The sequence below is a fragment of the Muntiacus reevesi genome, chromosome 4 (genome assembly GCF_963930625.1).
Source record: "Muntiacus reevesi chromosome 4, mMunRee1.1, whole genome shotgun sequence".
NCBI lineage: Eukaryota > Metazoa > Chordata > Mammalia > Artiodactyla > Cervidae > Muntiacus > Muntiacus reevesi.
Window position 1 is genome coordinate 72,920,805 of NC_089252.1, and position 116,557 is coordinate 73,037,361.

General features: G+C 43.8%; 4 protein-coding genes, 1 long non-coding RNA gene and 1 pseudogene across 16 annotated transcripts; 4 read left to right on the forward strand and 2 right to left on the reverse strand.

Annotated features, from left to right (window-relative positions):
• Nucleotides 1-1,330: 1,330 nt before the first annotated feature.
• Nucleotides 1,331-4,816, forward strand: RPL14 (ribosomal protein L14). Its single transcript, XM_065935253.1, has 6 exons — nt 1,331-1,392; nt 1,927-2,028; nt 2,852-2,946; nt 3,996-4,095; nt 4,191-4,244; nt 4,471-4,816. Exons 1-6 carry the CDS (start codon nt 1,390-1,392, stop codon nt 4,756-4,758), a joined length of 642 nt encoding a protein of 213 aa, XP_065791325.1. The 5' UTR covers nt 1,331-1,389; the 3' UTR covers nt 4,759-4,816.
• Nucleotides 4,817-7,823: 3,007 nt separating this feature from the next.
• ZNF619 (zinc finger protein 619) lies at nt 7,824-29,437 on the forward strand. Its single transcript, XM_065933076.1, is given in 7 exon segments — nt 7,824-7,957; nt 8,426-8,508; nt 14,593-14,793; nt 15,764-15,880; nt 20,073-21,310; nt 21,313-21,613; nt 27,048-29,437. Coding segments are annotated over 5 exon segments (1,803 nt in total). The 5' UTR covers nt 7,824-7,957; nt 8,426-8,465; the 3' UTR covers nt 21,517-21,613; nt 27,048-29,437.
• Nucleotides 12,772-14,681, reverse strand: LOC136166596 (glycine cleavage system H protein, mitochondrial pseudogene; annotated as a pseudogene).
• Nucleotides 29,438-38,009: 8,572 nt separating the features above from the next.
• On the forward strand, nt 38,010-66,266 carry LOC136166595 (zinc finger protein 621-like). Of its 7 annotated transcripts, XM_065933087.1 has the most exons (6): nt 38,010-38,263; nt 41,395-43,439; nt 44,140-44,223; nt 61,272-61,398; nt 61,943-62,047; nt 63,404-66,266. In XM_065933087.1, exons 3-6 carry the CDS (start codon nt 44,200-44,202, stop codon nt 64,339-64,341), a joined length of 1,194 nt encoding a protein of 397 aa, XP_065789159.1. In that variant the 5' UTR covers nt 38,010-38,263; nt 41,395-43,439; nt 44,140-44,199; the 3' UTR covers nt 64,342-66,266. The 7 variants fall into 7 exon arrangements, with proteins under 7 accessions (XP_065789159.1, XP_065789158.1, XP_065789160.1 ...); XM_065933086.1 differs by lacking the exon at nt 38,010-38,263 and having other exon boundaries at nt 39,292-43,439; XM_065933088.1 differs by lacking the exon at nt 38,010-38,263 and having other exon boundaries at nt 39,292-43,368.
• Nucleotides 64,723-88,096, reverse strand: LOC136166597 (uncharacterized). Of its 2 annotated transcripts, none has more exons than XR_010662954.1 (3): nt 87,911-88,096; nt 87,713-87,824; nt 64,723-64,843 (listed from the first exon to the last, which is right to left on the reverse strand). It is a non-coding gene; the product is annotated as an uncharacterized lncRNA (long non-coding RNA). The 2 variants fall into 2 exon arrangements; XR_010662953.1 differs by lacking the exon at nt 64,723-64,843 and adding an exon at nt 84,087-87,250.
• An 84-nt stretch (nt 88,097-88,180) lies between these two features.
• LOC136166594 (zinc finger protein 621-like) lies at nt 88,181-116,198 on the forward strand. 5 transcript variants are annotated; one of them, XM_065933082.1, is made up of 6 exons: nt 88,192-88,521; nt 88,989-89,072; nt 96,302-96,428; nt 96,973-97,077; nt 98,695-99,401; nt 115,584-116,198. In XM_065933082.1, the coding sequence occupies exons 2-6, from the start codon at nt 89,049-89,051 to the stop codon at nt 115,848-115,850; spliced, it is 1,230 nt and encodes a 409-aa protein (XP_065789154.1). In that variant the 5' UTR covers nt 88,192-88,521; nt 88,989-89,048; the 3' UTR covers nt 115,851-116,198. The 5 variants fall into 5 exon arrangements, with proteins under 5 accessions (XP_065789153.1, XP_065789154.1, XP_065789152.1 ...); XM_065933081.1 differs by lacking the exon at nt 115,584-116,198 and having other exon boundaries at nt 88,181-88,280; nt 98,695-102,173; XM_065933080.1 differs by lacking the exon at nt 115,584-116,198 and having other exon boundaries at nt 98,695-102,173.
• Nucleotides 116,199-116,557: the final 359 nt, after the last annotated feature.

Here is a 116,557-nt window from a genome sequence, read left to right on the forward strand (position 1 = left end):
CCAGTCTTTCCCAAAGTATTCAGTGAACGACTTGGGGAGCTTGTTTATTAAATGCAAATTCTTGCTCCTCTGCAGACCTGCAGATCAAGATTCTCTGATTGTAGAGTTAGGAAATGTGTTTGGGGGAAATAAATGCACAAATCATAAAGGTAGAGATTTGAATGTTCACAAACTGAACACACTCGTGTAACCAACACCCAGATGAAGAAACTCACCAGCAGCTCAAAAACCCCGCTTCCCCCTCCAAGCAACTGCTGCCTGCACCAGGGGTAAAAATGACCAACATAGATTAGTTTGCCTGATTTGAATTTTCTATAAATGAAATTACAGAGCATATACTGGAGACCTATAAAACAAATAGCCTGTATTTTTAAATGTCAGTAACACAGATAGGTTTATTACAGATTTTAAAAGATCAGATGTAACTAAATGCAGGTTGTAACCCTTCACAAGATTATAAGCCCTGAAGACTTTTTTCATTTGCTGCCAATGACATAAACGGAACAATTGCTAATAGTTAAATAAAGAGTGCAAATTAATAAATTAGGTGGGAATTTCCTGGTGATCCAGTGGTGAGGATCCTGGGCTTTCACTCTGGGTCAAGAGTCTGGACCCTTGGTCTGGGAACTAGGATCCTGCAAGCCTTGAGGCACAGCCAAAATAATACATACATACGTACATGTACATACATAAGTGTGTGTATATATATACACACATACATATAACTATTATTAACTTACTGAATTTTACTATTGTACTGATTATATAAAATTATGCCCTTGTTTCTAAGAAATATCACATTTAAGTGTAAAGGAACATCATGTCTGCAGTTTCCTCTCAAATGGGTCAAAAAAATTATTAAGCAACAGGATAATGTTAACATTTGGGAACTCGAAGTGACATGTTTAGGGGGATTACTTATACTTCTTCTGTAACTTTTCTGTAAAGTTTTAATTCTTTTAAGAAGAAAGGTTAATAAAAATTAATGGGGTCACTTACGGAGAGAAAAAAAATCGTACTAAGACATCAGTAACATTTAGACGAATAGTGAAGAAAATATGGAAGAACGTTAAAAGATGAAGTCGAAAGGACTGCAAACAGTCACAAAGGAAAGCACAGCTTCTGTGCTCTCCTGCACCCTGAAGTCTTAAGAAACAGTTGCTCACGCGCTGTGTCGATTAAGCCAAACCCACGAAACCCAACCTCGAAAGCATAGCCGAGCTCCAGCAGACTCCGCCATGTTTTCCCAGTGACCATGTGTGCGTACGTGCGTACGTCCCAACCAATCGGTGCCCACGTCGGCGACTCGTTCACTACCGGGGCGGGGCGGTCTTCTACACATGCGCAAGGTTGGGCGGGCCTTCTTCCTTCTCGCTGAACGCCGCCAACATGGTGAGTATCGCCTGCGCGGGCTCCATGTCTGGCCCCTATACCGCTCCAGCTTTGCCTGGGCTGAGGGCCGGAGGCGAGCAGCGGCGCTCAGCGGATCTTAGGTATTGTGCAGTGAGGTTCCCCGGGTGGGCAAGACCACAAGAGTTGGGAGCTTTCAGGATGCGCGCCCGAGGAGCGCGTGGAGGGCCCGGCATGCCGGGCGCTCGCTGGGTCACGCGTGCGCGCTCTGGCCGCCCCCGCCTCGTCGTTTCGGCGGCCAGTCGCCTAGCCAGCCCGCCGTGGCCGAAGCAGAGCGTTGCATGGTGGTCTGGCCGTGCTGGCTTCGTGGACCTGGAGGCCAGCGGGAGCCTGACTTGCCACCGTTCCCTCTGTGGATTTCGTCCGTCCTGGTTGTCCCATGGCACTTCGGCGTGTTTTCCTCAACATTCTTTTTTCCTGTTTTTAGCCATACTCTAAGTTACAAAGACGGCAAACTGGATCGTAGTTTTAATCAGTCTCGCTGTTCTCTCTCCCCCCCCCGCCTCCCAATTTTAGGTGTTCAGGCGCTTCGTAGAGGTTGGCCGGGTGGCCTACGTCTCCTTTGGGCCTCATGCCGGGAAGCTGGTCGCGATTGTAGATGTTATTGATCAGAACAGGGTAAGTGTAAGGAAAAGTGTCACGGCTTCACATGGCACTGGAGGCAGTGTAGACGACAGAGGTAATGGTTTCAACGGCCCTCTTAAGATAGTACAATGGGTGGTAGTTTTAGTTAAACAGCCAGCGCAGATAAGGGTTACAGAGCAGAGGCTTGAATTGACCTGTATTGCTGGGTTTGAGTAATACTTCTGTCTTTTAAACTAGGCAGTTTTTTTTTTTTTAATAAATTTATTCACTTTAATTGGAGGCTAATTACTTTACAATATTGTAGTGGTTTTCCTATACATTGACATGAATCACCTACGGGTGTACATGTGTTCCCTGTCCTGAACCCACCTCCCACCCCATCCCATCCCTCTGGGTCATCCCAGTGCACCAGCCTCGAGTACCCTGTCCCATGCATCAAACCTGGACTGGCGATCCGTTTCACATTTGATAGTATACATGTTTCAGTGAAACTAGGCAGTTTTAAACTAAAGGTGGGCTAAAACATTGGCGAGATGTAAATCATTATGTTCAATGCGAATTTGGAACAAAGCCAGTCCCATAGAAAGCCCTTGTTTCCTGTTGTCACTACTTGAGCACCACAAACTAAGGGATTGAGCAAAGATAGTTTTTTTTGGTGGGAAGTGGAAGGATTAAAGACAAAACTATATGTTGGGTTCTATGCTTAACTATTACTGCTAAGTCCTTTTTTAACCTTTAAGAAAGATTTTAAGTATAAGAATTTGATGATTCTGAAAAGACTAATATTATGTAGGATATCTGCATTTTGAATGCTGTTACATTTTTATACTGAGATCCTTGATCTTACCTCTTCTAGGCTTTGGTGGATGGACCTTGCACTCAAGTAAGGAGACAAGCTATGCCTTTCAAATGCATGCAGCTCACTGACTTCATCCTCAAGTTCCCGCACAGGTAACTATCCAACTATCACCCCCTCCCATAGTTTTATTAATACTAGTAAAAGTTCGCTTAATTTCATTTAAAAATGTTGTTGGTTATTTTTTTTTTTTTCTCTTGAGAATATAGTAAGCAGTGTGAGAGTGAGAGCCATTTAGAAGAGAGATTTGCATTGTAAAACTAGACATTATTTACTAATAAAATGCCTTGCGATCTGGTGGTTCTCTGGCTTTCCCTTTGTCCAGATTTCCCATTCTTTTTCTCTTGTACCCCTTTCTTTCAGGATTCACACAACAGAGAACTTCCTATATGTGTGGTTCCCTGAACATGTGTTAGTCAATTTTAGCTTTAGAACAAAAAATACTATCATTAGTTGAACTTTTCATATGTGTCAGCTAATAGTTAACATACCGTCATCTCCTTATGACAGCCACCAAAGAGGTTCTATTCCTGGCTATTCATGAGCAATTAAGGCAGTCATTCTGTGATTTTTAACATGTTGTAGGTTATAGAAGTTAAAAACTGGTGTGTTGCTGTGTGGTGACGATTGTTTGCAATGTAACCTGTGCTATGACTGGTTTACTTTCTAAGCATACTGGATTTTGATGTTTGAAAGAAATTCTAAAGTGGTTATAATTCCATTTTATGGCATTTGAACACAAATCTTTAAGCATCACTGTACAGAATAAAGCAAGCCATAAGGGACAACTGTGTTATTTATGAAAAGGAAATTGCTTTCTACTCATCCACTATTTGAGTGATATATGCACATTATTAGAGGTGATTTTTAAACTCTGAAAGTGGAGTGGTTTGCATATTTTTATTTTAAAAATTGTGTGTTTTGAGGATATAAGACATCCTGGCTTAGTGAACACTGTTGGAACAAGTAGAAGATAATATTGTGCCTTGTGCTGTGTTCTGTGGAGACAACTACAACTGGAAGTAGAAAGTGGAAGGGTTCTTGTGGCATTTTTCTTGTGCTTTTTCAGAGGATGAAAAGCTGTCTTTGAATCTGTGTGACGTCAGAGCTGATTTCTTAAATCTTTGTTCTTGGTTCTTTCTAGTGCCCGCCAGAAGTATGTCCGGAAAGCCTGGGAGAAGGCAGATATCAATGCAAAGTGGGCAGCCACAAGGTGGGCCAAGAAGATTGAAGCCAGAGAAAAGGTAATGATTTAGAGATATTTGAATTTGGACATGTTCTGATTTTGGAGGATTAGAAGGTGGTTTGACAGAGTTCTTTTTTTTTTTTTTAAACACAGAAAGCCAAGATGACAGATTTTGATCGTTACAAAGTCATGAAGGCAAGGAAAATGGTAAGTTTTTGTGATTGTTGTGTTCCAGCCCTGAGTTTATTTGTCCGGTAATTTCTTTTTTTTTTTTTTCAATTCTTTTAAGTGTATTGACCATAAAGTTGACTTCATAGAATTCTTATCCATTATAAGGGTGGTCTCCTGTATCTACCTATATATCCATATATATATAGGATGGGTAAGAGTTTTGTGTGCATATATAATGAACATTTTTATTAAAATTTTTCAGAGGAACAGACTAATCAAAATTGAAGTTAAGAAACTTCAGAAGGCAGCTCTCCTAAAAGCCTCTCCCAAGAAAGCCCTTGCTGCTAAGGGGGCAGCTGCAGCAGCTGCTGCCGCTGCCAAGGTTCCAGCGAAAAAGATCACCACCGGGGGTAAGAAGGCTCCAGCCCAGAAGGTTCCTGCCCAGAAAGCCGCAGGCCAGAAGGCCGCACCTCCTGCTAAAACTCAGAAGGGTCAGAAAGCTCCATCCCAGAAAGCACCTGCTCCAAAGGCATCTGGCAAGAAAGCATGAGTCCGTAAGAGGCTATTCAAATCAGAATAAAGGTTCTTTTTGACGTGCTGGCAAATTATTTAATCTGTGGATTAGTCTTGTTGCTGGGGCTGGGTTTATGAGGTAGATTGATGGTAGGATTGTTACTGTCCTCACTGGAGAAGGAATTCCTGAGTCCCACTCTGTCCAGACTCAGATACTATCAAGTCATCACACAAAGTCCTAAGTAATGTTCTTATGGGAAATCACGATAATTAGGCCACTGGGTTAATTTTCTTTCCTTGTACAAATATACATCTCATAAATAACTAAAATCCCAGATGCTTCTTATGCTCAAGAGTAAATTTTCTTATAAAAGTACACTCTAGGTAAACAAATACTATATTTGGATAGGTTGGTTATTTAGTTTCCGGTTCACAGTCATTTCTCATTTTTGTTTAGTGGCATTAATAGGCAAGTGATACAGTGTAATAGTTGCTGTGATAGAGGAAATATGGCAATTTTGGATTACTTGTCCTTCTAACAAGTACACAGTGGGTTGTCTAAAGTGGGATCTTAAGTTTCCACCCAGAACACGGTGTGGGGGGAAAGGAGGTACGAATCTCAGGCATGTAGAAGACTTGCCAGAGACCACAGGACTAGGAAGCCAGGTGTTGGCTCTGTGGTGGGTGGATAGTGTATAGAAAGCCATAGAGTCCTTTTTGAATAGAGGGACGTATAAAATTTAGATTGTGTCCTGTTGAATGAACTGAAACATGGGACAGGAAGAGTTGGGAAGGTCAGGTGGTTTCAAGCTTGGCAGTACTCCTTACTCTGTAAAGGTCCAAAGTGGCACTAGTGAAATTGTGTTGAGGTTCATGAACTGCATCTTCTAGTATTCCAGTTAGCCTGAGTATAAAAATTTGTGAATGCTTTTTTGTCTGAAGTCATCACTGATAGCTCAGTTGGTAAAGAATCCACCTGCAATGCAGGAGACTCTAGTTCGATTCCTGGGTCGGAAAGATCTACTGGAGAAGGGATAGGCTACCCACTCCAGTGTTCTGGCCTGGAGAATTCCATGTACTGTATGGTCCATGAGCATGTATATTTTGGGCTTCATGGTGGCTCAGATGGTAAAGTGTCTGCCTCCAATGCAGGAGACACAGTTCAGTCCTTGGGTTGGGAAGATCCGTGGAGAAGGAAATGGCAAGCCACTCCAGCATTCTTGCCTGGAAAATCCCATAGTTGGAGGAGCCTGATAGGTTACAGTCCATGGGGTCACAGTCAGACAGCTAAGCGACTTTCAGTTTTCACTTTGCTTGTCTGAAAGTAGTTATTTCCCCCTTAAGAATTTTTACCGAAGCACATCTGATAGAAACTGCCCAGGTGAGCCACAGACAACACAGGTAAGCGGGTCTGTGCTTGGTCATTCACTTCAGTCGTGTCTGTGTGATCCCATGGACCGTAACCTACCAGGCTTCTCTGTCCACGGGATTCTCTAAGGCATGAATACTGGAGTGGGTTCCCATACCCTCCTTCAGGGGGTCTGACTGACCCAGGAGTTGAACTCATTCTATCTCCTGCCTCTTCTGCATTGCAGTTGGATTCTTTACAGCTGAGCCACCAGGGGAGCCCAGAGGGGTCTGCCCTGACTTCAAATGCCAATTGCAGGGTTCTCAGGCCTTTTGTACTTATCACGGTGCAGCTGTAATTGAAGTTCCCATGACTGCCTAATAGAACTAAGGCATGTTGCAGTCTTCCCCAGGTGGCTCTGCCTGCCAAGCAGGAGACTATCCCTGCAGGTTCTATGCCTGGTTCGGGAAGATCTGGAGAAGGAACTCGGAAGCATTTGTTACAGGCGTGTCCAAAAGGTAACTCAGAACAGCCAAATGGAAATGCATGAGTTAAGTTGTGAGGGAAGGGGCACACAGCTTACATGCCCTTTCTAGCTTGTTACCCTCCCAGCACCTTTATGTTCATCCTGGAAGCTGCCTTCCATTTAGAGCCCCCTACCCCTTTAGAGTTTCTATGGAATTTCATTAGGTAGGCATGTTTGATTAAATCATTGGCTATTGGTGATTAGTTAGATCCCCAGCCCTTCTGCTCCAGGCAGGTCGGGGGGTGGTGGTGGTGGTGACCAGGTCACCCACAATGGCCAGAGTCCTGGTGGTTCCTCTGCTGACCAGCCCCCCCATCCCATCCTGAAGTTAGGAGACCCTAGCTACTGGTCATCTCAGTCAAAAAGGACAGTCCTACCACTCTGGAGACTCCCAAGAATTTCAGAGGCTTCTTGTGTCAAGAACTGGATGCGAATACCAAATATGTAAATTTTAAGTCACAGTATTACACCCTGTATCTGATAATTTGCAGTTTATGAATTGACTCAGTTAATCCATTGAATTTATGAGTTTGAAACTATCCATTCTCAACTGAGAAACTGAGGAAGAGTTTAGTAATTTGCCCAAGGCCATACAGTGAAGACAGTTCGAAACTCGTCAGATCCCAGACTCCATGATTTTAGGTCACAGTCCAGGCCATCAGCCAGTAAGCCGAGGAGACGGGCTATATCATTAGATTAGATTGCTGCTGGCAAGTGTGGGGCTTCCCTGGTGGCTCGGACGGTAAGAATCCGCCTGCAATGTGGAAGGTTGTGTGCTCGATCCTTGGGTTAGGAAGATCCCCTGGAGGAAGGCATGGCAACCTACTCCAGTATTCTTGCCTGGAGAATCCACATGGACAGAGGAGCCTGGCGGGCTACAGTCCGTGGGGTCACAAAAGAGTCTGACAGGACTGAGCGACTAAGCACACACAACAAGTGTTAGCGACAGAACTTAAAGCATCGCAAGTGTAATGTGGAATCTCTGTCCTTGAGGAAGTGTTAACTTGGCGTAAGCAGCCACAGATACGAGCTAATGCGCGATCAGTCATCTGGGATCTGGCTTGGGGGGAACCATAGAGAAAGGCCAGCCTCCGGGCTTCCTAGAGAGGCGCAGAGAGCGCCAGTTGGGAGCGCTTCCGCTTCCGCCTTGGCTAGGTTTGGCGGGCTCGCTGACACACACGCTCACCGAGCTGCCGGGAATTCGGCGATCCCATTCCCTCGTGGCGCAGCCCTCCTCATCCTGGAGCTCGCCGAGCAGAAGCCTCCGAAGCTCTGCGAGCCTGGGCACAGCCCTTTGCTGGAGAGGAGCAGTCGACTTTTCTGCCCTGAAGAGCCGGCCCGACCTCCTTCCTCCGACTCGCGGTACTCAGGGTGCGGGCTGGTGACGTTTAGAGTCGCCTGTTTCCCAGGGTGGAGTGTTCATATCCGCATGCGGGCTTCGGTCTTCACAGCCCAACAAGGACGTTAAACGTTTTACCCTTTCCTCCCGGGGCCAGAACTCCGCTTGCATTTTGTTCTGCAGCCCTTGCAGAGGTCCAGAGGCCTATATTACCCTACTTTCTCTGCAAAAGCTTGTTTGGGTCAGTAGAAGCATTCGGCACAGACTACATAGTGATGCATTCAAAGCGGGCCAGGGATTTTCTTTCAGGTCAAATGTTCTGTAGTCCTTGACTCTTGCTTCAGAGATTCTTTCTAGGAATTTCTGTCCTCATCAGGTAAATTTGTAGAGTATCTTTCCTAGGATGGTGGTGAGGGGACTGAAGGAGGAAGAGGTGGCGAGTGTGAGGAACAAGACAGGGTCAGTCTCACTGTGGTTCTTTCTTCTCTTAGCTCTCCAGGTTCTTGCTTTTCCAAACAGAGAGGGCAGTGCATGAAGCCAGGGGTCATCAGCCATTCTCCAGACATGGTCTCAGGTGAGCTTTTCCCCAACTTTCCACATTCAGAACAGTTATGAAAGGGCATTACAGGACGTGCCTTGGCCAGTCATGTGCTTAGCTTTGCAGCCATCAAAGAGTATGGCAGAAGAGTGTGTTAGGGGAGTTAATGAGGGAGAGTAGAATAAATTTGGAAGGATCAGGTGTGGAAAGAGGGAAGCACCAGCCTAGAAAATCTAGAAAGTGAGAATCTACATCCAGGCAGACCGTGAGGACGGTGCACAGATGAACAGGTTTGGCCTGACCAGAGGGCTCATTAGAAAGGCAGAATCTCATCTACTGAATCAGAATCTACATTTGTACAATATCTGGGGAATTAATGGGCAGGTTAAAATTTGGGGAGCGCTAGTCTGTGGAGGTTTGTGACATTGTACAGGAGACAGGGATCAAGACCATCCCCATGGAAAAGAAATGCAAAAAGGCAAAATGGTTGTCACAGGAGGCCTTACAAATAGCTGTGAAAAGAAGAGAAGCAAAAAGCAAAGGAGAAAGGGAAAGATACTCCCATTTGAATGCAGAGTTCCAAAGAATAGCAAGGAGAGATAAGAAAGCCTTCCTCAGCGATCAATGCAAAGAAATAGAGGAAAACAACAGAATGGGAAAGACTAGAGATCTCTTCAAGAAAATTACAGATACCAAGGGAACATTTCATGCAAAGATGGGTACAATAAAGGACAGAAATGGTATGAACCTAACTGAAGCAGAAGATATTAAGAAGAGGTGGCAAGAATACACAGAAGAACTATACAAAAAAGATCTTCACGACCCAGATAATCACGATGGTGTGATCACTCACCTAGAGCCAGACATCCTGGAATGTGACGTCAAGTGGGCCTTAGAAAGCATCATTACGAACAAAGCTGGTGGAGGTGATGGAATTCCAGTTGAGCTATTTCAAATCCTGAAAGATGATGCTGTGAAAGTGCTGCACTCAATATGCCAGCAAATTTGGAAAACTCAGCAGTGGCCATGGGACTGGAAAAGGTCAGTTTTCATTCCAATCCCAAAGAAAGGCAATCCCAAAGAATGCTCAAACTACTGCACAATTGCACTCATCTCACACGCTAGTAAAGTAATGCTCAAAATTATCCAAGCCAGGCTTCAGCAATACGTGAACCGTGAACTTGCAGATGTTCAAGTTGGTTTTAGAAAAGGCAGAGGAATCAGAGATCAAATTGCCAATATCCACTGGATCATCAAAAAAGCAAGAGAGTTCCAGAATAACATCTATTTCTGCTCTATTGACTATGCCAAAGCCTTTGACTGTGTAGATCACAATAAACTCTGGAAAATTCTGAAAGAGATGGGAATACCAGACCACCTGACCTGCCTCTTGAGAAACCTATATGCAGGTCAGGAAGCAACAGTTAGAACTGGACATGGAACAACAGACTGGTTCCAAATAGGAAAAGGAGTACGTCAAGGCTGTATATTGTCACCCTGCTTATTTAACTTATATGCAGAGTACATCATGAGAAACGCTGGACTGGAAGAAGCAGTAGCTGGAATCAAGATTGCCGGGAAAAATACCAATAACCTCAGATGTGCAGATGACACCACCCTTATGGCAGAAAGTGAAGAGGAACTAAAAAGCCTCTTGATGAAGGTGAAAGAGGAGAGTGAAAAAGTTGGCTTAAAGCTCAACATTCAGAAAACTAAGATCATGGCATCTGGTCCCATCATTTCATGGCAAATAGATGGGGAAACAATGGAAACAGTGAAAGACTTTAATTTTTTGGGCTCCAAAATCACTGCAGATGGTGACTGCAGCCATGAAATTAAAAGATGCTTACTCCTTGGAAGGAAACTTAGGACCAACCTAGATAGCATATTAAAAAGCAGAGACATTACTTTGCCAACAAAGGTTCGTCTAGTCAAGGCTATGGTTTTTCCAGTGGTCATGTATTGATGTGAGAGTTGGACGGTGAAGAAAGCTGAGTGCTGAAAAATTGATGCTCTTGAACTGTGTTGTTGGAGAAGACTCTTGAGAGTCCCTTGGACTGCAAGGAGATCCAACCAGTCCATCCTAAAGGAGATCAGTTCTGGGTGTTCATTGGAAGGACTGATGCTGAAGCTGAAACTCCGGTACTTTGGCCACCTCACGCAAAGAGCTGACTCATTGGAAAAGACCCTGATTCTAGGAGGCATTGGGGGCAGGAGGAGAAGGGGATGACAGAGGATGAGATGGCTGGATGACATCACCGACTCTATGGACATGAGTTTGAGTAAACTCCGGGAGTTTGTGATGGACAGGGAGGCCTGGCATGCTGCGATTCATGGGGTCGTAAAGAGTCGGACACGACTGAGCGACTGAACTGAACTGAACTGAGTCTGTGTGGCAATACACAGAGGAAGGCCACCTCCTGAGATTAAATAGGCATGCCTCCAGGAGAAGTTTGCTCTGCAGACCACAGAGTCAGGGTGCAATGAAACCCAAATTGGGAGAATTGGAGGGTGTGGATTGATGAGAGAGGTGAATTCTTGGAGGAGTGCTGAGTTTGGAACTGAAGCCAGTGCCTCGAAGTCCACTGCAAAAATTTCAGTTTAATCTGTGTTAAAAGGCTGTATTCATTGTTGGCACAAATTCATGCAGCATTGAAGGAAGTTTTCCCTCTGGAGTTTTCTTACTGATAGAGGATGATTTCAGTGAATTTCTCTCTAGATTCCTAGACCATGCAGTGAGAAAGCTGGTGTGTCATGTAATGGATGTATCATAAAATGAGAAAGCTCCATCCCAGAAACTTAAGAGCAGTGTGTATTTGGTTCATTTTTCTGGACCTTGGATCATCCACTTATGTTTCAGCATTTAAGCCAACATCAGTTCCATGTTCGGAAAAATTTTAACATCTTTGGGTTCAGTCTTTTCTCTCCAGGGGCTTTGCCTAAAGTATGGTAGTCAAGGGGGATTATGTTCCACTAAGAAACCCCCCAACTGACGAATTCCCTGGCAGTCCAATGGTTAGGACTCAGGGCTTCCACTGCAGTGGGTGTGCATTTAATCCCTGAGGAGGGAAATACAATCCTCCATGCTCTGTGGTGTGGCCAAACAAACCAACCCAAGTAACAGTGACTTAAACGTGGCTTAAACAGGAAAAAAGCTTCTCTCTTACACCAGAGAAGTCTGGGAGAGGCAGTCTAGGGCGAGTGTGATGGCTCCACTATTACCATACATCCAGGTTCTTTCTATCTTTCTGCTCCACCATCCTAGCACTGGCCTTCCTGCCCAATGGTACTTCACAGTCTAAGGCGGCTGCTTGATCTCCAGCTATCATGTGCATTCTAGCTAGAAGAGGAGATGCTAAAAATGCAAACCTCTCAGCTGTTCTCTTTTAGAAACCTCTTAGAAGTGAGATAGATGGATGGATAGATATATTAAGAACTGTCAGTCTTTGCTACAATCTCTATGAGAAACATTTGTTATTTGGAATCACCTAGGAAGTTCCCCCAATCTCATCTGTTGTTGTAATAAGTGCAGAGATTTATATATTATCATGTGCCAGGTGATGTTTGCTTTACACATACTAGTTCATTCCATCCTTACAAGAGCCTCACTAGCTTCATATTGCTAGTATCCGTTTTTTAGATGAAGAAATTGAGGCACAAAAAGTTAAGTGTCTCATCTAAGTTCAGACAGCTAATGGCTATAGCGGTGGAATCTGAACCTCCGGAGTGTGACTGTAGAGATGGGTTTGTCAGCCTCAGTACTGTTGATGTTTGGGGCCAGGTAATCCTTTGTTGTGGGGGACCCTTCTGTGCACTCTAGGATGTTAAGTAACTTGCATCCATGGCCTCTAACCACTAGGTGTCAGTAGCTTCACCGCCCCCACCCCACCCCCCCAATCCGGAGGTTGTGGCAACTAAAACAGTCTCCAGACATTGCCACATATTCCTGGAGGACAATTGTCGTCCCCGTCCCCCCCCCCCCCCCACCCCAATTGAGAACCACAGCGCTAAAGCCTCTGCTGTTTGCCATGAATCTGTGCTGCCTGTGAAACCCACTTCCCATGTAGGGGAATCAACAGCCCTATTGATTTTTCAAAACTGTATTTGTTTTATTTGTGGCTTTGCTGGGTCTTCCTTGCTGCACACAGGTTTTCTCTAGTTGCAGGGGGCGGGGCTACTTCTGGTTGTGGTGTGGGCTTCTCGTTGCTGTGGCTTCTCTTGTTGCAGAGCAGGGGCTCTAGAGCTCAGGCTCAGGAGTTGTGTCCCGGGTTAGTTCCCCCCCACCGTGTGAAATCTTTCTGGACCAGGGCTTGAAGCCCAGTCCCCTGCATTAGCAGGGAGATTCTTAATCCCTGGACCACAGGGAAGTCCCCTGTTAATTTAATAATGGAGAGGGAGGAAGTGTCAGCAAAGGAATGAAGCAGAATGATGAGAGATAGAGCTGGATGTTGAGAATCTGCATGTTGCGGAGAACAAAGAACAAAGGATACATAAGTAATTAGAGAGGTGTGGAGGGTAGAAGCCCTAAAGTGAGGGAAGATGGTCAGGACTGTCTCTCAGCTGCTGACTCTCAAGGAAGTAGAGGCAGAATATTAACATTCAGGGTCAGCCAAGTGTCTGTTATCCACCGTTCAGTAAGGGAGCCACTAGCTAGGTGCCTATTTAAATTAAAATGAATTAAAATTAGAAATCCAGTTCATCAGTCACACTAGCCAGCTTTAAATTTCCTGGTCAAAGTGTTATCTGATTTCTTCACTGTATAGTTATTATTTTTCCCCTGCAACTGATTAGAAATCTATTGGGAAACATTTTTTTTTTTACATGATTAAGAAGTTGAGTATTTTATTATTAAATTGTTTATTCTCTTGCAAGGCTGTTGCTTCACTGTATAAAAATAGCACCAGCAAACACAGTATATTGCAAAATTAAGACAGTAATATTCTTCACTGGACACTGTACAACTAACAAACTTTTCTCCACTGGCAGTTATTTCTAGTGGGAAGATTATTTTGACCCAAATCCAAGGATAGCTGTAAGCAAGTTACAATGTCATATAAGGTATAAGATAACCATGTTATCCTTGAATAATTTTTGTAATTAGTTTTACCAGAGATAATTTCAGGAATTCTGAATGTTATAACTGGAGCCTAGCCTAAAAATCACAGGATGCTGTGGAAAAGATGCACAGTGTTTATCTGAAGGCATTAGAAAGTTAAGGGGTAGTTTCTTCAGGAAACATTGTTACAAGTAGTTTCTTTTGCTAAAAGTTGCTTTTTAAATATCTATCCACCACTAATTTAAGACAACAATGCTAGATTAAGTTGTTTCAAAGTAGTTTATTTGTGGGTTCCATTTTCATTCCTCAATAGATTTTATGTATTTCTCATATGCTTCTTCACTCATTGGTTCATCTAGTTCTGAAGGGTTACTGAATGTCATCTTGATCAGCCAACCATCTTCATAATTAGACTTGTTGACAAGTCCTGGATTTTCTGCTAGAGCTTTATTAATTTCAGTTACTTCTCCTGATAGAGGAGAATAGAGTTCCCTAGCAGCTTTCACACTTTCCAAAGCACCAAACTCCTCTTGTTTGTTCAACTTTGTCCCAACTTCAGGCAGACTACAGTACACAACATCTCCCAACACTTCCTGTGCAAAATTGCTGATTCCATCCGCTCCAGCACCGTTTTCTGTTGTTACCCATTCGTGTTTTTCTGTGAATTTCCGCACCGACAGCAGAGCAGGGCCGGTGCGCAGCGCCTGGACGCCACCCGCCCGCAGTCCCCAGGGCCGCGGCGAGCAGAGCGCACTAGCTGCCGAGATGGTGCGCGGGCTGCAGACCGCGGCCGCACGTTCCGCACCGCTTGCAGCGCCGTCGTTCGCATGGGTGCAGGGGGTCTCCGCGCCGCACCTAGAGCACCCCGGCCGGCGGGGGCGGGGGCGGGGCGGAGCGGCCCCGGGCCGGAGCGAGGGAAACATTTAAAATCATGCAGATATCCTGCTTATCAACATTTCCTCCTAGATTTTGCATCTAGCAGTGGTTCTTGTCTAAACCGGTCTTTGCAGTGATGGCTGTAAGTCCTCTGCTTCTTCTTCTTCTTCGGTGGCTCTTTTTTCCAGGACACGCCTTCCCGGAAGTTCGGGCCCCTCCCTTTGCCTCCGTCCAGGGCTTGAGAAGAAGCCTGTTGTTTCAGGAGCCAGTGACCTTTGAGGACGTGGCTGTGTACTTCACCCAGAACCAATGGGCCAGCCTGGACTCTGCGCAGAGGGCCCTGTACAGGGAGGTGATGCTGGAGAATTATGTAAACATAACCTCCTTGGGTGAGTCCTCCTTCCTTCCTAAAACTCAGCTTCTGCCCTTGGGGGCTCCTGGCTTCCTCTGTAATGTATCTGGGATCTCTAATACCACCAGAATTGATGCTCCATGAGCTAAGCTCCCCGATCCTCAGTTGCAGTAACTAACTACTGGAGAAAGATCTGGGTTCGTTTCAGTTTTAAACAAGACTTCCCCGATATTCCCTGGCAGTCCAGTGGTTAGGACTCCACACTGCCAAGCTGCTGCTGCTGCTAAGTCACTTCAGTCGTGTCCTACTCTGTGCGACGCCATAGATGGCAGCCCACCAGGCTCCGCCGTCCCTGGGATTCTCCAGGCAAGAACACTGAAGTGGGTTGCCATTTCCTTCTCCAGTGCATGAAAGTGACAAGAGAAAGAGAAGCCACTCAGTCGTGTCCAACTCTCAGTGACCCTAAGGACTGCAGCCCACCAGGCTCCTCCATCCATGGGATTTTCCAAGCAAGAGTACTGGAGTGGGTTGCCATTGCCTTCTCCAACACTGCCAAGGGTGTGGGTTCAATCCTTGATTGGGGAACTAAGATCCCAGAGGTTGAGCAGTGTGGCCAAAAAAAGAAAAGACTTCCTTCTTTCCCCTTGGGAATGCTCCTGGGAGGGGCTTTGCCCTGGGGTCAGAGCACTGAGAAGGTTCCATATTCATTCCTTCACTCTTTCAGTTCCCTGGAGGAGACTGTGGCCCCATCTTCTCTGTGTGAGTCTCCTAAGGCCTTCTGTACACTCCTCCAGTGACAGTGTGGACTTCCTGCGCTTTCAGAGCCAGAATAATCTTCCTGGGCAAAGCAGTTTGTGCCCTCATTTCATCCCCAGAGTCTCTCCACCCTGGCCTCCCTTCGTCTCCTGGGACGTCACTGCTTTTTCCACCTGGCAAAGTGGGGGGTAGACTGAGAGGGGTCCGAGGAGGCTCTCCTCAACTTTCTATTCCTCTTCTGTGTCCTTCAGCAGCATTTCCACTCCCCAAACCAGATCTGATCTTCTGGCTGGAGCAAGGGGAAGAACCAGGGCACCTGGATCCCTGGACACTGGTCGGGGGAGAGGACCTGAGAGGCATCTGCAGAGGTAAGCAGGAGAACCTGCCATTCTCTCCTCCATAGAGCTTCAGCCCCAAACTGGAAAAGACTAGTCCAGACCTTTTATTTTCCATCATTCTTCTTTGTAAAGCTAAAGGATTTCAAACTTTTAGTAGTGAAGGTAGACTTCTGTTGATTAACATAAGAATATACACAAAATAGACAACTTCTTTCTGTAAGGACATTTTGTATGTGTTTGTGTGTGTGTGAGAGAGAGAAACTGTAGCAGGAGAATGGACTTTTTATAAATTCCTAAACACTAAATTAGAAAGTAGCTTTTGAAAGAAATCCTGTTTATTTTGGGGAGTGTTTTTCTACTTTTGTTAAAAAAATGCCGTTGGCATCTTGATAGAGGTTGCATTGACTCTATAGATGACTTTTGGCAGTATTGACTTTTTTTTTAAGATTTATTTATCTATGGCTCTGCTGGGTCTTCCTTGATGTTTTCAGGTTTTCTCTGTTATGACGGGCAGAAGCTACTCTTCCTTGTGGTGCAAGGGTTTTTTGTTGAAGTGGCTTCTCTTTTTGCGGCGCACGGGGACTGGAGCACAGGCTCAGTAGTTGTGGCCTACAGGCTTAGTTGCTCCGAGGCATGTGGGATCTTCCTGGAACAGGGATTGAACCCATGTTTCTGGCATTGGCAGGTGGATTCTTAACCACTGGACTACCAGGGAAGTTCAGTATTGACATTTTAACAGTATTAATTCTCCCAGTGGAATATTTTTCCATTTATTTGTGTCTTCTTTGGTTGTTTTCATCCATGTCTTGTAGTTTTCAGAGTAGAGATCTTTCAACCCCTCGGTTAAATTTATTTCTAAGTATTTTAGTGTTTTTGATGCTGTTATAAATGGTGTTATAAAAGGGATCAATTTCTTTATTTCTCAGAAAACTCATTGTTAGTATTCAGATTTCTGTATGTTAATTGTATATCCTGCAGCTTTACTGAATTCACTGTTTAGATTTAGCAGTTCTTTTCGTTGAGTCTTAAGAATTTTCTGTATTTTAAATCTTATTATCTGCAAATAGAACAAATTGTTATTTCTTCCTTCCTAATTCTGGTACCTTTTCTTTCTTTCTTTCTTTCTTTTTTTTTTGCCTGTTTGCTCTAGCTAGGATTTTCAGCATTGTGTTAAATTGGAGTGGTGAGAGTAGACACTCTTGTACCTAATCTTAGAAGAGAAACTTTCAACCTTTCACTCTTGAGTATGATGTTAGCTGTGGGCATTTCATTTATGGCCTTTTTTATGTTGAGATATGTTTCTTCCCTGTGGCGGTGGTTTAGTTGCTAAGTCATGTCCAACTCTTATGATCCCATGGATGATAGCCTGCCTGGCTCCTCTGTCCATGGGATTCTCCAGGGAAGAATACTGGAGTGGGTTGCCATTTCTTTCTCCAGGGGATCTTCTCAACCTAGGAATCAAACTAGGAACTCCTGCATTGCAGGCAGATTCTTTACCAACTGAGCTACAAGGGAAGCCCATGTTCCTTCTCTACCTAATTTGTTAGGTTTTTATGGTGAATGAATGTTGAGTTTTGTGAAATTCTTTTCTTTACCTATTGAAAGTGAAAGTCACTCAGTTGTGTCCAACTCTTTGCAACCCCATGGACTGTACGGTCCATGAAATTCTCTAGGCCAGAATACTGGATTGGGTAGCCTTTCCCTTCTCCACGGGATCTTCCCAACCCAGGGATTGAACCCAGGTCTCCCGCATTGCAGGCGGATTCTTTACCAGCTGAGCCACAAGGGAATTCCTGGAGTGGGAAGCGCACAGGGCAAGAATACTGGCATGGGTAGCCTATCTCTTCTCCAGCAGATCTTCCTGACCTAGGAATCAAACTGGGGTATCCTGCATTGCAGGCACATTTTTTACCAACTGACCTTTCAGGGAAGCCTTTACCTATTGAGATGATCATATGATTCTTTTCTTTCACTCTATTCATATGAAGTTTCATATCAATTGATTTGTGGAAAGCACGTTTATTTATTGGGAATGAGTGGTTTCCTTTTTTGTCTTTTGCCTGAGGGATCTTAGTCCCTCAACCAGGGAAGCACGGAGTCCTAACCACTGGGCTGCCAGGGAATTCCCCTTTCTTGAAAGATAATGAATTGAAGTTAAATGTGAAGAACCATCCACAGATATGGTGGATAGTCTTCCTCATTCAGTCGCCCTGTTCTTATACTCCCTCAATCCCTAATGCTATTCAGAACCTCTGTAAACCAAATGCCCCTCTCTTACTCACCCCCACTCTGTCTGCATCCGGCCCCCTTAGATTGACTCCAGCACTCGAGCCCACCTTGATGGAAGAAGCTTTCCCAGGGCCCCGCCCGCCCTTGTCAGTGAATCCCTTTGCCACAGCTGCACATTGTCCATTTAGCCTGTCAATAGCTTTGGCCAGTAGGACTTCTTTACAGTGATGAAAATGTTATGTATCTGCACTGTCCAATATGGGAGGCATTAGCCACATGAGCACTTGAAATGTTGGTGATACAACTGAGGAACTGAATTTTTAACTTTGTTCCATTTTAATTAGCCACATGTGGTTAATGGCCACCTAATCAGGCAATGCAACCTAAAACAATTTTAAACACAGCCTCCCAGCTGCTGCTTTTAGTTTCTAGATCAGTGGCTGTCAAACCCTAGTGTGCAGTGCTTGTTAAATCACTTGTGGTGCTGGATGCCACCTCCAGAAATTCTAATTTCGTAGACTGGGGTGGGGCCTGAGAATCTGCATTTCTAACAAGTTCCCAGACCATGATGATCCTGGGACCACACTTTGAAGACCTCTGTTCCTGAGAATCTTGAACTGTGGCTTTAATATTCTGGGTTGCAACTCATTAGTGAGTTGTGCTCACTATTTAAAAATTAGACTAGATTGGGCTTGACTTAAATAAAATAGACCAAGCTAGTATAAAATCCATCATCTAGTCATCATTCTTATTAAGGGTCGTGTTCTTTAAAACTCTTATTTCCATGGGATCTAAATGATGAGTCCTGGTCAAAAAAACTTGAGAAACACTGAGCTAGAAGTTTCATGTGTCAAATCTTTGGTGTCTGGAAAGGCAAATATGGCTCACCAGTAAGAGTGTGGGTCCCCCTTCCCCACGAGTGGCCGTCTCCAGTCCTAGGAGGGTCTGAACCAGCCATGTCTTTTTTCCTTCCACAGCTAAGTCTCCCTCCCACTGGACAGCACACGAGTTTTGCAATTATGGTCCTTTTATGAACCCCTCACAACCCGCAGTGTTACAAACTGTCCTTTCCCCAGTCAGGCTTGCAATATAAAACATCCCTTCTTTAAACATTACAGAATATTATAAAGCATTTAGACAGTTTCTGGCCTTGATGGGGACCTTGAGATCCGCTGTTACAGACAGCATCTTCCCGCCCTCTGGATGCTGTGTGGTGTGAGAGCTGCTTACTCAGCTCTTTTTGCTCCAGTTGAAAGATCTTCTTCAACCTCAGCTCCATCTGCTTTCTTTTTTTTTTTTTAATTTTTGCCACACCTTGGATTTGTGGGATCTTAGTTCTCAACCAGGGATTGAACCCAGGGCCACAGAAATGAAAATGCTAAGTCCTAACCATTGGATTGCCTGGGAATTCCCTCCCTCTGCTTTTCTTAATTGTTCCCCGTTCAGCATTTTCCCCACCCCGTTCCTCCTGTTTTTTCTTCTCTCATTTGTCTCCATTAACAGTTGTTGCTGTCTCTGCTGATTTTGTTGTCCTAATGGCGTTGCTGCTTTCTCTGCCTCCAGTATTTTTACTTTTCCTTCCAGGTATCATCAGGAGGCTATGTCTCTCTCCAAAAAGTACACGTGTCCTGGTCACGGCATTAACAGTACTGCTTAATCCCTTTCTCCTTTCAGCATAACTAGGTGACTGTTCTGTTTTCTTTTCTTTTTTTTGGATACCTTTATCAATATATAATGCCCCTTTTTTTTTTTTTGTTACAGTCTTTGTTTTAAACTGTACTGTGTCTGGTTTGAGTATTGCTACTCCAGCTTTCTTTTTATTTCCATTTCCATGGAATATCTTTTCCCATCCCTTCACTTTCAGTGTTTGTGTGTCTTTATTACTTATTTTAAACTTTTATTTCATATTAGAATATGGTTGATTAACATTGTTGTGTTTCAGATATACAGCAGAGTGATTCAGTGATATCATGTTATGTTTTCATCATGCTAGGTGGTAAAGCCAAGACTGAGTACAGAGGGCAGACTACAGAGCTGAGCATTTCGAAGGGACCAGAGTATCACAAGTTGATAATGGAGGTGCCGCTGGTGGATGTTCCCAGGCACCCTCACTTTGAGAACAGCTTAGAGAAGCTGCAGCTGTATCACCCAGGGAAGAAAAAATACTCAAAGAACGGCAGTTTCACAGATTTGCCAGTCCAGGATCATCCATCCTCCACTGCTGAAAGAGGAGAGACAGCCAGACAATTGCAAGGAAGCTGTGGTGTCTGCATGCATCTCATTACTAAGCAGGGCCTCCCTAGAGAACAGGTATTTTATAATTGTGGTGAGTGCGGCAGATATTTCAACCAACATTCAGACCTTCACCAGCATCAGAGAATTCACATGGATGAAAAGCCCTACAAATGCAAAGAATGTGGCAAAGCCTTTAGATGTAACTCAAAACTGTCACGGCACCAGAAGATCCATACTGGGGAGAAACCGTACCCTTGCCAGGAATGTGGAAAAGCCTTCAGTCAAAACTCGCACCTCCTTCAGCATCAGAAACTCCACAGGGGAGAGAAGCCCTACAAATGTAAGGACTGTGGGAAAACCTTCGACTACAACTCGAAACTTATCCGGCATCAGCGAATCCACACTGGGGAGAAACCCTTTAAATGTAAGGAATGTGGGAAGGCCTTCCGGTGTAACTATGACCGCGTCATCCATGAGCGAATTCACACTGGGGAGAAGCCGTATGGATGTAAGGAGTGTGGGAAAAGCTTCAGATCAAATTCAGTTCTGATTCAGCATCAGAGGATCCACACCGGGGAGAAACCTTACAAATGTAAAGAGTGCAGCAAGGCTTTCCGCCGGAGTTCGCTGTTTCTCCAGCACCAGAGGTTCCACACTGGAGAAAAGCTCTATAAATGTAACGAATGTTGGAAAACTTTCATTTGTAGCTCACGCTTTATAGTACACCAGAGAATCCACACTGGGGAGAAACCTTATGAGTGCCAGGAGTGTGGGAAGGCGTTCAACCAGAAATTCACCCTGGTTCAGCACCAGCGAGTTCACACTGAGGAGAAACCTTATGAGTGTAAAGTGTGTGGGAAATCCTTCAAATGGAGCGCGAGTTTCATTCACCATCAGAAAGTGCACACCAGGAAGAAACCCGACCAAGTTACAAGGCCATCCCCGGTGAAGCCCTGCTGCCCCACTTCAGTCCTGTCCTCTCTGTCTCCCCAACATGCGTGACCTGCCCAGCCACGCCAGGGGCTCCCCTGTCTTGTTCACGGGCACTGCTGCTTCCTCCTGCTGTGCCTCCCTTCCTGTTGTTCCCCTCATCGGAAATGGCCAAGTCTTCACCTGTCCAAGTTGTGCATTTCTTTCAGAATCATGCTTCTCCTTGGAAGTCATCTACTCATAGCCTGAACCCTTTACCTCATTCCTTGTGAGCTCCTGCACGTTTCCAACTCCATCATCCCTAGTGTGGCAGACTTTCCTCTGGGCTTCTGCTCATGTCTTTGATGATACTCTTCTGGTCTCCTATAAGTAAGTCATTATTGTTTTCCCAGCTCCATTTAAGTTCTCATACTTAAGGACCAAGTTTGATTACCCTCTTCTGTCCCTTGGTAGGGCTTCCCTGGTGGCTCAGACGGTAAAGAATCTGCCTGCAGTGCAGGAGACCTCAGTTCGATCCCTGGGTTGGGAACATTCCCTGGAGAAGGGAATGGCTACCCACTCTAGTATTCTTGCCTGGAGAATTACATGGACAGCAGAGTCTAGTGGCCTACAGTCCAGCAGTTCAGTTCAGTTGTGCAGTCGTGTCCCAACTATTTGTGACCCTATGGACTGCAGCACACCAGGCTTCCCTGTCCATCACCAACTCCCAGAGCTTACTCAAACCCATGCCCATTGAGTCAATGATGCCATCTAACCATTTCATCCTCTTTCATCCCTTTCTCCTCCTGCCTTCAATATTTCCCAGCATCAGGGTCTTTTCCAGTGAGTCAGTTCTTCACATCAGGTGGCCAAAGTATTGGAGTTTCAGCTTCAGCATCAGCCTTTCCAATGAATATTCTGGACTGATTTCCTTTAGGATGGACTGGTTGGATCTCCTTGCTGCCCAAGGGACTCTCAAGAGTCTTCTCCAACACCACAGTTCAAAAGCATCAATTCTTATGTGCTCAGCTTTCTTTATGGTCCAACTTTCACATCCATACATGACTACTGAAAAAAATCATAGCTTTGACTAGACAGACCTTTGTTGGCAAAGTAATGTTTCTGCTTTTTAATACGCTGTCTAGGTTTGTCATAGCTTTTCTTCCAAGGAGCAAGTGTCTTTTAATTTCATGGTTGCAGTCACCATCTGCAGTGATTTTGGAGCCCAAAAAAATAAAGTCTCTCACTGTTTCCATTCTTTCCCCATCTAATTTGCCATGAAGTGATGGGACCGGATGCCATGATCTTAGTTTTCTGAATGTTGAGTTTTAGTTCAACTTTTTCACTCTCCTCTTTCACTTTCATCAAGAGACTGTTTAGTTCTTTGCTTTCTGCCATAAGTGTGGTATCATCTTTGTATCTGAGGTTATTGATATTTCACCTGGCAATCTTGATTCCAGCTTATGCTTCATCCAGTCCAACATTCCTCATTATGTACTCTGCGTATAAGTTAAATAAGCAGGGTGACAATATATAGCCTTGACATACTCCTTTCCCGATTTGGAACCAGTCTGTTGTTCCATGTCCAGTTCTGTTACTTCTTTACCTGCATAGATTTCTCAGGAGGAAGTTCAGGTAGTCTGGTATTCCCATCTCTTTAAAAATTTTCCACAGTTTGTTGTGTTCCACACAATCAAAGGCTTTAGCATAGTCAATAAGACAGAAGTAGATGTTTTTCTGGAACTCTTTCGCTTTTTCAGTGATCCAGCAGATGTTGGCGATTTGATCTCTGGTTCCTCTACCTTTTCTAAATCCAGCTTGAATATCTGGAATTTCATGGTTCATGTACTGTTGAAGCCTGGCTTGGAGAATTTTGAGCATTACTCTGCTAGAGTTTGAGATGAGTGCAGTGGTGTAGTAGTTTGAACATTCTTTAGCATTGCCTTTCTTTGGGGTTGGAATGAAAACTGACCTTTTCCAGCCCTGTGGCCACTGCTGAGTTTTCCAAATTTGCTGGCATATTGAGTGCAGCACTTTCACAGCATCATCTTTTAGGATTTGAAATAGCTCAACTGGAATTCCATCACCTCCACTAGCTTTATTCATAATGATGATTCCTAAGGCCCACTTGTCTTCGCATTCCAGGATGTCTGGCTCTAGGTGAGTGATCACACCATCGTGATTGTCTGGGTCATGAAGATTTTTTTTGTATAGTTCTTCTGTGTATTCTTGCCACCTCTTCTTAATATCTTCTGCTTCTGTTAGGTTCATACCATTTCTGTACTTTATTGTGCCCATCTTTGCATGAAATGTTCCCTTGGTATCTCTAATTTTCTTGAAGAGATCTCTAGTCTTTCCCATTCTATTGTTTTCCTCTATTTCTTTGCACTGATCACTGAGCAAGGCTTTCTTATCTCTCCTTGCTATTCCATGGAACTCTGCATTCAAATGGGCACATCTTTCCTTTTCTCCTTTGCCTTTGACATCTCTTCTTTTCTCAGCTCTTTGTAAGGCCTCCTCAGGCAACCATTTTGCCATTTTGCATTTCTTTTTCTCAGGGATGGTCTTGATCACTGCCTCCTATACAGTGTCATGAACCTCTATCCATAGTTCTTCAGGCACTCTATCAGATCTAATCCCTTGAATCTGTTTGTCACTTCTGTATAATCATAAGGTATGTGGTTTAGGTCATACCTGAATGATCTAGTGGTTTTCCCTCTTTCTTCAATTTTAAGTCTGAATTTGGCAATATGGAGTTCATGATCCAAGCCATAGTTAGCTCCTGGTCTTATTTTTGCTGAGTATACACTTCTCCATCTTTGGCTGCAAAGAATATAATCTGATTTTGATATTGACCATCTGCTGATGTCCATGTATAGATTCCTGGGGTCACACAAAGAGTTGGACATGACTGAGCAATTAACACCTTCACTTTCCCCTGGTATGAAATGGTAGTGTTTGTTCCTTTTTCTTTTTCTTTTTTTGACTGCACCATGGTGCTTACTGGATCTCAGTTCCCTGACCAGGGACTGAACGCAGGCCAAGGTCGTGAAAGCCTAGAATCCTAACCATTGGGCCACTAGGGAACCCCAGTAGTATTTGTTCCTTTTTTATTTATTGTTTTTTTTTCTGGCTGCTTCGAGTGTTTGTTGCAGCATGTGAACTCTCAGTTGCAGCATGTGAGATCTAGCTCCCTGACCAAGGATTGAACCTGGGCCCCCTGCATTGGGAGCACAGAGTCTTAGCCACTGGATCACCAGGGAAGTCCCAGTATTTGTTCTTTATCATGCCCAGTTTTGGCCTACCGTCAGTCCACTCCTGCCTTCTAGGGATACTAGAGTTGGAAGAATTGGTAGAATATTTTGGGTTTTAGGAGGATGGCATTACAACAAGAAGGGCTATCATAATTCAAAAAGTAGAGGAAATGCAAAGTCTGTGGGAGGAAGTAACCATGAAAAGTATCCAATGATTACTTTCAGAATTTCAGGAGGGCCCTTTTGGGGCCAGTAGCAAAGTTCACTGTGGGGCATCTAGCCTTGGATTTCTATTACCTCGATAGTGACCATTATCAGGATCTTGTGTAACCAAGCTATACAGCAGGAAAATAATCAGTGACAAGGACATGATTGAAAGGAGATGTGGTTTTTCTGTTTGGGTTTCTTTGCTAGTCCCATTCATGTCACTATTTAACTTTAGTGCCTACTCAAGTATGTAGGTACAGAAGTGACTTGAGCTTGTGCCTTTGAGGGCAGGTCTCTGGGTGTGTCTGTAAATTAGACATGGGGTGATCTTGTTGGCATCACACTGGGAAACACCGGAGGGAAGAAGAGAAGCCCAACAGTGACTTGCTGTAGCTCCTGAATTAGAAGAGAGCCTGTTCCTGATCAGTTACCATGCCTGCCCTCAACGTGTTCACAGCTGCTCCATGTCCCCTATCAGTCGTTTGTAAGGGATGGTGCTTTTTTATATTTAATTTGATTATTGTCACTGTCATCTTATGTTTTGGCCAAGCTGGGCAGCTTATGGGATCTTAGTTCCCTGACCAGTGATTGAACCTGAGCCTCCTTCATTGGTAGTGCAGAGGCTTAACCGCTGGACCACTAGGGAAGTCCTGGGGGTGGGGTGCTTTTGAATTAATTTTCTAATTAATGATTTTGATAACACTAGAGTTTAAAGAATGCTGATCTGACCAGATGTTATGATCTCACTGGCTTGATCACACTTTTCATCCAGTGGTTAGAGGCCCTGTCCTTTCTCAGAATCACAGCTTCAGACAGTGTAGCAATATTGAAGTTACTTTTAAATAATTACATGGAGATAGATACTAAGAAAATGATATGTACATTGGGCATAAAGACAGGGTTTGGATTTTGGTTAGGCTTATTGAGATATACTTTATAGACAGTTAATTCATACTTTTAAATATACAGTTTGGCGAGTTTTGACAAATGAATATAGTTATATAATTGAGACATAGAAAATTTCTATTACCCCAAAAAGTTCCCTCAGCACAGGAAAAATTTAAAAGGTTGGTAGGGTGTTAAGGATTTTTTTTCTTTATTCTCATTTCTTGATAAAGTTTATGTAATACAAGAGACTAACAGGCACAAATCAAACTTAATTTACCGAACTGTGGTCAGAGCTTCCACAATATGCAAAGATGCCTTATCCAGAATCATTGTAAAGAAAAAGTCAAAATGTAGGGAAATGACAGTAACTATGGTTTCATTCTTATTCCTGACACATTGTTGCAGAAACCAGTACTCAAGAAACCAAGCACCATGCTCAAGAGAGTTGGAGAACTCAGGTTTACTATGCCGGCGGGCCCAGAGGAGTTAACACTCCAGGCTCTGAGCCCTGAACAAAGTGCTTACAGAGATTTTATAGACAGACTGTAGTGGGCAACACTAGCTGTTAATAGGCTGGTTTAAACTAAGGGGTTTCACACACAGGAATAGCAGTCAAAATGGGGAGGGGGATGCCTCACCTTTACATGGACAGGCATGATCAAGCAGGTTTGCAGGGGCTGGGCATTTGCAAAGAGCAGGACAAGGGTGAGAGTTAAACTCCAGTTCCTAGTATTGTAAGTCCCCACTTTCTGAGACTACATGACCTACGTGATCCAGACTTTGCAAGGAGCAAGCTTAGTTACAGAGGCTCGAAGGAGCAGGAGGTTATGTAAAATTTTAACTTTTCCTCTTCACATGCACACCTATATATATGTGTGTGTGTGTTGGAAATAATATATATTTATATGTAATATGCATATATATGTGTGTATGTATATGAATATAAATTTTATCCTATTTATTTCCCCAAAACACCATTTAGCAAGAAGGGGCTCAAGGCACCTGAGAGGATTATAACAAGGAAGGGTGGGACTAAGGACTCTTAACTAGCCAGCAGAAAAGAGGAACTTCTAAACAGATTACACCATGAGAGGAAAGCAAAAAGTGTAGGAAAAAGTAAACAGATCTGCTCTGGGTTGGAAGTGGCTTTTGAGTCCTCCCAGCCAAGAGAGTTATGATTTTCTGACTTTTGGTAACTTCTGTTTTCCCATTTATTACCTCCTTTATTCATTAATTCAACAGGCATTTAGGGTTTTCGCCTGTTGTTAATTGAACATTATTATTATTATTCAGCACCTACTAGGTGCTGAAGGGTGAGAAATGGGCCATTCTTTCTAACTCAGGGCTCAGGGTCCTCAGGTGTCTGGCACTTCATTAGATGTTCAGGAGTTTTTTGAAAAGGGCCATAATGTAGCTCACAGAAAGGATAGATGTGTAAAAATAAACTTTCACAACTTTGTATTTTTTTCTGAAAGTGAAATAACAGTATAACCAGTTGACCTCCCCCACCCCCACCGATTTGCTTGAGGACTGCCTGCTTCCCTCCAGAAAGGCATGTGGGTGTCATTTTACCTGAGTTGTTCAGTTCTGAGACATTTGCATTGACCAATGACTTGCTAAGTATGTTATTTAGGATCTGTTTAAGAATAGCAGAGACCCACTTGAATTAACTCAGATATACTTAATTCATTATGACTCCTGTGTGTATCCTGGCACCCAAGGGTGAGATTACAGCAGAGGTGTCTGGAGTCTGGAAACCCAGTCAGAACCTCATGCAGCACTCAGGCTCAGTCTAAGCAGGCTTTGCACCTTCCATCTCTTCTCTCCTCTTTGAATTCCTGTTTTCTTCATCCCCAGGCACAGGGCAGAATTTGCTACAGGTCCCACATTTATAACTCCATTCTAGGGACCAGCCCAATCATAATCTCCCAGGCTTGATTCCATATTCTTAGGAAAGACTATCTGAACTGTCCAGTTTAAGTGCTGGCTTCTGGCCTACTCTCCTCTGAGGGTAGGGTGGTTCACACAATGCAGTGAGGCTGCTGGGGCCCCACCCTGTGGAAAGGGAGCAAGTACCCAAAAGATATCTGTGGCCGACTTCTCTGATGGCCATCTGTTGTTTTCTTCTTTTGTTGTGCCATGCAACTTGTGGGATCTTATTTTCCAACCAGGGATTGAACCCAGGCCTGTGAAAGCATGGAGTCCTAACCACTGGACCACCAGGAATTCCCTACAATCTTCCTGTCATTCCTATAGCTCCATGTCTCCTAGCAACAAAGATAATTTCAGGATTTTTTTTCCCTACTGGTGGGAAGCTTTGGGCAATTTATCTTTGATATTCTTCCACCAGACACACTGACCATCCTCCATTAACATTTCCTGGCTCACAGTGAGCTCAGTCTGTGCATTCAGATTCTCTTTTTTGATGGCTTGTGGCTGACCAGGATTGGGGTAGATTTGCTGGTGGGCTTATGTGAAGTGGCATGTGAAGTGACTTCCCTTATAGCCTAGCTGGTAAATAATCTGTCTGTAATGCAGGAGACCTGGGTTTGATCCCTGGGTTGGGAAGATCCCCTGGAGAAGGGAAAGGCTACCCACTCCAGTATTATGGCCTGGAGAATTCCATGGACTGTATGGTTCATGGAGTTGCAAAGAGTCAGACACGACTGAGTGACTTTCACTTATGTGAAGTGGGGATATGCTGCCAATGATTTCTTCTGTGCTCTATGTTTGGGGTAAACCAGTACTTCTGGCCATGGATTGAGGGAGGCTCTGTTGCTCTTAGATCGTTTTCTTTGGGATGTATGTGTGTAATTAACTCAGCAGTGGCAAGGCTGACTCTTCTGGTTATAGCTCTCCATCTTGTTCATTTCTGCTTATAGTTCTTCTGCTTTTCCTTCTCTTTTCACAGTCATTCCAATGTGGAAGCTGGGTTGCTGATAAGAAAAACAAATAGCGGCATGATTTCTCCCTTACAGTAGCTTCCACTGCCTTGCCTCTGAAAGGAATAGGCCTCTGAGAGAGTATTTCCCGCGAATAACATTCGTCTGGTAGAGATTTACAGGAACATCTTCACCTGATCATGACCTGCCCTCTAGAACAAAGAATTTGACATCAAGAAGCTTGCAGCAACTAACCACGCCCCTCCCTTACCTTTCCTATAAAAGGGCTTTGCTGAGAGCTTTTGGGGAGCTTGGGGTTTTTAAGGCATGGGCCACCCATCCCCTTGCTTGGCTATGCAATAAACCTTTCTCTGTTCCAGACTTTGAGATTTTGGTATTGTTTGGCCTCACTATGCATTTGGCACATGGACTTGCAGTTCCCTAACATTTATAGGCGAAGGTTCAAAGGCCTAGCCGAGAAAGGGCTTAGAGGAGCCTGGCTAGAGTTTGGTCAAGGACAGAATCTTTATCAATGGTTATGGTCACTGGACACTGATAGGGCCCACATGGCATCTCATTGTTAAGATGGCTCATTATGTTGAGCTCGAAAACAAAGAATAAAATCACAGTGATCCTTGAGACTGAGCAAATTGCCCAAATGGCATTCTGTTTTCTCACTGGCGCCTACCTTCTCAAAGCTACACGACCACCAGATTCCAGACCTCCAGCTACGTGACCACAGGACTCAACTACAGGATAAAAATTAACTGTCCCTTCAGAGAATTTTTCATTGTTGGGGTATAAGAAAGACCCCATAAGAAAGGGAGGATGCTGGTTCTCCTTAAGGGCCAGTCACCCTCTCGTTTCCCTCTAATAAATTTCCCTTTTCTTGCCTGATTGCCCGATTTGCTGTGTTTTTCTTTTCACTCGCCTTACAGACACATTCAGTAAAAATTACTTTCTATTCCAACCCAAGCAGTCACTGAGGCTAGGACCCTCCTTTAGCTGAGACTCAGTTCTGGATAATGCGGTGTTGTGGTAAATTTTGAGAAGCCTTGTGCTCTGCCAGTAAGTGGACAGAGCAGTTAAAACTCCATGGGTGAGGGCCAGGCTGCCATGGAGTGGTAGAGCAGTCACTGTTCTAAGAGTTAAGGGAATCCAGGGATGGTGGTGAGAGATGTGAAGGGGAGTAATGCTCACATGGACTGCAAGAGGGGCGGTTTCACTCAGGGCTCTTTTCTCCTTACTTAGACCTGAGACTCTTCCTTTTCTCAAGTCTGAGAGCCATGCAGGTGCAGGAAGCCAGGGAACTCCGGCCGTACTTCAGAAGGCATGGTCAGAGGCGATCTGGCTTCTTGACAGCTTTTCTTAGATGAGCGCTCAGAGAAGTCAGTACCAGACTCAGGCCTGCCTTGGCTTCCCTTTGACCAGCAGTTATGGCAGGTGTGGCTGTGTGTCCACCCAGGTGGGGTTGTGTTTGGGGAAATGTGCTTTAAAGTGAGATGAGATTATCCCAGTGGCAGATACCTTTGTCTACAGTTCAGTTGGTCCGTTGTGTCTTGACTCTTCGGGACCCCATGGACTGCAGCACACCAGGCTTCCCTTGTCCATCTCCAACTCCTGGAGCCTGCTGAAACTCATGTCCATTGAGTCGGTGATGCCATCCAACCATCTCATCCTCTGTCATCTCCTTCTCCTGCCTTCAATCTTTCCCAGCATCAGGGTCTTTTCAAATGAGTCACTTCTTCGCATCAGGTGGCCAAAGTATTGGAGTTTCAGCTTCAGCATCAGTCCTTCCAATGAATATTCAGGACTGATTTCCTTTAGGATTGACTTATTGAATCTCCTTGCAGTCCAAGGGACTCTCAAGAGTCTTCTCCAACACCCCTATTCAGAAGCATCAGTTCTTCAGTGCTCAGCTTTCTTTATGGTCCAACTCTCACATCCATACATGACTACTGGAAAAACCACAGCTTTGACAACATGGACTACTTTCGGAACAGTAATGTCTATGCTTTTTAATTGCTGTCTAGGTTTGTCATAGCTTTTCTTTCAAGGAGCAAGCATCTTTTAATTTCATGGCTGCAGTTACCATCTGCAGTGATTTTGGAGTCCAAGAAAATAAAGCCTGTCACTGTTTCCATTGTTTCCCCATCTATTTGCTATGAAGTCATGGGACCAGATGCCATGATCTTTGTTTTTTGAATGTTGAGTTTTAAGCCAGCTTTTTCAGTCTCTTTCACTATCATCAGGAGACCCTTTAGCTCCTCTTCACTTTCTGCCATAAAGTTGGTGTCATCGCATGTCTGAGGTTATTGACAGTTCTCCCGGCAATCTTGATTCCAGCTTGTGGTTCATCCAGCCCAGCATTTCACATGATGTACTCAGCATATAAGTTAAATAAGCAGGGTGACAGTATACAGCCTTGACGTACTCCTTTCCCAGTTTTGAACCAGACAATTTTTCCATGTCCAATTGTAACTGTTGCTTCTTGACCTGCATACAGATTTCTCAGGTGGTCTGCTATTCCCATCTCTTTAAAAATTTTCCAGTTTGTTGTGATCCACTCAGTCAAAGGCTTTGGCATAATCAATAAAGTAGATGTTTTTCTGGAATTCTCTCACTTTTTCAATGGTCCAACACATGTTGGCAATTTGATCTCCAGTTCTTTTGCCTTTTCTAAATCCAGCTTGAACATCTGGAAGTTCTTGGTTCACGTGCTGTTGAAGCCTAGCTTGGAGCATTTTGAGCATTACTTTGGTAGCATGTGGGATGAGTACACTTGTGTGGTAGTTTGAACATTCTTTGGCATTGCCTTTCTTTAGGATTAGAATGAAAACTGACCTTTTCCAGTCCTATGGCCACTGCTGAATTTTCCAAATTCACTGGCATATTGAGTGCAGCACTTTCACAGCATCATCTTTTAGGATTTGAAATAGCTCAGCTGAAATTCCAACACCTCCACTAGCCTTGTTCATAGTGATGCTTCCTAAGGCCCATTTGACTTCACATTCCAGAATGTCTGGCTCTAAGTGAGTGATCACACCATCATGGTTATCTGGGTTATTAAGACCTTTTTTGTACAGTTTTGTGAATTCTTACCACCTCTTCTTAATGTCTTCTCCTTCTGTTATGTCCATACTGTTTCTGTCCTTTGTTGTGCCCATCTTTGCATGAAATGTTCCCTTGGTATCTCTAATTTTCTTGAAGAGATCTCTAGTCTTTCCCAGTCTATCATTTTCCTCTATTTCTTTGCATTGATCCCTGAAGAAGGCTTTCTTATCTCTCCTTGCTATTCTTTGGAACTCTGCATTCACATGGGTATATATTTCCTTTTCTCCTTTACCTTTCGTGTCTCTTCTTTTCTCAGCTATTTGTAAGGCCTCCTCAGACAACCATTTTCCCTTTTTGATTTCTTTTTCTTGGGCGTGGTTTTGATCGCCACCTTGTATACAGTGTCATGAACCTCCTTCTATAGTTCTTCAGGCACTCTGTCTATCAGATCTAACTCCTTGAATCTATTTCTCACTTCCACTGTATAATTTCATGGGATTTGACTTAAGTCATACCTGAATGGTCTAGTGGTTTGTTTTCCCTACTTTCTTCAATTTAAGTCTGAATTTTGCAATAAGGAGTGCATGATCTGAGCCACAGTCAGCTCCTGGTCTTGTTTTTGCTGACTGTATAGAGCGTCTCCATCTTCAGCTGCAAAGAATATAATCAATCTGATTTTGGTATTGACCACCTGGTGATGTCCATGTGTAGAGTCTTCTCTTGTGTTGTTGGAAGAGGGTGTTTGCTATGACCAGTGTGTTCTCTTGGCAAAACTCTTGTTAACCTTTCCCCTGCTTCATATTTTACTCCAAGGCCAAACTTGCCTGCTACTCCGTGTATCTCTTGACTTTCCTATTTTTGTATTCCAGTCCCCTATGATGAAAAGGATGTGGTTTTTTTTTGGGGGGGTGGTGGTATTAGTTCTAGAAGGTCTTGTAGGTCATCATAGAACTGTTCAAAATCAGCTTCTTTGGCATTTGTTGTTGGAGCACAGACTTGGATTACTGTGATATTGGATGGTTTGCCTTGGAAATTAACAGAGATCATTCTGTCATTTCTGAGATACATCCAAGTACTGCATTTCAGACTTTTTTTTGCTGACTATGAGGGCTACTCCATTTCTTCTAAGGGATTCTTGCCCACAGTAGTAGCTATAATGGTCATCTGAGTTAAATTCACCCATTCTGGTCCACTTTAGTTCACTGATTGCTAAAATGTTGATGTCCATTCTTGCCACCTCCTGTTTGATCACTTCCAGTTTACCTTGATTCATGGTGGCTCAGATGGTAAAACGTCTGACTGCAATGCGGGAGACCCGGGTTCAATCCCTGGGTCAGGAAGATCCCCTGGAGAAGGAAATGGCAACACACTCCAGTACTCTTGCCTGGAAAATCCCATGGACAGAGAAGCCTGGTAGGCTGCAGTCCATGGGGTTGCAAAGAGACGGACATGACTGAGCGACTTCACTCTCACTTTTTCTTTCATGGACCTGACATTCCAGGTTCCTGTGCAATACTGTTCTTTACAGCATCAGACTTTACTTCCCTCAGCAGTCACATGCACAGCTGGGAGTTGTTCTGCTTTGACTCCATCTCTTTATTCTTTTTGAAGTTATTTCTCCACTGTTCTCCAGTAGAATATTGGGCACCTACTGACCTGGGGAGTTCATCTTTCAGTGTCCTATCGTTTTGCCTTTTCATACTGTTCACGGGGTTCTCAAGACAAGCATATGTAGTGGTTTGCCATTTCTTTCTCTAGTGGACCATGTTTGGTCAGAACTCTCCACCATGATGTCTTGGTGGCCCTACACAGCATGGCTCATAGTTTCATCGAGTTAGACATGGCTGTGATTCATGTGATAAGTCTGGTTAGTTTTCTGTAATTGTGGTTTCCATTCTTTCTGCCCTCTGATGAAGAAGTGTAAGAGGCTTGTAGGAGCTTCCTGATGGGAGAGACTGGCTGTGTGGGAATCTGGGTCTTGTTCTGATGGGCGGGGCCATCCTCAGTAAATCTTTAATCCAATTTTTTGTTGATGGGTAAGGCTGTGGTCCCTCCCTGTTGTTTGGCCTGAGGCCAAACCATCATAGGGGTAATGTAGTAATGTGGGGGCTAGAAACCCACATCAGTTTCTACAGACAAAGTCTACAAACAGGTAGGTCTCCTGTGCCAATTATTCACACCTATCTTTGGGGGCCGTGGGATTTAGGAGATTTTGGAAGACACCGTTGGCATAGTAGGATGAGTAGAGCATGAATCTAGGAGGGACAGGAGGACTGCAAACACCATGACATCAGGCAGTTCAGACAACTGCTGGGGAGACACAGGAGGACTGAGCAGTGCAGCAGAGGCTGTGGGCTGGGGGGCCGGGAATTCTCTGTCATGTTTCCATGGTGTTGAAAATGCTTTTCAGCTCCCAGGAGAAACTGTACAGATGTTGGTTAATAGGCTTTTCTAGCTCTGTGGCCTCATATTACATCTAAACTTCTTGAGGTTCAGTATTCTCACTTGTAAAATGGGGAACATAACAGTACCTACCTAAGAAATGAAGATGAAAAGCAATGATGCTTATAAAGCCTTAGCATAGTTTCTAGCACATATTAAGATCTCATAAATCTTAGTTATTATACAAAGGCCGTTTAAGTGTCTGGTGCAACACAACAATGAATATGAATTGATTGCAACAAATTCATATGTTTTCAAACATATTAGTTTTTCCTTTTGGATTGCTGTTGCTATCTAGCTGTTTCTGTTTGGTTTCAGTATCTATATGTGTAATTACAAAAGGGGAGCTGGGCTGGAGCAATGTGAAGCAGATGCTTAATTGCAGGAGAATTTGAGTATACAGTGTGTGAAAGGCCCCCATCATGGGGCTTCCTAGGTGGCATTAGTGGTAAAGAATCTGTGTGCCAGTGCAGGAGAAATAAGAGACATGGGTTTGATCCCTGGGTTGAGAAGATTCCCTGGAGGAGGAAACGGCAGCCCACTCTAGTATTCTTGCCTGGAGAATCCCGTGGACAGAGGAACCTGGCGGGCTAAATCCAAGGGTCGCAAAGAGTCAGACATGACCGAACAGCTGAGCACAAAAGGTCCCATCATGTGGCATTTGAAACAGCAGAGGAGAAGTCCCTGATAGTGCAATACCTGTGGTTACAGAAGAGAAGCCATTCCTGTTTCAGTTTCTATTCAGGGCCTCTGTCATGTAGTTGCACTAACTGAAGGTGCCTTTGTAATTAAACCTTTCTGGATAGTGGTGCTGAATTTCTCCAAGTTGAGCCTGGAACACACATACAGTTATATGGAGGGAAAGGGCTCTAAGCATAAATGCTAATCACTGTTTCCCTAAACTGTGCTACAGGCTGGAGCCCCAGCAGGACTTGTATCTCTAAAAACAACACAGTTATAAAACAGAAAAAACTCTCAAGGACTTATTTGGTGCCAGGCACCACCGTAAATACTTTGCCAATCTGTGAATTCATTTAATTATTAACCTTCATTTATTATTAACAGCCCTTTGTGGGGGGGGGGTACCCCCATCATACCCATATAACAGACAATGAAACAGGCAAAGCAACTTGCTGCTGATCCCCCAGTTATTAAATGGTATCGCCAGGTTTCTTTTCTTTTTTTTTTTTTTTACCACAGGGTTTCTGGAACTAGCTAGTTGATGCTCTCAACCCATAAACATTTGGCCACTGAAATGGTGGGCACTACTCTTCCCATTTCCAATTATCCCATAGTGGTGTGGACACAGGACCTAGGTTGCCTGGGCACGTTTGGAGCAATGTACCTCAGTTATCTTGAATGGTGACCACAATTGGCATAGACCAGAGAACCCTGGGTAGTCCTCAGGACTGAAACCATTCAGCAGTTTGAACCGGATTCCCAGGCAGATCAGTGGTGAAGAATCAGCCTGCAAATGCAGGAGATGCAGGTTTGATCCCTGGGTCTGGAAGATCCCCCTTGAGGAGCAAATGGCTACTCACTTCAGTGTTCTTGCCTGGAGAATCCCATGGACAGATGAGCCTGGTGGACTGGTACACCGTTGTCCAAATATGAGGGGGTCTAGTTCTATCCTAAAACGTCCCACACACGTCTAGGTCCTAGGAAGGGAGAGGGCTTTAAAAAGGTGGAAACCATGGTTTTCCTAAGGGCTGCCCAGCCTAGGACACAAGCAGGCTCCCTGGCGTGGGCCTCTGAGAGATGACACAGCAAGAGTCACTCTCCCCAAAATGCACAGCCCAAGCTCCAGATGACCCACAAAGAAAATGAGGCAAACAGCTGATGAAGCTGTCCGTTAACTGCGGCCCCACCTGAGCCCAGAGGCGGAGATCTAAGTAGATTAAGGGGTCAACAGTGCTGCCCCTAATTGGCTCAGCCTTTGGAGCACAAGGGTGGATGGACCAGTGTGAGGCTGTCACGGCTAACACCATGACAGGAAGCCTAGATTAGGAGTAGGCCCGGTTTCCCGGGGTAACATAATTATCAGGCCACCTGGAGCCAGCCAATCAACATGTACCTAGCAAGAAAAAGGGAACTTATCAGGGGAAAGCTGAAAGCCCACAAAGGATTGGGCCAACAGAAATTGCCTTGCAACTGTGTAACCAATCCACTTGCGCCAACTACCCGCAACTGTGTATGTTTGAATAATTGTACCCAATAAATACCCGAGAGAACTGGGGCTCGGGGCCTTTTCGTCCTCACACCCTTGGTGAGGGCGGGAGGCCCTGGCTCGAGTCAGTAATAAATTCCCCTATTGCAAGTTGCATTGTCTCGAGGAGTCTTCTTTCTCAATCGGGGATTTGGACTACGGGCAGAACATTTGGGGGCTCGTCCGGGATCCCTTGACCAGGGAAGAACGCTCTTTGGAACAAAGGGGGAAAAGGACAGGTAATAGCACCGGTGCTAAGGCAGGTCTGGAAAGTCCAGTGTAAATCCGAGGCCCTGCTAGAAGGCAGGAAGGTGTCTGGCATGAGGGAAAGCTTTCCATAAGGGAACAGATTGGCCGTTCCGGCTGACGTAAGGCCGAGGCCAGCGAGCATGCTGGAAGGCAGCAGGCTCTGCGGGAAGGAGACCTCCTCTCCTAAGCCCGAATCTGGAGAACGGTGGACACCATTCGGTAAGGTGACCCTTGTTCCAGAGGATAGGGAGACTCAGGGGGTCCCGCCCCCCAGTTCTGTGTTGTCGGCTGATGTGTGTCTGCCTATGTGTTTTTCTATGACTTTTGCGTCTGTATAACTGCCAGCATTGTCTCCTGTCTCATTGTTCTCTGGTGTGTCGTTGTCTACTTCCTCCTATAAAGCCTTGGAGCCTCATTTCTGTTTGTGAGATTTTCAGTGAACAGACAGACAGTTATCGGGGCAACTGACAAGTCCCGGCCAGGGCTACTCTCTGGCGGATTCTGAAGGCCTCCCAACAAGTCAGCCCCAGTAATGGGAGCCCGAGAGGGTGAAACTCCTTTCTTTCTTTCTCGTACTCTAAACCGAGAACCTGGCCAAATAAAAACCCTTCTGTGTGGGCACGGGACAGGCATTTAAGAGCCAATAGGGCGCCTGCCACTGGAAGACTCCTGTGAAAGGATAAGGGGGTCACGGAACGGGCTAGAAACCTCTAGGGTGCCCGCCTCCAGCAAGAAAACTTCTGTGCAACAACGCAGGCACATAAGCAGTTCCAAAAGCATACCATAAGCCCAACCTCTTGGCCGCCACCACTCCAGGTAGGATTTTTTGGTGGTCGTTCTCAGTGATTCTCTCTCTTCCCTACCATTTATTCTTTGACCATGGGGGCAAGGAGAATCCACCCCACTCTCTCTCATGACTGATCATTTCTCGGATGTCAAGGCTAGAGTGTATGATCTGTCGCTACTGGTTAAAAAGAGTAAATTAATAACCTTTTGTTCCGCAGAATGGCCCACCTTCCAAGTTGGATGGCCTCCAGAGGGAACTTTTCAACCTTCTATTATTTGGGCGGTGAAAGAAAAAATTATGGCTCCTGATTCCTGGGGCCACCTGGACCAAATCCCATATATTATGATCTGGCAAGATCTAGTAAAAGATCCGCCCAAATGGTTAAAACCTTTTGTTCACAAACTACCTGATTCTCCTAATGTACAGGCCCTGGTTATGGAAACCCCCACTCCCCCAGAGGAAGCCGAGAAGAACAAGGGCCCAAAACCGGTCTTGCAGGAATCCTCATACCCGAACCTGATTGACTTGGAGACGGAAATTAGGCCCCAGCCATATGCCCCTCCTCCATTGCAGGTTCCCCCGGGGGGAGGAGCCCCCCCCCCCCCCCCCCCCGCCGATGAATCAGAAGGGATAAGGGAACCCCGACCCTGGAGAAAAATAGAGGAAATAGGGGTGAGCAGGATCATGGGGACCCAGAGTTACCCTCATCTACTGTACAGGCACTCCCCGTCCGAGTGGGACCAGCTAACCCGGACGGAGAGCGAACCTATCAGTACTGGCCCTTTTCCACGAGTGATCTGTATAATTGGAAAACCCAAAATCCTCCTTTTCCAGAGAAACCCCAAGGCCTCATTGACCTCTTAGATTCCATTTTGTTCACTCATAACCCCACCTGGGATGATTGCCAGCAGCTGTTGCAGGTGCTCTTCACCACGGAAGAACGGGAGCGAATCCTGGCAGAGGCGTGGAAACGGGTCCTGGGGGTCGACGGGAGACCAACCGCCCAGCCTCATCTCGTGGACGAAGGGTTTCCTCTGTTGTGGCCTAACTGGGATTTTGAGCGAGTGGAAGGTAGGTAGCATCTCCAAGTGTACCGCCAGACTCTAATGACTGGCCTGCGAGCCGCAGTTAGGAAGCCGACAAATTTGGCAAAGGTAAATTTGTAGGCCAAGAGCCCACTGAGAGCCCGTCAGCCTTCCTAGAAAGGCTAATGGATGCCTTTAGGCAATATACATCTATGGACCCCCAGGCTGAGGAATCACGCACTGTAGTTCTACTAGCGTTTGTGAATCAGGCAGCCCCAGATATTAGGAGGAGATTACAAAAGATAGAGGGGTTAGGCGAACAGACAATACAAGACTTACTGAAAGCAGCTGAAAAGGTATTTAATAATAGGGAGACCCCAGAAGAAAGGGAGGAACGACTTCGTCGGGAGGAAAGGGAATTAGCTGAGAAGATCAGAAAGGAAGATAGGGAACATAGGGCGAAGGAAAACCGGAAGAACCAGAGGGAGCTAGCCAAGATTCTTTTTGCAGGGATGAAGGTCGGAACAGAATTGAGGGAGCCTAGGGGCCCCCAGACGGGAGAAAAAGAGAGACCAAAAAGGCAGGCTCTAAAGAAAGATCAGTGCTCTTACTGCAAAGAACGGGGGCACTGGAAAAATGAGTGCCCTAAGAGGGACCCGAAGAGAGGAACAACCCAGAGAGAATTTCCCCTGGAACTCGAGTTCTATATGCGGGGGAAGAAGTGACTAGGGGAGTCAAGACTCGGCACCCCTCCCCGAGTCCTGGGTAACCATACATGTGGAGGGGAAACCTGTTGGCTTCATGGTGGACACTGGCGCCCAGCACTCTGTTTTAAAGAAAAAACTGGAACCAATATCTAAGAAAACCAGCTTGGTGCAGGCAGCCACGGAGACAAAACGATATTGTTGGACCACGGAACAGAGAGTAAATCTGGGGACCCACCAGGTGTCCCATTCGTTTTTGGTGATACCAGAATGCCCAGCCCCTCTACTTGGACAGGACTTGTTGACTAAAGTTAATGCTCAGATCCATTTTGACCCTGGGGGAATGTCAGTCACGGATGGACTTGGACAGCCGATACATGTCTTGTCTCTAGCTTTAAGAGATGAATACAGACTTTTTGTGCCTAAGCCTTCAGAGGTTATAGCACCAGATATACAACCGTGGGTCCACAAATACCCATTGGCATGGGCAGAAACAGCAGGAATGGGACTGGCTAAACAGAGATATCCGATCGTCATTGAACTAAAAGCTGAGGTGACTCCTGTGAGGGTGAGGCAATACCCTATGAGCCAGGAGGCTCAGCGGGGGATCACTCCCCACATTCGACAGCTCATGGATGCCGGAATTCTCAAGCGGTGCCAATCCCCTTGGAACACCCCCCATGCCATCGAAGGGGTTTTAAAGCAGCCGCCGGGTAAGTGGATCTCCAATGCCCGTTTGACACATTATCAGGCCTTGCTGCTTGATGCCCAACGGGTGCGTTTTCAGACCCCTTGCTTCCTGAATCCAGCCACGCTCCTACCTAACCCAGAGAAGGACCACCCTCTCCATAATTGCAGTGAGATACTGGCTGAGGCCCTGGCGGCTCGAAAAGACTTAACTGATGTGCCGCTAAACAACAGTGAGCTAGTATGGTTCACTGATGGGAGCAGCTATGTAAAAGATGGAAAAGGGAGGCGGGAGCCGCTATAGTTGATGATTCAGGACAGACAATATGGGCTGAGACACTTCCCCCAAACATGTCTGCGCAAAAAGCAGAATTGATTGCCCTAATACAGGCTGTAGAACAAGCAAAAGGGAAGAGAGTCACCATTTTTACGGACAGCCGATATGCTTTTAGCACTGTCCATATTCAAGGTCCGATATATCAGGAAAGGGGTATTTAGAACAGCAGAGGGAAAAGAAGTCAAGAATTTGCCCAAGATCCGCAGGCTCCTGAAAGCTGTTCAACTGCGTCGGGCAGTAGCAATTGTACATGTCCCCGGTCACCAGAAAGGAGAAGACCCTAGGGCACGGGGCAATCGGGCTGCTGATGCGGCCGCTCGAGAAGCGGCCAGCCGGGACTACGCTGCCCCCATATTAGCCGTGGGACTTCCACCTCCTGGTATGGGGACTCTGCCGCCAGTCCCCGACTATTCCCTCCCTGACCTCGTTTGGATCAACGAGGATACCACCCTCCAGAAAGATGACAAAGATGGATGGTACCGAGATCAAAACAACAACCTGATATTGCCTGCCATCCTGGGTCGTCACCTATGTGAACACCTGCACACAACTACACACTTGGGAGAGAAAAAGACCTTGACACTTCTCTAGACGGCCTGCCTGAGGTTCCCTCAACAAAATGCAACTGTACGAGAGATCATCCAGGCTTGCAAAGCGTGTCAGCTGATGAGAACAGGGAAAAAGCAGCACGCGGGAACGAGATACTGAGGGGAAGAGCCAGGGCAACACTGGGAGATAGATTTCACTGAGGTAAGGCCAGGCAAGTACGGGTATCGCTATCTGTTGGTTCTGGTAGTTACCTTCTTGGGGTGGGTAGAAGCCTTCCCCACTAAGGGAGAGACAGCAACAGTGGTTGCTAAAAAGATCTTAGAGGAGATAGTGCCTAGGTACGGGCTGTCAGTGACTATGGACTCTGATAACGGACCTGCCTTTGTGAGCCAGATTGTACAAGGGCTGGCCCAAGCTCTGGGGACAAAATGGAAGTTACATTGTGAATATAATCCCCAGAGCTCAGGACAGGTTGAGAGAATGAATCAGACCCTAAAAGAAACTTTGACAAAGTTGACAATAGAGACTGGCAAGGACTGGGTGACCCTCCTTCCCTTTGCGCTCTTTCGAGCGTGTAACACCCCTTATAAGCTGAATCTTTCCCCTTTTGAGATTCTGTATGGAAGACCCCCTCCTGTGTGTCCTATATTCGAGGGAAAGTACCTACCACCCCCTACCTTGGGACAATTCCAGCAAACACTGATGGCATTAAGTAAGGTGCACAGCCATGTTTGGAAATTGATTCGAGAGATACACGAGGGTCCAAGCAAGGGGACAATCCCCTCACATAATATTGGCCCAGGTGATTGGGTTTGGGTAAAACAACACCAATCTAAAGCATTAGAACCTAGATGGAAAGGCCCTTATGTTGTTCTCCTTACCGCTCCTACTGCTGTTAAGGTCGAGGGGATCAGGCCCTGGGTTCACTGCAATCATGTGCGACAAGCCACCCCAGAAGAACAGGAGAAGGCACAAGCAGAATGGGAGGCAAGACCTCACCCGTCAAATCCTTTGAAACTGAAACTCGTACGACGGGAGCCCTCTTAACTCTCCTGCTGATAACAGTTTTCATCGGCCCAGGAGCAACCAGCCACAACCCCCATCAGCCAGCTAACCTGACTTGGGTGATCTACAATCCTGAGACTGGAGAAGTGCTTAATTCGAGCTCCAAGGTGGCCCCCAAAGAGACCTGGTGGCCAGTACTGACCTTTGATTTGTGCGTGCTGGCGGCTGACGGTAATGGGTTTGGTCCCCACCAACTGACCAAGTTCTTTGCCCATGGCTCTTTCGGTCTGTTCACCCGTAACTGTGAGCGAAAAGGCCCACAGTATTATGAACAGGTGCCTGTCTATGTCTGCCCGGGGGGAGGAAGGGATCGGAACCAAATTGAAAAATGTGGGGGAGTTGACTCTTTTTATTGCGCCACTTGGGGTTGCGAAACCACGGGAACAGTCCATTGGCTCACTAACTCCGACAAGGACCTCATTCAGGTAAAATCACCCCCGAATTCCCAGAAATGTCCAACTAAGGAAGTATCCCCAATTCTACTCACCAGTGGGTACTTCCACCAGAAAACAGGTGGTGGGCTTGCTCCGCCGGACTAACCCTGTGTGCCCATGAGGCAGCACTTAATGCCTCCCAAGATTTGTGTGTCTTAGTCCACCTGATCCCCTGGCTAAACTATTACTCAAAGAAAGAACTGCAACCAAGGTTAGACCCATCGGGTCAAATTAGGGTAAAACGAGAACCAGCCACTGCCCTGACTTTGGCAGCCCTATTGGGTGCTATAGGAACGGGAAGTGGGGTCGCAGCCTTAACATTGCAAGATAAACAATATAATCAACTAAGGGCTGCAATAGATGAGGATATTGAGCAACTCGAGAAGTCCATTTCACACCTCCAAGAATCCTTAAGCTCCTTAGCTGAAGGAGTGTTACAGAATAGGAGAGGTTTAGATTTGTTGTTTCTGCAACAAGGAGGATTATGTGCAGCACTGGGGGAAGAATGCTGTTTCTATATCCACCACTCAGGGGTGGTACAAAAATCTCTCCAGAAAGTAAGAGAGGGACTAGCCCAGCGGAAGAGAGAACGAGAAGCCCAACAAGGCTGGTTTGAATCTTGGTTTCAGCGCTCCCCCTGGTTGACCACTTTGATTTCCACCCTCCTGGGTCCACTCATAATATTAATATTGTTACTGACCTTTGGTCCATGCATTTTAAACCGTCTGGTCTCATTTATTAGGGAGCTCCTAAATACCATCCAAATTATGGTATTGAGACAACAATATCAGCCAATTTCACAGGGTGAAGAGGAAGATTCCTCTAAAAAAGTACAAAGACGGGGGGAAATGTGAGGCTGTCACGGCTAACACCATGACAGGCAGCCTAGATTAGGAGTAGGCCTGGTTTCCTGGGGTAACATAATTATCAGGCCACCTGGAGCCAGCCAATCAACATGTGCCTAGTAATAAAAAGGGAACCTATCAGGGGAAAGCTGAAAGCCCATGAAGGATTGGGCCTTGCAACTGTGTAACCAATCCGCTTGCGCCAACTACCCGCAACTGTGTATGTTTGAATAATTGTACCCAATAAATACCCGAGAGAACTGGGGCTCGGGGCCTTTTCGTCCTCACACCCTTGGTGAGGGCGGGAGGCCCTGGCTCGAGTCAGTAATAAATTCCCCTATTGCAAGTTGCATTGTCTCGAGGAGTCTTTCCCGATCGATCGGGGATTTGGACTACGGGCAGAACACCAGCTCCTAGCGCTGCATTACGGCGCCCACTAGTGACGTCACGGCCAAGTGACGGCCAGAAGCCCGCCCCTTCGGGTCACGTCAGGTCGCTCCGCCTGGACCACCGAAATGCGCTGCCTAGAAGTACGGTGGGCGCCAGCACTCTGTTCTGTGTGGGCTGTGAGAGTGCTTCTTGGGGTTCGGAGGGGAAGAGGGTAGGTTCTGGCGAGTTTTTCGTGCCAGTCTTGTCCGGCCCCGGCTTCCTCGTTTTCCTTAGCGCCTCGTCAGCACGCTGCCCCTGAACTCGCTTCTCTCTGACCGGCTGCCCCCGCCTCTCGGCTTCACAGAAGCCGCAGAGGTGGCTGTGGGGCCCCCTAGAGCCCCAGTCCAGTCCCTTGTCACCAAGGCGTGATCCTCTTTGTTTAAAAGAAGTTGGCCCAACAACCCCCCGTGGCCGGTACTGAAGTTTCTGATGTTTGGGATCTCCTGCTTGCTTGGGTGGAGAGCCTCTTGGGGTCTCCCATGCCCTGATAGCTCTTGTGACCCTGAATATTTTACTCAGTCTAAATCCAGCCACCCTTGTCTCCTCTCTATAGGCACTTTTGGGAGTCAATGACGTGGTCCCCATAAGCACTTTTTTAGGTTTTTAAATTTGTTCAGACCCAGCACTGTAGGGGTCGGATTCTTCTCGGTCCACTCGGTGTGAATGGGCCCAGTAGCGCTCTTGGGCAGAGGAGACAGGTGGTGGATTGTCCCTAAGACCAGCCAGAGCAATTCATGAAGAGGTGGGGGCAGTCAGCCAGTGGAAGGCTGGTAGAGACTCCTGCCAATGCTGGAAATGAGATGGAAGACTGGGCGTTTGTGGGTGATGATGTAGAAAAGGGACCATTGCGCTCATGGCTGTTCTTCTCTTAGCTTTTAAGGTTCTTGCTTTTCTAAACCGGGAAGAGTGCACTGAGCCAGGGAATATCAGCAATGCTCCAAATCACTTGGCCTCAGGTGAGCCTACCTTCATTTCAGTCTTAAAAGTCACAGTAGCTATCAGGTCATTAGGAAGGGACCAAAAAGGCCTCACTTGGCCAGGCTGTGGTTTCCCTCTTGAGTCCATCCCCCGGGCTAAGGTTGTAAATACGTGGTGGAGGAGTTTAGAGTCTTGTGTGTAGAGTGAAGAGTTTGTACATATACGTTTAAGTAGAAAAGGGGGGACCCATGTCAAGAAATTCCCCAGAACATGAAAATCGAGATCATTTGAGATATTCTACAAATAAAAGTTGTTTGCACAGATATAGAAAACAACTTTGCCTAAAGGGAAGCATGTTGGGGATGGAGGATAAATTAGGAATATGGGATTAGCAAAAAAATAAATAAGGTTGCTAGGTGAGAAAAATTGTTAATTGAAGAGATTGCTCCACAAATACTAGGTGTATCCCAGAGAGACCTGCATTGTTCCTTCCATATATGCTTTCAGATGCTAGGCACATAGGGCTGAATAATGCAGACAAGTTCTCCTTTCTCATGGAGGGTACTTTTACCAAAAACAAGTAAGTTGATATCATAAGTACCTGTTGCTCAAGTACAGTGCTTCCTAACAATGAGGTCCACAGCTGGGCAGGATCAGGACCACCTGGGTGCTTATTAAAATTGCAAATTGCTAGGTGCCACCCTAGATCAGTAATCATACTGGGGAGGAGGGTAGGGCGGGTTAGGAATCTGTTGTAGCAAATTCTGTGGGTGATTCTTACGCATCCGCTCAAATTTGAGAAGCCTCAAAGAAGCTCCCTTTGAAGGTGGTTGTCAGGGAATCCCTTGTGGAGGTGGTCACATGAGCTTGAGACACCATGAAAGGGGTAAAAATAGGATGAAGAACTACTGAAGAGAGCCAAAGCCAAACTTTCCAGAGAGTAGAGCAAATGTGTCAGCCTTGCGGTAAGAGAGAAAGCTGGGTGTATTCTAGAGCTAGAGAGAGGTTAGAGGAAGTAGTTCATTGTGAGGTGGGACAATTAGACATGTGTTTTGGAGGTCACTATGAAGATTTTGATTTCACTTCTGAGTTCAGTAGGAAGACCCTAAAGGATTTTAAGCAGGGCATGTGAAAGGGATGGATTTACATATTAAAAATATTTTTGGCCCATAGTGGTGAGTTGGTTGCAAGAGTGTGAGTCAATTAGGAGGATGTTGCAGTCCAGGTAAGAGATTAAGTATTGCTCTCCCTGCACCCTCATCTTTCTTTTTTTAGTAGACTCTTTTTTTTTTTCCAGAGAGAAATTGTAGGTTCATTGCATAATTGTGTAAAAAGAACAGAGTCCCCAAATGCTTTCTAGCCCCATACATGGATAGCCCATTATCAGAGTGGTACATTAATTCAACTGATGAACCTACATTGACATACTGTAGTCACCTAGAGTTCATAACTTGGACTAGGGTTCATTCTTGGTGTTGTACGTTCTGTGAGTTACACATGTGTAAATGATGTGTATTTACTATTATCGTATCATACCCTGTCTTTTCACAGGCTCTAAAAATCCTTTGTCCTGTCCTCCCTTCCTGGCAACTGTTGATGTTTTTGCTTTTTCCAGAATATTGTGTAGTTGGTATCCTACCTTTTCATGTTGGTTTCATTCACTTAGTAGTATTCATTTCAGGTTCTTGTGTGACTTTTCATGGCTTGATAGCTTATTTTCTTTTTAGTGCTCTATAATACTCCATTGATTATACCACAATTTATTCACCTACTGAAGGACCATTTGTTTGCTTCCAAGTTTTGGCAGTTGTGACTAAAGCTACTATAAACATCGTTGTGCTTGTTTTTGTGTGGCCATAAGTTTTTAGCTCATTGGGAAGATACCAAGGAGTATGATTGCTGGATCATATGGTAAGAATGTGTTTAGTTTTGTAAGGAGCTGTTAAACTGTCTTCCAAAGTGACTGCACCAGTTTGTATTTTCACCAGCAGTGACTGAGAGTTCGTGTTGCTCCACATCCTCACCAGTATTTGGTGGTGTCAGTGTTTCGGATTTTGGTCATTCTGCTAGGTATGTTGTGGTATCTCATTGTTTTAATTTGCATTTCCCTGAACACATAAGTTGTAGAGTATCTTTTTATATACCTGTTTGCCATCTGTATAACTTCTTTGGTGAGATTTCTGTTTGGGTCTTTTGCCCATTTTTTGATCAGGTTCTTCATTTTTCTGTTGAGTTTTTAGAGTTGTGTACTTGGGATAATAGTCCTTTATTATGTGTGTCTCTTTAAATGTTTTCTCACTATCTGTGACTTGTATTCTCATTTGCTTGAAGTATTGTCCTTTTAAGGTAGTGTTTAATTTCCCCTCGTCTTTTTGTTCAAAAATGTATTTCCTTCAAAACTTTCTCAGCTCTAAGATGACTTACTTTTTTTTCAAATGGCTTTAAATGAACCTCAACTGCTGCATAAATCTCATTGATTTTTTTTTTTTTTAAGTTGATTTTATTGGACTCATTGGCAAGATTGGGGATTGACTTCTTTACAAGTTTGATTTTTCCCATTTAGGAGCACTGTATATTCTAGTTTATTCAGTTCCTCTTTTATTTATTTTAATAGACATTTAGTTTTCTTCATCTTGGTTTTATAGGTTTTTGTTGGGTCTGTTCTTAGCTCATTTCATATGAATGGCATCTTATTTTCTCCCATTTTGTCTTTTAACTGTTTATGGTGACATTTAGGAAAACTAATCATTTTGGTTCATTTATCCTATATCTAGGTAACTTAATGAATTATTCTGCCAGTTTTAAATGTTCCTCATTGTCTTAGGTCTTGGATATTTTTTAAAAAGGTACCTATTTCATCTGCAAGCAAAGATATTTATGTTGCTTTTCTATATTTATGTGCCTTTTCCAGTCTTTTAAAAAATTTATTTATTTTTAATTGAAGGATAATTGCTTTACAATATTGCATTGGTTTCTGCCAAACATCAACATGAGTCAGCCATAGGTTTACCCATGTTCGTTCCTACTTGACCATCCCTCCCACCTCCCTCCTCATCCCGCACCTCTAGGTTGTCAGTGTGAGTTCTCTGAGTCATGCAGCAGATTCCCGTTGGCTCTGTGTTTTACATGTGGTAGTGTATGTTTCCATATGACTCCCTCCATACCTCCCAGCCTCTCCTCCTCCCCTCCCAGCCTCTCCTCCTCCCCTGCCCCCAGCCATGTCCATAAGTCTGTTCTCAATGTCTGTGTCTCCACTGCTACTCTGCAAATAGTTTCATCAGTACCATCTTTCTAGATTCCATATTTGAGCATTAGTATATGGTAATTGTTTTTCTCTTTCTGCCTTACTTTGTATAATAGGCTCTAGGTTTATCCACCTCATTAGGACTGACTCAAATGTGTTCCTATTTATAACTGAGTAATAAACCACTGTATATATGTAGCACAGCTTCTTTATCCATTCACCTGTTGATGGACATCTAGATTGCTTCCATGTCCTAGCTCTTGTAAACAGAGCTGCAATGAACATTGGGTTACATGTGTCTTTTTCAGTTTTGGTTTCCTCAGGATATATGCCTAGTATTGGGATTGCTGGGTCACATGATAATTTTATTTCTAGTTTTGTAAGGAATCTTCATACTGTTCTCCATATTGATTGTATCAGTTTGCATTCCCACCAACAGTGCAAGAGGGTTCCCTTTTCTCCACACCTTTCCAGCATTTATTGTTTGTTGATTTTTTGATGATAACTATTCTGACCCATGTGAAATGATGACTCATTGTAGTTTTGATTTGTATTTCTCTAATAATGAGCCATGTTGAGCACCTTTTCATGTGTTTATTAGCCATCTGTATATCTTCTTTGGAGAAATGTCTGTTTAGGTCTTTTGCTCATGTTTTCATTGGGTTGTTTGTTTTTCTAGTATTGAGTGGTATAAGCTGCTTGTATATTTTGGAAATTAATCTTTTGACAGTTGTTGCATTTGCTATTTTTTTTCTCCCATTTTGAGAGTTGTCTTTTCACCGTGTTTATTGTTTCCTTTGGTGTGCAAAAACTTTTAAGTTTAATTAGGTCCCACTTGTTTATTTTTGTTTTAATTTCCATTACTCTAGGGGATGGGTCATAGAGGATTTTGCTGTGATTTATGTCATAGAGTGGTCCTGCCTGTGTTTTCCTCCAGGAATTTTATAGTTTCTAGTCTTACATTTAGGTCTTTAATCCATTTTGAGTTTATCTTTGTGTATGGTGTTAGGAAGTGTTCTAGTTTCATTCTTTTACACATAGCTGTCCAATTTTCCCAGCAGCACTTATTGAAGAGACTGTCCTTGCCCCATTGTATATTCTTGCCTCCTTTGTCAAAAATAAGGTATCCATAGGCGCATAGGTTTATCTCTGGGCTTTCTATCTTGTTCCATTGGTCTCTATTTCTGTTTTTGTGCCAGTACCATACTGTCCTGATGACTATAGCTTTATAGTATAGTCTGAAGTCAGGAAGGTTGATTCCTCCAACTCCATTCTTCTTTCTCCAGATTGCTTTGGCTATTTAGAATCATTTGTGTTTCTGTGTGAATTGTGAGATTTTTTGTTCGAGTGGGAAAAATGCCATTGATAATTTGAGAGGATGGCTTTGCATCTGTAGGTTACATCAGGTAGTATAATCATTTTCACAATATTGATTCTTCTGAGCCAGGAACATGGAATATCTCTCCATCTGTTTATGTCATCTTTGATTTCTTTCCTTAGTGTCTTATGGTTTTCTTTATACAGCTCTTTTGTCTCCTTAGGTAGGTTTGTCCCTATGTATTTTATTCTTCTTGTTGCAATAACTGGGATTGATTCCTTAATTTCTTTGTCTGATATTTCTTTGTTAGAATGTATAAATGCAAGTGATTTCTGTGTATTGATTTTCTATCCTGCCACTTTATTAAGTTCACTGATAGTATCTTTAGTGTTTTCTATGTAGAGGATCATGTCATCTGCAAACAGTGAGAGTTCTACTTCTTCTTTTCCAATCTGGATTCTTTTTATTTCTTTTTCTTCTCTGATTGCCTTAGCTAGCAATCACTAGCAATCACTATTACTCAACTCCAAAACAATGTTGAGTAATAGTGGTAAGAGTGGGCACCGTTGTTTTGTTCCTGATCTTAGAGGGAATGCTTTCATTTTTCACCATTGAGAATAATGTTTGCTGTGGGTTTATCATACATGGCCTTTATGTTCAGATAGGTTCCTTCCATGCCCATTTTTTAGAGTTTTTTTTTTTTTTTATCATAAATGGGTGTTGAATTTTGTCAAGAGCTTTTTCTGCATCTATTGAGATTATCTTAAGGTTTTTATCTTTCAATTTGTTAATGTGGTATATCACATTGATTACTTTGCATATATTAAAGAACCCTTGCATCCCTGGGATAAACCTGACTTATCATGGTGTATGATCTTTTTAATGTGGTGTTGAATTCTCTTTGTTAGAATTTTGCAACTATGTTCATCAGTGATATTGGCTTATCATTTTCCTTTTTTGGGTTTTCTTTGTCTTGTTTTTGGTATCAGGGTGAGGGTGAACTCGTAGGATGAGTTTGGAAGTGTTCCTTCTTCTGCAATTTTTGGAAGAGTTTTAGAAGGATAGGGATTAGTTCTTCTTTAAATGTTTGGTAGGATTCACCTGTGAAGCCATCTGGCCCTGGGCTTTTGTTTTGGGGGAGATTTTTTTATTACAGTTTCTATTTTAGTGCTTGTAATAGGCTTGTTCATAATTTCTACTTCTTCCTGGTTCAGTCTTCAAAGATTGAACTTTTCTAAGAATTATCCATTTCTTCCAGGTTGTCCATTTTATTGGTATATGAAGTGAAGCTAAGTGAGAGTCTTTCAGTTATGTCCGAATATTTGCAACCTCATGGACTATACAGTCCATGGAACTCTCCAAACCAGAAAACTGGAGTGGGTAGCCTTTCCCTTCTCCAGGGGATCTTCCCAACCCAGGGATCAAACCCAGGTCTCCCACATTGCAGGTGGATTCTTTACCAGCTGAGTCACAAGGGAAGCCCTCATTGGCATATAGTTGCTCATAATAGTCTCTTATGATCCTTTGTGTGTCTGTGTTTGTTGTAACCTCTACTTTTTTCATTTCTAATTTTGTTGATTCTTCTCCCTTTTTTTCTTGGTGAGTCTGGCTAATGGTTTGTTAATTTTGCTTATTTTCTCAAAGAACCAGCTTTTAGTTTTATTAATCTTTACTATTATTTCCTTCATTTCTTTTTCATTTACTTCTGCTCCAATCATAAAGATCATAAAATCATAAAGATTTCTTTCCTTCTACTAACTTTGGGTTTTTTTTGTTGTTGTTGTTGTTCTTTTTCCAGTTATTTTAGGTGTAAAGTTAGATTGTCTATTTAATGTTTTACTGTTTCTTGAGGTAGGATTGTATTGCTATAAAAGTCCCTTTTAGAACTGCTTTTGCTGTATTCCGTAGGTTTTGAGTTGTTGTGTTTTCATTGTCATTTGTTTCTAGGAATTTTTTGATTTCTTCAGTAACCTGTTTGTTATATAGAAACTGATTGTGTAATCTCCATGTGTTTGTGTTTTTTTAAACAGGTTTTTTCCCCCTGTAATTAATATCTAGTCTCATAGAGTTTGGTCAGAAAAGATGCTTGATATGATTTCAATTTTTTGGAATTTACTGAGGTTTGATCTGGAACCCAAGATGTTTCCTCTCTTGGGGAATGTTCCAAGTGCACTTGAGAAGAAAGTGTATTCTTTGCATTTGGGTGGAAAGTTCTGAAGATATCAGTTAGGTTCATTTAGTCTAATATTTCATGTAAGGTTTGTGTTTCCTTATTTTCTGTTTTGATGATCTGTCCATTGGTGTAAGAGGGTGTTAAAAGTGCCCTACTATTATTGTGTTGCTATCAATTTCCATTTTATGTCTGTTAGTATTTGCCTTATGTATTGAGGTGCTCCTATATTGGGTTCAGTTCAGTTCAGTTGCTAGTTGTGTCCAACATTTGCCACCCCATGGACTGCAGCTTGCCAGGCTTTCCTGTCAATCAACTCCTGGAGTTGACTTGAACTCATGTCTATTCAGTCAGTGATGCCATCCAACCATCTCGTCCTTTGTCGTCCCCTTCTCCTCCCCCCTTCAATCTTTCCCAGCATCAGGGTCTTTTCCAGTGAGTCAATTCTTTGCATCAGGTGGCCAAAGTATTGCAGTTTCAGCTTCAGCGTCAGTCCGTCCAATGAATATTCAGGACTAATTTCCGTTAGGATGGACTGGTTGTATCTCCTTGCTGCCCAAGGAACTCTCAAAAGTCTTCTGCAACTCCACAGGTCAAAAGCATCTATTCTTCGGCGCTCAGCTTTATTTATAGTCCAACTCTCACATCCATACATGATTACTGGAAAAACCACAGCTTTGACTAGATGGAACTTTGTCAGCAAAGTAATGTCTCTGCTTTTTAATATGCTGTTTAGGTTTGTCATAGCTTTAATTCCAAGGAGAAAGTATCTTTTAATTTCATGGCTGCAGTCATCATCTGCAGTGATTTTGGAGCCCCCCAAAATAAAGTCTGTCACTGTTTCCATTGTTTCCCCATCTGTTTGCCATGAAGTGATTAGACCGGATGCCATGATCTTAGTTTTCTGAATGTTGAGTTTTAAGGCAACTTTTTTACACTCCTCTTTCACTTTTATCAGGAGGTTCTTTAGTTCTTCTTCGCTTTCTGCCATAAGGGTGGTGTCATCTTCGTATCTGAGGTTATTGATATTTCTCCTGGCAATCTTGATTCCAGCTTGTGCTTCATCCAACTCAGCATTTCGCATGATGTTCTCCACATATAAGCTAAATAAGCAGGGTGACAGTATACAGCTTTGATGTAATCCTTTCCTGATTTGGAACCAGTCTGTTGTTCATTGTCCAGTTTTAACCATTGCTTCTTGACTTGTATACAGGTTTTTCAGGAGGCAGGTAAGCTAGTATGGTATTCCCATCTCTTTAAGAATTTTCCAGTTTGTTGTGATCCACACAGTCAAAAACTTGGCTTAGTCAATAACACAGAAGTAGGTGTTTTTCTGGATGATCCAGCGGATGTTGGCAATTTGATCTCTGGTTCCTCTGCCTTTTGTAAATCCAGCTTGAATATCTGGAAATTCACAGTTCACGTGCTGTTGAAGCCTAGCTTGGAGAATTTTGAGCATTACTTTGCTAACATGTCAGATGAATACACTTGTGTAGTAGTTTGAACATTCTTTGGCATTGCCTTTCTTTGGGATTGGGATGAAAACTGACCTTTTCTAGTCCTGTGGCCACTGCTGAGTTTTCCAAATTTACTGGCGTATTGACTGCAGCACTTTCACAGCATTATCTTTTAGGATTTGAAATAGCTCACCTGGAACTCCTTCACCTCCACCAGCTTTGTTCGTAGTGATACTTCCTAAGGCCCGCTTGACTTTGCGTTCCAGAATGTCTGGCTCTAGGTGAGTGATCACACCATCATGATTGTCTCGGTCGTGAAGATCTTTTTTTGTATAGTTCTTCTGTGTATTCTTGCCACCTCTTCTTAATATCTTCTGCTTCTGTTAAGTCCATACCATTTCTATCCTTTATTGTGCCCATCTTTGCATGAAATGTTCCCTTGGTATCTCTGATTTTCTTGGAGAGATCACTAGTCTTTCCCATTCTGTTGTTTTCCTCTGTTTCTTTGCATTGATCACTGAGGAGGGCTTTCTTATCTCTCCTTGCTATTCTTTGGAATTCTGCATTTAAATGGGTATATCTTTCCTTTTCTCCTTTGCCTTTAGGTTCTCTCCTTTTCTCGGCTATTTGTAAGACCTCCTCAGACAACCATTTTGCTTTTTTGCATTTCTTTTTCTTGGGTACATACAGTCTTGTTTACTGCCTCCTGTACAATGTCACGAACCTCCTTCCATAGTTTTTCAGGCACTCTGTCAGATCTAATCTTTTGAATCTGTCAGTTTCACTGTATAAGGGATTTGATTTAGGTCATACGTGAATGGCCTAATGGTTAACTCTACTTTCTTCAATTTAAGTCTGAATTTTGCAACAAGGAGTTCATGATCTGAGCCATAGTCAGCTCCTGGTCTTGTTTTTGCTTACTGTATACAGCTTCTCCATCTTTGCTGCAACGAATATAATCAATCTGATTTCAGTACTGACCATCTGGTGATGTCCATGTACAGAGTCATTTCTTGTGTTATTGGAAGAGGGTGTTTTCTATGACCAGTGTGTTCTCTTGGCAAAACTGTTAGCCTTTGCCTTGCTTCATTTTCTATCCCAAAGTCAAAGTTGCCTGTTACTCCTGGTATCTCTTGACTTCCTACTTTTGCATTCTAGTCCCCTGTGATGAAAAGGACAACTTTTTTTGGTGTTACTTCTAGAAGGTCTTGTAGGTCTTCCTGGAACCATTCAACTTCAGCTTCTTTGGCATTACTGGTTGGGGCACAGACTTGGATTGCTGTGATATTGAATGGTTTGCCTTGGAAATGAACAGAGATCATTCTGTCATTTTTGAGGTTGCATCCAAGTACTGCATTTTGGACTCTTTTGTTGACTATGAGGGCTACTCCATTTCTTCTAAGGGATTCTTACCCACAGTAGTAGATATAATGGTCATCTGAGTTAAACTCACCCATTCCAGTCCATTTTGGTTCACTGATTCCTAAAATTTTGATGTTCACTCTTGCCGTCTCCTGTTTGACCACTTCCAGTTGACCTTGATTCTTGGACTTAACATTCCAGGTTCCTATACCATATTGCTCTTTACAGCATCAGACTTTGCTTCTATCACCAGTCCTATCCACAACTGGGTGTTGCTTTTGCTTTGGCGCCATGTCTTCATTCTTTCTGGAGTTGTTTCTCTACTGTTCTCCAGTAGCATATTGGGCATCTGCCCAGCTAGGGAGTTCATCTTTCAGTTTCCTATCTTTTTGCTTTTTCATACTGTTCATGGGGTTCTCAAGGCAAGAATATGAAGTGGTTTGCCATTCCCTTCTCCAGTGGACCACGTTTTGTCAGAACTCTCCACCATGACCCGTCCGTCTTGGGTGAACCTACACGGCATGGCTCATAGTTTTGTTGAATTAGACAAGGCTGTGATCCGTGTGATCAGTTTGATGAGTTTTCCGTGACTGTGGTTTTCATTCTGTCTGCCCTCTGATGTGGCATCCTGTCCCATAACCTCATGGCAGGTAGATGGGGAAACAATGGAAACAGTGAGAGATTTTATTTTTGTGCACTCTAGAATCACTGCAGATGGTGACTACAGCCATGCAATTAAAAGATGCTCGCTCCTTGGAAGAAAAACTATGACCAACCTAGACAGCATATTAAAAAGCAGAGACATTACTTTGCCAACAAAGGTCTGTCTAGTCAAAGCTATGGTTTTCCTGGTAGTCATGTATGGTTGTGAGAGTTGGACCATGAAGAAAACTGAGCACTGAAGAATTGATGCTTTTGAACTGTGGTGGTGGTGGTTTAGTCGCTAAACTCTGTCCAACTCTTTCGATCCATGGACTGTAGCCTGTCAGGCTCCTCTGTCCATGGGATTCTCCAGGCAAGAATACTGGAGTAGGTTGCCATTTCCTTCTCCAGGGCATCTTCCAGACCCAACGGTGGTGTTGGAGAAGACTCTTGACAGTTCCTTGGACTCCAAGATCAAACCAGTCAATCCTAAAGGAAATCATTCCTGGTTATTCATTGGAAGGACTGATGCTGAAGCTGAAGGTCCAATACTTTGGTTGCCTGATGCAAAGAGCTGACTCATTGGAAAAGACCCTGATGCTGGGAAAGATTGAAGGCAGGAGGAGAAGGGGAAGACAGGACGAGATGGTTGGATGGCATCACCAACTTGATAGACATGAGTCTGAGTAAGCTCCAGGAGTTGGTGATGAACAGGGAAGCCTGGTGTGCTGCAGTACATGGATTTGCAAAGAGTCAGACAGGACTGAGACTGAACTGAACTGCCCTCTGATGGATAAGTATAAGAGGCTTATGGAATATTCATGGGAGAAACTGACTGAGTGGGAAACTGGGTCTTACCCTGATGGCTGGGGCCCTGCTCAGCAAATCTAGTCCAATTTTTGTCCCTAGGCGGGGCTGTGTTCCCTCCCTGTTGTTTCACCTGAGACCAAACTATGATGGAGGTAATGAAGATGATGGGGACCTCCTTCAAAAGGTCTTGTGCAGGCACACTCAGTGCCTCCAACCATGCAGTGGGCCACTACTGACCCATGCCTCCACTGGAGACACCTGTACACGCATGGGCACGACACTCATGTTGGGTATATACAGTCTTTATGTCTTCTTGGATTTCTTGGATTGACCCCTTGGTCATTATGTAGTGTCCTTCTTTACCTCTTGTAATATTCTTTATTTTAATGTCTGTTTTGACTAACATTGAGCACTGCTACTCCAGCTTTCTTTTGATTTCCATTTGCATGGAGTATCTTTTTTCATTTTTTTTTTATTCCCCCCTACGCTTCGCTTCGCGAGAGAGCGCACGCACACACCACCCTGTCTGACATCATGTGACCCCCGGACTAGTTCTGAAGGCCAGATGGTAGCTTTTTCTCCCTTCTGCAGCGGATCTTCCCAACACAGGGATCAAATCGGGGTCTCCTGCATTGCAGGCGGATCCTTTACCAACTGAGCTATCAGGGAAGCCCTTCTATTGTTTTACTTTCAGTCTATATGTATCTCTAGGTCTGAAGTGGGTCTATTGTAGACAGCATATATGTGGATCTTGTTTTTGTATCCATTCAACCAGTCTGTGTCTTTTGGTTGGAGTGTTTAATCCATTTACATTTAAAGTAATTATTGATATATATGTTCCTATTGACATTTTTTTAATGTCAATTAAAACATTTGTTTGTTTTTGGTTTGTTTTCATAGGTCTTTCCTTTCTCTTGTGTTTATTGCCTATATATGTCCCTGTTTGGTGAAGCTAAATTCTCTTAACTTTTCTTCTCTGTAAAGCATTTGATTTCTCCATCAATTTAGAATGAGATTCTTGCTTGTTAGAGCAATTTTGGTTGTAGACATTTTCTTTCAGTACTTCACCTAGTACTGACCTAGGAACTGAAATTCCACAGGTGGTTTGTTTTGGCATTAAAAAGTATTAAAACAAGCACACTAAAACAAGAAAAAAAATGCAAACCCCAGACAAATGGCAAATGCAAAATCAGGCAAATGGTAACTACAATAATGGAATACATAAACACACACACATACACCCATAAACAAAACCAAAGCGGTCCAAAAAAAAGAAAGAAAGAAGATATTCGCCCTTCAAGCAAAGGAAAGCAAAAATGATATCAACTAGTTAAAAACAAAACTAACTAAAGCATAAACTGGAAAAAAAAAAAAACCAAAGCAATGTGCCAACTGGGGAATAATGCAACAAAAACAAAACAGGCTAATAAACATGGTGAGGAAAAGAGAGAAAAGGAAGAAAAGACTAGAAAAGCAAAGTTAAATAGAGGTAGCTAAAGGAGATTTATATATATTAAAAATAACAACAGGAAAAGAATAAGAAAAGCAGACAAAAATGTATGTAGAAAAATGATAATAAATTCAAAAAGTTTGTTTTAAAAAGGAAAAACCCCCTCAAAACTGCAAAAGGCCAACATAAAGTCAGATGTATTTAAAGGAAATAAAAAATTCTCAAAAGCATGAATAGATTTAATAGTACTAATAAGGAGAGGGGTGGCGGCGGGGTTAAAAAAAAAATAGTACTAATAAAATCAACAACTATAGCAACAGAGGAAAAGAAAAAAAATCCAAAGGCAACTACCATATAAATTAAAATATAAAAATAATATATTTTTTCTTGGATCTCAACTGTCAGTGTCTTTTCCCTTCCTGTGAGTCACAGTCCATCTCGTTTTCCTAGGATGCCCTCCAGTACTGGGCTGGTCTCTGGATCTGTTTGGGGGCAGCTCAGACTCTAATCTGTTCCTCCAATGTCGTGTTCTTGCCTCCATTGTCTGTAACTGCCAATGCCAGTGTGTTTTCTTTTGCGGGTCTCATTGACCTTTTCTATATTCCATAGACACAAAATCTGCCTAGTTGATTGTGTGGATTTAATCTGCAGCTTGTACCACTGGTGGGAAGGTTTTGGGTTCTTTTTCTTAGCCACACTGCCCCTGGGTTTCAGTTGTGGTTTTATCTCCACCTCTGCATGAGTCATCCCCAGGGGTTTGCTCCCACGGCTGCCCTGGAGGAATTGGATCTTCCCCAGGGAGGACTCTGTGTGGAGGTGGTGTAGCTGCTTGGATCGCAGGAGCCCTGGCAGTCTCAGGTACTCAGGGGAGCCACTGTCTAGGACAGCAGGAAATATGGTGCTCTTAGGGTTTTTCTTGGCTCCCCTGGTGGCTCAGAGGTTAAAGCGTCTGCCTGCAATGCGGGAGACCTGGGTTCGGCCCCTGGGTCAGGAAGAGCCCCTGGAGAAGGAAATGGCAACCCACTCCAGTATTCTTGCCTGGAGAATCCCATGGACGGAGGAGCCTGGTGGGCTACAGTCCATGGGGTCGCAAAGAGTCAGACACAACTGAGCAACTTCACTTACTCAGGGTTTCTCTAACCTCTGGCTGCTCTGTCCCAGTGGGGATCGCATGAGGAGGTGGCAAGAAAGCTTGCATCATGGGGACCCTGGCAATGCCTGATACACAGGGGTGCCGGTGGCAGTTGTCACAGGAGGCATGGTGCTAGTAAAGCTTTTTCTAGCTTCTGGCAGCTCTACTCCAGTGAGGATTGAGCATGTAGGTGGCACAGCTGCTTGCTTAGATCATGGGAATTCTGGCAGCGCTGTGTATTCAGGGACACCAGCTGCCTCAGAAGAAAGAGCTATGGTCCTATCAGTCTCCTAGCCTCTGGCAGCTGGTGATCAAGGGCCTCTGGCTGGTTCTTCTCTTGCTTGGCCTGTTCAGACACTTACAGGACCTTTACATTAGGGTCCTTCTCTGCTTTCGGCATGTCAGGCACTCACAGGATCCACCAGTTGGGGTTCATTTCTGTTTTATGGCACGTCAGGCACTTAAAGGGCCACCCTCGCTGGGGTCCTTCTCTGTTGTTTGGTACATCAGGCACCAAAGGGCCACCCTGGTGGGATCCTTCTCTGTTGCTCAGAGCGTCAGGAGCTTAAAGGGCTACCCTGTCTGGGGTCTTTCATCTGTCCAGTGTTGAATGTTTGGGGAGAGAGAGGCTATAGAGATGGCTCCACCCCGTGTGTGACTCAGCAGTATCCCCTGCCTCCATGTTTGCCTGGCTTTCCTTCACATGCATTTCCCACTGCAGTCTCCTCCCTCATGTCCACTCCAGCTGTCTCCCTGCAGTCAGTAGTAGACCTTGCCTTGGGGTTGCTCTGAAATCGCTAAGCTCCAACTCCCAGCTGCTATGCTTTCTAGGGGACTTCTGTCCCTGTCCAAGGAGAAACTCCAGAAAGAATGAAGAGTTTGAGCCAAAGCGAAAACAACGCTCAGTTGTGGATGTGACTGGTGGTGGAAGTAAAATCAGATGATGTAAAGAAATAGTATTCCATAGGAACCTGGAATGTTAGGTTCATGAATCAAGGTAAATTGGAAGTAGTCAGACAGGACATGGCTAGAGGAACATCGACATTTTAGGAATCAGTGAACTAAAACGGACTGCAATGGGTGAATTTAACTCAGATGACCATTATAACTGAGTAAGAATCCCTTAGAAGAAATGGAGTAGCCCTCACAGTCAACAAAACAGTCCGAAATGCAGTACTTGGATGCAGTCTCAAAAATGACAGAATGATCTCTGTTTGTTTCCAAGGCAAACCATTCAATATCACAGTAATCCAAGCCTATGCCCCAACCAGTAATGCCAAAGAAGCTGAAGTTGAATGGTTCCAGGAAGACCTACAAGACCTTCTAGAAGTAACACCAAAAAAGTTGTCCTTTTTCATCACAGGGGACTAGAATGCAAAAGTAGGAAGTCAAGAGATACCAGGAGTAACAGGCAACTTTGACTTTGGGATAGAAGATGAAGCAGGGACTGATGCTCAAGCTTAGGCTCCAATACTTTGGCCACCTGATGGGAAGAACTGACCCATTGGAAGAGACCCTGATACTGGGAAGGATTGAAGGCAGGAGGAGAAGGGGACAACAGAGGACGGGATGGTTGGATGGCATCACCAACTCGATGGATATGAGTTTGAGTAAGCTCTGGGAGTTGGTGATGGATGGGGAAGCCTGGCATGCTGTAGTCCATGGGGTCGCAAAAATTTGGATCAACTGAGCCACTGAAGTTATACAGCATCCCTGTTCAGGGTACGTATTGCTGCAGCAAGGATTGTCTGTGTGATTCTCATTCCATTCAGACAGTCACCGATCAGTTGCCTCACTGTCCAACAGCCTCAAGTGCTTCTCCTCTGTCCCAAACGGTTGTTTCAATGTGGAATCTCACCCCTGCTTCAGTTCATCCCCAGGTGCAGTCCTCTTCACATTCTTCTTTCCCCCCTACTTCTTTCATCCTACAGAGTTTGTATGGTTCTGTATATTCTTTTCTGGTGATCAGGTACTGCTGCTCACTCTCAACTGGTGTTCTGCAAGATCGTCTGTGTCTGAAGTTGTATTCCTGATGAATCCATGGAGAGAGAAGTACTGTTTGTCCACCTGTGCCTCCACCATCTTGGATATCCCGAACATGCCTATTTTTAGTTTTTTAAGGAACCTCTGTACTCTTTTCCACAGAGTCTGTATCAGTTTACTTTCCCATCAGTGGTGTAGGGAGGTTCTCTTTACACCACACCCTCTCCAGCATTTATATTGGTAGATTTTTGGATGATGGCTCTTCTGATCAGTGTGATACCTCACTGTAGTTTTGATTTGCATCTTTTCGTGTGCTTCTTGACCATGTGTGTGTCTTCCTTGGAGATGTCTGTTTAGATCTGCTCATTTGTGATTTGGGTTTTTTTTTTTTTTAATTGAATACATGAGCTATTTGTAAACTTGGGAGATTAATCCCTTATTGGTAATATGACTTGCAGATATTTTCTCCCACTCTGTGGGATTTTTCTGTGCAAAGGCTTTTGAGTGCAATTAGGTCTCATTTTCTTCTTTCCATTACTCTGGGAGATGAACTTAAAGATACTGCCGTGATTTATGTCAGAGTGTTTTGCCTATGTTTTCCTCTGTTTTATAGTATCTGGTCTTACATTTAGTTATTTAATCTATTTTGAATTTCTTTTTGTAGATGGTGTTAAAGAAAGTTCTCATTTCATTTTTTTTAATGTGTAGCTGTAGTGGACTATTTCAAAGGCGTAGCTTCTCTGTGTGTAGTGGAAGCTGGTGGGGAAGGCTAGAGAGAAACTAGGGCGAGGAAAACATGCGGTTGTGCATGTGTATTTTTGCTGAGCAGAGATGGGGAGAGTAGTTGGTGTACAGAGAATAAGGTGACAGGTTATGGGTACCTCAGAGTTCCCTGGCAGCTCAGCTGGTAAAGAATCTGCCTGCAATGCAGGAGACCCTGGTTCGATTCCTGGCTCAGGAAGATCTGATGAAGAAAGAATAGGCTACCCACTCCAGTTTTCTTGGGCTTCCCTGGGAGCTCAGATGGTAAACAATCCACCTACAATGCAAGAGACCTGGCCTTGATCTCTGGGTTGAGAAGATCCCCTGGAGAAGGGAATGGCTACGACTACAGTATTCTGGCTTGGAGAATTCCATGGACAGAGAGCCTGGCAGGCTACAGTCCATGGGGTTGCAAAGACACAACTGAGTGACTTTTACTATGGTATGTCAGGGCAGCAGATGCTAGAGAGACAGCTCCATGGAGACAGGGACATAAGCGGTTGATACAGTCACAGCCTGGAGAGCCCCGGATGCCAGGATGTGAGGTTGGGATGACAGTTTGGAGCCGCAGGGCTGAGCAGGTGGGACAGGCCTTGGCGTTCCACATTTGAAGGTGGGAGCCAGTGCTCTTGTCCATAGAACAGAGCTTCCACGGGGCTCAGTCACAGACCTTGGCAGGTCCACCTCTTCCCAGAAGCTCACACTGGCCCCCTCTGGCCCTCACTCAAGAGCTTGAGCAGGAACCTGTTGTTTCAGGAGCCAGTGACCTTTGAGGACGTGGCTGTGTACTTCAGCCAGAACCAATGGGCCAGCCTGGACTCTGCGCAGAGGGCCCTGTACAGGGAGGTGATGCTGGAGAATTATGCAAACGTGGCTTCCCTGGGTAAGGTCCCTCAGTGGCCCTCTGATAGTTGATGTCCTCCTCAAGTGTCTTGGAGGTTCTAGTAGTCCTTAGGGTTCTGTGCAGATGCTGGGTGGGGAAATCCCAGGTTCCCTCTGGCTTTGTTTTGGACTTTATTCCTTCCCAGGGAGGAGCGTGGTTTTGGACCTTGAAGGAAAGGACTCTTGGGGTGCCCCCAGGAGGCGTCAGTTCCTCCGTCCTTGCAGTGTCGTGGATGTGGGCCCTCTCCTGTGTGCAGGAGCCTCCCAGGATCTCAGTACATTCATCCTTCCTGAGGGGATGTCCTTTCTTCTGAGTCAGGGCGAGCTTGCACTTTCTCCCTGGGGAGAATCACTGTCTCCCTGATCTTTCCATGGAGTACAGTTGGGACCCCTTCCTCAGAACCCCTGTGTGGCTCATTGATCCCCCAGGAAGCCCCCTTCTCCCCCCAGCTCAACTTGCCTGCCTTGGGGTGGGCAGAGGGATCTCAGTAACAGCTCTGGATGTCTCCCTTCAACTTGTCTGTCTCTCTTTCTTGCTGGAGTAGTGTCTCCATTCCCCAGACCTGATCTGATCTCCCAGCTGGAGAGAGGGGAAGCTCCATGGGACCCCAATCCCTGGGAAGCAGAGGATTTGAGAGGCATCTGTCCAGGTGAGTAGGGGGACTTAGCACCTTCTGGTTTCGCCTTCCTGGTTTATTGGAAATGTTTCTTCTGCAGTGGAGAGCAAAGCTCCCTGTAGCTGACTCGGTCACTTGCTGACCCGTATTGAGTTCCTGTTCCTAACCTGTAAGGATGGTTTTCATGGCGGGGTGGTAGGGTTTCAGCCATACTTTAAGGAAAGTGTGATTCTGTGCATCAGACTGATTGATTTGTACCATAGCTATGATTTTATTTGCCTTTTTAGTGTTTATATCACTTTTAGTATTTTAAAGTTCCTGATGCTAGAATGTTGTAGTTTACAATGAATTTGTTTTAAATGGGGCCATAGAGGAAAGGGCAAGAATACTGCCCCATTTCTACACTGAACACACACACCCACTCACCCTAAAATTTCCTGGAATCTGCTGAGTTAATCCTGGGAGGTTTTAATTATTTGGGTTTTCTTTGCTCATTCCCAGGTGGCTCAGATGGTAAAGAATCTGCCTGTAATGTGGGAAACCTAGGTTTAATCCCTTGGTTGGGAAGATCCCCTGGAGAAGGAAATGGCAACCCACTCCAGTATTCTTGCCTGGAAAGTCCCATGGATGGAGGAGCCTGGCAGGCTACAGTCCATGGGGTCATCAAGAGTTGGACGCGACTGAGCGACTTTACTTTGCTTTAGGAAGAAATTTTCCAGGCTTCACTTCTCTCACATATTGTGATATTGTAAAAAGTGGTTTCTTTAGCAGTAAAACCATGGTGGCCTACAGTTCTCCAATCAAATTGTATTCCCACTGACTTTCTGAAATAAATAATGTTTTATCCCAAAATATTATATGAAATATTTAAAAGTAGAATTGTTGCGTTGTTATTTAGAATTCAAAATTGGGGGTGGTTTCCTGGCTTCCAGGTGGGGCATTGGGATCCATCATTTCTCTGTTTGTGTTTCTGGGCTTCTCAGCTGCTCCCCTTCATCTCACCGATGTCTCTTCCCTCCTTGGGGGTCTCCCTCTCTCTCTTTTGAAGCCTGTTTGCATTTCGTGCTGGTCTGTCTTACCTCACCCACTCTTTTTTTCCCCTCTTGCTTCCTTTCCTTCCTACTCTTTCAAGTTCTCATTTGCCCACCTCACCTTCCCTGGTTCATTCCCCAGCCCTTCCTTATAAGAGGCACTTCCTGGACTGCAGTGTCATCACTTGTCCAGTTTATGCTGTTGTTTTTCTTTTTCTTTCTTATCCTCCTTTGGAAGCTCATAACCATCTCATGGTATATTTTTGAAATATCGCATCCTAGAAGAGAAAACCAGGACTGCTGGAACCTGTTTCCCTTCCAGTTCAGTAATGAGGAAACTTGTGGTTTCTTTGGTCAGGTGGTGAGAGGGGCATCAAGACAGAAGAGCCGACAGTAGAGCAGCAAGCCTCTGAGGGCACAGAGGCCCACGGCAGGCCCATGGGAGGGCTTCTCACAAACGTGTCTCAGCACTTGGATTTTGAAAGCAAGGCAGTGTGGCAGACTTTCAGTCTGAATCCCAATCTGATACTTCGAGGCGGCATGAAGTTCTACAAATGTAAAGAATGTGGGAAGATCTTCCGATACAACTCAAAGTTCCTTCGGCATCAGAAGAGCCACACTGGGGAAAAGCCCTTCAAGTGCAAGGAGTGTGGCAAAGCTTTCAAGTCCAGCCAGAACTGTATCATACATGAGAAAAATCACATTGGTCAAGGACCCTATGAATGTAAGGAGTGTGGCAAAGGTCTGAGTTCCAAAGCCGCCTTGACCCAGCACCAGAGGATCCACACGGGGGAGAAGCCCTATGAATGTAAGGAGTGTGGCAAAGGTCTGAGTTCCAACACTGCCTTTACCCAGCACCAGAGACTCCACACTGGGGAGAAGCTCTATAAGTGTAAGGAGTGTGGGAAGGCGTTCACCCAGAAGATCACCTCCATTCACCATGAGAGAGTTCACACCGGAGAGAAAGCCTTCAAGTGGTACCCCATCTTTCTTCAGCATCAGAAAAGGCACCGTGTGGAGAAGCCCATCAGGGTGCTCGGGCCCCCCCTGCTGCGTCCCCAGGGCCCCTCTGCACCCTCAGGTCCCAGGCGCCTCCAGGGCCCGGGCTCTGCTCCTGCTGTGGCCGTGGCCTTGCCACACGCCATCCTCACTCCTGCCTCCGGGCCCGTGTTCATGCTGCTGCCCGCCGCTGGGGTGCTTTCGTCCCCTGTCCAAGTAGTTCTTGTCTTCCAGGGTCTTCCTCCTGCTGAGAAGCCTTCCCCAGTTATTTTGACCCCTGCTCCTCACCCCCCGTGACCTCTGTCTTGCCACTTCTCTGGCTGTTACAGCAGATCTCTAACCTACCTTCAGCTTGTTTATACTGCACCTGTGTTCCAGCTATTTGAGCATAAACCCCATTGTAATCGAGATATATTTAAAGACTGTGTTATATACAACATATTCTCTTCTGGGTAGAAAATGGAAACACTTGCCTTTGATATTGGTCCCTTGCAGACTTGAGCAGTGATGACCGTATCTGAATCATGGGGCTGCTCGTGGGTGAAGTGCTGGTAGGACGCTGCGGTGAATTACGGACATTTGAGAGAAGATACCCCGTGTCAGGTCCCTGTGATGTGAGAGAAGCTGCCTAGGAGAAACAGGAGGCATGTGAGATCTGTCAGACTTTAGAATTGGCCTGAGTTTCCAACCAGGGCCTCTAGAAATTAATGCAGGTTGTTCAGTGGTTGAAGGTTCATGGTGTTTTCATGCAGTTGAAATTGGGTTATCTTTGACACAGATCATTGAGGATCTCATACATCTGCAAAAAAATCATGTGAAGTAACCAGTTAAAAAACATGTATTGGGCTTCCCTGGTGGCTCTGGGGTAAAGAATTCACCCCCAATGCAAGAGAAACGGGTTCAATCCCTGGTCCGGGAGATCCCACATGCTCTGGAGAAACTAAGCCCCTGTGTTGCAGCTACTGAGCCCACCTGCCTCAGCTGCTGGAGCCCGATTGCCCGAGAGCCCATCCTCTGCAGCAAGAGAAGCCACTGCCGTGAGAAGCCTGTACTGCAACTAGAGAATAGCCCCAAATTGCTGCAGGTAGAGATCAGCCTGTGCAGTAAAGAAGACCCAGCACATCCAAAAAAAAGGAAAGAAAATACGTGTACACAGTGATAGCAGTTATTTATATGATTGATACCAATCATGTCGTGAAAGGTTTTTTTTTTTTTTAATCTTTAGTTTTGCTCTTGATACGTAGTTGTTTCCTTTTACCTTTGGTTTCCTAAGCACACATACACCAAAGCATTCGTCTTTGCTCCACCCATTGTGTACATTTTTCTTGGTGGTGGTTCTGGTTTGCTGTTTGCGAGCATTGGTTTCTGCATTTCCTTTTCTCCAGATAGCATAAATTATGAGTTTAGCAAATTACTGAAGAAATAAGAGCAGATGATTTGGGGGAAATCTGAATATGCCTGTGTCATGTTTTTAAAATAATTATTTATTAATTTTTGTTGGCACTGGGTCTTCATTGCTGCACATGGGCTTTCTCTACATGTGGTGTGTGGGCTTCTCATTGCAGTGGCTTCTCTTGTTGTGGAGCATGGGCTCTAAGGTGTGTGGGCTCAGTAGTTTTGGCACATAGCCTTAGTTGCCCTATATTATGTGAAGTCTTCCCAGACCTGGGATCAAACCTGCAGCCCACCAGGCTCCTCTGTCCTCTACTGTCTCTTGGAGTTAGCTCAAATTCTTATCCATTGATCGGTGAAGCTAGTTAACTATCTAATCCTCTGCCTTCTCCTTTTGCCTTCAGTCTTTCCTAGCATCAGGGTCTTTTCCAGTGAGTCAACTTTATATCAGGTAGCTAAATTATTGGAGCTTCAGCTTCAGCATCAGTCCCTCCAGTGAATACTCAGGGTTGATATCCTTTAGATTGGCTGGTTTGATCTCCTTGCAGGTCAAGGGACCCTCAAGAGGTTGTGACAGGTTAGTGAAGTAGAACTTTGGACTGCTCTTGCTTTTGACTTTAGATGAGGTCTTTTATAACTATGCAAAGGACTATGTGAAGTAATTCCTGGGAAAAGAACTTGAGTTATGCATTATAGGCACACCTTATTTTATTGCGCTTCATTATATCTGTTTTGCATATACTGTGTTTTTTACAAATTGAAGGTTTGTGACAATACTGCATTATTGGAAAATGGCTAATATTTTAGCAATAAAGTAATTTTTAATTAAAGCTGTTCCTCTTTTTTTTTTTTAACATAATACTATTACACACTTCACAGATTGTAAATAACTTTTATATGCACTGGGAAACCAAAAAATTCATGTGACTTGCTTTCCTGCCGTATTTGCTTTATCATGGTGCTCTGGAACCAACCCACAGCATCTCCAAGGTATGCCTTACTAGCACTGTTGTGCTGTGCTTCGTCACTCAGTCGTGTCTGACTCTTTGCGACCTCATGGACTGTAGCCTGCCAGGCTCCCCTGTCCATGGGGGTTCTCCAAGCAAGAATACTGGAATGGGTTGCCATGTCCTCCTCCAGGGGATCTTCCCAACTCAGCGATCAAACCTAAGTCTCCCGCATTGCAGGCGAATTCTTTACCATCTGAGCAACCAGGGAGCCCAAGAATACTGGAGTAGGTAGCCTTTCCCTTCTGCAGGGGATCTTCCCGACCCAGGAATTGAACTGGGGTCTCCTGCATTGCAAGCGATTGCATTGCATTGCAACCTCTTTCCCAGCTGAGCTATCATGGAAGCTGGTAAAGTATTAGCACAAATTTAAAGTAAACCCTTAAATGTTTATGGAAGGGGCCATACGTTAAAAAGTTGCTTTTCTATCTACATGTTTCTCCGTTGCAATTAGTGCTTTTTAAACTACACCATGTGTCTCAACAACCTGGTATAGAAAGAGTAATTTTCTGGCCTAACTCTCAGAGATTCTGGTTTTTAAAACAATGTTTTATGAGAGTATAGCTGATTTACAACGTTGTGTTAGTTTCTGCTCTATAGCAAAGTGTCTGATTGTGGATATCCATGGTGATGCTCAGCCCTTTAGTGTGGACCACACTTTGAGAGAGCTGCCTTGAGCAGAAGATGTCTGGGGGCGTACATTGATAAAGGGCTTGCACTGTTAACTCAGTGGTCTTCAGGAAAGAGACCTCTAAAAATAGTTTGGGTGGTGTCACTTTAGAAGGAGAGAGAAAAGGAAGTGGAATTGGTCCATAGGGAAGAAAAGGGAAGGGGAAAGAGATCTGATGTGGCCTATGGAGAGTCCTTGAGTTCTCAACCACCAGGAAGTTCCTGAGGTGGACAGTGGCTACTTTTTGCTGTTGTTGTGGCTTATTTGCATGTTGACTGAAAGAGTGAGAAAATTTTTTTGCTTATATAAAGTTAATACATTTGGGTTAAAGAGAGCACAAAGTGGATGCTGCAGATGCATGGAACTGAACAATAACAGTAAAAATGAGATGTAGCCGGGTCTATGGGATGTGACAGAAGGTGGGGCTTGGAATAAGGTTTATAGTCTTGGATGCATTCTTTTTGTGAAAACTCACTCGGTCGTGTTCTGACTCTTTGCGACCCCATGAACTGTATAGTCTGCCAGGCTCCTCGGTCCATAGGATGTCCAGGCAAGAACACTGGAGTCGGTAGCCATTCCCTTCTCCAGGGGATCTTCCCTAGCCTGGGATCCAACCCAGGTCTCCTGCATTGTCAGATTTCAGAAGTTACCTGAATCTTTCCTAACCTTTTCTGCCACATGGAGGTGCTGTTCAGCTTCCCGCAACATGCTTTAGGATTTTCTTAGCTCTACTCAAAGTCAAGTACTCCTTCACCTAATTTCGATTTTCCAAACTGTTATATTTAGCTTATTTCCACTGTCCTTCTGAGTTTATGCCTTTCAATTTTTAATCTCTTTCTCAATGGGGTTTCAGGAGGGTGTCAATGCTATGTTCAATGGCCATCTTTAACAGAGTCCTTTGTATCTTACTTCTGCTAAGTTTACTGGGGGAAAGGGTCTATATTTGTTTTTAGTTTTTGGGTAATTATTTTGGTTCCCACAACTACCACCATCCCCAACTCTGAACTACAAGACTTCAAACTTCCCAGGTGGATTAGTGGTAAAATATCTGCCTACAAAGCAGGAGACCTGGGTTCGATTCCTGGGTCAGGAAGGTCTCCTGGACAAGGAAATGGCAACCCACTCCAGTATTCTTGAGTGAAAAATCCCATGGACAAAGGAGCCTGGAGGGCTACAGTTCGGATATCACTATGCGACTAACACTTTCTCTGGAAGTGTAGGTGATGCTGGTGGGGTGAAGAAGAGGAAAATAAACTAAAAGTCTTCAAGAAACACTGAGATTCCATGTCACTTCCCCACCCCTCTCTCCTTGGGAGCAGTGTAGCAGGAATTTTGGGTGTTAGGGAACAAAAATAGATGTTAAGTCCTTCTCCCTGTAACCAAAACCTCCTCATCTCTTGAGGATGCTGCTTCCCCAGCACCATCCCTCACATCACATATTCTGGGTTCTTTCTCTGTGAAAGTTTCAGGCCATTCTTCACCTCTGACTTTCCCCCAAAACCTCCACCTTTGAATCCTGTCATCAGGCTGAAATCTCTGGGTCCCGTGTCCTTTGTTCCTTGAAGATGTCAGCTCATCACCTGCTCTTACTATGCTCAGCATTAATCTTCTCTTAATTCTTGCTGTTTTCAGTGGATGAGCCTGCCAACAGCTCACCTCTCATTTTCCTTCTTACCCTTTCATTTAACCTGAACCACTCCTTTGATTGTGTCCTAGACCTCTTCATGATACTCTATCTCTAGGGTTCCCTTCATTTTCCTGGACTGCTGCTATGCACCTCCTCTCTCAAACCTCCCAGTGCCTCCTGCCCAGTCCTCACCAGCCTCAGTTGATACATTCTGCTCTCTGCTGGGATAACTGAGTTCCAGGGAGTGGCTGTGGCTTCATCCCTGGTGCCAGAATTCTGAAAAGACACAGATGGGCCCTACCTCATCTCTTCCACCTTCTTTTCAACTTGCAATACTCAGTTCTCATTCTTGTATACTAAGGCAGTTCTGTCACATTCAGCAGCCCACTTCTACTTCCTAATTCTGTGTCTGTGTGTAGTTGCAGACAACATTATCTTTTTTTCTTTGGTCACACTGTGCAGTTTATAGGATCTCAGTCCCCCAAGCAGGAACTGAACCTGGGCCCACAGCAGGGAAAGTGCAAAGTCCTGTCCACTGGGCCATCAGCGAATTCCCCAGAATCTATTTTAACATGTTTAAGCAGAAATGGATTTGCTACAAACCACTAGGTAGCTTACAGAATTCCCAAAAAGGAACTAAGTTGGACTCTCACATAGGCAGATGGTCAGAAAAGGGACCAAGGACAGTACCAAGAGGCTCCAGTGGAAACCCAGCAGCTGCTGGTGCCTGCTACTAGACTGGCACCCTCACCGCACCGAAGAGAGGGGCTAGACCTCCAGGAGGTTTGCTACCTGTTCTGAGAAAAACCAAGTCATCCACATCCACTTGAGAAGGATCCTGACTATACGGTCTCATGACCTTTATTTCCATCTTCCAAGTTGTACCTGCTCAGTGAAAATTGGTTGTATGTGTACATCTAAAGAGCAAGGGCTTCTAGGAAATAGTTTTTGAATTCTGCCTCAGAAAGTGAGATTTATAATGTGGAGCAGTCCTAAAACAGAAAGGATTTTCAAAACATTTTGAACAGCTTTTATAAAATATCAAATATTCTTTTCAGACATAGAAAATGACCAAAATTTCTGAAGAATACATGATATTCATGGGTAGGGAAGGTCAATATCCAGATTCCAGTTTTTGCCAAGTGAATTTTTATGTTAAAAGTAATTCCAATCAAAATTTACAAGGGAAGTTGTGTGTGTGTGCACGTGTATACGTGTGGAACCTCACAAATTGATTCTAGAATTTATACAGAAGAGAAAAGGACAAAGAATAGCTAAGACATTTTTGAAGAAGTTGGCTGATTTTGTGCTACCAGATATTAAATATATTGATAATCAAAAGCAACAAAAGCAAAATCAAAGCCTCCCTAACCTTAACATACACTGTAATATGATTTATGTGAGTTAAAACAGCAAAGGAGTCTTTAAAATAAATACATTTTATACACAGTTATATACCTTTATACAAAGTACAGAATTATAGAGAAAGTATAAAGTGATCAGCATCAGTGGCACAGGCTGAGAAAATACACCTCCTCTCCTCTTCTTGTTCCTCTGTTCTCCTCTTACTACTTCATTCTGTCCCACATTCCAGGAACCCAGTCCCAAATGCTGCCCCTCAGTGGTCCAACACTCCATACCTTTGCCCTATTCCTTTTCTGAAAGCAATAGTAGATATTTTGTTTCTAAAATATCTTGAATTAAAGATTCTCAAAGTGCTTTACAAAATGTGGTCTTTTTACGCCTCTGTAAGTAGATCAGTACAAAAAGCTTATTTTACGGCTGTTCAGAAAGAAGTTATCTGATTTCAGTTCAGTTCAGTCGCTCAGTCGTGTCCGACTCTTTGCGACCCCATGAACCGCAGCACTCCAGGCCTCCCTGTCCATCACCAACTCCTGGAGTCTACCCAAACCCATGTTCATTGAGTTGGTGATGCCATCTAACCATCTCATCCTCTGTTGTCCCCTTCTCCTGCCCTCAATCTTTTCCAGCATCAGGGTCTTTTCAGTGAGTCAGCTCTTTGCATCAGGTGGCCAAAGTATTGGAGTTTCAGCTTCAGCATCAGTCCTTCCAGTGAACACCCAGGACTGATCTCCTTTAGGATGGACTGGTCGGCTCTCCTTGCAGTCCAAGTGGCTCTCAAGAGTCTTCTCCAACACCACAGTTCAAAAGCATCAATTCTTCGGCACTCAGCTTTCTTTATAGTCCCAACTCTCACATTCATACATGACTACTGGAAAAACCATACCCTTGACCAGACGGACCTTTGCTGGCAAAGTAATGTCTCTGCTTTTTAATATGCTGTCTAGTTTGGTCATAAGTTTCCTTCCAAGGAGTAAGCGTCTTTTAATTTCATGGCTGCAGTCACCATCTGCAGTGATTTTGGAGCCCCCCAAAATAAAGTCAGCCACTGTTTCCACCGTTTCCCCATCTATTTGCCATGAAGCGATGGGACCAGATGCCATGATCTTAGTTTTCTGAATTGCTTTAAGATAAAAATCATATTGTTTTATTAATTTTTTAAAGATTTGTTTATAGCTATGCTAGGTCTCCATTGCTGTACTCTGGCTTTTCTCTAGTTGCAGCGAGTGGAGGCTACTCTTTGTTGTGGGGCACAGGCTTCTCATTCAGTGGCCTCATTGGGATGGGGACGGGCTATAGGCTCATAGACTTCAGTAGCTGCAGCTCGCAGGCTCTAGAGCGCTGGCTCTATAGTTGTGATGTATGTGCTTGGTTGCCATGCAGCATCTGTGATCTCAAAGCAGGTATCAAACCTGTGTCCTCTTCATTAGCAGGTAGATGCTTAACCACTGCGCCACCAGGGAAGCCCCTAAGTCATATTATCTTAAAAGCTAGATAATATATAAAAGAATATGTTGCTTAAGGAAAATATTTTGAAACTTCTATTACATGAAGCCCAGTTGTAGGGCTGGCTCATCTATTTCTCATAAATGAATCAGTAATGATTGTTATTTCTAACGATCTCCTCACTAGTTACAATGTGTGTTAGTTGCTCAGTCTTGTCTGACTCTTTGTGACCCCATGGGGTGTAACCCTCCAGACTCCTCTGTCCATGAGATTTTCCAGGCAACAATACTGGGGTGGGTTTCCATTTCCTTGTGCAAGGGATCTTCCTGACCCAGGGATCAAACCAACGTCTCCTACATTGTAGGCAGACTCTTTACCGTCTGAGCTACCAGGACTGTTACAGGAAATTTCAGTTGGCCACAATTTTCAATTTACCCCATTACCACCTTCTTGAGGACACCTTGAATTGTTTTAGTCATGACCTATGGTTTATGGGATTTAGTTTCCCAACCTGGGATCGAACCCGGGCCCCTAGCAGTGGAAGTGGAGAGTCCTAACCACTGGACCACCAGGGAATTCCCCTTGGATTTTAATAATGATAAAAATATCTACTTTACTGGTGCTGTTTACCATTTAACATTTAAGCACAATGCCACTGAAAGTTAGATATTTCTATAACAGGTTTTTATTTTTAAAAACTCCAGGAACGGTAAATGATCTTGCTTCAGGACAGTGACTACAGACATAACTGAAGTGTATCAATGGCCACTTTCAGCTCTAATCTTTACTTTCTAAGAAAAGCAGTCTCAGATATAGCAGTTCTCAGTGTATCAAATAATTATGTGGGATAGATGAATTTTTTCTTGCCCTTGTTTTGCCAGCAATCTTAGCAGTTTAGTTATAATTTGTTCTTCAGTTACTACTAGCAAATTGGTTATCTAAGGAAGGAGTGATGTTCGTTAGATTCTGTCGATAAAAGTGTAAATAATGAGTCTCAAATGTATAGGGAGCACAAATGTGAAGCCAAATTGTGTCTGTTCCTAAGAATGAGGTTTTCTTTATAGCCACTGTTCTGGGAACAGAGCAGTTTTCTTGTACCTTTTCAGCTCTCTCATTTTCCATAAACAAGATGCCTGATTATTATTTTTTAAATATTTATTTATTTGACTGCATGAAGTCTTAGTTGAGGCATACTACAACGATCTTCATTGCTTCCTGTGGGATCTTTCACTGTGGGGCACAGAATCTCTACTTGCAGTTTGAGGGCTTAGTTACTCTGAGACATGTGGGATCATAGTTCCCTGACCACTGGGGTTGAAGCTGTGGACCACTGCAAGACGGATTCTTAACCACTGGACCAGCAGGCAAGTCCTGATACCTAATTATTTTATAAGCAATTAAGAAGAGGTGTCTACATTATCTCCACTTTTAATCTCTTGGCCATATAAAGTGGCTTTTAAATTTCTTTCTTTTTTTTTTTTTTTTCTGATTAGAAATAACATGCTTTGGAGCAAAAATTTTGCCTGGAAAAATACCTAGGCCTGAATTTCACCATGTTTAATTCTTTGGTGAATATATAAATACACACAAGGTGAATGTGGATGCATCCATGAATTATAATTATGCATACTCTGTCATAGAGTTCTTTTAAGTTAGCAGAATACAATGTAGGTGTCCTAGTAAACAAACGATCTATAATATGTTTAATAGCTGCATGATATTGCACTGCATGGATTTCTCTTCTTCCTGGAACTAATTTCTTATTATTGAATGTTTAGGATATTTCCATTTTGAATCTCTCTGAATACTTAGATGAACAGCCAGTACATATGATTGACACAGTTATGATTTATCATTATTTTTTACCTCATTCCATTTAAAAGAAGTGGAATATTTCTGTTAAACTAAGGGCCTCTTTGATACCCAGCCCAAGCTCATCCTGCTTACTGCACAACAGGCCAATAAATTAGGAGATGAGTTGTTGGAGCAAGAAATAATGACTTTAACTGGAAAGCCAGCAGGCCAGGAAGATGGTAGACTAGTGTCTTATCACAAAGAACCATCTTTCTTCAGTCAGAATTTGGGCTCCTTTTACACAGGGAAGGGGGAGGGCTCACTGCAATGCCAATGGGCCAGGGGGACCCACCCCTATTACACCTTTTGTTCTTCTACTTCGCTTATTATTTCTCCAGAGCTACTCTATAAATAATAAATGGCACTGCTTTTCATGTTGAAAAAGTCAGCGTTGGTGCGGCTGTCCCAGGGACGCTGGAGAGTCATGCCCTGTGTAGCCTTGTGTGCCTGTTCTCTGTCTCGGTGGGCTATTAGTCTCTCCCCTGTTACTCAGCAACATGCTCCCCCATTAACATTATGCTTGAGGTGTACTACTAGAGGATTCAGGAACGTAAGGGAGTAAACCAAAAAGAAATATTTAGAGCTCAGGAAATGGAGGATCCAGCATTCACAGGGTAGTGGAGGGAGGAGGGGAGAGCTTACACCGGTCCCAGGCAGCAGCCCGTTTGGACTGGAGCAGGACGATGAAGTATTGTGGGGTTAGGCCTCCAGGAAGAGAGGACAACAGTATTCTAATTCCAGGCACGTCATTATGCACCGTCAGAACACCAAGGACTAAAAGGGTGTGTGGGAGTGGGGAACAGGTCACACACATCAAGGAACTGGAATTGGAATGACACCAGACTTCTCAGTAGCATCATGGGATGCTCCAAGAGGATGGACAGTGCCTTAAAAATTCTGAAGAAAATTATTTTCAGCCTAGGATTCCATCCCTAGCCAAACTGTCCATCAAAAGTAAAATAATGCAAGTAGAATGCTAAGTGCTAACTATAAATGTACTGAGAGTACTGAAACTGTAAATCACTTTGTGACCATTATAATAAAGACTGGTTCAGGTAAGAATCATCAATGGATGCTCAGTATAGGGGGAAATTTAACGAGGATCAGAATATTTGTATCATCTTCAGTGTTTCCCAGGGAAGCTCATTAGTTGCAAGAGAAATCACAAAGTATCTACAAATTGCACAGCGCCTTGACTGGATTATCAAAATTAACACCACCAAAGAGGGGCATTTGGAGATTGTATCCTTCATACCTGATGACCTGAGAAAAGCACATCACTTGTGAGTATCCTAGTAAGGGATGATTATCCCGAATCTAATCACAGGGAATCACCAGGCAAACCCAGTATGGTGTATTTCTATTCAAAAAGGTGATTCTGTGTTCTTTTAAAAATGTGTCATAAAAGACAAAAGACTGAGAAGGTATTCCAGATTAAGTGTGACTAAAGAGATATGATGCTAAATGCAATACTTGAGTGGATGTTCTGTTGAAGGAAAAATAAACTGCTATAAAGGACAGTATTGGGCTGACATACAACATTAAAATATAGACAATAAAAAAAATATAGACAATAGATTAGATACAAATTGGATCAATATGAAATTTGCTAAAGGTTAAAGTATTGTTATTATGTAAGAATATTCTGAGGAAAGATACACACTGAAGTATTTATGGATAAAGGGACATGATGTATGAACATTACTCTTTTTTAATTATTTAATTGGAGGCTAATTACTTTAAAATACTGTAGTGGTTTTTGCCATACATTGACATGAATCAGCCATGGGTGTACACGTGTCCCCTATCCTGAAACCCCTCCCACTTCCCTCCCCATCCCATCCCTCAGGGTCATCCCATTGCACTGGCTTTGAGTGCCCTGTTTCATGCATCAAGCTTGGACTAGTGATCTAGTTCACATATGATAATATACATGTTTCAATGCTATTCTCTCAAATCATCCCACCCTCACCTTCTCCCAGAGTCCAAAAGTCTGTTCTTTATATCTGTGTCTCTTTTGCTGTCTCACATATACGGTCATCATTACCATCTTTCTAAATTCCATATATATGTGTTAATATACTGTATTGGTCTTTTTCTTTCTGAGTTACTTCACTCTGTGTAATAGGCCCAGTTTCATCCACCTCATTAGAACTGATTCAAATGTGTTCTTTTTAATGGCTGAGTAATATTCCATGGTGTATATGTACCACAGCTTCCTTATCCATTCGTCTGCCGATGGGCATCTAGGTTGCTTCCATGTCCCAGCTACTGTAAATAGTGCTGCGATGAACATTGGGGTGCACGTGTCTCTTTCAATTCTGGTTTCCTTGGTGTGTATGCCCAGCAGTGGGATTTCTTCATCGTATGGCAGTTCTATTTCCAGTTTTTAAAGGAATGTCCATACTGTATGAACATTACTCTTAAATATTTCAGAGAAAATCATCATCTGTCCCCACTCATCTACCCCTCTCTCCCTCCCTCCATCCATCCGTGAGAGAGAAAGAGGAGAGACAGAAAAAGAAAAAGCAGATATTAAAATGGAACAAAACGCTAGTAACAGGTGAATGTGTGTAAAAGGCAACACAAGTTTCATGTAACTATTCTTATTCTTAGAACTATTCTATAAGTTGTAAATATAAAAAAAGTAACATAAACATGTTTTCAGACATCCAAGGACCATATAGTTTAACCATCATGTTATAAGAATGTGTGCTTCAGAAAAAACTACAGATGATCTAGGAAATTGGAAATCCAGCACAGGAGAGAAGAAGAAAGGAAGCCCCGAGAAGGCAACAGTAATCAGTCCAGATTGGAACAGAAGGATAAAGCATGGTGGGAGAGAGATCTGGGGAAAAAATGGGACTGATAGATTACTTGGAAGTGTTTGAGTGTTCAGAAAATTATTGTTTCACAAATCTGTCGGAGAATTTGGGAAAAAAAAATAAGGGGCAATACAAAACAAAGCAAATTTCAAAAGAAAAAAAAAATTCAGGCAACTATGAAGTATAGGAAAAGCCAAAAACTTAGAAAGAAAAGGTAATCATAAAACACACCATGACTTATCAGGTAATGACATTTACAGTCATGATAAGTAAACACTGAATTTTTATAATCAAACTTTGTGATATATTGGGAGAATGATAGAGTATAGTGAGATGTAAAAAATTACATCCTCAATAATCACCATCAGAACTCAACAGATTCTAAACAGCCCTGTGAAGAGCAATGTAAACATATGTGGCAGTTGCCGCTGTTTGCCTACAAAACAGCCAAGCCGTTTGTTCCTCCTTCTGGATTTTGTTCAGCATTTCCCTCCTTCCACTGGCCATGTGTAGCAGGGGCATCCCCAAAGGGGAAATGCTCTTGGTCCAAGCTGATCATGCTGGGCCTATACCTCTCTTTTTACCAGCCAGGGCACGGCAGTGTGCTGTAGTTCTAGCTGATGACACGCTAGGGAGGGCTTCTCAGGGGTTTCAAGGAGTACATTTTACAATCTTAAGAAGTACACAGCAAGTGGCCTTTCGGCATTGTCATTTCTAGAGTGGTGTTCAGAGCTCCTGAGTCCTCTTGTGGGCCTGAGGGGAGCCAGACACGATGGCAGAGGGCAGAGCCCAGGTCCTAGAGGAAGGGAGCCCTGGTCACACCACAGCCTCTCTCTTCTTTTGAAGTATCTTGTAAAGATACAATCAAGGGAGTTCCCTAGTGGTCCAGTGATTAGTTGACTAGAGTTCCCTAGTGGTCCTGTGCTTTCACTTCTTAGGGCTCTGGTTCAACCTCTGGTCAGGGAACTCAGATAACAAGCCTTGCGCATAGCCAAAAAAAAAAAAAAAAAACCATGATACAATAAACATACAATAATATACAATTAAAGACAAAAAATTGTAGTCTTCACCATCTGAATCTTTCATCTATATGTTACTGTGAACAGAGTGTATGTTATTCTGGCCTTTTGCATATGTTTATGCATGTGTTTGATTTTTAATATATGTTCATATGTATGTGTTCATATACATGTACACACACACAATTCTTTAAACCCACAATGGGATCCTCCAAGAGACCAGTTCTCAAACTTGAACATGCTTAAGAATGATCCTGAGGACTCCATAAACACAGATTACCCGATGCCATCTGCAGAAACTGCCTCACTTCAGGGCTTACACCTCAGTCCTTCTAGGAACCAGTGGACAAACTCACCTGCAGTCCTGCCATGTGAGATCCTCTGAATACTCCCGATTCATGTTCCCATCCCTCCCATTTCTTTCCAATCCTGGGAGCATAACTGTCTTCGTTCTGGGTTTCTGTTCCAACTAGAAAAGCACAAAGCTAGTTAATGTCCTCCTTGTTTGACTTGCTACCTACTTCCAAACGCAGGTACTTTATGGAGACATTGAGAAACAAGCTGGCAGAGATCTTCAGGGAACACCAGCCGACCCGAATTGAAAAGGCTGTTTTTTAGAGATAATCCTCAATACCCTTCAGTGCAGGAGGGCCCCCAAGTGGTATATTAATAGCAAATGCCTATTAAAAAAATTTCTTTTTGCTTCAAAGAGATTTTTATAGTGATAAGATAATTATATCACTGCTGTGCTGTGCTGAGTTGTGTTTGACTCTTTGCAACCTAGTTATAGGCCATCAGGCTCCTCTGTCCATGGAATTCTCCAGGCAAGAATACTGGAATGGGTTGCCATTTCCTCCTCCAGAAGTCTTCCCAATCCAGAGCCAGAACCTGAGTCTCCTGAGTCTCCTGCAGTGCCGGTGGGTTCATCACCGAGCCTCCTGGGAAGCCCATTTGTATCATTAGTAGTTCCTTTTAATTTCTTGGGCAAAATTTAGTAGGTGAAGAATTGAGATAAACTTCTATTTCCTCTTGGAGGTACTTCACATGGGTAAAACAGGCCACATATTTGAAGGTTAAGGCCTGGCTCTCAGTGAAGAGCCCATGGATGGCTCTGTCTGGCATGGCCATTGCTGGTAATATATAGACAACTGGAGGTCCACAGCTTAGGTTAAATATGCTCATTGGTCCATCTTATTGGGAGAATATCAGTTCAGTTCAGTTGCTCAGTCGTGTATGACTCTTTGTGACCCCACGGACTGCAGCATGCCAAGTCTGTCCATCACCAACTCCCAGAGTTTACTCAAACTCATGTCCATTGAGTTGGTGATGCCATCCAACCATCTCATCCTCTGTCCGTCCCCTTCTCCTCCTGCCTTCAATCTTTCCCAGCATCAGGGTCTTTTCAAATGAGTCAGTTCTTCCCTTCAGGTGGCCAAAGTATTGGAGTTTCAACTTCAGCATCAGTCCTTCCAATGAATATTCAGGACTGATTTCCTTTAGGATGGACTGGTTGGATTTCCTTGCAGTCCAAGGGACTCTCAAGAGTCTTCTCTAACACCACAGTTCAAAAGCATCAATTCTTTGGCACTCAGCTTTCTATATAGTCCAGCTCTCACATCCATACATGACTACTGAAAAAGTCACATGACTACTGGAAAAGTGACATACATATAGTCACTTTGACTATATGGACCTTTGTCAGCAGAGTGATGTCTCTGCTTTTTAATATACTGTCTAGGTTTGTCATAGTTTTTCTTCCAAGGAGCAAGTGTCTTTTAATTTCATGGCTGCAGTCACTATCTGCAATGATTCTGGAGCCCAAGAAAATAAAGTCTGCCACTGTTTGCATTTTTTCCCCATCTATTTGCCATGAAGTGATCTGTGATAGTTAGGTTCCATAAAGTCACTGTGAACACTGAATTAGCAAATATAGAAGAACCCTTTCTCTCAAGGGAAGTACAGGAGTAGGTTTGTGAGACTCTGGCCATAGTTTCATAAACTAATAAAAACATGACCTTACTCAATGTGTGTTTTTAGAGACAAGCTGTTTAATATACATCATTGATTCATTAATACTGAACTGATGGCCAACAGTATCATAATGCATGCCTGAATGAAGTTTATCTAACAGACGTATTTTCTTCATAAGGCACATCATAGCCTTCTTGCTGTTAGGAACACTGGATTGCATTTCAGGACATAACTCCGGAGCCATCCTAAGCAGTGAAATTACCAACAAAAAGTGGCACAGAAGTGTGAACAGAGTGACATTAAATAGACTACAGAAAGGGCACTTGTGTATAGTCTAAAGGATGAATCAAGAAGACAGAGTCCCCTTGATCAACCTCATCTAGGAATATGCAGGGTGTGTGACTCAAGGCTTTTGCCATTCTTCACATGTCTGTGAATGACCACAAGAACACTGAGGGTATTGATTTTGGGGTTACTACTGAATTTTAGTGAGTATAGAAATTCACAAATATAGAACCTGTGAATATTAAGGATTGGCAGTATGCATCTCTTAAATATAAGAATTATTTTAAAAACATAGCTTCAATTACCATTTTTGCTGCTGGATTCCTTAACATTATGGAGTAGCCATCAAAATTCATATTTTCCCAACTGTCTTCTTAAAGCATCTTTATGAATCCATGGATTTAATCATAGCTGACATGTTTAAATTCATTTGCAAAGATTATTATGATTCATATTATTATTTATCTTCAATATTATCATCACCCATGGTCAGACTGTCCCATCTTTGGCCAGTAGGAGTTCCATTTGTCCAGGCAGCACTGGTTCCTTTCCGTGAGAAATGGGCTGTAGAGACCCTGCTACGGGTGCTCACTGCTGCTCAGCACCGTCAGCTTCCAGTGGACAGAACCGGCAATACAGGACGTACCCGTCTGTCTATGTGTCTGTCTACCTATTAGCTATCTATCTATTTAATCATAAAATACATCATGAATTTGAACCTGTGCTTCCTTTTAGGGTTCTGAATTATACGATTTTTACTCAGTTCTTCTAATACTTGTATTTCCTACTTGCCACACCCAGAATCTTTGTTTCAAAAACAACACGAATGATAAAATATCATGTAATTATTCAGCAGTTTTATCTGACATTGCATTACCCATGTGACAGGTCTAAAATAGCAGAACCACAGTAATATCATTATTCAAAAGTTACTTTGTTGCTGTTTTTTAAAATTGGAGGATAACTGCTTTACAATATTGTATTGGTCTCTGCCATACATCAACATGAATCAGCCACAGGCATACATATCTCCCCTCTCTCTTGAACCTTCCTCCCACCTCCCACTCCGTCCCACCCTTCTAGATTGTCACAGAGCACCTGATTTGAGCTCCCTGCATCAAACACCAAATTCCCACTGGCTCTGTTTTATATATCGTTATGTATATTTCCATGCTACTCTCTCCATTTGTCCCACCCTCTCCTTCCCCCACTGTGTCCACAATTCTGTTCTCTGTCTGTATCTCCACTGCTGCCCTGCAAAGAGATTCATCAGTATCATCTACAGTCCTTTTTGTACTTAGGATGCATCCCACTGGGAGTGTGCAGTCAAATACTTATAGCTTATCTCTGTAGTTTTGCTACAAAAATGGATACACAGGTTCATTTATTTCATTTTTTATATTTTGGGATTAATATTTTAAAGTGTAATGTTGTCTTAATAGATGTAAAAGAATCACATAGCATCAAAGACATATCTAGAAACCAAAATATATGCAAGGCTAGCTTGTATCTATCCCTGTCTCATCCACTCTATACCTTTCTTTATCCTATAGAAAACCCTTAAAACCTTTTTGTGGTTTACTTGTCTGTGGAAAAATAGAATTAAATCTGTACATACTTATATCCTTTATTATAGAAATAGTAGTATACACATTTTTCTGCACTTAAAAAAAATCACTTTAACAATGTATTTTGGAAATTGCTCCATAGTAGATGGAGATACTCATTATTACAATATAGTTATATACTACTCTATCATAAGGATATACATAATTTATTCAATCAGTCCCAGATTGTGGCATTTTAATTGTTTTCTGTCTTAGCTATTATAATGAGTGTCCTTGTATACCTCTCTCTTTCTAAAGATTTATTTATCTATTTATGACTGCAGTGTGATTTTTAAAAACTTATTTATGGCTGTGCTGGGTGTTCATTGCTGTGCATGGGCTTTCTCTAGTTGCAGTGAGCAGAGGCTACTTTTTAGTTATGGTGTCCAGACTTCTCATTGCAGTGGTTTCTCTTGTTGCAGAGCATGGGCTTTAGGAACCGTGGGCTTCATTAATTTCAGCTCACAGCTCTGGAACACTGGTTCAGTAGCTGTGGTACACAGGCTCAGACGTCCCTTGGCATGTGAGACCCTCCCGGACCAGGGATCAAACCCACGTCCCTGCATTGGCAGGTGGAATCTCTACCTCTGAGCCACCAGGGAAGCTCCATTTATCTTTTATATTTGCCAGTATATATTTGAAATAGATTTCAAGAAGGATGATTACTGAATCAAAGGGTAAAAGAATATATAATTTTGCTAAGTATCTTCAAATTCTCTTCCATCCAGGTTATTCCATTTGCATTCCTTCTGTGTGCAAGCCTGTGTGTTCAGTCACTTCAGTTGCCTCCGATTCTTTGCCACCCTAGGGACTGCAGTCCACCAGGCTGCTCTGTCTCTGGGGCAAAAACACTGGCATGGGTTGCCATGCCCTCCTCCAGGGTATCTTCCTGACCAGGAACCAAACAGGTGTCTCCTGCATTGCAGGCAGATCCTGTACGCACTGAGGTACTGGGGAAACCCCTGTATTCCTTCTAGCGATGTGTAAAGGTGCTGGTTCTCCCAAAGTTTCATTAACAAGAGTGTACTGTTGAACTTTTCGATTTTTGCTAATCTTTTGGAAAGGCAAGAAATTGTATCAGTGTAATTTGCATTTGTTATTATTGCCCAATACAATGTATTGGTAACATATAAAATAATACATTTCACAGAAACCCGAATCTCCTTTCTTAAAAAGTTAATGCAGCTGCACCAAATCAACATTTCCAGCTGGGGTGACTGGCTGGGCCTGAGTCCAGCTGTCCATGTTAGATGGGCGTGTGGTTCCTAGTTTAATACAAACTCCACTCTACCTCTCACTGGATTATAGAACCTGCCTTTCCCTGTCAGTGTTTGATCTGTCAGCCCATCCCTTGACTTGGAAAGTAGGTGTATCAGTTATCTGTTGCCAGAAAATGCGGCATCATGAGCATCAGTCACAGAACTGCAGTGACCTCTATCACACTGAGCATTTGTTGTTCTGCATCTGGGGTGGTTGGCTGGGTGGCTGTGCTGGTGTTAGCTGGGCTCACTCACTGTGTGAGGGTTTGGTTAGCTGTCAACTGATCTAGATTTTTGACTGTATGGTTACAGAGCCACATAGAGTGTGATCCCATAAATGTAAAGCATAGTGTGTATTGGGTGGTGTGCTCTTTGTCTGGATGCCGCTCATGCACGAGCCCTACTGCTAGGTTTATGGGGGGCCATGTCCCCCTAAGAGTCCTGTTTTTCTCTGGGTGCGTTGTCCCCTGATGACCCACTCCCAGCACTCTAGTCTCAGACGTCTGCTCGCTCAGTAAGGACTTTTGCTTCTCCCAGGTCCCTTGGCTCTCTCAAAGGTGGGAATGTGGTCTGGTTCCGCGTGAACCATGTGGTGGGGCAGAAGAATGGAAGTAGTAATGTTGACCTGAACAGAAGAAGGCTGAGCTCCCCGGGGAGAGGGATTCCTGTCCCTGACCACGTCTGGGCTCAGACAGCAGCTCTTCCCTGGGTCTCCAGCCTGCCGGCCCGCCTTGCAGATTCTGGACTTTCCAAGCCTCCACGAACCAATTTCTTTCTTTCATTATTGGAGTATAATTGCTTTACAATGCTGTGTTAGTTTCTGCTAAACAATGATGTGAATTAGTCATATGTACACGTATATCCCTCCCCACCTCCCACATCCCACCACTTTAGTGTTATCACAGAGCACTGAGCTGAGCTTCCTGTGCTTTATATTAATAGCAAGTCCCCACTAGCTATTTATTTTACACATGGTAGTATATATATATGTCAATCCTAATCTCTCAATTCATCTCAGTCTCCCGCCCCCTTCTCACCCCAGCCCCATGTCCAAATGTCTATTCTCTATGTCTGCATCTCTATTCCTGCCTTGGAAATAAGTTAATCTGTACCATTTTTTAGATCTGACATAAAAGCAATAATATGCAATATCTGTTTTTCTCTTTCTGACTTCACTCTGTATGACTGACTCTAGGATCATCCATGTATCTACAAATGATCCTATTTCATTCCTTTCACTGGCTGAGTAACATTCCATTGGCTTCCCTGATAGCTCAGCTGGTAAAGAATCTGCCTGCAATGTGGGACACCTGGGTTCAATCCCTGGGTTGGGAAGACCCCTGGAGAAGGGAGCAGCTACCCATGCCAGTATTCTGGCCTGGAGAATGCTATGGACTGTAAGTCCATGGGGCTGCAAAGAATCAGACACGACTGAGCAACTTTCACACATACACACACGAGCTCGTTTCTTTAAAGCTTTTTAAAGATGTGGTTTTTATTTATTTATTTCTGGCCGCACTGGGTCTTTCTGGCTAGCTGTGGCTGACAGGGGCTGCTCTCTGTTGTGGCGGGAGGGCTCTCACTGCAGTGGCTTCTCCTGTTGCGGAGCACGGGCTCCAGGCGTGAGGACGGACTTCTGAAATCGTGGTGCACAGGCTTATTTGCTCGCAGTATGTGAAATCTTCCCAGACCAGGGATTGAACCTGCGTCCCCTGCCGTGGCAAGCAGATTCTTATACACTGGGCCACCAGGGAAGTCCCTGCATGAGCTAATTTCTTAGACTCTCTGTACACACACACCCCGTTGGTTCTGTTTCTCTGACTAGTGCAGAATGTTAGCAGGGGAAGGGCTTCACCTGCGTTGTTGCTGGTTTCCTTCTAAGGCAGTTTAAGAACAAATACGCTTCCCCACAGTGAGAATTCATTTCCTTCAGTTTTACATGAACAGATGACTATTCCTCACATAAACAAAAGGCTGCCTTCATTTCTTGTCTATTACAGTTCTATTCTTAGGATTCCATCCCTTCTTGTTCCAAGTTGCACTCTGGAGATTTCTGGAATTAACTGACAATGTGTGGTCTAAGCACCAGATAAGTGTTCTGTAATCCCTAGGTTTTTCTCCTGGCAGGTTGAATGGGGTGGTCAGAGAGTAAGACTGATGTAAAAGAAGTCTTTTTACCCTGCCACGAATCTTTAGAGGATCTTTGTAGTTATACCCCTCAAAGATTTAGACCTTCCCTAAGCACTATTTATTTTCAGAAACTGTCCTGGGTTCCATGGCAGGTTTCATTCAGGCCAAATCGGATAAAAGGGATGGTGCAGTCATAAGACTACATTAAGCCATTTTGTCTCATTGAACCTACTAGAATTTGGTTACTTATTTTTGCCTGTGTGGCATGTAGGATCTTAGTTCCCTTTCAAGGACTGAACCCACACCCTGTGCATTGGACACCCAGAGTTTTAACCACTGGACCACCAGGGAAATCCCACTGAACCTAGGAGGATTTATACTCAAGTCTCTGAGTCTCAAAAGTGGGAGGCTCTGTGTGTCTTGGATGTTCTGAGTTTTGTACAAATGGCACCACTGACACATGGGCCTCACTCATCCTCCAGGATTCCTGAGCGCGCACGAGAAAGATCTCAGTAGCCAGGCTCGGAAAAGGAGAGGAAGAGACGGCACAGCAGGCAAGCTGGACTCTGCGTTCAGTGGCAGAGGCTAGGCTGCTCCTCTTCCTATCACATTATTCTGCAAATATTCCACGGAGTGTTTGTTCTAAACGTCCTCTGATTTGTCAGAGGCACCTTGGCATCACGGGGAACTGGCATCTGGGAGAAGCACTGAAGGTGCTTTGCAGTGGGGGCTGATTTCTTAAATGCACATAAATTCTGCACGCTGTGCATACAACCAAACCCATCACAAACACATGCTCTGAAAATCCTCTTATGAATTCTTTTCAGTCTGTGCCTCTGCAGAGAACACGGGTGTCATTTGAAAAATAATCACATGATCTCCCAGACTCACAGTGGGATGAACGAGGGACTGATGGGCTTGACTCCCCATATTTGGAACCTCTCAATCCCCAGGTTCCAACATTACAACTCACTGGTGGGGATGGAGGGGTGAAGGGAGGAAGGGGAGAGAAGGGAGAGAAAAGGGAAACAGCCAGTCACCAGTGGAGTCACAGCTCTTCTCTGGGGAGAGACTGATGTGAGGAAGGTGGGGGAAATACATCTACCACAGCATAGAGGTTTTTGAGTCAAATATATCTGGGTCCAAATCCAATTCCTATTGCTTACCAGCTGCATGACCAGAGGCAAGTCACCCAAAGCCCCGAGCCTTAGCTCCCTTACGTGTACAAAAAGGGTAAGAGCTAACTACCTTGAACAGTTGCTGGCAGGCTAAGATTATGATTGTGAAGAACACGGCACACAGTGGGTCTGCAGGAATGCTAGCTTCCTGACAGCTTTTCTTAGATGAGTGCTCAGAGAAGTCAGTGCCAGACTCGGGTCTGACTTGGCTTCCCTTTTGACAAGCAGTTATGGCAGGTGTGGATGGATGTGTGTCCACCCAGGTTGGGGTGTGTTTGAGGAAATGTGGTTTGAGGTGAGATGAGATTATCCCAGTGGGAGATACATTTGTCTACAGAGAGGACATGATTTTCAGAAGATCCATTTAATTGCATCAAGTGGAAGCACCTGTCAGTACAATTTTCTGGGGGCTAGAAACCCACATCAGTTTCTACAGACAAAGTCTACAAACAGGTAGGTCTCCTGTGCCAATTATTCACACCTATCTTTGGGGGCCGTGGGATTTAGGAGATTTTGGAAGACACCGTTGGCATAGTAGGATGAGTAGAGCATGAATCTAGGAGGGACAGGAGGACTGCAAACACCATAACATCAGGCAGTTCAGACAACTGCTGGGGAGACACAGGAGGACTGAGCAGTGCAGCAGAGGCTGTGGGCTGTGGGGGCCGGGAATTCTCTGTCATGTTTCCATGGTGTTGAAAATGCTTTTCAGCTCCCAGGAGAAACTGTACCGATGTTGGTTAATAGGCTTTTCTAGCTCTGAGGCCTCATATTACATCTAAACTTCTTGAGGTTCAGTATTCTCACTTGTAAAATGGGGAACATAACAGTACCTACCTAAGAAATGAAGATGAAAAGCAATGATGCTTATAAAGCCTTAGCATAGTTTCTAGCACATATTAAGGTCTCATAAATCTTAGTTATTATACAAAGGCCGTTTAAGTGTCTGGTGCAACACAACAATGAATATGAATTGATTGCAACAAATTCATATGTTTTCAAACATATTAGTTTTTCCTTTTGGATTGCTGTTGCTATCTAGCTGTTTCTGTTTGGTTTCAGTATCTATATGTGTAATTACAAAAGGGAGCTGGGCTGGAGCAATGTGAAGCAGATGTTTAATAGCAGGAGAATTTGAGTATACAGTCTGTGAAAGGCCCCCATCATAGGGCTTCCTAGGTGGCATTAGTGGTAAAGAATCTGCCTGCCAGTGCAGGAGACATAAGAGACATGGGTTTGATCCCTGGGTCGGGAAGATTTCCTGGAGGAGGAAACGGCAACCCACTCCAGTATTCTTGCCTGGGAAATGCCATGGACAGAGGAGCCTGGCAGGCTACAGTCCATGGGGTTGCAAAGAGTCAGACATGACTGAGCAACTGAGCGCTAAAGGTTCCATCACAGGGCATCTGAAACAGCAAAGGAGAAGTCCCTGGGTACCATGGTACCTGCGGCCACAGGAGAGAAGCCATTCCTGGTTCAGTTACTATCCTGGCCCTCTGTCGTTGCACAAATTGAAGACGCCTTTGTAATTAAAACCCTTCTGGACAGAGGTGCTGAATTTCTCCAATTTGGGCCTGGAACACACATACAAGTATATGGTGGGAAAGGGCTCTAAGAATAAATGCTAATCGCTGTTTCCCTAAACTGTGTCACAGGTTGGAGTTCCAGCAGGGCTTGTATCTCTAAAAACAATACAGTTACAAAACAGAACAGCCTCACAAGCACTTATTTCATGCCAGGCACCACCGTAAACACTGTGCCAATCTGTGAATTCATTTAATGATTAAACTTCAACAGCCCTTTGTGGGGGTACCCCCATCATACCCATATAAGACAGTGAATCAGGCAAACCAACTGCTGCGGATCCCCAGTTATTTTGAGTGGTTCAGCCAGGTTTCTGAAACTAACTGGTTGACGCTCTCAACCCGTAGACATCTAGCCACTGAAGCGGTGGGCATTACTCTTCCCACTTCCAGTTCTCCCACAGCGGTGCAGTCACAGGGCCCAGGCCGCGTGGGCACACTGGAGCAATGTACCTGTTATCTGGAATGGCAACCACAAGCAGTGTACACCTCCTGGGAAGTCCTCAGGACTGCAACCTTTCAGCCGCTTGCACCGGATTCCCATGTGGACCCGTGGTGAATTCGCCTGCAAATGCAGGAGACGCGGGTTCGATCCTTGGGTCTGGACGATCCCCCGGAGAAGGAAATGGCTACTCACTCCAGTGTTCTTACCTGGAAAATTCCATGGACAGAGGAGCGATGGGGTCGCAGAGTCGGACACTACTGAAGAGACTTAGCACACAGCACATACCTGGGCCCAGAGGCCGCGATTTGAGTAGATTAAGGGGTGCCGCGAAACCCAAACTCTAGTCGGCTCAGCGGCTGGAGCACAAGGGCGGAGCGACCAGCCTCTAGTTCTGTGTTACCGCGCCCACCAATGACGTCACGGGCAAGCGCCTGTCCGAAGCCCAGCCCCTTCGGGTTACGTGAGGTCTCGCCGCCGGAACCACCGAGATGGGCGGCCTAGAGGGATGGTGGACACCTGCGCTCGCTTCTGCATGATCTTTGAGAGAACCCCTTTAGGGGTTATGAGGGAAAGAGGGTAAATTCTGGCGAGCTCTTCTTGTCAGTCCCGTTAGGCGCCGGCTTCCTCGTTTTCCTTAGCGCCTCGTCAGCACGCTGCCCCTGAACTCTCCTCCCTCTGACCGGATGCCCCGGCGTCTGGGCCTCACAGAAGCCGCAGAGGTGGCTGCGGGTCCAGAGCCCTGGTCCAGTCCCTTGCCTATCGAGGCGGGATCCTTTTTTTGTCTAAAAGAAGTTGACCCAACAGTCCCCTGTGGCCGGTACTGAAGTTTCTGATGTTTGGGGTCTCCTGCTTGCTTGGGTGGAGAGCCTCTTGGGGTCTCCCGTGCCCTGATAGCTAATATGACTATGAATATTTCACTCAGTCCAAATCCAGCCACCCTTGTCTCCTCTCTATAGGCACTTTTGGGAGTCAATGACGTGGTCCCCATAAGCACTTTTTTAGGTTTTTAAGTTTGTTCAGACCCAGCACTGTAGGGGCCGAATTTGTCATGTGTGTCTCGGTCCACTCGGTGTGAATGGGCCCAGTAGCGCTCTTGGGCAGAGGAGACAGGTGGTGGATTGTCCCGAATACCAGCTAGAGCAATTCATGAGAAGGTGGCGGCGATCAGCCAGTGGAGGGCTGGTAGAGACTCCTGCCAATGCTGGAAATGAGATGGAAGACTGGGCGTTTGTGGGTAATGATGTAGAAAAGGGACCATTGCGCTCATGGCTGTTCTTCTCTTAGCTTTTAAGGTTCTTGCTTTTCCAAACCGGGAAGAGTGCACAGAGCCAGGGGACATCAGCCATGCTCCAAATCACTTGGCCTCAGGTGAGCCTACCTTCATTTCAGTCTTAAAAGTCACATTAGCTATCAGGTCATTAGGAAGGGACCAAAAAGGCCTCACTTGGCCAGGCTGTGGTTTCCCTCTTGAGTCCATCCCCCGGGCTAAGGTTGTAAATACGTGGTGGGGAAGGTTAGAGTCTTGTGTGTAGCCTGAAGAGTTTGGATATATAGATTTAAATAGAAAAGGGGGGACCCAGGTCAAGAAATTCCCTCAGAATGTGAAAATCCAGATCATGTTGTACAAATAAAAGTTGTTTGCACAGATACAGAAAACAACCTTATCTAGAGGGAAACACGTTGAGGGTGGGGGATAAATTAGAAATATGGGATTAGCAAAAAAGATAAGGTTGCCAGGTAAGAAACAGCTTGAGACAAATTCTTAATTGAAGAGATTGTTCCTCAAATAGTAGGGGTATCCCAGAGAGACCTGCATTGTTCCTTCCGTATGTGCTTTCAGACGCTAGGCACATAGGGCTGAATAATGCAGACAAGTTCTCCTTTCTCATGGAGGGTACTTTTACCAAAAACAAGTAAGTTGATATCGTAAGTTGCTCAAGTACAGTGCTTCCTAACAGTGAGGTCCATAGCTGGGCAGGATCAGGACCACCTGGGTGCTTATTAAAACTGCAATTTGCTAGGTGCCACCCTAGATCAGTAATCATACTGGGGAGGAGGGTAGGTCAGGTCAGGAATCTGTTATAGCAAGTTCTGTGGGTGATTCTCAGGCACCCTCTCAAATTTGAGAAGCTTCAAAGAAGCTCCTTTTGAAGGTGATCGTCAGGGAATCCCTCATGGAGGTGGTCACGTGAGCTTGAGACCTCAAGGATGAAGTAGAAATAGGATGGAGAACTACTGGAGAGAGAGCCAAAGCTGAGCTTTCCAGAGTGTAGAAAATGCATCAGCCCTGAGGTAAGAGAGAAAGCTGGGTGTATTCTAGGGGTAGAGAGGGGTTAGAGGAAGTAGTTCATTGTGAGGTGGGACAAACTAGGCACAACTAGTGTCTCGGAGGTCACTATGAAGACTCAGGTTTCACTTCTGAGTTCAGTAGGAAGATGCTAACGGATTTTAAGCAGGGCATGTGAAAGGGATGGATTTATATATTAAAGAGATTTTGGCCCATAGTGGTGAGTTGGTTGCAAAAGAACATGAGTCATTTTGGAGGATATTACAATCTGGGTAAGAGATTAAGTATTGCTCTCTCAGCTCCCTCCCTTTTCTTTTCTTAGTAGACTTCTTTTTTTTTTTTTTTTTAAAGAGAAGTTTTAGGTTCTTAGCATAATTAAACAAATAGCACAGAGTTCCCATATGCTTTCTGGCCCCATACATGCATAGCCCTCAGAGTGGTACATTAGTTCAAATTGATGAACCTCCATTGACACATCGTAGTCACCCAGAGTCCATAACTTGCACTAGGGTTCACTCTCGGTGTTGTACATTCTATGGGTTACACGTGTATAATGACGTGTATTTACTATTGTTGTATCATACAGAGGCTTTTCACAGGCTCTGAAAATTCTGTGTCCTACCCTCCTTTCCTGGCAACTGTCCATCTTTTTGCTTTTTCCAGAAAATTGTGTAGTTGGTATCCTACCTTTTTATGTTGGTTTCATTCACTTAGTAGTATTCATTTCAGGTTCTTGTGTGACTTTTCATGGCTTGATAGCTTTTTAAAGCGCTGTTTAATATCCCATTGACTGTACCACAGTTTATTCACCTACTGAAGGACCATTTCATTGCTTCCAAGGTTTGGCAATTATGAATAAAACTACTGTAAGCATCCTTGTGCTTGTTTTTGTGTGGACATACGTTTTTAGCTCATTGGGAAGATACCAAGGAGTATGATTGCTGGGTCATATGGTTAGAATGTGTTTATTCTTGTTTTGTAAGAAGCTGTTAAACTGTCTTCCAAAGTGACTGCACCAGTTTGTATTTTCACCAGCAGTGACTGAGAGTTCGTGTTGCTCCACATCCTCACCAGTATTTGGTGGTTTCAGTGTTTCGGATTTTGGTCATTCTGCTAGGTATGTTGTGGTATCTCATTGTTTTAATTTGCATTTCCCTGAACACATAAGTTGTAGAGTATCTTTTTATATACCTGTTTGCCATCTGTATAACTTCTTTGGTGAGATTTCTGTTTGGGTCTTTTGCCCATTTTTTAATCAGGTTCTTCATTTTTCTGTTGAGTTTTTAGAGTTCTTTGTGTACTTGGGATAATAGTCCTTTATTATGTGTGTCTCTTTAAATGTTTTCTCACTCTCTATGGCCTATATTCTCATTTGCTTGAAGTATTGTCCTTTTCAGGTAGGGTTCAATTCCCTCCCATCTTTTCTTTCAAAAATGTATTTCCTTCAAAACCTTCTCAGGTAGTCTGTCACACTTACTTTTCTCAGATGACTTTAAATGAGCCCCAGCCTCTGCATTCATCCCATTGATTTTTTTTGGTGGAGAAGTTGATTTTATTGGAATCATAGGCAAAATTGGGGATAATTGACTTCTTTACAAGTTTGATTCTTCCCATTTAGAAACACTGTATATTCTAGTTTATTCAGTTCCTGTTTTATTTATTTTAATAATCATTTTGTTTTCTTCATCTTTTTTTGCAGGTTTTTGTTGGGTCTACTCTTAGCTCTTTTCATACGAATGGCATCTTATTTTCTCCCATTTTGTCTTTTAATCGTTCATAGTGATATTTAATAAAACTAATCATTTTGGTTCATGTATCCTATATCTAGCTAACTTAATGAATTATCTTGTCAGTTTTGAATGTTTTTCATTTATTTTCTTGGGTCTTGGATATTTTTTAGGCAGATAGCCATTTCATCTGCAAGCAAAGATATTTATGTTACTTCGTTAGCTGTATTTATGCTGCTTGTCCAGTCTTTTACCGAAAGTAGAACCTCAGTGCATGCTAAATTATCAGCCATCAGCTTTAATGGATGTGCCCTGGCATTTCACTGTGAAAGTGGTATTTGCTGTTCTTTTCTGACCTTCATAAGCGTAAAAATTCCATTTGTGATCGAACCATTTTTGAAATTAATTTTTCCCCAAATTCACATTAATCATCTTGGATCTGCCAGACACTAGGAAAAGCTACTACTAGCTTTTACCTATTGCCAGGCACTAGGGAGAGCTACTAAGTAAACCTGCTGTGCACTAGGAAAGCAGTAATGAAGAAAGCAGAATCCTTGCCTCATGGCTTACTTTCTGGTGAGAGGGAGACACCTGATAAAAGTGTAATTTGTCAGATGATGAAAAAATACAGTGGAGAAAAATAATCTGAGGTACACAGGGACCATCCACAGGAGGAGGAAAATTATATCAACAACCTAACTGTCTTAAAATAGTAAGTTCCCCTTTATTTAAAAACACATGTTTTAGTTATTTTTGGTTGCACTGGGTCTCTGCTGTTGTGGCGCTTTCTCTAGTTGTGAGCGGGGACTGCTCTCTATTTGTGGTTTGAGGGCTTCTGTGTTGCAGTGGCTTCTCTTGTCGTGGAGCATGGTCTCTAGGCACGCAGGCTTCAGTAGTTGCGGCACAATGGCTTAGTTCCTCCACGGCATGTGGAATCTTCCCAGACCAGGGATTGAACCAGTGTCCACTGCATTGCCAGGCAGATTCTTATAAACTAGACCACCAGGGAAGCCCAAGTTCCCCTTTAATGGCATTTTTTTGAACTCATGATACCTGGGAATATTTGAAAGCAGGTGGGAAGAACAGCATGTCAAGGAAGACGGTACTGGGTGGGGAAGACTGTGAGAGCAGCTCCGGAGATGTGAGGGAATGAGACTTGACTTCCAGGAAGCAGAGTGAAGTTCGGTTTTTCTACCAGACTGTGGCTGCTGTCCTCAGAAGCCCTTAATGCCTTGTTGCTGAGTCGGTGATTACTCACAGGACATCGTGGTTCTATCTGATGTTTGGATTTTGGGCTCAAGTATTTCAGGGGCCCTGTGGAATTTGTCAGTGCTCAGTTTAAGGGTCAGCTCTCCTTTGAGAAGTTTCTAAATTTGTTCTTTTATGTTCTTTTTCTTTCACTCTCTCCTTTTGAATTCCCTAGTTCTGGTTTGAAAAGGACCCCCTCATAAGGACCTGAGTTTAGAGCTAGGAGAGTAGCTAGGAGCAGTTACCAGCATCTGTCCTGGGGATGTGTTTCTTCCCTGCTTCCTCCAGCAGCCGTTGTGAGAGTGTTCCCTTCTCCCTGTCACCTGTGGTGTCTCCAGAGCACAGGCTGCTCTGGGGGCTGCCAGGAGAGATTGGGACACTCAGAGAATCAGGGGCTTAGCTGAGCCCCAGTGGGTAGGTGTTTTCATTTTCATCAGCTGAAAAGAATGCTGACTGCATAGGGTAGTGAGACTCCCAGGAGGTGGAATCATCTGTGGGGTCATCAAGGTGAGAAGGTGCAGAAGTCTGGAAACCCCTTCTAGATTGGGAGTCCAGTCTCTGTGGTCTGCATGGGGCAGTCTGTCCATAGAAGCAAAGAGGGTAGCCTGTGGACGCCGTTAGAGACTGTTCTTGTGTCTCAGAAGATGCAGAGGCTCTGGCTTCTAGAATGATGTGTGCTGTTCTGAAATAGCTGATCCCTCAGTCTAGATTGGGGGAGGGGCCCCGTGTGGCCTGGAGGGAGCATGATAAAGATAGATTGACTGTTGATTTTGGAAGTTGTGGGTGTGAAAAGATCTTCTGCAGACAGGGGCGACACCAGGTTATGAGGAGGTTCAGGGGTTGGCTCTGTGTTTGGAGAAGTTCATGAACCCAGTGTCGGAGGCAGCTCGCTATGTGGGAGGAGCCCAGGTTTGCTGTTTGACAAGTTTGGGTTGAAGTCCCAGCTCTGTCACTTCCTGGCTGTGTGATTTGGGGCAAAGTAGTGAATTTTTCTGAACTTTAATTTCATTCTTTGAAAAATGGGGGTAAATAACTCTGACTTCACATTGTGTTGTAAAGAGTAAATGACAGACAAGATTTAGAAGTACCCACCCAAGAGTCTGGTGCCTAGGGTCTAGTCTATGAATATGAGTTCTCGTCACGCTTGGGATGATGGAGGTGGCCCGGGAAGACAGGGAGGAGTGAACTTTCACGAGTGGGATGAAGCGCAAGACACAGGGCAGGGGATGTGCCCGTGCCTAGAGACAGGACACAGCCAGCCCTCTCTGAAGATGTGTGGTTCAGAGAAGAGGCCAGAATAGGCAGGCTGCAGGTTTCCTTCAAGAGAGCTGGCTTTCTAATACGGTAAGAAGGAATGAAAAGAAATTTGTGAAATATTGGGAGTGTTTTTTAAGAAATGTTTGTTTCCTATTGTAATATAGTTGATTAGCAATGTGTTAGTTTCAGGCACACAGCACAGCAGTTCAGTTATACGTATTCAAGTATCTATTCTTTTTCAAATTCTTTCCCTATATTGGTTATTGCAGAATATACAGCAGAGTTCCCTGTGCCGTGCAGTGGACCTTCGTCAGTTATCTCTTTTAAACCTAGTAGTGTATACATGTCAGTCCCGAACTCCCACTCTTTCCCTCCCCACTGACCTTCCCCTCTGGTAACCACAGATTCCTTCTCTAAGTCTGTGAGTCTGTTTCTGTTTAGTTCTTTTGTGTCTTGTTTTTCTTTTTAAAGATTCTGCATATAGGCTATATCATATGATTCTCTTTCTCCATCTGACTGACTTAACTCAGTATGACCGTCTCTAGGTCCGTCCGTGTTCCTGCAGATGGCATTATCTTATTCTCTTTTTATGGCCAAGTATATTCCATTGTGGGCTTCCCAGGTGTCTCAGTGGTAAAGAATCCACCTGCCAATGCAGGAGACTCAGGAGAACTGCCTGGAGGAGAAAATGGCAACCACTCCAGTATTCTTGCCTGGTAAACCCCATGTACAGAGAGCCTGGTGGACTACAGCCCTTGGGGTCGCAGGAGAGTCAGACACAACTGAATTACTAAACGTCAGCAACAATATTCCGCTGTATATATGTACCATTCCTCCACTGATGGACATCTAGGTTGCTTCTGTGTCCTGACTGTTGTAAACAGTGCTGCAGTGAACACTGGGGTACATATGTCCTTTTGAATTACGGTTTTCTCTGGATATATGCCTAGCAGTGGGATTGCTAAATCATTTGGTAGCTCTGTTTTTGTTTTGTAAGGAACCTCTGTACTCTTCTCCACAGAGGCTGTACCAGTGTACATTCCCATCAACAGTGTAGGGAGGTTCACTTTTCTCCATACCCTCTCCAGCATTTATTGTTTGTAGATATTTAGGTGATGGCTGTTCTGAACAGTGTGATGCCTCATTGCAGTTTTGACTTGCATTTCTCATAGTCTCTCTAAAGATGCTGAGCATCTTTTCACATGCTTCTTGGCCATGTGTATGTCTTTTTTGGAGAAATGTCTGTTTGGATCTTCTACCCATTTTTGATTGGATTTTTTTTTTTAATTGAATGCATAAGCTGTTTGTAATTTGGAAGATTAATCCCTTGTCAGTCATATTGTTTACAGATATTTTCTCTCACTTTGGGTTTTTGCCGTGCAAAGGCTTTTGAGTGTGATTAGATTCTATTTGTTTATTTTTGTTTTTCTTTTCATTACTCTGGGAGATGAACTGAAACAGATATTACTGTGATTTATGTCAAAAAGTGTTCTGCCTATGTTTTCCTTTAGATCTTTAATCTATTTTGATTTTGTTGTTATACATCATGTTAGAGAATGTTCTGATTTCATTTTTTTTTTTTTTTTAACGTGTAGCTGTACTGGGGCTATTTCTAAGGAGTGGCTTCTCTGTGTATAGTGGAGGCTGGTAGGGAAGGCCAAGGAGAAACTGTATCAGGAAGTACGTGCGGTGGTGTACATGTGCTTCAGCTGAGAGGAGACGGGGAGAGTAGTTGGGGTACAGAGAATAAGGTGACAGGTTATGGGTGCCTCAGGGCAGTGGGTCCTAGAGAGACAGCTCCATGGAGACAGGGACATAAGCGGTTGATACAGTCACAACCTGGAGAGCCCCGGATGCCAGGCTGTGAGGTTGGGATGACAGTTTGGAGCCACAGGGCTGAGCAGGTGGGACAGCCTTGGTGTTCCACATTTGAAGGTGGGAGCCAGTGCTCTTGTCCATAGAACAGAGCTTCCTCGGGGCTCAGTCACAGACCTTGGCAGGTCCACCTCTTCCCAGAAGCTCACACTGGCCCCCTCTGGCCCTCACTCAAGAGCTTGAGCAGGAACCTGTTGTTTCAGGAGCCAGTGACCTTTGAGGACGTGGCTGTGTACTTCAGCCAGAACCAATGGGCCAGCCTGGACTCTGCGCAGAGGGCCCTGTACAGGGAGGTGATGCTGGAGAATTATGCAAACGTGGCTTCCCTGGGTAAGGTCCCTCAGTGGCCCTCTGATAGTTGACGTCCTCCTCAAGTGTCTTGGAGGTTCTAGTAGTCCTTAGGGTTCTGTGCAGATGCTGGGTGGGGAAATCCCAGGTTCCCTCTGGCTTTGTTTTGGACTTTATTCCTTCCCAGGGAGGAGCGTGGTTTTGGACCTTGAAGGAAAGGACTCTTGGGGTGCCCCCAGGAGGCGTCAGTTCCTCCGTCCTTGCAGTGTCGTGGATGTGGGCCCTCTCCTGTGTGCAGGAACCTCCCAGGATCTCAGTACATTCATCCTTCCTGAGGGGATGTCCTTTCTTCTGAGTCAGGGCGAGCTTGCACTTTCTCCCTGGGGAGAATCACTGTCTCCCTGATCTTTCCATGGAGTACAGTTGGGACCCCTTCCTCAGAACCCCTGTGTGGCTCATTGGTCCCCCAGGAAGCCCCCTTCTCCCCCCAGCTCAACTTGCCTGCCTTGGGGTGGGCAGAGGGATCTCAGTAACAGCTCTGGATGTCTCCCTTCAATTTGTCTGTTTCTCTTTCTTGCTGGAGTAGTGTCTCCATTCCCCAGACCTGATCTGATCTCCCAGCTGGAGAGAGGGGAAGCTCCATGGGACCCCAATCCCTGGGAAGCAGAGGATTTGAGAGGCATCTGTCCAGGTGAGTAGGGGGACTTAGCACCTTCTGGTTTCGCCTTCCTGGTTTACTGGAAATGTTTCTTCTGCAGTGGAGAGCAAAGCTCCCTGTAGCTGACTCGGTCACTTGCTGACCAGTATTGAGTTCCTGTTCCTAACCTGTAAGGATGGTTTTCATGGCGGGGTGGTAGGGTTTCAGCCATACTTTAAGGAAAGTGTGATTCTGTGCATCAGACTGATTGATTTGTACCATAGCTATGATTTTATTTGCCTTTTTAGTGTTTATATCACTTTTAGTATTTTAAAGTTACATAATGTTGTAGTTTACAATGAATTTGTTTTAAATGGGGCCATAGAAGAAAGGGCAAGAATATTCCCCCAATACCATACTCTCAAGATACATCCACCCATCCTAAAATTTCCAGAGTCTGCTTACCAGTCAGTCCTGGAAGGTTTTAATTACTTGGGTTTTCTTTACTTTAGGAAGAAACTTTTAAGGTCTCACTTCTCACACATACTGTAATGCTGTAAAAAGTGATTCTTTTAGTGGTGACACCACAGTGGCCTACAGTTCTGCAATCACCTTATGTTCCCTCTGACTTCCTAAAAGAAAGAATCTTTTATCCCAGAATATTATGTGAAATATTTAAAGTAGAATCATTTGGCTGTTACTTAAAATTCAGAATTGGGGGTTGTTTCCTGGCTGGTTCCAGGTGGGGCATTGGGATCCATCGTTTCTCTGTTGGTGTTTCCAAGCTGCTAGCTGCTCCCCTTTGTCTCATGGATGTCTTTTCCCTTCTTGAGGGTCTCCCTCTCTCTCTCTTTTAAAGCCTGTTTGAATTTCTTTCTGTTCCCTCTTATCTCTGCCATTCTTTTTTCCCCTCCTGCTTCCTTTCCTTCTCACTCATGAAGTTCTCATTTGCCCACCTCACCTTCCTTGGTTCATTCCCCAGCCCTTCCTTATAAGAGGCACTTCCTGCACTGCAGTGTCATCATTTGTCCAGTTTATGCTGTTGTTTTTCTTTTTCTTTCTCATCCTCCTTTGGAAGCTCATAACCATCTCATGGTATATATATATTTTTCACTTTTGAATACATATATTTAACAAAACAAATGGAATGTGATCAAAATACAAAGAGAAAGGGGGCGATGTTACACCTGGGCATCAATTACACATTTGGAATAGTTATCTTTACTTATTAAATTCTATCAACAGAAAAAATTTTGTTTAAAAAGACAACTAATAATTCTCTGATAATTAACTGTTAACAGAAAGGCTCTAAAGTAACTGCAGGGAAGAATAAACTAAGGGTAATACAGTAAAATGCATGAAGTTACTGCTGGCAAACTGTGTTTTTAAACTGGAAAAGTAGACCATCTCATGAAACAGTTGTTAATTGCGATGTGTTGTTGTTGTTTAGTTACTAAGTTGTGTCTGACTCTTTGTGACCCCATGGTCTGTAGCCCACCAGGCTTCTCTGTCCATGGGATTTCCCAGGCAAGAATAACAGAGTGGGTTGCCATTTCCTTCTCTTCATGGTATATTTTTGAAATATCACATCCTAGAAGAGAAAACCAGGACTGCTGGAACCTGTTTCCCTTCCAGTTCAGTAATGAGGAAACTTGTGGTTTCTTTGGTCAGGTGGTGAGAGGGGCATCAAGACAGAAGAGCCGGCGGTAGAGCAGCAAGCCTCTGAGGGCACAGAGGCCCACGGCAGGCCCGTGGGAGGGCTTCTCACGAACGTGTCTCAGCACTTGGATTTTGAAAGCAAGGCAGTGTGGCAGACTTTCAGTCTGAATCCCAATCTGATACTCCGAGGTGGCATGAAGTTCTACAAATGTAAAGAATGTGGGAAGATCTTCCGATACAACTCAAAGCTCCTTCGGCATCAGAGGAGCCACACTGGGGAAAAGCCCTTCAAGTGCAAGGAGTGTGGCAAAGCTTTCAAATCCAGCTACGACTGTATCGTACACGAGAAAAATCACATTGGTCAAGGACCCTATGAATGTAAGGAGTGTGGCAAGGGTCTGAGTTCCAACACCGCCTTGACCCAGCACCAGAGGATCCACACGGGGGAGAAGCCCTATGAATGTAAGGAGTGTGGCAAGGCCTTCCGTCGGAGCGCTGCCTACCTGCAGCACCAGAGGCTACACACGGGGGAGAAACTCTACAAATGTAAGGAGTGTTGGAAAGGCTTTGGGTGTAGGTCACTTTTTATCGTCCACCAACGCATCCACACCGGGGAGAAACCCTACCAGTGTAAGGAGTGTGGGAAGGCGTTCAGCCAGAAGATCGCCTGCATTCAGCATCAGAGAGTTCACACCGGAGAGAAGCCCTATGAGTGTAAGGTGTGTGGGAAAGCCTTCAAGTGGTACGGTAGCTTTGTTCAGCATCAGAAAGTGCACCCCGTGGAGAAGAAGCCCATCAAGGCTCTCGGGCCGCCCCTGCTGCACCCCCAGGGCCCTTCTGCACCCTTAGCTCCTGGGCATCTCCAGGGCCCGGGCTCTGCTCCTGCTGTGGTCGTGGCCTTGCCACACGCCGTCCTCATTCCTGCCTCCGGGCCCGTGTTCATGCTGCTGCCCACCTCTGGGGTTCTTTCATCCCCTGTCCAAGTAGTTCGTGTCTTCCAGGGTCTTCCTCCCGCTGTGAAGCCTTCCCCAGTCATTCTGACCCCTGCTCCTCACCCCCCATGACCTCTGTCTTGGCACTTCTCTGGCTGTTACAGCAGATCTCTAACCTACCTTCAGCTTGCTTTGTAGCTTTTACACTGTACCTGTATTCCTACTATTTCAGCATAAACTCCATTGTAATTGAGATATATTTAAAGACTGTGTTTATATAATGTATTCTCTTTTCTTCTGGGTAGATAATGGAAACACTTGCCTTTGATATTGGTCCCTTGCAGACTTGAGCAGTGATGGCCGTATCTGCATCCTGGGGCTGCTGGTTTGGGAAGTGCTGGTAGGACGCCGTGGTGAATTAGGTACCTTTGAGATAGGACATCCCCATATAAGCCCCCTGTGATGTGAGAGAAGCTGCCTGTGAGAAACAGGCATGTAAGATCTGTCAGAGTTTAGAAGTGGCATCAGCTTCCAACCAGGGCCTTTAAAAATAAATGCAGGTGGTTCAGTGGCTGAAGGTGTGGTGTATTCATGCAGGTGAAGTTGGGTTGTCCTAGACACAGACCGTTGAGGTTCTTGTACGTCTCTGCTAAAAATATGTGAAATAACCAGTTAGAAAACATATATGTGGCTTCCCTGGTGGCTCAGTGGTAAGGAATCCCCCTGCCAATGCAGGAGACATGGGTTTGATCCCTGGTCCGGGATGATTCCCACATGCCGCAGGGCAACTAAGCCCATGCGTCACAACTACTGAGCCTGCTCTCTAGAGCCTGGGAGCCGCAACTACTGAGCTTGCGAGCCCTAGAGCTTGTACTTTGCAGCAAGAGAAGCCACTGCAGTGAGAAGCCCATGTATTGCAACTAGAGAGTAGCCCCCACTTGCTGCAACTAGAGAAGAGCCCGTGCAGCAATGAAAACCCAGCACAGTCAAAAATAAGTAAATAATAATGATAATAAATGTATGCAGTGATAACAATCATTTATATGATTGAGAGCAATCAGGTCTTGAAACATGAACTTGTTTTTTATCTTTAGTTTTGCTCTTGATACCTAGTTGTTTCTTTCTTTCTTTCTTTCTTTCTTTTTTTTAAGCAAATGAACTTTTAAAAAATTTTTTGGCCGTTCCAGATCTTCACTGTGGCACAAGCGCTTCTCTAGCTGTGACACATGGGCATAGTTGCCCCTACGGTATGTGGGATCTTAGTTCCATGACCAGAGATTGAACCCAGGCCCCCTTGCATTGGGAGCTTGGAGTCTTAGCCACTGGACCACTTTGGAAAGTCCCTGGTCATTTCCTTTTAACTTTGGTTTCTTTAGTACGTGTACACCTAGACATTCATCTTTGCTCCGTCTGTTGTGTAAATTTTTCTTAGTGGGCATTTTGGCTTCCTATTTGCAAGTAGCACTGGTTTCTGCACTTTTCTCCAGATAGCATAAATTATAAATATGAGTTTGACAAATTACTAAAGAAATAGGAGCAGGCGATCTGGGGAAAATCTGAATATGCCTGTGGAATTTTTTTTTTAATAATTTTTATTTATTTTTGTTTGCATTGGGTCTTTGTTGCTGCACGTGGGCTTCCTCTAGTTGTGTGTGGGCTTCCCACTGCAGGGGTTTCTCTTGTTGCAGAACATGGGCTCTAGGGTGCTTTGATTCATGGTGACACATGGCCTTAGTTGCCTCATTTATGTAGAATCCTCCCAGACCAGGGATCAAACCTGTAACCCACCAGACTCCTCTATCCCCCACTGTCTCCTGAAGTTAGCTCAATACATGTCCATTGATCAGTGATGCTATCTAAACATTTCATCGTCTGCTGCCCCCTTTTCATTTTGCCTTCAAGCTTTCCCAGTATCAGGGTCTTTTCCAGTGAGTTGACTCTTCACATCAGGTGACCAAAGTAATGGAGTTTCAGCTTCAGTATCAGTCCTTCCAGTGAATATTCAGGACTGATTTCCTTTAGGATTGACTGATTTGATCACCTTGCAGTCCCAGGGACTCTCAAGAGGTTGTGACAGGTTAGTGAAGTACAGTTTTAGATTGGTCTTGTTTTTGACCTTAAATGAGGTCTTTTATAACTATGCAAAGGACTATGTGAAGTAATTTCTGGGAAAAGAACTTGAGTTATGCCTTACAGGCACACCTTATTTTATCGTGCTTCATTGTATCTGTTTTGCAGATACTGTAATTTTTACAAATGGAAGGTTCGTGGCAGCACTGCATTATCATATAATGGCTAAGATATTTTAGCAATAAAGTATTTTTTAATTAAAGTTTTTCCTTTTTTTTTTTTCCCTCTGACATAATACTGTTATACACTTCATAGACTATAGTGTAAACAACTTTTATATGCACTGGGAAACCAGAAAATTCATGTGACTTCCTTTCTTGCTGTATTTGCTTTATCATGGTGGTCTGGAACCCAACCCACAGTATATCTCCAAGGTATGCCTTTATCAACACAAAGTAAATCCTTAAATGTTCATGGAAAGTTGCTTTTCTATCTTGCAAGGTAGATTGTTTCTACCTTGTAATCAGTGCTTCTTAAATTTTGCCATATGTCTGAATAACCTGGTGTAAAATGAGTAATTTTCTGGCCTAACTCTCAGAGATTGATTTTATAAAAACTTCTTATTGGAATTTAATTGATTTACAATGTTGTGTTAGTTTCTGCTCTATAGCAAAGTGTCTGATTGTGGATATCCATGGTGATGCCCAGCCCTTGAGTGTGGACCACGCTTTGAGAGACTGCCTTGAGCAGAAGCTGTCTGGGGGCGTACATTGATAAAGGGCTTGCCCTGTTTCTCAGTGGTCTGAGACCTCTACAAGTAGTTTGGGTGGTGTCAGTTTAGAAGAGAGAACAGCAAGTGGAATTGATCTGTAGGGAAGAAGAAGGAAGGGGAAAGAGATGTGATGTGGCCTATGGAGTCCTTGAGTTCTCCACTGCCTGGAAGTTCCTGAGGTGGACTGTGGCTGGGTTTTGCTGTTTTTGTTGTTGACTTGCATGTTGGCTGAAAGAACATTTTTTTTCTTACATAAATTAATACACTTTAAAATAGCTCCTGAGTTAAAGAGAGCACAAAGTGGATGCTGCAGATGGTTTAGAAATGAGCAACAATAGTCAGGAGACTTAGTGGGGTCTATGCGATGTGGCAGAAGGTGGAACACAGAGCAAGGTTTACAGTCTTGGACGCATTCTTTAGAAAACTAGTTTGAAGGCTTGCAGTTCAGAAAATTTGGGCTGGTGGTAGTGGTGGGAGCCAAAAAAATTAACCAGAAACTAAAACCAAACAAATAGACCCCTCCTCCTCCAGTAAACTTTGTGGAAATAAGATGCACAATGTAGTTTTGTAAAGATGGTGGTTGAACATGTTGACATTCACACCCTCCTGAAACCCCATTAATAAAAATGAATTAAAAATTAAAAGACATAAACTCAGAAGGACAGTGAAAATAAGCTGATGATAACACTTTGGAAGCTCGAAATCGGATGAAAGAGTTGTGACTTGGAGCAGAGCTGAGAAAAGTAAATCCTAAGCCACATTGCAGGGAGCTGAGCAGTGCCCTCATGTGGCAGAAAAGCTTAGGAAAGACTCAGATAACTTCTGGAAGTGTATGGGGATGCTAATGGGGCAAAGAACAGGAAAATTGGCTTAAAGTCTTTCTTAAAGACTTAGATTCTGGGTCAACTCCCCACTTTTCTCTCCTCGATAGCAGTGTAGCAGGAATTTTGGGTGTCAGGGAACCACACTGAATGTTAAGTCCTTCCTGCTCTGATCAAAACCTCCTCACTTCTTGAGGATGCTGCTTCCCCAGCACCATCCCTCACATCACATATTCTGGGTCCTCTTTCTCTGTCAGTTGCAGGCCATTCTTTACCTCTCACTTAGCCCCCAAACCACCTCCACCTTTGAATCCTGTCATCAGGCTGGAACCTCTGGGTCACGTGCCCTTTGTTCCTTGAAGGTGTTAGCGCATCACCTACTCTCACTCTGCTCAGCGTTAGTCTTAATTCTTGGTGTTTTCAGTGGATGAGCCTGCCAGCAGCTCACCTCTCATTTTCCTTCTTACCCTTTCATTTTACCTGAAACACTCCTTTGATTGTGTCCTAGACCTTACCATTTTAAAACTTCACCCCTCTGTAACCTCAGCACTTTAAATATCTTGCTCTGTGACCTGTCTCTCCAGTTTCTTCCTTTTAGGATCCTGATGCTAAGTCCTTCAGCTCCCACTGTTTCTCTCTTTCACTGCCCTTCACTTCCTTCATGCCTATTCTTTCTTTATCCCGCTTAAAGTCCTTGGTCAGTTATTACAGCAGCTCCTCCACATTCTCCTTTAATGGCCTTGCCCTTTTCTGGCTTTGGTATATACTCATTTGGCAGGACTCCATCTCTGACTAAATGCAGTTCTTTGCCTTCTTTGTGCCTGCATCCATGCTACCAAAAGTGGTCAGGAGAAAGCACATTGTCATGTGGAATTATCCTGCTTGAGGTTCATGACAACTAACTTCAAGTAGGCCCTCAATGTCTCTTATAGTCATACTGTATCTCCAGGGTTCTCTGCATTTTGCTGGACTGCTGCTACGCACCTCCTCTCTCAAACCTCCCAGTACCTCCTGCCCAGTCCTCACCAGCCTGAGCTGATGGATTCTGCTCTCTGCTGGGATAACTGAGCTCCAGGGAGTGGCTGTGGCTTCATCCCTGGTGCCAGAATGAAAAGATACAGATGGGCCCTACCTTATCTCTTCCACTTTTCAACTTGCAATATCTGATCTTCTACCACCCAGTTCTTATCTCATGTACTAAGGCAGTTCTGTCACAATCAGCAACTCGCTTCTACTTCCTAATTCTCAGTCAGTGTGCAGTTTCAGACAGTAGAATCTTTTTTGGGGTTTTTTTTTTTTTTTTGGGCCACACCATGTGGCTTATAGGATCTTAGTTCCCCAACCAGGAATTGAACCTGGGCCCATAGTAGTGAAAGCATAAAGTCTTGTCCATTGGACCATCAGGGAATTCCCCAGAATCCATTTCAACACGTTTAAGCAGAGAGGGATTTGCTACAAACCACTAGGTAGCTTACAGAATTCCCAAAAAGGAACCAAGCTGGGCTCTCACATATGCAGATGCCCAGAAAAGGGACCAAGGACAGTACCAAGAGGCTCCAGTGGAAACCCAGCAGCTGCTGGTGCCTGCTACTAGATTGGCATCCTCACCGCACCGAAGAGAGGGGCTAGACCTCCAGGAGGTCTGCTACCTGTTGTGAGGAAAACCAAGTGCATCCACATCCATTTTGGTAGGCTCCTGACTATACGATCTCATGACCTTTATTTCCATCTTCCAAGAAGTTGTACCCGCTCAGTGGAAATTGGTTGTATGTGTACATCTAAATAGCAAGGACTCCAGGGAAATAATTTTTGGATTCATCCTCAGAAAGTGAGATTTATAATGTGGAGAAAGGAGAAAGGATTTTAAAAATATTTTGGGCAGCTATAAAATATCAAATACTCTTTACAGGCATAGAAAATGACTGAAATCTCTGATGAATGTGCTATATTCATGGGTAGGGAAGGTGAATATCTAGATTTCAATTTTTACCAAATGAATTTATATATTAAAAGCAATTCCCATCAAAATTACTAGAGGAGGGGGTTGTGTGTGTGTGTGTGTGTACGCGCACGTGCATGCAGACACACCAACAGCCTTACAGATTGATTCTAGAATTTATACAGAAGAGCAAAGGACAAAGAACAGCCAAGCCATTTTTGAAGAAGATGGGAGATTTTGTGCTACCAGGTAAACATTAAATACATTGATAATCAAAAACAGAACAAAAGCAAAAACAAAACCACACCCCACAACCTAATATACACTGTAATATGGTTTATATGAGTTAAAATAACAATAGAGTGTTTAGAAATAGATGCATTTTATACAAGTAGTGAAGTAGTGAAAGTCGCTCAGTTGTGGAGAATTCCATGGACTATAGAGTCCATGGAATTCTCCAAGCCAGAATACTGGAGTGGGTAGTCATTCCCTTCTCCAGCGGATATTCCTGACCCAGGAATTGAACCAGGATCTCCTGCATTGCAGGCAGATTCTTTACCAACTGAGCTATGAGGGAAGCCCTAGTTATGCACATTTATACAAAGAGCAGAATTTTAGAGAAATTACGTTTAGAGCGATCAGCACCAGTGGTGCAGCCTGGGGAAATATACTGTCCTCTCCTTCCTCCATTCTCTTACTGATACTGCTTCTCTCGTTCCGTCCTCCATTCCAGAAACCCAGTCCCAAACGTTGACTCCCAACTTTTGCTCTATTTGTTTTCTGAAAACAATCGTGGATTTTGTTTTCAAAAATATCTTGAATTAATGACTCTCAGAGTATTTTACGAAATGTGGGTCTTTGAAAACCCCTGTAAGTAGATCAGTACAAATAGCTATTTCATGGCTGTCCAGAAAAAAGTCATATGATTTGCTTTAACCTAAGAATCATATTATTTTATTTTAAGATTTACTTATTTTTAGCTGTGCTGGATCTTTGTTGTTGTGTTCAGACTTTTGTCTAGTTACAGCAAGTCGGGCTTACTCTTCGTTGCAGTGCACGGGTTCATTGCATTGCGGCAACCTCATCGGGGTGGAGCAGGGGCTATAGGCTCTGCAACTTCAGTAGTTGCCGCTCACAGGCTCTAGAGCGCTGGCTCTGTAATTGTGATGTGTGGGCTTAATTGCCATGTGGCATGTGAGATCTTCCCAGAGCAGGGATCAAACCTGTGTCCTCTTCATTAGCAGGTGGATTTTTAACCACTGCGCCACCAGTGAAGCCCCCAAATCATACTGTGTTAAAAGCTAGATATTATATTAAAAAATATATTGCTTAAAGAAAACATTTTGGCACTTTCATTACATGAAGCCCAATTATAAGACTGGCTCTTGTATTTCTCATAAATGAATCAGTAATGATTGTTATTTCTACCAGTCTCCTCACTAGTTACAATAGATTTGTGCTGTTAAAGGAAATTTCAGTTGGTCACAATTTTCATTTTATACCTTTGCCACCTTCTCAGTTCAGTTCTGTCGCTCAGTCATGTCCAACTCTTTGCGACCCCATGGACTGCAGCAGGCCAGGCTTCCCTGTCCATCACCACCTCCCAGAGATTGCTCTGATTCATGTCCTTTGAGTTGGTGATGCCATCCAACCATCTCATCTTCTGTTATCGCCTTCTCCTCCTGCCTTCTGTCTTTCATCAGGGTCTTTTCCAATGAGTCAGTTCTTCCCATCAGGTGGGCAAAGTATTGGAGTTTCAGCTTCAGTATCAGTCCTTCCAATGAATATTCAGGACTGATTTCCTTTAGGATGGATTGGTTTGATCTCCTTGCAGTTCAAGGGACTCTCAAGAGTCTTCTCCAACACCACAGTTCAAAAGCATCAATTCTTTGACACTCAACTTTATTTATAGTCCAACTCTCATGGATTACTGGGAAAACCATAGCTCTGACTAGATGGACCTTTGATGGCAAAGTAATGTCACTAGTTTTTAATATGCTGTCTAGGTTGGTCATAACTTTTCTTCCAAGGAGTAAGCGTCTTTTAATTTCATGGCAGCAATCACCATCTGGTGATTTTGGAGCCCAGAAAAATAAAGTCAGCCACTGTTTCCACTGTTTCCCCATCTATTTGCCATGAAGTGATGGGACCGGATGCCATGATTCTAGTTTTTTTAATGTGGAGTTTTAAGCCAGCTTTTTCACTCTCCTCTTTCACTTTTATCAAGAGGCTCATTAGTTCTTAGCTTTCTGCCATAAGAGTGGTGTCATCTGCATATCTGAGGCTATTGATATTTCTCCTGGAAATCTTGATTCCTTTCCCAGTTTTGAACCAGTCCATTGTTCCATGTCTGGTTATAACTATTGTTTCTTGACCTGCATACAGATTTCGTAGGAGGCAGGTAAGTGGTCTGATATTTCCATCTCTTTATAAAAATTTTCCAAAGTTTGTTGTGATCCACACAGTCAAAGGCTTTGGCATAGTCAATAAAGTAGATGTTTTTCTGGAATTATCTTGCTTTTTCTGTCATCCATTGGATATTGGCAATTTGATCTCTGGTTCCCCTCCCTTTTCTAAATCCAGCTTGAACATCTGGAGGTTCTCGGTTCACGTGCAGTTGAAGCCTGGCTTGGAGAATTTTGAGCATTACTTTACTAGCGTGTGAGATGAGTGTACTTGTGTGGTAGTTTGAACATTGTTTGGCATTGCCTTTCTTTGGGATTGGAATGAAAACTGACCTTTTCCAGTCCTGTGGCCACTGCTTAGTTTTCCAAATTTGCTGGCATATTGAGTGCAGCACTTTCACTGCATCACCTTTTAGGACTTGAAATAGCTCAGTTGGAATTCCATCACCTCCACTAGCGTTGTTCATAGTGATGCTTCCTAAGGCCCACTTGACTTCACATTCCAGGAGGTCTGGCTCTAGGTGAGTGATCACACCGTTGTGATTATCTAGGTCGTGAAGACCTTTTTTGTATGGTTCTTCTGTGTACTCTTGCCACCTCTTCTTAATAGCTTCTGCTTCTGTTAGGTTCATACCATTTCTGTCCTTTATTTTGCCCATCTTTGCATGAAATGTTTGCTTGGTATCTCTGCTTTTCTTGAAGAGATTTCTAGTCTTTCCCGTTCTATTATTTTCCTCTATGTCTTTGCATTGATCCCTCAGGAAGGGTTTCTTATCTCTCCTTGCTATTTTTTGGAACTCTGCATTCAGATGGGTATATCTTTCCTTTTCTCCTTTGCCTTTAGCATCTGTTCTTTTCTTAGCTATTTGTAAGGCGTCCTCGGACAACCATTTTGCCTTTTTGCATTTCTTTTTCTTGGGGATGGTCTTGATCACTGCCTCCTGTATAATGTCACGAACCTCCTTCCATAGTTCTTCAGGCACTCTATCTATCAGATCAAATCCCTTGAATCTATTTGTCACTGCCACTGTATAATTGTAAGGGATTTGATTTAGGTCATACCTGAATGGTGTAGTGGTTTTCCCTACTTTCCTCAAAAAGACCTTTAATTTTTTCTTTTCCACTGCAGGGGGCCAGGTGTTTATTTGTTTGTTTGAAAAACACCTTCTCAAGAGCACCTTTAATTTTTTTTGGTTGTAACACTTAGCTTGTGGGATCTTAGTTCCCCAACCAGGGCTTGGTCCTGGGCCCCCTGCAGTGGAAGTTGGGATTCCTAACCCCTGGACCATCAGGGAATTCCCCTTGAATTTTAATAATGATAAAAATATCTACTTTCCTGGTGCTATTTACCATGTCATATTTAAGCACAATGCACTGAAAGCTGTATTTCTCTATGTCAGGTTTGTATAAAAAGAAACTCCAGAAATGGTAAGTGACGTTGCTTAAGGACTCAGCGACTAGAGACAGAACTGAAGTATTTCTTTTTTTTTAGATTTGAGTTCTTTATTTTTTTTTAATTAATTTATTTACATTGGAGGATAATTACTTTACAGTATTGTGGTGGTTTTTGCCATACATTGACATGAATCAGCCACGGGTGCACTTGTGTCCCCCCCATCATGAGCCCCCCTCCGACCTTCCTGCTCACCCCATCCCTCAGGGTTGTCCCAGAGCACTGGCTTTGAGTGCCGTGCTTCATGCACCAAACTTGCACTGGTCATCTGTTTCACATATGTTAATATATGTGTTTCAATGCTATTCTCTCAAATCATCCCACCTTTGCCTTCTCCCACATAGTATGTTCTTTACATCTGTGTCTCTTTTGCTTTCTTGCATATAGGGTCGTCGTTACTGTCTTTCTAAATTCCATGTACATATGTTAATATACTGTATTGGTGTTTCTCTTTCTGACTTACTTCACTCTATATAACAGCGTCCAGTTTCATCCACCTCACCTCATTAGAACTGACTCAAATGCATTCCTTATTATAGCTGAGTAATATTCCATTGCACATATGTACTACAACTTCCTTATCCATTCGTCTGCGGATGGACATCTAGATTGCTTCCATGTCCTAGCTATTGTAAACAGTGCTGCAGCGAACACTGGGGGTACATGTGTCTCTTTCAATTCTGGTTTCCTTGGTAGAACTGAAGTATTTCAATGCCCATTTTCAGCTTTAATTTTTACTTTCTAAGAAAAACAGTTTCCAGTATAGCAGGCATCTTCAGTGTATCAAATAATTACTTACATGGGATAGATGAATTTTTTTCTTGCCCTTGTTTTGCATGCAGTCTTAACAGCTTAGTTGTAATTTTTTCTTCAGTGACTGCTAGCAAATTGGTTAACTATGGAAGGAGTGACGTTCATTAGATTGTATCAATAAAAGTGCAAATTATGAGTCTCAAATGTATAGGCAGCAAAAGTGTCTAGACAAATTCTATCTATTCCTGAGAAGGAGGATCTTTTTATAGCACTGTTGTGCTGGGAACAGGGCAATTTTCTTGTACCTTCTCAGCACTCTCATTTCTATAAACAAGATACCTAATTATTGTATAAGCAATTAAGAAGAGGTATCTATATTATTTCCACTGTCTTGACCATATAAAGCGACTTTTAATTTCTTAAGTTTCTTTTTTTCTAATTAGAAATACATGCTTTGGTGCAAAAATCTTGCCTGGAAGTACCTAGGCCTGAATTTCACCACTTTTAATACTTTGGTGACCACACAAACACACAAAGTGAATGTGCATGCATTCATTAATTATAATTATACATACTCTGTCATAAACTTTATCTAGTTAGCAGAATACCATGTACCTGTCCTAGTTGGCAAATCATCTGTGATATCATGTTTAATAGCTACATAAAGTTGCAGTGCATAGATTTCTCTTCTTCCTGGAACCAGTCTCTTATTATTGAACAGTTGGGATATTTCCATCTTGAATCTCCTTAAATACTTTGATGAACATCTAATACATACATGATTGACAGTTACGGGTTTTTATTATTTTTTTTTAGTTCATTTCTACAGTTTTCTTTAAATAAAAGAAATGGAATATTTCTGTTAAACTAAGGGCCCCTTTGATACCCAGTCCAAGCTCACCCTGCTCCCTGCAGGACAGGCCAATAAATTGGGAGATGAGTTGTTGGGGCAGGAATAATGACTTTAACTGGAAAGCCAGCAGGCCAGGAAGATAGCAGACTAGTGTCTTGTGTCCAAGAACCATGTTCCTTCAGTCAGAATTTGGGCTTCTTTTACAAAGTGAAGTGGGAGGGCTCATTGCAATGCCAGTAGGCCTTGGGGGCCCGTCCCCATTACACCTTTTGTTCTTCTGTTTCGCTCTTATTATTTTTGCAGAGCTAATCTATAAGTAATAAGCGGCACTGCTTTTCACACTGAAAAGTTGGTGTTGGTGGGACTGCCCCAGGAACGCTGGAGACGTTACGCTGTGCAACCTTGCATGCTGGTTCTCTCATCTCTGTGGGCTATTAGTCTCCCCCCTGTTCTCAGCAACATGCTCCCTCATTAACATTGTGCTTGGGGTGTGTTACTAGAGGATTCAGCAAAGTAAGGGAGTAAACCAAAAAGGAGAAATGTTCAGAGCTGAGGAAACGAAGGCTCCAGCATTCACAGGGTGGTGGACGGAGGGGAGCAGAGCTTACACCGGTCCTAGGCAGCAGCCCGTTCGGACTGGAGCAGGACGATGAAGTATTGTGGGGGCTAGGCCTCCAGGAAGAGAGGACAGTGTTCTAATTCCAGGCACATCATGATGCACCGTCAGAACACCAAAGATAAAAAAGGGTGTGTGGGAGTGGGGAACAGGTCACATGCATCAAGGAACTGGAATTGGAATGACACGAGACTTCTCAGTAGCATCATGGGATGCTCCAAGAGAGTAGACAGTGCCTTGAAATTTCTGAAGAAAATTATTTTCAAACTTGATTTAGTTCCTAGCCAACGTGTTAGTCACTCAGTAGTGTCTGACACTTTGCGACCCGTGGACTGTAGCTTCCCAGGCTCCTCTGTCCATGGGATTTTCCAGGCAAGAGTACTGGAATGGGTTGCCATGCTCTCCTCTAGGGGATTTCCCCAATCCAGGGATCGAGCTCAGGTCTCCTGCATTTTAGGCCGATTATTTGCTATCTGAGTAGCCAGACTATCCATCAAGTAGAATTAATGCAAGTAGATTCTACATTAATGCAAATAGAATGCCAAGTGCTAACTATAAATGTACTGAGAGTGCTGGAACTAGAAAAATCATCACTTTGTGACCATTATAATAAAGATTGGTTCAGATAAGAGTCATCAATGGATGCTCAGTATAGGGGGAAATTTAATGAGAATTAGAGTATTTGTATAACCTTCAGTGTCTACCCGTGGAAAGCTTATTAGTTGGAAGACTAATCACAAACTACAAATTGTACAGCATTTTGACTAGGTTATCAAACTTAACACCACCAATGAGGGGCATTTGGAGATTGTATCCTTCATACCTGATGACCTGAGAAAAGCACGTCACTTGTGAGTATCCTAGTAAGGGATGATTATCCCGAATCTGATCACGGGGAATCACCAGGCAAACTAGTATGGTGTATTTCTATTCAAAAAGGAGTTTCCATGTTCTTTCAAAAATGTAATTGTCATAAAAGACAAAGACTGAAAAGGTATTCCAGATTAAGTGTGACTAAAGAGATATGATGCTAAATGCAATACTTGAGTGGATGCTCTATTGAAGGAAAAATAAACTGCTATAAAGGACATTATTGGTCTGACATACAACATTAAAATATAGACAATTAGGTAAAAATTGGATAAAAATTAGTTTGAAATTGGTATTAAATTTACTTAACATAATAATATTGTCATTACATAGGAGAATATTCTAAGAAAATATACACACTGAAGTATTTATGGATAAAGGGCCATGATGTATGCAAATTACTCTGTCTCCTTCCATCTATCCCTCCCTCCATCCATGAGAGAGAAAGAGAAGGAGAGAAAGAAAAAGGAAATGCTAAAGAAAATGGAGCAGAATATTAGTAATAGGTGAATGTGGGTAAGAGATAACATGACTTTCGTGGAATTAGTCTTAGAACTATTCTACAGGTTTGAAATTTAAAAGTAGTATCAAATGTATTTTCAGACATCTAAGGACTAAGTAATTTAATCATCATGTTACAAGAATATGTGTGCTTCAGAAAAAGTTATGTAGAAAAAAATACAGAAGATCTGGGAAATTGGAAATCCAGCCCAGGAGAACAAGAAAGGAAGCTTCAAGACGGCAACAGTAACCAGTCCAGATTGGACTGGTTACCAGAAGGAGAGAGATCTGAAAAAACAAAAATGAAACTGATAGATGACCTGAAGTGTTTGACTGTTCAGAAAAAAATATTGTTTCACAGATTTTTGGGAGAATTTGGAAAGGATATTAAGGGGCTGTACAAAACAAAGCAAATTACAAAAGAAAAATCTAGGCAACTATGAGGTACAGGAAAATGAAAAAGTTGAATAAGAAACATGTAATCATAAAACATACCTTGGCTTATCAAGTAACTATTTACAACCATGATAAGCGAGCACTACATATCTTTTTTTTTTCCATTTATTTTTATTAGTTGGAGGTTAATTACTTTACAATATTGTAGTGGTTTTTGCCATATATTGACATGAATCAGCCATGGATTTACATGTATTCCCCATCCCGGTCCCCCCTCCCACCTCCTCTCCACCCGATCCCTCTGAGTCTTCCCAGTGCACCAGCCCCAAGCACTTGTCTCCTGCATCCAACCTGGGCTGGTGATCTGTTTCACCCTTGATAATATACATGTTTCGATGCTATTCTCTCAAAACATCCCACCCTCGCCTTCTCCCACAGAGTCCAAAAGTTTGTTCTGTACATCTGTCTCTTTTTCTGTCTTGCATATAGGGTTATCGTTACCATCTTTCTAAATTCCATATATATGCGTTAGTATACTGTATTGGTGTTTATCTTTCTGGCTTACTCCACTCTGTATAATGGGCTCCAGTTTCATCCACCTCATCAGAACTGATTCAAATGAATTCTTTTTAATGGCTGAGTAATATTCCATGGTGTATATGTACCACAGCTTCCTTATCCATTCGTCTGCTGATGGGCATCTCGGTTGCTTCCATGTCCTGGCTATTATAAACAGCAAGCACTACATATCTTACAACCAACATTTGTGATATATTGGGAGAATGATGGAGCATAGTGAGATGTAAAAAGTTACATCCTAATGATCACAACCAGAAAATGGATTCTGTCTAAAATTAATTACTCTGTGAAGAGCAGTATAAACATGTGGCAGCTACTGTTGCTTGCCTACAGAACAGCCAATCTTTTTCTTCGTTCTACCCAGTTTTCAGCATTCTCTCCTTCCGCTGTCCATGTGTAGCAGGGGCATCTCCAAGGGGTAAACCCTGCTTGGTCCAAGTTGATGGTGCTGGGCCTATACCCCTCTTTTTACCAGCCAGGGCACGGCAGTGTGCTGTAGTTCTAGCTGATGACACGCCAGGGAGACCTCAGGAGTTTCAAGGAGTACATTTTTCACTCTTAACAAAAGAGACACATAACAAGTTAATCTTTCATCCATACGTTACTGTGAATGGAGTCTGTTATTCTGGCCTTTGCATATGTTTATGAATGTGTATGATTTTTAAATATGTGTACGTATATATACACACGTGTGTGTATGTACGTGTACTCACACACAATTTTTTAAACCCACAATGGGATCCTTCAAGAAACCAGTTCTCAAACTTTTACATGCTTACAAATGATTCAGAGGACCCCATAGGCACAGATTACCCGATGCCCTCCACAGAAATTGCCACACTTCAGGTCTTACAGCTCAGTCCTTCCAGGAACCGGTGGACAAACTCACCCGCAGTCCTGCTACCTCAGACCCTCTGAATACCCCCGATTCGCATCTGCATCCCTCCCATTTCTCTTTCCAATCCTGGGAGCACAACTGTCTTCATTCTAGGTTCCCCTCCCAACCAGAAAAACACAAAGCCAGCATTGCATCTTCTTCCTAGTCTGGTTAATGTCCTCAAGAAGTTTGTTTCTAATAGCAAATGCCCGGTTTTAGTTTTTTAATTTTTTGGCTTCAAAGAGATCTTTAGAATGATAATTATATCCTGCGCTCTGCTGTGCTCAGTCGTGTCCGACTCTGTGCGACCCCATGGACTGCAGCCCACCGGGCTCCTCTGGCCATGGGATTCCCCAGGCAAGAATACTGGAGTGGGTTGCCGTTTCCTCCTCCAGGGGATCTTCCCGAGCCTGGAGTCTCCCGAGTCTCCTGCCTTGCACGTGGATTCTTTACCACTGAGCCACCTGGGAAGCCCAGTTATATCACTAATAATCTCTTAATTTCTTGAGAGTTAAGGCCTGACTCTCAGCAAGATCCCATGGGTGGATCTGACTGGCAAGGGCATCGCTGGGAAGTAGACAACTGGAGGTCCATAGCTTGGTATTAAATATGCTCATTGGTGCATCTTTATGAGAATGTAGCAAATGCCTGTTTTTAGATATTGTTTTCATGCTAGACTCTGATTTACAGTTATTTTTTTTTTTAAGAAACGAAACACAAACCCTTCTTAACTGCCCCCATAGGGAGAGGGAAATCCAGATTTTACTTTCTGAGATATCTGGCTACTCTCATGGGAGAAGAAAAAAATTGTTTTCACTCTTGGATGAATGACAGTAGTAGAATAAAAAAAAAAAAACCCAAATCAGAAGCCACTTTCTTAGTCACGCTGCCACATCTCCCATGTGACAGCTGCTGTAGTAGGCTCTGGTAGGTCATCGGATGAACCTTTGCAGACTGTCTTCTGTCTTGTCCTTGACTGATTTACCATGTTCTGTACAACAAATATCCTCCCTTAAAGATTGCATGCTCATTCTATTTGATTTTCTACCCACCCCCAAACCCAGGTCTGTTTGGAGACATGGAGAAACAAGCCGGCAGAGATCTCCAGGAAACACAAGCAAACCCTAATTGAATATGATTGCTGTTTTTTCAGAGAGAAGCCTCAGTCCCCTTTGATGCAGGGGGAGCCTCCTGAGGTTCTGGCCTCCTTTCTGCTCCCGATGCTGGGGCTGGGGAACAGGAGAGGACCAGTGTCTGCTTTCAGCGTGTCCCTGGAGGCTTCCTCTCTCCTCCTTGTGTGGTCACAAGTAAGAGTGCTGTCAGGGTGCTGATCCTGTGGGGCTGCAGGTGGCCCTGCTCCACGTGCCTCCAGCACCACCTTCTTCCTGCCGGGATTCCTGTCACCAGTCCTGGAGTCTAATATGAGCTTTATCTACTGCACCATCAAGGGCCCCGTTTGTGGAAATGAGCCTCTGGCGGGATGGCCAGAAGATGCCACCAGGCAGGATCCAGCGTCCTCACGTCCACAGGGGCCCTTCTTGGATTCCCACCTTGTTCCATTTCCCTCATCTCAAAGGACAAGCCCCCCAGCACCCTCCAGCCCTCCGCCTCCCTGGGAGTTTGGTCAGGAAGTTTGTGCTGCGCAGGGCTAGGGCCCCGTGTCTTAATTTATTCTGTGCTCTGGGGCTGATGGGTTGGTTTGTTTTGTGCTAATAAAAGGATAGTTAATTAAAAAAAAATGTTTCCTTGTAAAATGTCCCCCGGTCTTGATATGTATGGTTACTTCCTCTGGGTACTGACTTGTTCCTCTCTTCTCCATATCCTTAAAGTTTGTCAAGAGATTTGTTTAGATTCTGGCAAAAACATGTAATGGTGATGCAGTATCTTTCAGGAGGCTTTATGCTAAGATAGCTTCCTATTAGGGCTTCCCCAGTGGCTCCGTGGTAAAGAATCTGCCTGCAATGCGGGAGATGCGGGTTCAGTCCCTGGGTTGGGAAGATCCCCTGGAGGAGGGCATGGCAACCCCGCTCCAGTATTC

Excerpts from the sequence above, each read along its gene's own strand:
- RPL14 (XM_065935253.1), top strand. Across the intron at positions 2,029-2,851 it reads ATGTTATTGATCAGAACAGG|GCTTTGGTGGATGGACCTTG; the intron begins GTAAGTGTAAGG and ends TACCTCTTCTAG. Across the intron at positions 4,096-4,190 it reads AGATTGAAGCCAGAGAAAAG|AAAGCCAAGATGACAGATTT; the intron begins GTAATGATTTAG and ends TTTTAAACACAG.
- LOC136166595 (XM_065933087.1), top strand. The coding sequence starts at position 44,200 with ATGCTCCAAATCACTTGGCCTCAG. Across the intron at positions 44,224-61,271 it reads TCCAAATCACTTGGCCTCAG|GAGCCAGTGACCTTTGAGGA; the intron begins GTGAGCCTACCT and ends CTGTTGTTTCAG. Across the intron at positions 61,399-61,942 it reads TGCAAACGTGGCTTCCCTGG|TGTCTCCATTCCCCAGACCT; the intron begins GTAAGGTCCCTC and ends TTGCTGGAGTAG.
- LOC136166594 (XM_065933081.1), top strand. The coding sequence starts at position 89,049 with ATGCTCCAAATCACTTGGCCTCAG. Across the intron at positions 96,429-96,972 it reads TGCAAACGTGGCTTCCCTGG|TGTCTCCATTCCCCAGACCT; the intron begins GTAAGGTCCCTC and ends TTGCTGGAGTAG. Across the intron at positions 97,078-98,694 it reads TTTGAGAGGCATCTGTCCAG|GTGGTGAGAGGGGCATCAAG; the intron begins GTGAGTAGGGGG and ends TTCTTTGGTCAG.